The following is a 144,179-nucleotide window of genomic DNA, read 5'->3' as shown; positions in this document are numbered from 1 at the left end:
CATATATGCAAACTGACGACAAAATTTGTGCTATTGACAAAAGTCGTCAAAACTACATACAACACTTTAGTTAATCGGAAAAAAACTAGAAACAATATTTAAACTTACATATATTTTTGAATAAAACCATGAGTCCGCGTTTTTAACGTTTTACCAGTGAAGAAGTTACATTTTCTAAACTCTGGGTTCCCAAGCAGAGTCTGCAGTAAGGTTTTTGAGTGTCAATCAGATTTAATTCATATTCTTTCTCACACAATCTATAAAGAAAGCTTTTATTGCTTATATCTTTGTAACTTTTATGTTTACAAAAATACTGTCTTTGTGAGACCTAAATATGTTCATGTTTCTCATCAATTTCAGGAAATGAACACATTGAATTAACAAAGTATGTAATTCTAAAACAAGATTTTTTTCTATTTAAAGCGGTCACTTTTTCTGCTTGTAATGTGATTAAAACAAAAAACGCGAACTATTTTTCCTTAATTATCTATTAATTTCGATATTCTTGAATTTACGCTTAAAAAGTTTTTTACAAAAACTGTGTGTGAAATAAGTAATGGTATCACTACGAAACCTCTGCTATGTGTAAATATACAGCACACTACTGGTCCTTCTATGCTGTAACGCCAGGCTCTCGTAGTATTAATCCGTCGCCAATAAATCAAAAGTTTGCCTTGGAGGAAAATTTAATAGCAAAAATATACTATACAGTAACTTGAGGAAGGCATTTTTCTTATTTTAACTCGATCAGCCGCTCGTTCAGATAATAACTGTCTCCCTGTTCGGAGAAAAATAATTCGGTATTTCCGTTAGCACATAAATTGTTTCTAAACAATCCGTTCGTACTTCAATATCTTTATAAGTAAAAATAATGTTTATCTTTTCTGTATGTCACAATGTCGATATTTGTGAGGGAAGAAGATCACTCTTTTCAATACTAATGAGCAGGTTAATAAACTGTAATGTTTATAACTGCTCGATTAAAGAATGTGTTTTTTTCCATTATGAAACATATTGTTCACAGTGTTAACGCTTTTAATTCTAGTTTCATTTAAGGAAGATATAATTATAAGCACACCAAGCAATGTCGGGGGAGAAATAAATACTGATTAACGCTTTTAAATTCAATAGTTTGAAAAGTTTACTAACATATGGGCGATACGACTGCCAAAGGTAATTCGTCTGATAGACATGCGATAAATGCATAAAATGTGGTAAAATACACTGTTATTTTTTTGTTTGTAATTTAGAATAGGTGTTTCAAATTTGTAATGTTTTTTATATAAATTTATGTGAATATCAATTATATTTGAACGTCTTGAAATTTACACTTTTTTAGATTTTTTTTAAATTAGCTTATATAAATTATTATATAAAAACTAAATATTATATATCTAAATATGTTACAACTCGCGAAGAAGTTTCTTGTTCCCTTTCTGCGATAAAATATATTGAGAAATTTGCCAAAACTGCTCAAAGCCTTCTCGTTTCATGTAACAAAGCAGTGAAAGCAATACAGTTGTTTGCTCTTGCAATATATTTCATGTACAGTCACCGGAAATAAGGTACGACTCTTTAACGTAGGCAACCCGAACGGCAATGAAAGGTGCAAACACAAATGTAATTTACTTTTAACTGTCTTCAGTCATACTTTCGATCAAATTCTTTAAATTAACTCAACAATATTAAAGTCCGTAAAATGCAACCTTTGAAAATCTACCTTTGACTTTTAAGTTTTTCATTGACCTTTGTCCTTGACCATCATAAATACGATTTAATTAACTTACACAGTTAAAGAACGAACAATAAAAAGGCAGAGTTTTGCATTTGAAATCTTATTTTGATATTTATTTTAAAATTCATGTCAGGTAAGATCACATATAGCGAAGTCTTCAATGTTAACATGATATCTCTAAATGTGTACTTGAACTTTGACAATTAAGCCTAGAAAATCGTGATTTCAATATAGCTTGATATATGCAAAAACTCTGTTATTTACGTTTGGCTTTGTATATTTATTTCAAAGCCCGCACGATTTCCTCATCAGTTTGATATTTTCATCACCTTTGAATGTTGATGTCAAAGCATGCTCGAAATTAGTCTTATTCGCGAATCTTACTTAAAATTTGATATCACAGCTAACATGATATTTGTACCACCTCGATATTTGTGTTTCAAATTTGAATGTCGATGTCAGCGCTGGATCGAAATAAAACTTATTCGATTGTTACGTTTTTGTTTAAATATTTAAAACAGTCTTAGAGCAATATTCGCGATTTGCATTTGAATGAGGATGTTATTGAAGGCTCTAAATTCAAATTCAACATAGCTCGGTATTTGCGGTTCAAGTTTAAACGTTATTATAAGACCTTGCACAACACTTTTACCAGCTCGATATGCGCGATTCTCTTTGACAATAAATGGCTCGACATTCAACCTCGCTCGTGTTTGAATTTCGATTTCAGAGTTAGCAAGACGATCGCACTAGCTCTATATTCGTAATACGCTCTTTGATGTCGATATCAGTTTTGGCCCAAATTCAACCTAGAATGATTTTCTCGGATCATGTTTCTTTTTTTTGTCCCAAAGCCAGCATGATGTTCATAAGCTTAATATATGAATGTTGATCTTAGGTTGTCGTTTATATTGCAAACTTTACGCACCTCACGGACGGATACGTGAGATAAATATTTTTTTGAACAATTTTGTCTTTGGACAAAAATCTCAGTTCTATATGTATGTTCAGCAATTTAATTTATTTATCTACACTTAACAAATGCAGTAATATTCCTAAAATTTTATAAATGTGCCTAATGTGATTTGCGTGTTATTTTCCCACTACAGGAATTATCAGAAGAAGTCTAGGTCAAACGATGGATAAGATTTTTGAAAAGGGGGGTAGCGAATTTTCCCATTAACGATTTGTATTGAGCAACTTTGTGGCGAGGGAGGCAGGTGCGGGAAAGCGTTCCCCCTCCTGCAATTGGGGGGTTTGGAGGTCCTCCCCCTTGACAATTTTGAAACTGAAACGTAAATTCCTGCATTCTGGTGACATTTTATCGGTATTTAAAGACTGAAGTTATGGAGAGTCTTTATATGAAATTTCGCTTTCATTGACCATACTCAGTGACTGATCGACATGAATTGGCCATACTCAGTGACTGATCGACATGAATATGATACAACATACATGTATTTCTTACTACCGTTTTTCAATTACCACTTTTTTCGATCAGTCATGATAATACATACGGAATATTACGCTTGTCATGTGTTCCAAGAGTTTGTATCAATCGAGTGGCTTGTGTGATGACGAATCAACACGAGAGGCGGAGCCTCGAGTGTGATACGAAATAGCAAAAGCCACGAGAGTGATACAAACTCTTGGAACAATTGACTAGCGTAATATTCCTTTTATTATATACAACAACTAACGAAAACAGTTAACAATTGTGTTTTTTACTTTCACAAAACTGACAAAACAATAACTAAAACGGTACGGCATAGTTTATTTAAGACGCGTATGAATAAAGTTTATGTAAATTAACGTGTAAACCAGGGACCTTTACAAACAAATTTGTTTGTATAGGTCCCTGACCTAAACATGGGTATAAAGCACTTTCGACGTAGCTGTTTTACCCAGATTTTGACCTTAAATGACTTTTACATAACGCCAGCAGACAGGCATTAATATATTCGAATATTTAATAGGACGATTCGAGATAAAACGTCTGAACTTTGGCTACAACACTGTGTCTGTGCTCAGCGCAAAGGATATAGCACTGTTCAGTGTTATGAATTCCGGACTACTCCCTGTATGTTCAAGCGACACAAATTGTGGCCAAGTTACAATTACGCGTTAAAATCCATATCGAAGATTTTCAGGGTCAGTACTCGTTCACTAAATCGTCCGGGAATTATATTGACTATCGATAAACACAGTTTTGCTTTCAAGATGAGAAAACAAACAATACTGAAATAGAATAGTGTCACGAAAAGAGGAAACTCGTTTAATTATCCAACAACAAATGTTTGCCGTACCCTTATTTGCTATTTTGAATTCAATTTTGTATCGAAAAGTGTTGTTCTAATTTGTGTCATTTACAATTCGCTATGAGATTTTTAATGACCCTCGTTATGCGAAAAGGGGTCTTATTACATATGCGCCCATCATATATACATAGCCCACTCAGCCTGTGCATCTCTCAGTCTGGTCAGGAGATACATTATGAGTCCATTACACATTGAGTTATTTTATAGCGAACAGCATCACCTCCGACCTGACTGCGCAAATGCACAGGTTTTGCTTGAGATACGCTGGCCGAAACGCATAAGACTCATTTTCGGATGACGCGGCTATGAAAGTGTGATTTAAATGTGTCGAAAGAAAACTGCGTGTAAATCAAATATTAACATACGATATATTTGTATGGTGAAAAAATACAGTCATAATAAGGCATGTGCGGACATGTATGGTGTACACTGCCGTAGTATATTTTTTATCTACTTACACTAATGTGTGGATTGAAAATGATAACACACATTTTGTCACGTAATCGTTCATAGTTCATAGACGACACATAGTTACTAACAATGTTCATTACTCTTAAATTACCAGTGTGTAGCCTATCATTCGAAATCTCGTCATGCGCATAATGCCAAGATGACGAGTTTTGCATTAACTACCATTTTCTCGTGCCGCGCATGGGACCAGTCGGTCCCTCTCTATTTATTTTAATTTCTCTGCATAATATAGGATAAAATATTCAACAACACCACATATCAGTTTCTAGTCCAATTTAATGTCTAACATACTTAATATTTTCGGTTATACAAATACAGTCTGATAGCTACATGATCGTATCTTTCTCGATCCGTACACCTCCAAGTCTAAACGCTAACTGTCTTGTTTCCCTCTAACATCTGGCCCGTGAAACTCAGTTATGAATCCCATTGGTCAGTGTTCTATGTGTCTTTATTTCTAATTGGCTGAATTACAATCTGGAGAAGTCACTATTCAAGTATGCACACGTTAATGAGCGTTGTGGTACAAATAATAAATAATGCAAATACAGCCTAAGGCTTGTGTCAACCGCATTGTAACCCCTTTGTTGTTAATGCATACTCGCTACTGATATACTTGTCAATATTTCGTACATAAAGAAAACCCAAATATTTCACCCAATTTCTCATCATTATTTGACAATTTCAGGCGGTGAAAATGCGACTAACAAGTGATAAAACACAATAGTTAAACTTTTTGCGTTCTTCAGCAACAATCAGAGACTTTCTTGAGATGCCGACTGTTATGCTCAACTTAACCGAACATTTTGACAATCGGTGCGCGATCAAGCGTGGGGAGTGAACAGTGTATCATTGAGCAGCCAATTAACAACTATTGTAGTTATTTTGAACTTAATAAACTATGTAAATTATAAATCAAAAATAACTTTGATAAAACTTCCGTCTTGAAACAATTCGATTGCACAAACTTGATAATGTCATGCTATCGTTTCGATAAACTATTTTTCTCCGAAAACATCTTATGACCACGTGACCAAAACAAGACGCTAAAACACCCGCGAAAATGTACTCAGTGATGAAACAACACGCTAAACACAAATACCATGCGACTTTGACTTTTATTACGTACCAATTTACACTTCCGCGAGACGTATTAAATTTGCAAAAACTTATATGAAGCCTTTGTAAACTTCTATTTCTAACTAACCAAAGAAATCTTTACATATCCAGAAGCCGTCGCCTTATGATTGGAATAGTATAAAGAATTGACCTCTAACTGAAGTAAGCAAAGGAAACGTACATGTAGCACCTTGTTGACCCTTTCGTTCTATATGCGAATGCAGGTTGAATGTAAAGTGTGCTGTTTACTATCGTAACTCTCTACGTGAGCGTACCCGTCGCTTTGTTTGAGTCAAACAAAGAATGAACCACAACATAATTATAATAATACATGTATTGGTAAAAATCAGCATTGTATTAAATTCTCAAGCAAACCACATACAATCTTGTGGTAATCAAATATTAACATACGATATATTTCGATGATGAACACATTAACTCATAATAAGCCATGTGCTGACACATTATGGTGTTCACTCCCATAGGATAATTTTTTATCTACTTTTACTAATGTAATTTTTTGACTATTATTTCACACATTTCATGCGGTGAATATGCGACTAAAAAGTGAAAAAATAGTTTAACTTTTGTTTTCAATTTAATAAGTTAGAAACGTAACTTTTAAACTTGATTTCAATGTCATATTTACGCCGACTACCTTTTTAAAAGATAATTCTTGTTATATTTAATTGTTTATATATTCGGTTTTAGTGATTATGAAGCATTTTTGTTGTTGTCTATAGTATCCTTGTAGTTATTGTTGAACTAATATTCAACGTTATATAAATAGAGAGCTGTGTTTATAAACACGCGTAACCTTTTACTATTGTTTTGTTATCACCCACGCAATGGGACTCTCCCTTGTTTATCATCAGTAGTTTTATTTTCCCACATCTATTAATAGCCTCAGATTATGAATGATATGTGCTGAGTAACAAAAATACGCCATTAAGACATAGCAGATAGTGGACTATTTTTATCATTCATAAACAATCTCTTCCTTGACACCTATAATACAATTATTGTTTAATTTATTTTTTTCTATAAACGATCCGTTCAAAAATCTTCCATTTAACACGATATTCACATAATGTTTCTATTTGTGAATGAATATAGTTATATAACTCAAACCTCTTGCATAACTTAAACAACTCTTTCTGGCGCGGATGCGGCAGATGCGGCGGTTATCCAGCTGAGCGTAATTAACAGCAGACCGACTTGCAACGCGTAACACTAACCTAAGGTGTTCGCAAGCGAACTACTAAAATTGCCTGTATTGCTTGTATTAAAATATGATGATTTATATTTATATGGTTCACTATTGTGTATTTCAGGAAGGGAAACATTCAACAACGGTGAGTAAAGTACGATTATTAGTAACCACTAGTCAAACTAAACTGTTTGTGAACTGCACAATTTAAGAGGTTGTCTGTAAAGCATTGTACACATTCTCATGATTGTGAAAGCGGTATATTTTATTTACATTTAAGGCTGTTATAATATAATGTTATTAATTAGTTGAATTCATATTGGCTTTGTTATTGAGCTAAATACAGCCATATTGGCCTGAGGCCGCATGACAATTTTAAAATTAACTTCATAATATTATTTTAATTTCTTTTAAGAGATATCTTGTTAATTTAAGACGAAAATTAAATATTGTTGCAAGAGGAAACAAATGTTCCATGCATTTAATTTCAGAATAATAATTTCATTACCATGGTAATATGAAGGCGATATTACTGATAAAGCATATAAACAATAGCATTTAAACTTATTATGTGACAAAATGTGCTTTATAGACATAACAAGATGCAGGAACACAATTTGACAGGTCGCGAAATTATGCAAAATTTTCCTAAATTATATTCCAGCCACTACCGTTGTTGTTAATACAATTCAAAAAGACAATAAGGATTGAAAACTTACTCATTTCCATTAGAAATTGCATTGTAATGTGTAAATCCTCCATGACTTCGAAACAGTTTTGCTTTCGTCGGTCATTGTTGCATATTTATGTACGCTCAAATATTGAATCTTACTGTTGTGGTTACACTGCACTATTGTCATTGTCGAAATAGGGAGCTGAAAATATGTGGGGCTGTGTATTTTAACTATATTTAAAGGTTTAAACTTTTGCATGGAAACTAAGAATTCAACTTCAAAATGGCGTCCACAATGGTCAACATTTTAGTTTCTTATATAAGGCCGAGTTTTTCCTGGTTTCTGATTGGCTGAATCTCGTATTGGCCGACCTTTTTTCGTATTGGCCGTGTTTTTTTTTCCATATTGGCCGCCTTTTTCTCGTATTAGGCGAGTTTCGAGCTTTATTGGCGAGGCTCAATTTGTATTGGGCGAACAAATTGAACACATTCTCGTCTCATATTATAAAGTTAATTAATAAATATCAGAACAACCAATAATCTTGGAATAAATACCATGATAAACGTAAGTCTGGTTTCATCTGTCCATTTAAAACTGACAAAGACGCATTGCATCAAAACTACAACAATACACATGCAGTGAAAATTTAGTTGAACCAGTACGAGGGAAACTGTATTAAAAACAACGAACAAGATATGAGAAAAATGAATTGCCAAGATAATTCGTTTGATATATGTAGCTGGGACATATCATTTTGTAGTATATATATGTATTCATTTTGGTTTTATTCATATATGCAAACTGACGACAAAATTTGTGCTATTGACAAAAGTCGTCAAAACTACATACAACACTTTAGTTAATCGGAAAAAAACTAGAAACAATATTTAAACTTACATATATTTTTGAATAAAACCATGAGTCCGCGTTTTTAACGTTTTACCAGTGAAGAAGTTACATTTTCTAAACTCTGGGTTCCCAAGCAGAGTCTGCAGTAAGGTTTTTGAGTGTCAATCAGATTTAATTCATATTCTTTCTCACACAATCTATAAAGAAAGCTTTTATTGCTTATATCTTTGTAACTTTTATGTTTACAAAAATACTGTCTTTGTGAGACCTAAATATGTTCATGTTTCTCATCAATTTCAGGAAATGAACACATTGAATTAACAAAGTATGTAATTCTAAAACAAGATTTTTTTCTATTTAAAGCGGTCACTTTTTCTGCTTGTAATGTGATTAAAACACAAAACACGAACTAGTTTTCCTTAATTATCTATTAATTTCGATATTATTTAATTTACGCTTAAAAAGTTTTTTACAAAAAACTGTGTGTGAAATAAGTAATGGTATCACTACGAAACCTCTGCTATGTGTAAATATACAGCACACTACTGGTCCTTCTATGCTGTAACGCCAGGCTCTCGTAGTATTAATCCGTCGCCAATAAATCAAAAGTTTGCCTTGGAGGAAAATTTAATAGCACTAATATACTATACAGTAACTTGAGGAAGGCATTTTTCTTATTTTAACTCGATCAGCCGCTCGTTCAGATAATAACTGTCTCCCTGTTCGGAGAAAAATAATTCGGTATTTCCGTTAGCACATAAATTGTTTCTAAACAATCCGTTCGTACTTCAATATCTTTATAAGTAAAAATAATGTTTATCTTTTCTGTATGTCACAATGTCGATATTTGTGAGGGAAGAAGATCACTCTTTTCAATACTAATGAGCAGGTTAAAAAAACTGTAATGTTTTTAACTGCTCGATTAAAGAAATGTGTTTTTTTCCATTATGAAACATATTGTTCACAGTGTTAACGCTGTTAATTCTAGTTTCATTTAAGAAAGATATAATTATAAGCACACCAAGCAATGTCAGGGGAGAAATAAATACTGATTAACGCTTTTAAATTCAATAGTTTGAAAAGTTTACTAACATATGGGCGATACGACTGCCAAAGGTAATTCGTCTGATAGACATGCGATAAATGTATAAAATGTGGTTAAATACACTGTTATTTTTTTGTTTGTAATTTAGAATAGGTGTTTCAAATTTGTAATGTTTTTTATATAAATTTATGTGAATATCAATTAAATTTGAACGTCTTGAAATTTACCCTTTTTTAAATTTTTTTAAAATTAGCTTATATAAATTATTATATAAAAACTAAATATTATATATCTAAATATGTTACAACTCGCGAAGAAGTTTCTTGTTCCCTTTCTGCGATAAAATATATTGAGAAATTTGCCAAAACTGCTCAAAGCCTTCTCGTTTCATGTAACAAAGCAGTGAAAGCAATACAGTAGTTTGCTCTTGCAATATATTTTATGTACAGTCACCGGAAATAAGGTACGACTCTTTAACGTAGGCAACCCGAACGGCAATGAAAGGTGCAAACACAAATGTAATTTACTTTTAACTGTCTTCAGTCATACTCTCGATTAAATTCTTTAAATTAACTCAACAATATTAAAGTCCTTAAAATGCAACCTTTGAAAATCTACCTTTGACTTTTAAGTTTTTCATTGACCTTTGTCCTTGACCATCATAAATACGATTTAATTGACTTACACAGTTAAAGACCGAACAATAAAAAGGCAGAGTTTTGCATTTGAAATCTTATTTTGATATTTATTTTAAAATTCATGTCAGGTAAGATCACATATAGCGAAGTCTTCAATGTTAACATGATATCTCTAAATGTGTACTTGAACTTTGACAATTAAGCCTAGAAAATCGTGATTTCAATATAGCTTGATATATGCGAAAACTCTGTTATTTACGTTTGGCTTTGTATATTTATTTCAAAGCCCGCACGATTTCCTCATCAGTTTGATATTTTCATCACCTTTGAATGTTGATGTCAAAGCATGCTCGAAATTAATCTTATTCGCGAATCTTACTTAAAATTTGATATCACAGCTAACATGATATTTGTACCACCTCGATATTCGTGTTTCAAATTTGAATGTCGATGTCAGCGCTGGATCGAAATAAAACTTATTCGATTGTTACGTTTTTGTTTAAATATTTAAAACAGTCTTAGCGCAATATTCGCGATTTGCATTTGAATGAGGATGTTATTGAAGGCTCTAAATTCAAATTCAACATAGCTCGGTATTTGCGGTTCAAGTTTAAACGTTATTATAAGACCTTGCACAACACTTTTACCAGCTCGATATGCGCGATTCTCTTTGACAATAAATGGCTCGACATTCAACCTCGCTCGATACTCGCGTTTCGTGTTTGAATTTCGATTTCAGAGTTAGCAAGACGATCGCACTAGCTCTATATTCGTAATACGCTCTTTGATGTCGATATCAGTTTTGGCCCAAATTCAACCTAGAATGATTTTCTCGGATCATGTTTCTTTTTTTTGTCCCAAAGCCAGCATGGTGTTCATAAGCTTAATATATGAATGTTGATCTTAGGTTGTCGTTTATATTGCAAACTTTACGCACCTCACGGACGGATACGTGAGATAAATACTTTTTTGAACAATTTTGTCTTTGGACAAAAATCTCAGTTCTATATGTATGTTCAGCAATTTAATTTATTTATCTACACTTAACAAATGCAGTAATATTCCTTAAATTTTATAAATGTGCCTAATGTGATTTGCGTGTTATTTTCCCACTACAGGAATTATCAGAAGAAGTCTAGGTCAAACGATGGATAAGATTTTTGAAAAGGGGGGTAGCGAATTTTCCCATTAACGATTTGTATTGAGCAACTTTGTGGCGAGGGAGGCAGGTGCGGGAAAGGGTTCCCCCTCCTGCAATTGGGGGGTTTGGAGGTCCTCCCCCTTGACAATTTTGAAACTGAAACGTAAATTTCTGCATTCTGGTGACATTTTATCGGTATTTAAAGACTGAAGTTATGGAGAGTCTTTATATGAAATTTCGCTTTCATTGACCATACTCAGTGACTGATCGACATGAATTGGCCATACTCAGTGACTGATCGACATGAATATGATACAACATACATGTATTTCTTACTACCGTTTTTCAATTACCACTTTTTTCGATCAGTCATGATAATACATACGGAATATTACGCTTGTCATGTGTTCCAAGAGTTTGTATCAATCGAGTGGCTTGTGTGATGACGAATCAACACGAGAGGCGGAGCCTCGAGTGTGATACGAAATAGCAAAAGCCACGAGAGTGATACAAACTCTTGGAACAATTGACTAGCGTAATATTCCTTTCATTATATACAACAACTAACGAAAACAGTTAACAATTGTGTTTTTTACTTTCACAAAACTGACAAAACAATAACTAAAACGGTACGCCATAGTTTATTTAAGACGCGTATGAATAAAGTTTATGTAAATTAACGTGTAAACCAGGGACCTTTACAAACAAATTTGTTTGTATAGGTCCCTGACCTAAACATGGGTATAAAGCACTTTCGACGTAGCTGTTTTACCCAGATTTTGACCTTAAATGACTTTTACATAACGCCAGCAGACAGGCATTAATATATTCGAATATTTAATAGGACGATTCGAGATAAAACGTCTGAACTTTGGCTACAACACTGTGTCTGTGCTCAGCGCAAAGGATATAGCACTGTTCAGTGTTATGAATTCCGGACTACTCCCTGTATGTTCAAGCGACACAAATTGTGGCCAAGTTACAATTACGCGTTAAAATCCATATCGCAGATTTTCAGGGTCAGTACTCGTTCACTAAATCGTCCGGGAATTATATTGACTATCGATAAACACAGTTTTGCTTTCAAGATGAGAAAACAAACAATACTGAAATAGAATAGTGTCACGATAAGAGGAAACTCGTTTAATTATCCAACAACAAATGTTTGCCGTACCCTTATTTGCTATTTTGAATTCAATTTTGTATCGAAAAGTGTTGTTCTAATTTGTGTCATTTACAATTCGCTATGAGATTTTTAATGATCCTCGTTATGCGAAAAGGGGTCTTATTACATATGCGCCCATCATATATACATAGCCCACTCAGCCTGTGCATCTCTCAGTCTGGTCAGGAGATACATTATGAGTCCATTACACATTGAGTTATTTTATAGCGAACAGCATCACCTCCGACCTGACTGCGCAAATGCACAGGTTTTGCTTGAGATACGCTGGCCGAAACGCATAAGACTCATTTTCGGATGACGCGGCTATGAAAGTGTGATTTAAATGTGTCGAAAGAAAACTGCGTGTAAATCAAATATTAACATACGATATATTTGTATGGTGAAAAAATACAGTCATAATAAGGCATGGGCGGACATGTATGGTGTAGACTGCCGTAGTATATTTTTTATCTACTTACACTAATGTGTGGATTGAAAATGATAACACACATTTCAGGAGGTGAAAATGCGACTAACAAGTGATAAAACACAATAGTTAAACTTTTTGCGTTCTTCAGCAACAATCAGAGACTTTCTTGAGATGCCGACTGTTATGCTCAACTTAACCGAACATTTTGACAATCGGTGCGCGATCAAGCGTGGGGAGTGAACAGTGTATCATTGAGCAGCCAATTAACAGCTATTGTAGTTATTTTGAACTTAATAAACTATGTAAATTATAAATCAAAAATAACTTTGATAAAACTTCCGTCTTGAAACAAATCGATTGCACAAACTTGATAATGTCATGCTATCGTTTCGATAAACTATTTTTCTCCGAAAACATCTTATGACCACGTGACCAAAACAAGACGCTAAAACACCCGCGAAAATGTACTCAGTGATGAAACAACACGCTAAACACAAATACCATGCGACTTTGACTTTTATTACGTACCAATTTACACTTCCGCGAGACGTATTAAATTTGCAAAAACTTATATGAAGCCTTTGTAAACTTCTATTTCTAACTAACCAAAGAAATCTTTACATATCCAGAAGCCGTCGCCTTATGATTGGAATAGTATAAAGAATTGACCTCATCATGGTATTTATTCCAAGATTATTGGTTGTTCTGATATTTATTAATTAACTTTATAATATTAGACGAGAATGTGTTCAATTTGTTCGCCCAATACAAATTGAGCCTCGCCAATAAAGCTCGAAACTCGCCTAATACGAGAAAAAGGCGGCCAATATGGAAAAAAAAACACGGCCAATACGAAAAAAGGTCGGCCAATACGAGATTCAGCCAATCAGAAACCAGGAAAAACTCGGCCTTATATAAGAAACTAAAATGTTGACCATTGTGGACGCCATTTTGAAGTTGAATTCTTAGTTTCCATGCAAAAGTTTAAACCTTTAAATATAGTTAAAATACACAGCCCCACATATTTTCAGCTCCCTTTTTCGACAATGACAATAGTGCAGTGTACCACAACAGTAAGATTCAATATTTGAGCGTACATAAATATGCAACAATGACCGACGAAAGCAAAACTATTTCGAAGTCATGGAGGATTTACACATTACAATGCAATTTCTAATGGAAATGAGTAAGTTTTCAATCCTTATTGTCTTTTTGAATTGTATTAACAACAACGGTAGTGGCTGGAATATAATTCAGGAAAATTTTGCATAATTTCGCGACCTGTCAAATTGTGTTCCTGCATCTTGTTATGTCTATAAAGCACATTTTGTCACATAATAAGTTTAAATGCTATTGTTTGTATGCTTTATCAGTAATATCGCCTTCATATTACCATGGTAATGAAATTATTATTCTGAAATTAAATGCATGGGACATTTGTTTCCTCTTGCAACAATATTTAATTTTCGTCTTAAATTAACAAGATATCTCTTAAAAGAAATTAAAATAATATTATGAAGTTAATTTTAAAATTGTCATGCGGCCTCAGGCCAATATGGCTGTATTTAGCTCAATAACAAAGCCAATATGAATTCAACTAATTAATAACATTATATTATAACAGCCTTAAATGTAAATAAAATATACCGCTTTCACAATCATGAAAATGTGTACAATGCTTTACAGACAACCTCTTAAATTGTGCAGTTCACAAACAGTTTAGTTTGACTAGTGGTTACTAATAATCGTACTTTACTCACCGTTGTTGAATGTTTTCCTTCCTGAAATACACAATAGTGAACCATATAAATATAAATCATCATATTTTAATACAAGCAATACAGGCAATTTTAGTAGTTCGCTTGCGAACACCTAAGGTTAGTGTTACGCGTTGCAAGTCGGTCTGCTGTTAATTACGCTCAGCTGGATAACCGCCGCATCTGCCGCATCCGCGCCAGAAAGAGTTGTTTAAGTTATGCAAGAGGTTTGAGTTATATAACTATATTATGGACATCGTGCACGTCATTTCATTTTGTGTCCTCTTCAAAAATTCTGGTTGCTATGCCAACAAATAAAACAAATCTGACATGATGGAATTTTTAACAATGGTGGAACCATTAGGGGACATATATTGCTTAGCAATAGTCTTGTTTAATCAAAATCTCGTTCCCAGCCTCTTTTTAAGGGAAATGTCATTATATTTTGGCATTTTTTCAAATGTCATTAGATATGATTGCTTACCAATCTTGAATGTTTTCTACGAGACGTAACTCATTTGTATAGTAAGAAACAAAGTTGAAAAAACGTACGCCGTCGTTATTTGAACGCGTAGTGTTTCGATCAGTAAGCGTATGCGCTAACACTGCGCCGAGCAAACGTTCACCTTTAGCAGCCAATCATAATATGCACACAGTGAAAATAATCTGAACCAGCTGGAGAAAAAAAGGAATGTGCAAAACAAAGTCACCTATAAGGATTTTAGTTTTGGTAAATTTTAGCTGGGGCATAGCAATTTGTAGTAATCTTTATATTTGTATATAACTATTCTTGTATGATCGATTAATTTTGATGGCCTAAAATGTAAATGCTCAAAGATAGATTTAGGCGAAAAATATGCGTGAACATAAGTAATGGTATAACTAAGAAACTTCTGGTATGTGTATGTGAATATACGGCACCATACTGGTTTTTCTATACCTTTACGTAAGGTTCTCATATTATTAATCCGTTACCAATAAAAAAGTGTTTGCTTGTTTTGCAGGAAAATTCTATAGAACAAATACATATACTACAGAGTAAGGCATTTTTTGATATTTTAACTCGCTCTACTTTGTGCAAAGGTTAATTGTCTCCCTTTTGGGAGATAATTCGATATTTCCGTTAGCAATAAATTGTATCTAAAATGCGTTCGTATTGCAATTTCATGATAAGTAATAATACTGTTTATAATTTCTGTATTTCAGATCGAAAGTAGATGTAATGTAAGTAGATCTCTCTTATACATACTAATGAACACGTAAATAAACACACTGTAATGTTTTGAACTGCTCCATTAAAAACATGCGTTTTTTCTTAATCATGGAACGTATTGTTAACATTATAAATGCTGTTAATTCAAAGAAATTTACACAGTTGCTGACATCATCACAGCAAAGAAATAAGAACTTTCAAATGAAATATAATATTTATAATATTGTATGTATAATAAATACAATATGACTGATTTTATTTATTATCATAATAAAGAAACCCAGAGAGCACAAACAAGTAACAATTTTCAAAATAATTGATTTTTTTAATTATACAAATACAGAAAATACAGAAAATAGAAAAATTACACCAAAGTTAAAAATTATGAGAATAATATATTTTAGGAATGAATACATAGATATGACAGTTATTTAATAGCCCATATATATAAATTCTGGCTTCTATTCCACGAGAGTTTCAAAATATATACATACATACATACATACATATATATTGTGTATATATATTTTGAAACTCTCGTGGAATATGAAGCCAGAATTTACTCTGCTTCGGTCGCAGGTAGCGTGTAGCTTAAATCTAACGATATGTGCGCATCAAATTTCTGTTTTAGAGTAAACTCTATTGGAGTTTGGAGGTTTATGAGAGAATACATTATATTAAGCTTAACATAATAGGAACTACCACTTGCATATAACGCGTGGTAGAAGTTGCGATATTGCCTTAGAATTCTCTAAATTGTTGGATTAGGGAACAAGACCTGAAATGCCAATATGCCGATAGTACAATGTAGGCATAACAGTTATGATATTATAAATGTATACACATGTTTCTGACCCTTCACAATAAGAGTACTTGATTGTAGATTTGTGGAGTCACTATACATATGTAAGTACGAGAATAGACGCATTAGTGGCTTGCCATTAATAAAGTGCTTCTGGCGATAACCATATCAAAATAAAGTATAGGAATGCAAATCACAGCCTGTTATTCTAAACATTGCTTCAGGCAGTATAGAGAAGAAAAATTCTTTCTATAGAAGAGAAAGAGTGTTTGGTAATTAATTGATGCACATAAGTCAATGACATGAGAGATCTTAAGCTGTCATGTAACTTATTTTAAGGAATATTAGAGTTATAAACTGATATTGATAGATGTAATTATGCCTTCATTAAATAAGTCGTTCTAGAAGGTTGTCATGACGATATTTAAAAATAACTTAGGCGGATATTAATAAATGTGTGCTAGCATTATGAATAACGAAAGTATGATTGAATAAAGGGTTAATTGATGTTTGTTTTCGTGCTGGTGCAATTATCAGATAGATGTGTGAATTCGAAAAACGCTATGAACATGATAAATATAATGCAAAGGACTATTCTGCGATTTTTTGTGTAGGCGTTTTAGGCGACAAAATGCTTTTAATTGTAGTTTCATTTTAGGAAGATATAATTATATCCACACCCAGCAATGTCGGGGCAAAGAAATGCTTATAAAAAATATGAGTCACTGCCGGTTTAAAACTGACAAAAAACGTTTTTAATTGAGACTCTTAAAACCAAGAGCTTGACACGTTAACTAAGATATGAACGATACGAATGCCAAATGCTTCATAAAAATATGTTAATATCAATATTAGTATAATACAATAGTATATTTGAACATATAGCAATTTACATTTTTAGATCGGTTTTATTTTATTTATTTAACATCGTTAAAACTATATATTACCCCCCCCCCAAAAAAAAAAGAGTACTAGTGACAAACATCATAAGATAATGTGTATAGATTTACGCGCTTTACAGCTCGCGAAAAAGTTGTTTACTTTGTGAAGGAAAAGATATTTCGGAATTTCGCGTAGCCGCGCATACTCATTTCATGTGAATAATCAAAGCGCTGATAGCAAAGTAGTTGCTCTCGCTATTTATATATTTTATATCACAGCCACTTGAAATGAGGTTCGACTTTTCAACGTAGGCAAATCGAACCTCCTGAATCCAGCCACTGGTCAAACCCCTACCGAAAAAGCCTAATCAGGCTTCCTAGCAAAGAAATGTTACGCATCATCCTTAATCGATTGAAAATTAAGGCCGAGGAACTGCTAGCTGGATTCAGAGCTGGGCGGAGCACAGTGGAACAGATCATCAACTTCAAACTCATCATTTAGAAACACATGCAACACCAGCGTGAGTTCTTCCACAACCTCATTGACTTAAAGAGAGCTTTAAACCGCATGTGGCATGAAGGCCTATGACATGGTATGATAGGATTCTCAATATTAACGAAGGGCTGGTTAAAATCATTCAAGAACTCTACGGAAACAGCGCAGTACTTCCCAACTGAAAGCAGTGGGACTTCTTCAGGACATCATTTGGCGTCTGTTAGAGATGTCTGCTCTCTCCCGTCCTGTTCCTTGAGAACATAATGCAGGAGACTCTATATGGCCACCACGCCTCTATCTCGATCGGTGGAAGACCTTGAGGATCTCTAATTTTAGGCCTCATGACAGTTAACCAGCAGTGAAGTTCAAGATCTCACTCACCGACGGTATAAATTGGAATAAGCATATGGGATAGATTTGAGCACGGCGAAGTCGAAGATCTCGGTGGAAAGCACGGCAATCACCAGTGCAGACATCACCATGAACGTTGAGAAGCTAGAAGAAGTGAATAGCTTCAAAAACTTTGGACCCACCCTGACTAATAACAATTACCATGGCGACCGCAGCAATAAACAGACTGAGCAGGTTGTGGACAAGCAAGTTCATCCTGTTCCCCACCAAGTACAGGCTCTACAAGTCCTCCGTAGTCGCCATCCTTCTCTACGGCTGCGAGACATGGACGCTTCGTGAGGCAACGGAAAGCAGGATCTAGGTATTTTAACATATATCCCCTGCTCCTTATCACCTGCATGGATTAAAAGATCAAAGAGTACGTCCGGAAAATGACAGCACGCTAGGAGGCCGTAAGAAGAAAAGCTGGACGGACAATGTAAACTAGTGGACATCCCTTCACATGGATGAATTACTCTCAGCAGAACACAATAGACCTGACAGGAGAAGGATTTCTGTACCTTCGTCCCTCATTTTGATCAAAGGAATAATGACGGTTTTCAACGGTTTTCTCGACTCTGTTTCCGACTTCCTCGTTGGTGATGTTGTCTTTGTAGGATATGCCCAGGAGTCATCTAATCTCCATGGATGGTGGATGAACTTCTCTAAGTCCAGGGTAAGGGTCCATGACTCGCAGGGGTACAAAAATGTGTACACGACTAGGGTGCGGAATAGTCTTACTTTTGAGCTGAGTTGTATGTGTCTGTACTTCCAGATTGTCATAAGTGTTTTGAGCGCTGCAGTGGTTGTGTGACTCTTGCGAGTATTTCAGGCACAGATCATGTATCCGTGACAACTTCGCCAAGGTATTTGAAGTTGTTGACGGTTTCTAGGTTTTCGTCAAAGATCCTGATGTCAGTGCCGGTGCCGTCGGTATTTCTGGCAATCAGTTTGGTTTTCTCTGCACAGATCGTCATCCCGAAGGCTGTGGAGGTTTTGTCCAGTCGCTCCACTAGGTTGTTTAACTCTTTTCGCTTCCGGCTATGCCATCTATGTCATCGACACAAGATGATTGGATAAAACAACAACAACAAAAAACACTTTATGTATTTATAGGTGTTTATTTCTATCCAATACGCCATAGTAGGCACATGAGGACAATATAAATTCACAATAAAATTAACAACAACGTAGGCAAAGCAAAATTAAAAAAAAAATACACACGAACGCCCATACGCATACACCCACACTCACACACGCGCACACGAATACGCCCACTCCCATACACACATGCCCACACTCACAAGTAAACTAAACATACATAAACGTACATGGACAACCCAATAATCATGAAAACAAGCGGAGAAGCCCATTATGAATAATAAATAATTATAGTCGAAAAATGCAATACAAAATAATAATAATCCAATAATTTCTTAAATGAGCTTAAAAAGAAGCAATCAAGAAATAATTGCCGATCACAAGTAAACAAAACATACATAAAAAGTACATGAACAACACAATAATCATCAAAACAAACGGAGGAGCCTTTAATAGAGGCGATCAAGATATAATTGCCGATCACTCAGTATGAGTATATTAACGCATCATAATTTTCTGTGTACGTTGGATACATGAACACGTAAGAAAGAACAGTATTATGAACACCAGCAAAACATAGATAAGTTACTTTTCATATGAATATTTTAATTACTGGTACACAGGGTAAGCAACTTAAGTTAACAATTCGTAATGAAATATGTCAAGCTTTACATTTATAGAAGCTTTAATTTAATGTTAAGTTAAACAATTGGTAATGAAATATGTCAAGCTATACGTGTATAGGTGTGTTAGTTTAATGTTAAGTTAAACAACTGTAATGAAATATGTCAGGCTATACATGTATAGGGGATTTAATTTAATGAATGGCATTCCTTATATAAAGGATTATGGTGCTAATTCTTAACTTTAAAACCAAGAAATGTAAACGAAGCTAGTTTTCTTAATGTTAGTGCATTTTGTGAATTTATAAGTGCAATACATTTTTGCATGTTAGGTCGTAACCAATACTTTTAATCGATATATTTCTTTCTTAAGTCATTTAATAAAGAACATTCTAAAATAAAATGATATTCGCCATCAATTTTTTTGACAATGTGTACATTGTCTTTCGTTATAAGGAGTAGCAATGGGTTTATGCAAGCGGCCAGATTCAATTATTAAACGATGAGATGGTACTCTGAGTTTAGAAAGAGCAATGCGATGGTTTTCATTTGAGATGCTTGTGAGGTACATTTTTAAATCATTGATTATGTTAAGATGCCTGTAAAACAAGGCTCGACTAGACTCCGTTAATCGTGAATTCATATTTTGATAAAAACAATCCTTTTGTTTGAATAATGACAAGAAAACTTCTTTTTGTCCTACCCCTTGGTGTATCCATACTTCTAAAAACCCTAAACTTGACAACAATTGATGCAACGAACTAACCCAATTTTTATTTGACGGTGTCAATTCAAAGTCATGTTTCATTATGTTATATATAAGTTTAATATACTTATTTAATTTGCTTTCTATTATTTTAAACCAGAATTTAACTATTTTAAAATATCTACTTACAATAAGCGAATGTTGCCCTAACTAACAGTAAACGAAATCATTTTGGGTTCCCCTTTTAAAGCGGGTATATACGATTTTGTATATGTGTTTAATTGTAATATATTGATAAAATATGTTACAATAACACAAAATAGGCAAGAAAAATTATACATTAAAGCCGAATTTCATAAAATGCAGCAAAGACAAATTAGCGCCCCGAGCCGATAATGACGTACATATTTTCCTACAATAACCGAAGCATTCGTCTTTGTATAAGGATCGGAGATAGTGTTCGTGTGTCGTATGAATAGATATCGTTGCAGGAATTCAAATAAACCGTTAAACTAAGTTTAGATGCACATCGTACATGTATGGTATACATGCTGGCGAATTCGGCTGTACAGCCGTTTTCAATTTCAGAATTAAATATCTGGCTTATTTCGCATTTTTCGACACATGTTCTTCTTAACTTTTATTTTAATTTATATTGAAATATATATATAATAAGTTTTTTACACAGTTTATATAAATTCATAAATATTTGACAAAATCGTATATACCCGCTTTAACACCTAAGATATTTTGACAAAATTGAGTATGAAGACGTTCAATATTTTGTGCTTTACTTCGCAACCGTAGTTCAAAATTGGTTTAACGAGTTTATCAAATAATTCTAATTGATGGCTTATTGTTATATTTGTAATGGTATATATGTAGTTTTTCATTTTAAAAATGGCCTTTCTTGCTTGCCCTGCTAAGGTTATTTGCGTCTGGTTAAAAGATCCACCACTCGTGAAAACGACTCCAAGATAAGACATATTACTAACAATTTCAATATTTTCATTATTATATGTAAATGGTATGTTCCTTGCAAATGGTCCTGCTTTTCGGAACACAATTACCTTCGTTTTGTTAACATTAACGTTTAATTTCCATTTTTGACAGTAGCTGCTAAGATTTTCAAATCCACATTATAAGGCTTGAGGTGTAACCGAAACTAGTACAATGTCAACAGCGTATAAGAGAATAAATATTTGAAACATCAAAAGGTCGACCGCTTCGTACCCATTTAAGATGAATGTTTCTTCTAAATCGTTTAAAAATAGAGAAAAAAGTAATGGAGATAGACACTCACCTTGTCTTACACCCAAAAGGCAGTTAACGTCTTTTCCAACTGTGTTATGAATTTTAATTTTGGATTTAATTGAATAATACATACTTTGTATAACATTTGGCATTTTACCTCTTACACCAAGACGAATAAGCTTACACCACAGGTTTGGTCTGACCACATAATCAAATTCTTTGCTAAAATCGACAAAACCACAATAAAATTGTTTATTATTATTAATCATATGTGTTATAAGGCCATGCAAAACAAAAATATTATCTGTAGTACTCATACCCTTTCTAAAACCAGCTTGCGCTTCAACATAGACACAATACTTTTCAGCCCATGAATCTATTCGATTGCTTATAATTCTAGTGAACAGTTTACCCATTGAGCTTAATAAAATCATGCCGCGACAATTATTTTAATTATTAATACTCCCTTTTAAAAAAAGCGGAACAATAAAACCCGCTGACCATGTTTCCGGAAAAAATCCTAATGAAAGTACTTTATCAAATATAGAAAGTAGGCAATGCGAAAACGCTGTATGTCCGTACATAAAAAATTCATTAATCATTTTATCAGGCCCGGAGCTACGCCCTCCTTTTAGTTGTTTAATTGCTTTATTTATTTCCTCCTGACTTATTTCACATTCAAGCTCATCAAACATTACTTGAAATGCTTGTTTTTACAAACCTCTCATTAAAATATAACACGTCTTCATTTAGATTAAAGAAGTGATCATTTGGATTATTTATGCTTTCAAAATATTGTTCAAAACAAGATATAGGTATGTTTGGTGTCGGCAGGCCAGCACTTTGTTTAAGAATTTTCCAATATTCTTTGGCATTTTTTACGCGTTTAGTATCTAGCAGTTTTGATTGTTTATTGTCATATTCAAGTCTACACTTACGTAAGGTTTTCTTGTAGTCATCTCTAGCCTTTACTAACTCAATTTTATTCTTATTCGAATTACATTGTCGAAATTTATTTAATGTATAATTGAAATGCAGCTTTTCATTTCTACAATTATCATCATAACATGTATTGTTGTTGTTGTTGTTGTTGTTATGTAATTGACATTATTCAAGAGCTCGTAACATGGAATAACATTTATGATAATTAACAAACACGTGTTACCGTGTAACAGTAGCACGTTTAACTTTAATATGGTATGTAGTATTGCATTACAAGGATACGAGCCAAGAGTCTACACATAAATTGGACACATACATGCATAAGTTGCATTTGTTTTTTACTTTAAGCTTTGCAAATAAATCAATAAAATAGCATAGCTACATTATTGGATAATTGTGCAGCAGCTTTGATAAAGCTATCAAACGCTGACATGATGCTGGGGTTTATGCTCGTGTGTATTAAAAAATTAAACATAGAACTAAGATTCTTGCAAAAACAGGAAACATATGTTTACAATAAATAAAAAAGACACTTCTTACTGCGTAACCGGTAAATATTGTTAAGCTTTACTTTAAACATATTTTTCATAATCAATATTCCATGATTTTAAAAAAGGGTATTAAATGCAATTTCATCAATTAGATCTTGACACTTTCTTTTGTGGTGAATACTTAAAATAAAATCGATATCAGTTAAATAATAACGAGCTAATCTGCCATTAAAAAATCACGAATGGCGTAGCCACAACTGTAAATAGATGTATTTCTATGATTAATAAACGTCATCTGTTTATTTTTGGACGATTACTACACATGAATAGTCATTAATAGTTTTGTTTTTTTAATTTACTTTTTTGTATTTTCTTTAATGTCGAATATCTTGCACACCAGCAACATAGTGTGTGATATCAACAAAACTCGACAAAAGTGGCTGTGACATAAAAACAAACTAAACTGTTAAACCCAGGTTAAAACCTACATCTGTATTTTGATAATTCGTTCGGTTTGATTATACACATTTAATTTGATGACTGTCATCTAATAATCGCAAAAGCATAAATATTTATATATGTAATCGCTTAAGAGTAATTTGAAAAAGAACATAAACAAGATAAGTATTGATGCAAAGCATCTAAGGGCGTCGGGAATTTTAGTGTAAAAGGCACTCAATGAAGTTACATGGAACGATTTTTTTTCTACTGTAAATATTAATATATTGGCCGATTATTTTAAACAAAATAGACAAAGATACTGGTATAACCAGTATCTATAATTTTGTGTAATAACTCCCAAAAAATCATTATTTATGATGTTGTGTTATAACCCCAAAATAACCATTATATATGATTTTGTGTTGTAACCCCCACATATTTCATAGTTCATTTTATTTACATTGGTTTCCTTCTTTTTACTGGCATCCGTGTGCAGTTTTCATTAATGGAACAGAACTGTGTAGGTTTTAAAACATCTGCTTCATCTTGTAAGCGTAATTTCATATTTTTCTCAACTTCAAGGGGAGATGATTCTGAACTTATTTTTACGTTTCTCATTTACGATAAGGGTTGAGTACTCATTGATATGAAAACACTGGAAAAGTTTGAAAAAAAATTGAATGAAAACTGTAAATTGCATAAAGAAGCTGCATTTCACAATACTTTGAAATTCAGTAAAAGATCATAATAGATTTATTGCTCCGATATTCATCATTTGCAATAGGGGTCGAGTAATACTGATATAAAACACTTAACAAGTTTGGAAAGATTCAGACGAAAGTTGTGAAATCTTTTAAACAAGTGGAAATTGTTTATTTTGTCAAATTTAATAGAAAACAAATCTGCACTAATTGTCCCGATGTTCCTCATTTTAAATGAGGTAAAACTGCTCATTGATATGAAGACACTGTAAGTTTGGAAAGAATCTGATGAAAAATGTTGACATTATCACCTAACCAAGCGGTTTTCACTTTTATTTCTAAATTCAAAGAAACATAATTCTGAATTATAATTCTGGACATATGGTCCGATATTGCTCATATAGTGTTTGGGTTGGGTCCTCATTGTTCAAAAAAACCTGTGCAAGTTTGGGAACAATCGGATGAAAATTTTGGACTTCGAACAACGATTTCAAAATTTCTCAAATTCTAAGGAAGATAACTTTGGACGTAATGGTCGGAAAATGCTTAAGGGCCCATACCACCTGGATAGTAATACGTGTCGCGCTTCGCGCTCTATATGTGGTTCTTAAAAAAAAACTCCGAGGAGTGCTTGACTCTATGGAAACTGGTTGCTGGGACACAGCTCCTCCTTGATAAGCGGCTGCTTCCTTTATCGCAACTCATTGTTACAATCAATAATACGTGTCGCGCTTCGCGCTCTATATTAAGTAGGGATAGTACTTAGGGCCTATGATAGAAAACCATAAAAACACATGGGTAATAGATATGTTGTTTGCATTTATTTGTTAATATAAAAACACGTTTATTTTTTTATAAGATATTTAAGTGATGTAAGAAATTTTAATTAACGTTGTCACCACGCGGCATCCATTAATTTTAATAAAACTGTCCAATTGAAGTAAAATGGATTTTAAACTGTCTACATAAAATAAAGCTTTATTATATTTATTTACCTGACAGAAAAAAATTGTCAGCCGCCGAACTGTTGCGTTCGTTCCGGAACCCGGGATTGAACCGGGTGTCACGTAATCGTTCATAGTTCATGGACGACACATAATTATAACAATGTTCATTACTCTTAAATTACTGGTGTGTAGCCTATCATTCGATATCTCGTTATGTGCGTATTGCCAAGATGACCAGATTTGCATTAACTATCATTTTCTCGTGTCGTGCATGGGACAAGTCCGTCCCTCTCTATTAATGTTGGTTTCTCTGCATAATGTTGGATAAAATATTCAACAACATCATATATCAGTTCCTGGTCCAATTTAATGTCTAACATACTTAATATTTTCAGTTATACAAATACAGTCTGATAGCTACATGATCGTATCTTTCTCGATCCGTACGCCTCCAAGTCTAAACGCTAACTGACTATTTCCCTCTAACATTTGCCCCGTGAAACTCGGTTATGAATCCCATTGGTCAGTGTTCTATTAGTGCTTGTTGCTGGTTGGTTGAATTACAGCCTAGGACTGGAGAAGTCACTATTCAAGTATGTACACGCTAATCAGCATTGTGATACAAATAAATAATGCAAATACAGCCCAAGCCTTGTGTCAACAGCATCGTTCCCTTTTTGTTGTTAAACATACACCAGATCTAAATATTTAATCTTTTGACTGTCATTTATACTCGCTATTGATAAACGTGTCAATATTTCTTACATAAAGAAAACCCAAATAATTCACCTAATTTCCTATCATTATGTGACACGGGGGCCTTTGCGTAAACAACTTCAGTATAACGCTCTCCCAACTGAGCTAATCCGGCTGACATCATTTATGTACTGCTATTTGGTCAAAGTGTGTATAGCGATCGTTATTATATGTCTATTAATAAACTAATACATTTTACGTTTTCGTACCACTACGCCTTCCAATAAACTTGCTTGCGCGATAGGTCGTCATATATCGTACTACATTGATTTTCCACTAAATAAGCAAATTAGAAAAAACACAAAAAAAAAATATTTTGATTATGTTTTGTTTTTATACAAAACCAGAAAGTTTCGGGTATTTGGCCAGTCCCTGTGATCTTTCCCCTGTGATCAGTTGTGGATCAGTTATTAATTAAAACAATTAGCTTTGCATTATTGGCAATAAATGTTGTAATAAATGTAATAGGCACACATGCAGTACTTGTTTACACTAATTTACACAAAAATAACCACTATGCAAGATATTCTTAAAACAAAAATATATACATTGATCCGTAAAATAACTTCTCCTCCTATAAGCGAAAAAAATGCATTACATACTAGCCGCCGCTCTCCAGAGCGACGCCAATGACAAGACTTAAGCATAACATCATAAAACGTAGACATATCATAAACTCAGGGTTTAAACCTTTAACAAATGACGGTATTAAAAATAAATAAACTGTGCCTTTCCAAGTAAAGTCTTTATTTAAGCACCCTTTCCAAAAACGAAACGAAAAACCTTCATTAAAACTTACGTAATTGGGAGGAAAACAGTTGTCTATTTCTACTTAGTGACTGATATATAAAGACGGTCTTTATTGAAACTTGTTTGTACAACTTTACGTGCATATTATTATTCTAAACATAATTTGTCTGTTTATCGCGGTCACTGACTATCTGAAGCGGGCTTAAACACTTAACAGTAATGGTAATGAGCAACATATCTTACGCTGGTTATATCGATTAATTGCCTTATTTCAAATTAATACGTTAGTTTCTGCACAAAGAATATGCGTTAACCAAGTTAGTAAATAAACCTCTCAATATAATAAGGGTACTTATGTAATTTGTTTGTAAATATGCAGTATCATACTGCTCATACTTTAGTTTAAAGCCAGGTTTTGTCGTGGTTTGTTTCTTGTGTAACGTAATGCTATGAATTTGAGATATGTAGGATATTATCAAATAACCATATGTTAAAGTGTGCAGAGAGCTATCAATGAGAATGTAACAGTACAACACCTCAATAAACAAACCGTCAAGGTTGCATAAATATGCCTCTCATGGTAGTTATAAAAAAAGTCGCAGTTGTTTTGGTTTTGACCAGGATTAAATAACGTAATTAAATCTATTAATCACATTTTAAAACCATATGTTAAAGCCTTCGTAACATTCAGTAATTAACAAAAAAAGTTGATTGGAAAATCGACATGGGTTTTGTAGATAAGTTTTGACATCGAACACGAAGTTGGCAGTTTATATGTCATAAGATATTATACAGATGGTGTTGATCCCAAAGTATAATATTTAGTCGAATCGTATGTTTGTGTATTTTGGAATATAAAAGAGAACAAAGCTTTATATACAAAAAGAGTCCAGCTTGAGTTAAACTAGCATATTTATCGGATTCATTTAATTGTAAATCGCGGGGCAGGCTCGTCTTCACGATCTCAAAAGTTACTGAATGTATCTTATATATTAGAATATGTAATGGATTTGTTAATAAGCAGAATAAAATATCAATGAACATCGGACTTGTGTATGAATTGTTACCACAGCGGACTATGTTACTCTTGCAAAAGAAAACGATGGTTTGCTTGTATTGAAAAATATATTATAACACAAATACTAGTCGGTAGGCCAATATGAACATTCGCGCATGTACGCATGACTACCTTTTGTGGGAATTAAAAAAAGTATTTCCCGTAAGTATATAAGGTTTATAGCAAATGTTTGTATCGTATCGAAATCTGATGAGTTATATTAATATGGTTAACCATTTTGTATTCCAGGATACGGTTGAACATCCGTTGAGTGAAGTACGGTTACTAATTACCAAATACAAACCATAATATTAAACTGCGTCATGAAAGAATTTGTCGTTCAAGCATTTTACACATTCTCAACAATGTTATGGCTGTTTATTTTATTTACATAAACTGAAGGTATAATTAAACGAACAACCAGAAATCTTGGGAGAAATAACATGTTAATCTAAAGTCTGGTTTCATCTGTTCATTTAAAACTGACAAAGACGCATTTGATCAAAACTACAACAATACATATACATTGAAAATTTCGCTGAACCAGCCCGAGAGAAACATTATTAAACACAGCAAACATCTTGAAATAATTGTGCAAGATATGAGTTAAAATGAATTTCCAAGATAATTCGTTTGATATACAATGAATATATATCTATGCTGTGAATGTGCAAGCGTTGCGTGATGGTATAACTACAAAAGCTCTGGTATGTGTTTGTAAATATACAGCACAAAACTGGTCTTTCTGTACTATAACGCCTGGTTCGCATAGTATTAATACGTCGACAATAAATCAATAGTTTGCTTATATTGTAGGAAAACTAAAACGCACAAATATACTATAAAGTATCTTGAGTAAGGCATTTTTCTTATTTTAACCCGATCAGCCGCTCGTGCATATAATAATTGTCTCACTTTTGGGAAAAAAAATAATTCGGTATGTAGGTTAGAACATTCATTGTTTCTTAACAATGCGTTTGTTTTGCAATATCTTAATACGTAATAATACTGTTTATCATTTCTGTATTTCAGAACGTCGCTACTTGTGAGGTTAGTAGATCACTTTTATAAATACTAATGAACAAGTAAATAAACATACTGTAATGTTTTTAACTGCGCCATTAAAGAAATATGTTGTTTTTTTCAATAATATTGACCTTCATAAAAACTTAAGTTATTGAGAGGACATTACTACTTAGTGACATGTATATTAAGATTGTCATTATTGAAACTATTGTGTACATTTCAACGTGCATGCTATTATCCTCTTGCCATTTATATGTTTACGCTTCAATATTCATTTAGGATTGGTTTATATATGTAAAATGACGACAAAGTTTGTGTTATTGACAAACGTCGTCAAAACTATGTGCAACAGAAAGTTATCGATAACAACCTAAACAGATACTGTATATATATAGATTATATAGTGGTTAACTATGGTTTATTGTATTTATTCCTTAATCACGAAAGAAAAAAGGAGATAAATACAAGTTTTACTGGCCTGTTAATAAGGCAAGTTTATTTCAAAACAACAAATATATTTTAATCTGTGTAAACTAAGTAATAAACGTATTTATTTATTTAAAATATTTATATATAGATTATATATAGATTATATGTATGTATAATATATTTATATTTATTTATTTATTTTATTTTGATACATAATGTTAGTTTTTTTATTGATTCATTGTATTTATTACATTTTTTTCCAACATACATTATGTACACTAAGTAATAAACGTACTCATTTATTTCAAATATTTATATATTATAATTATATGAATGTATTATTTATTTATATTTATTTATTCATTCATTTTACTTTGATACATAATGTTAGTTTTTTCATAATGCATGGTATTGTATTACATATTTTTACAACATACAGTATTACCCTATAACAAGAATAAACAATGACCATAACCACGGTTGAGTGACCACTAATCTTTTGCCTATACAGCTGCACCTGGATTAAAGACAGGTATTTGTAAATGTACATCAATGCTCATGTTGGTATTCTTCTCAAAATGTATTAGGCCCACATAATCATTATTGTACTGTTCATACTGTAGATATCCTTAGTTTTAAGTTCTGCTATATTTGTGTATTACCATAGTATTTATGAATGCTCGTTGGTGTTCATATATTTATGTAGACAGTTCTGTTCGTCCTTTCTACGTCTTGGGCCATGGTAGGTTTAGCCACTCGTCATATTGCCTGTATAAAACTCGGTGCACTCTGCCATCTCGGGTTTTGTAAAATATCTTTCCATCTCTACTCCAAGCTGACTCTACGGTGTCTCTTTTCTTCAAACGAACAGAGTTGAAAACATCTTGGTTCAGTGGCGTTAGATGTTCACTTGGGTATATTTTTGCCTGTTTTAGCCGCTTGTTCATTTTCATGATCGCGATCTTTCTGACTCACCAGATGAACTTTATGACTACTGGTCTGCATTTACCGCGTCTGCTACCAGCCTCATAGTGTATTCAGCAGTTTAATTTGTATCGGTGTCGTTCAGACCATGGCACACCACATTGTTCATTCGTGTATATTGTTCGTGTCCATTCAGTGCTGCTATGTTATATTACTTTTCTTTCCTTAGCTTTTCACTGTTTGTCACTTTTTCTGTTTTCAGCTCAGTCTGTAGTTTATCTATTTCTTTCTTTAGATTCACATTCTCACTTTCTCTTTCAAACAGCTTTGCTTCCAATAATTCAATTCTATGGAGAAGGCTGTTTTTTATTTTCCCACGATATTTTCAATCATCTTTTCATCATAACATTTGTGAGTTTTTCATTGATTTCACTCAGCTATTTTGAACTATCGTTGAAGCTAATGTTATCTTTACTTTCATTGTTTGCTGCCTCTTGCATTTTACTCTTCTTATGTTTAGGTTTTTTCTGTGACTGTTGTTTACCTTCTTCTTTTGTCGAGTTAATGCTGATGTATTGCTCGCTCACGCTGCTGATATATTTACGTTTATTGTCGTTTTCCTTACATTTTTCTTCACTTTCTTCACTTTCACTTTCAGAAATTTCTGAAACTTCTGTTAGCTCTGAAGCTTTTTGTTTTGTGATGTCCTCTTTTTGTGTAGAATTTGATGCCATTTTTTAGCGAACAGTATACTTTGCAAAAATTTGAAATTTGAAATATGTTTTTATCTTTTATTTAAAGCATGTTATCAATTTCATACCTTTTGTATTTATGTCCAGTATTTAATTTTACACTATACAACTAATCATTAATGTAACAAATTCCCAACACTGAGGCTGAAAAACTTCTAAAACATTTTAAAGTTTGTTATCCACAAAAACACAACATGCCATTCAAGAGAGATCACTGTGAAAATATTTTTTATTTAGATATTTGATTAAAACACAGTTTTATGGTGACACATTCAAATTACACTTTTACAGCCGCGTTCTGCGAAAATGGGTCTGGTGGCGTTTCGGCTAGCTTAGCTCAATCCCAGCTAGTGCAATTGCTATGTTATGTAAAATATGTAAAATGTACTCTTCCTCGCACTCTTTCTCGGCGCAGATGCGGGTTTAGAGTTTAACTATTGTATTATATACATGTGTAATGCTTTTAACAAAATATAGGTTGAATCAATCGTTGAAATAAATCCGGTATTATGCTACTCGCTGTTTTCCGATTCCGTATAACCATACTATCCGAACTACTTTCTTCGACCCATTTATTGACGTCACATTATGTGAACCGAAAATAGGAAACCACTTTTTTTGTTACGAAATATATTACGTAGTACATCATGTGACGTCATTTCTGTGACGAAACACAATAGGTTTATTTAAACTCTCTAAAATTTAAGGACATGTCGGATTTTGTGTTTTTTAACAGTAAACTATTTGTTTAAAACATCGAACGAATGCAACACTTATTTCGGAGTGTGTGTTTTTCATGCATAAATTTAAATGTCGATAGGAATACAATAAAATAGTGTGGTTTAAACTAAGTGTCGATAAAGACATGTGATAATAGAAGTTGAAGTGCATATTGTTTTAACGTTTTTGTTATAAACATTGGATTATAGTTATCAACTATATTGTTATAAACATTGGATTAACGATGTCATTAAGGTAAGCGTGTCGGAAACCTGTGTTTTCCCGGTTCAAATGTTTACACGTTAATTTACATAAACTGTATTCATGCGCGTCTTAAATAAACTATAGCGTTCCGTTTTAGTTTTTTTTCAATTTTGTTTAAGCAAAAAAATACAATTGTTAACTGTTTTGTTAGTTGCTGTATATAATAAAAGAAATATTACGCTCCGCCGCTCGTGTGATACGTCATCACACAAGCAACTCGACTGACACAAACTCTTGGAACAATTGACTAGCGTAATATTCTGTATACATACATACATCTCAACGAAAGAACTAAACAGATACACTAGTTTGACTTCAATCCTCGATTTTTAAGTGATTTGGTGAACAGCAGTACTTTTGCAGACCGACTTTCCGAACCCCATAATTAACATGTGTTGTTCGCAAGAGAACAACTGATGATATCATTTTTGGAAATTTTTCATAAAAATTAATACGTAATATCATTGCTGTATTTCAGATCGGACTTGTGACGGAGGTAATTTAATAACCTTACGTATTACCAGATATTCATTAATGTCAACTGCTAATTAAAGGAACCTTTATATGTTTTAGTAAATTGACAAACTTTAAAAACAAAGATTTGCACATTATTATTGTAGTTATGATATTTGCAAGGAAATAGTAATACTGAACATGTACCATGCTGTAAAAACATCACTTAAACGCAACTTTTTTACGATTACAAAACCTGAAAATCATCAATCGTTACAAACAAGAATCGATTACATAATTTGGAGGCTTCAGTTGCTACCGTTATGTTTTTACATGACGATGATTGCATATATATAGTATGAATTATGTCTTAAAACATTATATATTAGTTTAAACTAGATAGCCGAGTGGTTTAAGCGCTTGACATTTACTCCATCGATCAGTGGTTTGAGCACAGTAGATGATTACTTATTTTCTTTCTTTAATTGTATTCTTGTTTAATACTGGAGCTATTTACCTAAAATGTTTATATTTATCAATCATAAAAATGTAATGACAAACTTCAAATCATGCCGCAATCTCTTAAAAGGTCTCTTTAAAGCTTTATTTTCTTAGTCGTTCAATCCTAAATACGAAAGAAGTACCCTGCGACTGTGTTAACCAGGTTACCGCTGTATTAGATAATTAAACAATATAAACACCATGTGAGGTTTATGCTCCTGCTTATTGCACTATTTCAACTTCGACCAAAGACGAACAAGAATACAAGAAAAACATAATGTTTGCTCTAAACGTAATATTATTCAAATGTATGCGATATAACGATTATATCGCATTACATTTAATGATGGGACGTTTAGAGTAAATATGTTGCATCTCTACTTAGATCAGATAGATATGAGTTCAAGACCATTATTTCCTGCTTTATTTGTTTTATTAAATGCATTTTCAGGGACTGGGTACGCCCTGCACAAAGTTTCTATAGATCTAATATATTTGAGCTTACATTCCATGTAATGAAATTAATTAATTAGAAAGTAGAATTATCCATGCTTTTTATTGTTTGTCCGAAATAATTTTATGGATAGTCACAAAGAAAAAGTATACCATATTTAAGTGTTAATTGCATTGCGATAACTAATAACATTTATGCCGCATCGGTAAACACGAAACTATGTTTTTCATTTGCTGCGTTAATTTAATAGAAGCCTGATTGCAGTTTGCTCATTCTATATTATCATATAATCCCATACAAGTATGATAAAAACCTACTAAATAACTAATAATAAATAACTATACATAATACAAAGCACATTATTCAAGAATATAAACTTTTTATGGAAAGAATCTTAAATAAATACAATTGTAGCTCACACTCTTTAAATGAAGAATGGAGATGGAAATGATCCACATACATTAATAATTGTATGACTGACTTTGTTCTAAATAATAACATTTTTTCATGTAAATTATTGTTAGTAAGGTATACTTTTTTTAAATTGCAATATTGTACCGTATACAGTATTTTCCGACTTTAATATCGAACTCGTATCATCATCACCACCAGTCCGTTAATTGATGGAAGAATTAATATCGAATCGTCAGCAAATACAAATAATGACGCATATCTCGTGCCTTCGTATATAACTGGCCAACTCTTAACACTGACCATTAAATTTATTAAGGGAAAAATCACTAATTATATTAATTCTTGCGAGTACGTTGCAGATATTCTTATAAATTGATTTTAACAACTTGTTTAAACAGTAACGTTAATTTATTCTCGGGCTATTATACAAAGAGCGATATTTAATTATAGACCGTTCAATCATACTACAGTTATTTGTCTATATTTTACACTTGCGGTAAAATTCAATGGATTTATTTAATTAACCCGATACGATTTATGTCCCAGTTTTTCCAAACATAATTTATCGTAGCAAATATAGGTTAAAATCTGGATGCGACTTCACATCACTTCGCCCGTTGTCTGAATGATCGTTGTGGGAAACACAAGTGACTCGGCATTCCGCTCTCTGCATTCTTTTCTTCAATCGGACAGTCTCAAGGCTTCGCTTAGTCTCTACCCAGTCCATTCTGTGATGGTATGATCCCATCATTTTCTTGTCTGTCTCTCTTTCTCCCTCCCTGAACTGTGCCTTGTAGCCATGTTTTGGCAATTCCTCGTGAAACTTACGCATACTACTTTAGTTGCCGTCTTTTGACAGTGTTCAGCAGATCATCGTAAGGTCCGATGGCTTTCTTGACTTCCGACTACCTCGTTGGTGATTTGGTTTTTGTTTGAGATGCCCATAAGTCTTAGTAAACATCTCATCCCCATGGCCTGTATACCTCTCTCCGAGTCCAGTGTAAGTGTGATGACTCGCGGGCGTACACAATTATTGACACGACTAGTGCGAGCAGCAGTCAAGATGGTCTTCAGTCTTGTGAGCGCTGCTATGGCTGTGCGACTGGCAAATGTTTCAGGGGCATAGATCCTGTATCAGTGACAATTGCTACCAGATATTTGAAGCTGTTGACGGTCTCTAGGATTTCGTCAAAGATCCTTATGTCAGTGCTTATGACATCGGTGTTGTTGGTCATTAGTTTGGTTTTGTCTGCACTGATATTCATGCCGAAGTCTTTGGTGATTTTGTCCAGTCGTTCCACAAGGTTGTTTAACTCTTTTCGCGTCCGGCTAGGTTATCTATGCCATTGGCAAAAAGATCGTTGGATAAGACAGCAACGAGTTTTAAAAAAAGTTATTGACACTATTAAAGTGCCAGTAAATTGAGGATATTTGTTGGATTCGGTGGAATATCGATTTTAATTCACATTCATATAAAAAAATATTTTCTGTGATCAGAAATGAATTAAATTCGATATTCCACCGAATCCAACAAATTTTATATTTATTTTCTGCATTTTTTACCGTTCATTTACGGTTGTTACAAATTTAACTAAAGAATTTCGCCGAGAAATAATAACGTCATTTTGTCAAAAATATGACGTAATTTCACGGTAAAACAGTGAAAAGTATCGTAAGTTTTCACTGTTATTTTTCACTGTTTTAAACAATGAATTATCAGTTTTAATTCACTGATATTTCGCCATAAACCATCGGAAAGCATAAAATTATATGGAATAACATTTATGATAATTTACATACAATGAGGACGTTAAATTATATGGAATAACATTTATGATAATTTACATACAATGAGGACGTTAATCTTTAATAAGGTATGCCGTTTTTTTATTTACAATGTCTCGAGCCAAAAGTCGACACATTTATATCCACTCTGCAAATGAATAAATATAAATACCACCGTAACATTGTTTGAAAAATGTGGTGTTGATACGACTTTGACAGAAATATAGTTCGAGAATGTTGAACCTATCCTGGGGTTTATTCTCATGTGTAATGAATTAATTAAACTTCGAACCAAGTTGAATGCAAACAGATAATGAGAATAAATAAAAATAAACTTCTTATTGAGTGACGGGTAAATTTTGTTAAGCTTTACTCCTAACCGATTTGTTCAGAATCAATTTTCCATGATATGAACAATTGCATAAAATGCACTTTCATTGATTGGATATCGACACTTCTTTTGTGGTGTTTATTTTACATGATAATGATATTAGTTTATGTGTTTATAGCCATTTTAAAAGTATTTTTATGTTGAATAAACCAATATTTGATTAGTTTGCCCTATTTGGATAGTCACAAATAAGAACGTGATACAGGATACGCACACCATTTTTAAAGGTGTTAATTGTATTTCGATATCCAATAACATTGAAACCAGATCGGTTAACACGAATATTTTTTTTTAATTCAGCGTTAATTTAATTAAGAACTTACGACAATTTGCTAAATCTCGATATTTAAATAGGTACATAAATTTATTATTAGTCAAACAGCCCATAACTGCAAAAACACTGTAAATAATTAAGGAATATACTCTATACGGCAAGATTTACCTATCGGTCAAACAACACTTATTGAACGAAGTATAATTCAAATAAAACAACAAAAATATATTACAATTTGAATGGCTTTTTATACATTTATTATTGTTTGATGTCAATTGAATGGAAATTAAGAAACTATGTAGATAATAATTTCAATGTCATATCATGACAACAACTAGTTTGCTGAATTCAATCGTATTATCAAAAACGGTCGGATTTAGTTAAATATAGTCAAATATATATATATATATATATATATATATATATATATATATATATATATATATATATATATATATATATATATATATATTTATATATATATATATATATATATATATATATATATATATATATATATATATATATATATATATATATATATATATATATATATATATACATATTTATTTATTTATATATATTCAGACGAAAATATTTGTTTCGTTGGCGAATTATCAAATTGCATTTTACGAGTAATGCATAGTAGCCACGATATAAATACAGTGTTTCTATGATCACCAGTGGAATAAGTATAAAATAATTCACCAAAAGCTATTAATATACTCCACTTGTTAAGTTTTGGACGAGTACCACACATCTATAGTTATTAATAGTTGTAATTGTGTAATTTACAGTATTTTTGTATTTTCCTTAAATTCGAATATCTTAATACGGTTTCACACCAATATCAAAGTGTGCGCAATCAACATAACTCGACAGAAACTGGCTGTGACCTCAAAAACACACTAAACTTATAAACCTATCATCCAGATTAAAACCCATATCTGCATTTGGACCATTCTTACTTGATTGTACTTTTTTTTTTATATAACAGGCATCTAATATCGCGAAAGCATAAAAATTAATAAACACGTTCGTAGTCGTTAAAGAGTAATTTGACAATAAAAATTAATGACAATACTTAAATATAGCATCATAAAAACGTACCATTCCATAAACGCATGGTATAAATGTTTAACCAACGACGCTAATTAAATTTAATAAACTGTGCGTTTTCAAGCACAATTTTATTTTAGCAACCTTTACAAAATGAAACGTAAGACCTTCATAAACACTTAAGTAATTGAAAGAAAAACAGTTGTAAATTCCTACTCAGTGACTTACATATAAATTAATTCTTTATTGACACTAGTTTTGAAAAAGTGAGCGTGCAAGTTATTCTTTGTTGTTTGTTTATCGCGGTTACTGACTATTTGCAGCGTGCTAAAACATTAAACAGTAATAAGCAAGATATCGTTCTCTAGACATATTGATGAATTGCCTTATTTGTGAATGTATACGTTAGTATCTGCACGAAGAATATGCCTTAGCAAAGTTACTCAATATTATAAAGAAACTTATGGCATTTGTTTGTAAATATACAGTTTTAGTCTGCTAATACCTTAGTTAAAATCCAGGTTTTCTCATGTTTTTTTTTCTTGCACAAAAACGATATTTTGCATGTATTAAAAATATAAGGTTACACAAATACAGTACACGGTAGGTCAATATAAATATTCGCGCGAAAACCCATGTCTCCCTTTAGTGAGAAAAAATAAATAGGTATTTCCTGTTAGTACATAAGGTTTATAACAAAAATGCTTATTGGGTCGAAATTGATGATTTATATTAATATGGTTTACCATTTTGTATTTAAGGAAAGTAAATACAGAACGGTGAGTAAAGTACGATTACTAGTAATCAAATACACATCTAACGAAACTGTTTTTAAACTGCATAATTAAAGATTTTGTCTTTTAAGCATTTTACACATTCTCAAAATTGTAAAGGTGGTTTATTTTATTTACATTTAATGATGATATAAATATGAGAACAACCAACAATCTTGGCATAAAAACTATGTTAAACTAAAGTCTTATTTCATCTGTCCATTTAAAACTAATAAAGACGCATTACTAAAGTCTTATTTCATCTGTCCATTTGAAACTAACAAAGACGCATTTTTATCCAAACTACACAAATACACATACATCGAAAATTCAGCTGAACCAGCTCGATGAAAACATTATTAAACACAGCAAACATTCTGAAACAGTTTTTCAAGATATGAGCAAAATGAATTACCAAGATAATTCGTTTGATATATATGCGGTGAATGAGCTAAACGGCGCATTGTTCTTATTTTAACTCGAGCAGCCGCTCGTTCAGATAATAATTGTCTCCCTTTTAGGAGAAAAATAATTCAGTATTTCTGTTAGCACATAAATTGTGTCAAAAATGCGTTCGTATTGCAATATATTGGTACGTAATTATATTGTTTATCATTTCTGTATTTCACAACGTCGATATTTGTGAGGTAAGTAGAACGCTCTTATAAATAGTAATTAGCAAGTAAATAAACATACTGTAATGTTTTTAACTGCTCGATTAATTTTTGTTTCAAAAATTGAACGTATTGTTCACCGTGTTAATGCTGTTAGTTCTAGTTTTATTTAAGGGAAATATAATTATAAGCACACCAGGCAATGTCGGGGAAGAAAGAAATATTTATTTACGCTATTAAATTCAAGAGTTTGAAAAGTTTACTAAGATATGAACGATACGACTGCCCAAGGTAATTCGTCTGATAGACAAGCAATAAATGCATCAAATGTGGTTAAATACACTGTTATATTTTTGTAATTTAGAATAGGTGTTTCAGAACTGTAATGTTGTTTTTTTTTAAATAAATTGAATATCAATATAAGGATATACAAATATCATATTTTAATATTTTGAAATTTACACTTTTTTATATTGATTTTATTTAATTCGCCTTAATGACAACTATACAGTATAAGAACCTGTCAAAGCTAGTATCATTTACAAACATCATTAGACCATTTCGATTGATTCACACGCGTTACAGCTCGCGAAGAAGTTTATTGTTTCCTTTCTGCGATGAAATATATTTAGGAATTTGCCGAAGCCGCTCATAGCCTACTCGTTTAATGTAATAAATCAAAGCGCTGATGGCAATACAGTTGTTTGCTATTTCAATGTATTTTATATACAGTCACCGGACATGACGTACGACTCTTTAACGAAGGCAACCCGAACGGCAATGAAAAGTGCAATCACCAATGTAATTTACTTTTAATTGTCTTCAGTGGTAATATTTTACAAAAAAAACATCAAGGAGGAAACTCACATTTTATTTACAATCTATAAAATTGTGTTTTTTCAGAATTCTCACAAGTTCCACGTGTGATTATAAAGATGATGCTTTGTTTAAACAAGAAATCTCTTAAAACAATAAATTAAATGTATATCATAACTTAAAAATAATGTTAGCAAAATCACGTTTTTAAATATTTAAATTTACAACACAATGATTATTTGTTGTTGTTTTTGTCACGTGTAAGTCGCAACTTCAAGATATGAAATGTGTGTTATTAAGTGCACTATTTAAAAAAAACAAATAACTGTTCGAAAAAATAAATATACTACGGGAGATAACATCATTTGTGTCCTCACATGGCTAATTATGAGTTAATGTTTCCAACATCATTATATTTGGTATTTTAATATTTGATTAAAACGCAGTTTTATGTTGACACATTCAAATCACATTTTTAGAGCCGCGTTCTGCGAAAATGGGTCTTATGGCGTTTTGGCTAGCGTAGCACAATCCCTCTGCGCACTTGCGCAGTCTGGGCAGGAGCTGCGCTGTCCATTATAAATAATGCAAGGTTTCTTAGTCTCATTAGGTATCACTTTACTTGACGGCGAGATGTGTTGGCTTAAGCTATGCTGGCCGCATATGGATTAAGACCCATTCTCTAATAAATTGGATTTAAAAAAATCTCTTTGCGACTTATCATTTTGACCATCTACGCACAATACTTAACGATAGAAAACCGACAAACCGATTGTAGCACATATTTGTAGTCAGATAATTCCGTCGTATCATGACTCAATAGTGATTGAATAATTTGGAGGGTTTTACCGCGATATGTTGATATGACGAGGATCTCTTGTATATAGTATGAAGCACGTCTTAAACTATATAAGTACGTATGGCCGAGTGGTTTAAGCGGTAAACATTTACTCCAATGATCAGTGGTTCGAGCCCAGTTTAGGATCACCCCTTTTCTTTCTTTAATTTTATTCTTGTGTTATACTGGAGCTGTTTACTTAAGATGTTTATATTTATCAATTAAATGTATGTATTGGCAAACTGTAAAACATTCCCAAATCTGTGAAAATGTCTCTTTTAAAGGTTTATTTTCTAAGTCATTCAATCTTAAATACAAAAGAAGCACCATGCGCTTGCGGTAACCAGGTTAATAGTGTATTAGATAATTTAAAAATATAAACACCATTAGAGGTTTATGCTCCCGCTTATTGCAATAGTTTTACTTCAAACAAAGACGAACAAGAAAACAAGAAACCATTAATGGCTATTGTAAACGTACTATTAATCAAATTTATGCGATATATTTATTATATAGCGTTTATTTGAATGATATGACCTTTGGAGTAAATATGTTGCATCTCTACTTCGATCAGATAAATATGAGTTATAGATATGAATCTAGATATGAATTGTCGCTTTTACATTGAATTATAAAGGAAAACTATTTTGTATAGTGTGACCTAAACGCAAACCTGGCCTAGTCACAAAGGAGCTGTATTTACAGAAAATTATCATTTTTGGGGTGGGGTATTACGCGTTTTGGCAAATTTCACGGAATAAATGCGTTTGTTTCATGAATTTAAGGAGCATTGTGAGTTTTTTAAGAAAACAATGCGTTTACAGAGGAAAATAAGAGGAAAAACGTACAAAAACTCGTCTTGAGCATCTCAAATCGCAATAATTTGTGTTGAAAGAACTCATGAACACGTTTTAATAGTTGTTTACTTCTTTTTCTACAAAGCTGTAACAATATTGCAGTATTTTTACCAATTGTTATTATTTAGGGTATTCGTTTTACTCCTGAACGCCCCATATAAATCAAAGCTCCGACCGCGAAAGCCAGCTGGCTTATCAGGCGTTATAATAAAATGTATTTTCAAGCATTTCTACGTGAAAGATCGGTCTGAAATTTGGCATGCACATAGAAAATAGGTTTATAAGTATCACGAAGTGCTTATTTTTCGCGATGTTAACAGTAAACGTTGTCTTTTGGGTTACAACATACTAAATACTCGTTTCATGTAGGGCTGTACTCTCTAAAAAAATATCATAGTTGACTCGAAGTCATGTTTTACATCTTAAACTATTGTTCGGGTTTTATCTTTCGTAGGTAATGGTAGGGCATAAATAGGTGTTCATGACCGAATCCCTGAAATATGAATACATTGAATGAAAGGACGTTTAGAGTAAATATGTTGCATCTCTACTTCGATCAGATAAATATGAGTTCAAGACCATTACTTCCTGGTTTATTTGTTTATTAAATGCATTTTAATCGACTGGATATGGATATTTATGTATTGACGGCATGGACATAGTTGCTATTAGTCTAATATAAACGACCTTACATTCAATTTGTTGGCCTGAATTATTTTAATGGATAGCCACAACGGAAACGTATACCATATTTAAAATATATAATTGCACTGTGATAACATATATTATCTATACCGAATCGGTAAACACGAAACTATATTTTGATTTGCAGCGGTAATTACATAGAAGCCTGATTGCAGTTTGCTCATTCTTCGTTTTCGACAAAACCGACTGATCATAATTTTCTAGCAGCAATTAATTTTGTATTTGTATTCGAGTTGAGATTTCGATAAGGTTTGCTATATTTGATTGTGTTCACTAAAGTAACTATTAATTATGTGCTTATGTTTTCAAAATCGTTCATGTTCGCAAAAAGAATTTGTTCGCTTTAATTTTTTTAAGCAATTATATCGTATCACTTGTGATCGTAAAATGTATTTATTCCATTTGATAAATACTAATATTCAGACGATATTATTTGTTAATACAGCTATTAAACATATATAGGTTTTGTGCTGCTTTTGTTAATTGATCAAATTTTATTTAACAAGTACACGAGTTTAGCATCCACGAGGCGTTTCCAACTATGTTGAAATATATACAAATAACATATCTTAAACATAAATAATAGTTGTAATCATTCTCAATTGTGTGTATTTTTTTTAGATTAAATGTCTTCATTAAGAATTAAAATCATGTACAAACACAACACTGTGTTTACAATGAACATCACTTGACATAGCTTGTTGTTACATCAAAAGCAGACAAAAACGAAATGTAATCGTGTTATAAATAATATCGTTTTTACAAAGTTATCATAAATATCAGTTCTTTGTCACAAACCAAAAATGAGAAGACGGTCAGTTAATTAACCTTACCTATAACCAAATTTATAATCATACTTTATTATATGTAAATTGTTCCATTAAAAGTATACTTTCGTATTCATGTATACCTAACTAGGAAAAAAGCACAATTCAACTTCATTAACAAGGGTACCGGTGTTATAGATAAACATAAACACCCTTCGTATCGCAATATTTTAACTTCGATCAAAGACGAACAGGAAAACAAGAAGCACACTTATCGCATAAATGTATACGATAGTACGTTTAAAGTATTGTGTGGCTTTACTTCGATCAGATTGGTCGCCGTGGCGTTGTATATATGATATCGCCAAGCGATCGGGAGGTCACGGGTTCGATCCAAACTGTAAGAGAGTTCTTTAAATATCCCCAAAAGAAACCAAGTACTGGTTCTACCCAGGCCCAAGACTCCTTAAATAGTCAAATTGCGTCGCTGCTTCAGAGAAACCCTGCAATTAATGGGAAGCAGAACATAAGTGTATGGTCAAGACAATTATTCCCTGGTTTATTTTTTATTAAATTGATTTTTAGAGACTAGATATGGATATGTATGCATTTGCGGCATGAACACAGTTGCTATAAGTTAAATATATACGCGCTTACATTCCATTTGATAAAACTATAAGAAAGTTGTATACTGATATTTGATCGAAAATACACAAATACACCTATGGTGAAAATTATCTGCACTAGCTGGAATAAAACGTTATTATGCAAAGCCAACATTTTGAAATACTCTCGCAATATATGAGCGATATCAATTGGAAAGATCATTCATTTGATATATACGGCAGTGAATGTGAAAACGGAGTCACATATTAGGACTTTATTTTGTAAAATGTAGCTGGGACATATCAATTTGGGGTATGCATTATATTTGTATATTACTATTCTTGGATTATCGATTAATTTTGATTGTCTTAAATTTATACGCTTTAAGATAGGTGAAGATAACAAAATATGCGTAATGGTACAACTAAGAAACTTCAGGTATATGTATATAAATCTAAAGCACTATTCTGGTCGTTTAACGCGATCAGCCTCGTGCAGATGTTTATTGTCTCCCTTGATGGGAAAAAACAGTATGTAGGTTAGCACATACATTCTTTCTCAAAAATGAATTCGTAATGCAATATCTTTATAAGTACTAATACTGTTTATCATTTCTTTATTTCAGATCGACATTAGCTGTTATGTAAGTAGATCACTCTTATACATACTAATGAACAAGTGAACAATTAAATAAACATATGTAACTGCTCCATTTAAGAAATGTGTTCTCTCAATCGTTGAACGTATTGTTAACATCGTGAATGCTTTTAATTCCAGTTTCATTTAATGTGGATGTAATTTTAAGCAAATGAAGCAATAGTGGGGAGGGGGGGGGGAATTAATGTTTATAAAATGTCTGTGTAACTGTCGAGTTTAAATTTACAAGTATGTATTTGATCTGAGAATTTTAAAAGGTTTCATAAGATATGAACGATACGAATTCCAAAGGTAATTGGTCTGAGAGTCATGCGATAAATGTATAAAACGTGGTTAAATATACTTAGATAAGCTTTTGTAAATAAGAAAGGAAGTTGATTTTTTATTTTTATAAAAATATGTTAATCACAATTTCAGGATAAAAAAATATTATATTTGAACATCTTGAACGTTACACCTTTTTAGATTATGTTTATTTTATTAGCTTATATTAAAACTAACAATAAAAAACAACCCGACAAAGTTAGTGTAATTGACAAACATCATCAGACCATTTTTATAGATTCACCCGCATTACAGCTCGCGAAGAAGTTGTTTTCTTTATGCGCGAAAATATCTTTCGGAATTTCGATACTCATTTCTTTAATAAATCAAAGCACTGATGGCAACACAGTTGTTGGCTCTTTCAATGTATTTTATATCACGGTCAACGGAAATGTGGTTCGACTTTTCAACGTACGCCAGTCAAACGGCCTGGATTCGATCATTTGTCATACCCCTACAGTAAAAGGGCAACGTAAAGTTATACGAGAACCACCGCACCATCAGCCATAATCGATCGAAAGGTAAGGTCGTGGAATTGCTGATCGAAGAGCATGCTGGATTTAGAGCTGGGCGGAGCCCTTTTGGAACAGATCTTCATCAGCAGAATCATCATTTAGAAATACCTGCAATACCAACGTGAACTCTTCCTTTTCTTTACGAAAGCGTAATGTAATCGTGTAAAAAGTGATTTCTTTTTTCTCGATAAAATCTCGAAATTCAATTCGATATTTGCGGTTAATGTTTGCAGTACGATCGCGACCTAGCGCGATATTTTCACCAGTAGAATATTCGCGGTTCGTCTTAATTATATAATAGGTTAACAAAAGCTATACTATTGTAGCAGCTGTTTACGTAAACAAATGAATATTTATATTAAGACGAAAGTATTTGCTTTATTGACGAGCATACAGTCAAAATAAAATGATAATGATAATTTGATTTGATTAACAGAATGTCAATGACAGTCTGGCCATTAAATTAAAGATGGGAAACATCTCTAATTATGTTAAGTCTAGTGTGTACGTTTCATATTTTCTTATAACTTGATTTTAACCACTTGTTTAAACAATAACGTTAATTTGTTTCCGAGACATTATACAAAGAGCTATATTTAATTATAGACCGCTAAATAACAAAACGGTTATTTGTCTATATTTTACACTTGCGGTACTTTTATATAAAAATTATTAAAAACGGATTAAAAAACTTTTCCCGATACAATTTATTTCCCATTTTTTCCCCAACATAAATTATCGCAATAAATATATGTTAAACGTTGGATACGACTTCACATAACTTTGCCGGTAGTCTGGATGGCCGTTGGGGCACCACAGATGAATTGCCTGCCAGCTCTCTGCATTCTTTTGGTATGTAAAACAGTCTCAAGGCCTCGCTAAGTGCTAACCCAGTGCATTCTGTAATGTTATTTTCCCATCTTTTCCTTTGTCTTCCTCTCTTCCTCCATCTCTGTACTGTGCCTTGTAGCATTGTCTTGGAAATTTTCTGATGATCGTGAGACTTGCCCATACAACTTTAGTCTCTGTGATTTGACAGTGGTCAGCAGATCGTCGATAAGTCCGACGGTTTTCCTGACTCTGTTTCTGACTTCCTCTTAGGTGATGAGGTCTGTGTAGGATATGGCCCGGAGTCATCTAATCTCCATTGATGGTGGGTGAACGTCTCTCAGTGTAAGTGCCCATGACTCGCAGAAGTACAAAAAAATGTGGACACGACTGGGGCGCGGATCTGTTTGACTTTTGAGCTGATTTCTTTGTGTTTGTTCTTCCAGATGGTCATCAGTGTTTTGAGCGCTGCTGTTGTTGTGTGGCGAGTATTTCAGGCATTGATCCTGTATCCGCGAAAACTGCGTCAAGTTATTTGAAGTTGTTGACGGTTTCTAGTTTTTCGTCACAGATCCTGATGTGATTTCTGGTGCCGTCGGTATTGCTGGTCATCAGTTTGGTTTTCTGTGCTTAGATCGTCATCCTGAAGGCTGTGGAAGTTTTGTCCGGTCGCTCCACTAGGTTGTTTAACTCCTTTCGCTTCCGGCTAGGCCATCAATCGCATCGACACATCTTGTCAAGATGATTGGATAAAAAAGCTACAAAAACACACTTTATGTTATTGAAAATATACAAGAGCCCGTAACATGAAAAAACATTTATGATAATTAGCAAACACGTGCTGCCGTGTAACAGAAGGACGTTTAACTTTAATATGGTATGTAAAACAAGGACACAAGCCACGAGTCTACACATTAATTGGACATATTAATGCATAATTTGCAAACTTACATCTTTAAGCGCTGCAAATAATATGTCAATTGTTCGCCTTTTATTTCACTCTGCAAACAAATCAATAAAATAGCATAGTTACATTATTTGATAACTGTGCAGCAGCTTTGATTAAGCTCTCAAACGCTGAACTGGGGATTATGCTCGTGTGTATTAAAATAATTAAACTTCGAACCAAGATGAATGCAAAAACAGAAAACACATGTTAAAAATAAATAAAAAAAACAACTTCTAATTGAGTAAGTGGTAAATATTGTTAACCTTGACTTTAAACATATTTGTTCAGAATCAATATTCCATGATTTAAAAAAGGGCATTATATGCACTTTCAGCATTTGGATATTGACACCTTGTTTTGTGGTGTTTACTTAAAATGAAATTGATATCATTAAATAATTACGAGCTTATATTCCATGTAAAAAGATCACGAATGGCGTAGAAACGACTGTAAATACATGTGTTTCTATGATTACCAGTGAAATGAGTATTTGATAATTCAACAAAAACTAATAATTAACTCCACTTGTTCATTTTTGATTACTAGAAATGAATAGTCATTAATAGTTTTGTTTGTGAAGTTTACGTTTTTTGGCATTTTTTCTTATGTCGAATATCTTTTCACACCAACAACATAGTGTGTGATATCAACAAAACTCGACAAAACTGGCTGTGACATAAAAAAACTAAAACTTTTAAAACCAGATTTAAACCTAAAGCTGTATTTTGACTATTCGTTCGTTTTGATTAAACACATTTAGTTTGATGACTGTCATCTAATAATCGCAAAAGCATAACTATTTATATATGTAGTCGCTAAAAAGAATATAAATTACAAGACTTAAACATAACATCATAAAAAGTAGCCATACCATAAACTCAGGGTTAAAACGTTTAACAAATGACGGTAATAAAATTTAATAAACTGTGCGTTCCCAAGTAAAGTCTTTATTTAAACACCCTTTCCAAAACGAAACGATAGACCTTCATTAAAACTTAAAGTGATATTATGCCTAAAAACTATAAAGCGTTGCAACGCGAAACGATTGAATAATTTGGAGAGTTCTGTTGTTGTCGTCTAAATTTGTGAAACTACAAAGATTGCTTATATAACGTATAAAATACGCAACTTATATATGCTTGGCAGGATAGCTCAGTTGGTTAATGCGTTTTTACTTCAGGATTCCGGGGGTCACTGGTTCGAGTCCTGCTGCGGGCTACTTTTTTCCGTTTTAAAATTTTATTTTTTCATATTTTACTGGAGCTTTTAAAATTTAATGTTCACATTTATCAATATAAAGCATTTAATGACAAACTTCATAACATACCTAAATCTGTGAAAAGGCCCCTTTTACAGTAGTACACACGATATCTTACTCTGAGAATATCGATTAACTGCGTTTCTTTGAAATGTTAACGTTAGTTCATACACAAAGAATGAAAGTTTAGTAAGTGTTTGAATTCACCTCTCAATATCCTTAATAAACTGTTGGAAATTGTTTCTAAATATATAGTACGGAAATTATATGTTTAAGATTTAAGACAGGTTAACATATGATGTATTTCGTGCAAATTAAACAATGCTTTGTTTGTATTGATGAATGTTATATAACGCAAATCCAATACACATTTAGCCAATTTAAACATTCTCATAAAACCCGTGTGTATATGTATTATGTCCCTCTTGAGAAAAATAATACAACGGGATTTCCTGTGAAGACATGAATCGTTTGTTCTAAACAGTAACAGAAATGCTTATCTTATCGAAATATTGTGCTATATTTAAATATGGCTTATCATTTGTGTATTTCAGGAGGTGGCCGATGGGGTGAGTAACGTACTGTTATATCTGTATATGATTAAATCAATCTATATGTCCCTCTTGTAACTTTTACAAAATTTAGCTTGATGTTTGAAACAAGGAATTACTTATTTACTTGAAAAGATGAAGATGTATGCGGACTTCCTGAAAGTCTTCACATCTATGTGTTTCAATTAAAATCTAGACATAAACATATGATGATGCACGCTCTTGTTTGGTATTTTACACGCTCTCTGAACTTAGACTCAGATCGTATTTTATATGAAGTCAGAGTACTCGTTCTTTCTTTATTATCGAATCAAGGCTATGAATATTAATTTATTCACATGTATAAAGCACTAGATTAGAAAAGTGAAAACAACATAGGAATACTTCTATTTACCATATTAGATAAAGTCCACATAATAGCGAATTTTGCATAAAAAGTAATATGTTTGTCCAAGGAGTGTATATTGATAGGAGATGAATCGAGTATTTGACCCTTACTGTAGTAAATTCAATCTTATGCAAAAACTATTAATCCGATTTTATTGGTTTATTCGTTATCTTGTTGCTTATTAATTCCTCTTTCAAAATATAACTTTTAGTATATTCCCGTTGTTATTAATCGATTTATAGCGAGTTAAACACAAGAAATACACATTTTATGTTTTACCACCGCGCGTTTTAACGTGTTGTGGCTATCGATCTTTTACAATTAGCGTATAGCGAAGCGCCGAGGTTATACATTTTGATGTACCCACTCACGTCTTTTGTTAAATTATAGTTTCATTTTTCGGCCGATTTTGACAAATTATATATCATTAGAAAGCTTACGTTACGTAGTAAACAGATATATAAATATATATTAAGTTTTTCTTCTGATTTCGACAGCCCGGCGAGTTATAACTTTAACTTTTGCAAATATCATACCGTTTTGGAGTTTTAGAATCTAGATTTACGTTTGACATGTTCGTACTTAATACCAATTTGTAGCGTTTATATTTGGTGTTCAGTTTTAAAAATTACATCTTGCTTAGGAGAATAGAATTCTGTATACGATAGAAAAAAAATGGTTTAAAAACGAATGTAATTAAGGAATGAAGGCGGGAAAAAGTAGCGCGCGTTCCTTACGCACTGAACTGATGCTACGGTCTTGGCGATTATGCTTTTGTTTAGAAACCGGCCATTGAATTTCCTTTGCCATATTATTATATTTTTATGGAATATATTGTAGTATTTTGTTCACGAAACATATCAATAAAGCTTATTATAAATGAATCTTAATAAATTAACGATTTCAGCTCTTGTTTATAACACAGAAAGGGTGTTAAATTTATGATGAAACAGCGTATATAGCGGACCCTCTCGATATTATTCGGCTTTGCATGCATACTTGAAATAAAATGGGTGTCAAAAACATTCATCGTTTGCTGTTTATTATCAACAAGGTAATTATGTATAATTATTTGAAATGTTATTTACCTTAAATTTTCAATTTATTAAAGATTCTTGAAAATCACGGTCGGTGTTACGCGGGTCATTTCGTATTTTGTCATCAGGGCATCATGTCCAACTATTCAAAATCAGATTTTTTTCACCGGGACGATGACGGCTTAGATTTAGACAGGCAGACAGATAGTTTATTCAGACTTATACAACAGTACATCGTCTTCAACTCAAATATATAAATTATTTTTAGACGAATTGTTAAGTGATTACACATATAGCAGTGATGATTCTGAGAATGTTGCCATGTTTCTTATCCGTGTAATCTAGAGCCCATGGTTTGAGCGTTTTTATCGCGGTGTTCAATAAAAGATATCTCAATAATCTTGTTTATTGATAGATCTGTGGTTTTATTGCCCCTGTGTTCAGCACAAACCAATTACCTCGTTATGATCAGATACTGTGCCGACCAATACTAAATAACACTATGGTGTCATACGCCACAGCAGGGACCTATACTTGTATATTGGTCCCTAACCACAGGTGGCAATGTCTGGTCATTTTACACTTTTTATGATACCTCCATGTCTTCTCCTGGTATTAGTGGTAATTTCTTGGAGTAATGTAACGCCACATACTCAATTTTGCGTTTATAAGATATGTAGCGTATTGAAAACATTTATAGTCATCTGCCCATACAGATTGCCATAAATTAAATACTGTATAGATGTCAGCCAGCTTAATCATAATAATTAATTAGTGCTTAATACCTATACATGTACATTTGAAACATTAAAAAAATCTTATACTTAACATTTAACGTATTTAGCGGGTACCGGTAAAAAAACTCCGTCATTTCGTAGTCCTATAAAGAGTGTATGGTAGTGTACGGAACAACATGATTAAAACAGCATTCTCATTTGACCACAACGGGGTTAAATAATCTTTCCGAAAAATACAAATAATACAGAGTTTTAATTTAGAATTCTATATATTTATAACTCTGATAACTTATAAAGATATTTCAATATACATGCATAGACAGTTGACCGTGATTTTCAAGAATCTTTAAATTATTTTAATTAATTGTTAAATTATGGTTAATAACCTTTCATATAAATTTACATAATTACCTTTTTGATAATAAACAAAAAACGATGAATGTTTTGACACCCTCTATATTTGAAGTATGCAAAGCCGAAAAATATCAAGAGGGTCCGCTATATACGCTGTTTCATCATAAAATTAACACCCTTTCTGTGTTATAATCAAGAGCTGAAATCGTTAATTTATTAAGCTTCATTAATACTTAGCTTTATTGATATGTCTCTAGAACAAAATATTTCAATATATTTCATAAAAAATATAATAATCATGGCAAAGGAAATTCAATGGCATAATTCTAAAGCATAATCGCCAAGACCTTAGCATCAGTTCGGTTCGTTAGGACCGCGCGCTACTTTCTTCCGCCTTCATTCCTTATTTTCTTTCATTTTTAAACCATTTTTTTTTCTCTATCATATACAGAATTCTTTTCTCCTAAGCAAGATGTAATTTTTAAAACTGAACTCCAAATATAAACGCTACAAATCGGTATAAAGTACGAACATGTCAACCGTAAATCTAGATTCTAAAAATCCAAAACGTTATGATATTTGCAAAAGTTAAAGTTATAACTCGCCGGGCTGCCGAAATCAGAAGAAAAACTTAATATATATTTATATATCTGAAAACGACGTTACGTAAGCTTTCTAATGATATATAATTTGTCAAAATCGGCCAAGAAATGAAACTATAATTTAACAAAATACGTGAGTGGGTACATCAAATTTATAACCTCGGCGCTTCGATAAAAGATCGATAGTTACGACACGGTCACGTGACTTAGACACAACAAGATATTTGGCGTAACGGTCCCGTTTCTTATCCGTGTAATCTAGAGTCCGTGGTTTGTCTATAAAATATGCGGAATAAAATTCATAGAATTTGCCCAAAATATGAAGACCTTTAATAAACATGTACATGTTTGCTTTATTAAGAATACGATTAAGCTGGGGAAAACTCTGACAAAAATGACGGGAAATTATATAAGGTTGCGCTTCACTTTGAATATTGTGAATGGAGATGTATGATTTTTAGTCGTTATTAAAGTTTGGTCTAAGTGCAAGGACAATAATTGTACCAGCTCGATATTCGCGCTTGGTTTTGCATGTCGGCGTGTGTGCTTCCTCGAAAAGAGATCTAGTATCACATCGAAATATAGAGTTAAGTCATCTAATGAGCGCGATATTTAAAGCTGATAATCGTTAGAAATTATAGAGAAATATGAAAACTAATATCTACATTTGTGCACAAAACATTTAAAGTCGTTGTCATACTATTAATGCATGTTTTCAACGTTTAACAAGTGCAGAAAATTACATTCATTTTACTTTTTCATTACAAAGAATAGTCTGCAAGTAAGCTGCATTTACAAACATTAAGTAAACTATGGATCCAACTTTTCATTAAAATTGCTAATTAAGTAGAATCTGAAAGAAGCATGAACATTTTGGCTTAAATAACAGTGCAGATTAAGCCACAAAGAACTCTGACAAGATTGTCGGAACATTCTACATGGCGCGCATTACTTTGAATTTCGTGTGTCAAGCGCTATATGCTTATGTCGACAAATGAATTTCTATCTTAGAGCAATAACGAAATCTCACCAGCTCGATATTCGCGGTTCGCCTTTGAAAACAGATGTTCTTGCTTGCTTGCAATTAAGCCTAGAAAATCGTGATTTCAATAAAGCTTGATATATGCAAAACTCTGTTATTTACGGTTGGCTTTGTATATTTATTTCAAAGCCCGCCCGATATCCTCATCAATTTGACATTTCCATCACCTTTGAATGTTGATGTCAAAGCATGCTCGAAATTGATCTTATTCGCGAATCTTACTTAAAATTTGATATCACAGCTAGCATGATATATGTACCACCTCGATATTCGCGTTGCAAATTTGAATGTCGATGTCAGCGCTGGATCGAAATAAAACTTATTTGATTGTTACGTTTTTGTTTAAATATTGAAAACAGTCTTAGCGCAATATTCGCGATTTGCATTTGAATGAGGATATTATTGAAGGCTCTAAATTCAAATTCAGCATAGCTCGGTATTTGCGGTTCAAGTTTAAACGTTATTATAAGACCTTGCACAACACTTTTACCAGCTCGATATGCGCGATTCTCTTTGAAAGTAAATTGCAATGCTGGCTCGACATTCAACCTCGCTCGATACTCGCGTTTCGTGTTTGAATTTCGATTTCAGAGTTAGCAAGACGATCGCACAAGCTCTATATTCGTAATACGCTTTTTGATGTCGATTTCAGTATTGGCCAAAAATTCAACCTAGAATGATTTTCTCGGATCATGTTTATTTTTTTTGTCCCAAAGCAAGCATGATGTTCATAAGCTTAATATATCAATGTTGATCTTAGATTGTCGTTCATATTGCAAACTTTACGCACCTCACGGACGGATACGTGAGATAAATAATTTTTTTGAACAATTTTGTCTTTGGACAAAAATCTTAGTTCTATATGTATGTTCAGCGATTTAATTTCTTTATCTACACTTAACAAATGCAGTAATATTCCTTAAATTTTATAAATGTGCCTAATGTGATTTGCGTGTTATTTTCCCACTACACGAATTATCAGAAGAAGTCTAGGTCAAACGATGGATAAGATTGGAAGATAAAGGCATCATCAAATATCTTATTTTACGATTGGGATAGGGACTCATGAGGAAACGATTACACTACGCTAACATATAACGATGGTGTTAACATTTAATACGATTGCCGTTTGTATTGCGTTAGTGTTCGGATATAGAGTAAGTACAAGTTACAAATACATGTCAAAGTTTGTGAAATTGACAGACACCATGAGACCATTTTTATATATTCACACGCGTTACAGCTCGCGAAGAAGTTTATTGTTTGCTTTCTGCGAGAACATATAAAGTGATGTGGTGTGTCTGTAAAGTCACGTTTGTGTGAGCTAGGCGGTTAAAACTGGACATATTTACAAATAAGTGCATGTTCGACGATGCTGCTTTAGCAAAGCAGCTCGTCTAAGCTATCATACCATGAACAAATTATTCACAATGGCGACCTATGTAAAAGACCGAGCCAGTCCGATTGAGTCAGCTGAATTTTCTCAATCGGCATACTTCGCTGATTATCATTGATAAATGTTAAGGTTATTTTTAGATTTGATCGAGAATGTAATCCGCCTCCCAGTTTCGCTGAATGGGTCAAGTTCCCCACCAGTACTACTTCCCCGTACCCACATTTGTTTTCGTACCCAAATTGTTTCGTACCCATTTTCTTTTTCGTACCCTAACTTGTTTTCGTACCCAACATTTTTTTCGCACCCAATTATTTTTTGTACCCAACTTTTGTTCATTCCAAAATTTGGCATAATTTGTTCGCACCCAAAATTTTCGTACCCACATACACCGTTGTGGTGATGAAGATAAACTTAAATTGATGCTTTTATATCCATCCTCTTCAAAAGCATCGTCACACCAGTACTGTCAGTACATTGATTAATATCAATATTACTGAGTTATCGAAGGATATTTGACAATTTCTGTGATACATTTGTACAATTTGTAAAATTCTTTGTGTGAATTTAGCATCGTGAATTTCGAGCACCGATTATCAGTTGTGCTAGTACAAGCTAATCCCATCCAATTATCGGGAATATATCGGTTTCAGTACGGTACAATGATACTGTATTTAATCATCTGAAATCACTACGGTAACCGTTAAACTGCTTTCATTCGATCTACTATGGCAACGAGCATGTTTGCAATTGATGACAGTCCCTACGAAGGTCGCCTGGAAATGGAAAAAAGGCGCAAGCGAAATACAGGCAAATATCCGGCAATTGTTGTGGACATGAACTCATTGAGTAAATCACTGTCGTTAATATATGATGGACTGAAATCTATAAACGCAGATACTAGTCATACTCGAAACTTTCTTGCCTCTAAAATTGAGAACATCATACATATAAACAAGAAATTAAATGAAGTCAACACCGTTGTAAATACACAAAATGTACATCTGAAAAAACATAAGCGTATAGGTCGATAGATAGTGAGGCCAAAAAATAGAAACAAAATGTGTTTTTTTTTGTGTTGGTGAAAGGAAAAAGATAAACTGCTTAAGCGTAGTCTGTATGATATTGAGTGAATGTTTGATTCTTGATGGCGACAATATGAACATGGTAAGAGCACATCGATTCGGAAAATTCAAACAAAATAATGCAAGGCCAATCTGTTTTCGGTACTTTACGGACGTTGAACTCGTAATGAGTAGTTCTACAAATTAAAGGGTACAAGGTACTCTATAGATACAGACTTCCCGCTAGAAATTCGTCTTGCACGTAAGCTTCTATGGCAAGATTTCCATGATCTTAAATAAAATCATCCTAACTCTAAAGTACAAAAAGTGTACCCTGCTAAGCTGGTACTTGACGATGCAGGTGATCCGAGATGAATTTCCAGACTGGTTCTCTATTCTGGGCGAAAACAGGTTAATCAATATAAGAAGTATTGACCCTCTTGTCTCTCGGAAAAATGATCAGATACAGGTGTTCAATTTCTCAATGTCTAACTCACGACAAAGCTCAGTGTAGCCAAATACTCGTACCTTTCAGTTTTCAGCAGTTCACAGTTAGTTATCACTTTCATCCTCGGTTAGCCTTGTACTGCGCACAAACTAAGGTCACTTACACGTAGCGATGGCGCCCGCCAGCGAGTGCATTCATCAGCCGTTACAAGCCCAGAACGCAGAGCATCAAACCAAATATAAATACAAGTACTACTTTAAACTCCTCGCATATCCAGGCTAATCGCTCGCAACGTACAAAAAGTACGAACAGCTCTCTAGCGGCGACAATTATCAACATTGCCATGCTAGTTCAGTGAAGACTCGGTCAGCTTCAAAAACAAAGTCTGGTGACGTACCACGTCCAAAGATACCCGCTTCCTCTGTGGACCCGGCGAGTGTCTCTCTGACAGTTTTCCAAACAACAAATGTTAGCTTGCTTGCTCGGAGTTTATACCCAGTTACATAGGGGACGAAGGAGAAGGTCAACTTACGTGTTTCGCTCCTTAACGTTCAGGGTTTGATTACTTAACGTTTAAATAAACTAAAAAGTAGTGAATAACAAGCAGTATTCAATAAAAATGATAATGTTCTGCTAACAGAGACATGATCGGAAGATTTGATTGACTACAAGAATGATGGTTTTGACTATTGCGCGCTTCATCAAGTAAAGAATACTATAAATAGCAAAGGAAGCTCACTGGAAATTATGATTTATTTTAGAAATAATGTAGTCACTGATGATATAATTTCAATCTAGACTGAGATGATCTTTTGTGGATATGGATTAACAAAAATCAAGTAGAGATATCAGATGATTTGTTTATTGGTTATTTATGTTATATTCTCCCAGAATTCAGTGCGAGAAGCAATCTATATGAAAAAAACACATTTGATAGAATATTGGATTCTATTGACAAAATTAAAAGTGTCTCATTTAGTTACCAATTAATCCTGTGTGGTAATTTTAAAATAGTCGTACCCTGCTATGCCATATTTTGTCACTAACGATGTTGATTTAGATTATTTACATTTACCTGATGATAACGATATTGATATAGCTTTACCTAGATTTTAACAAGACAATTGTGTCAATAACAATTGAAATATGTTAATTGATATGTGCACTGAAAAAAATGTGATCAGGCAAGTTAAATCAATTAGTTCTGGCTACCATAACTTTAAATATCTCTTTTTATGATTTTTGACTGGCTCGACTTTAAAGTTATGGACCAACCCCGTTTGGTAAGTCAACCAGAAATTCAAGAAAAGTTGACAGTTAACAAAGAGCGGTCCAAAACAGCTTTAAATGCAGTTATCGGTCCAAATCAACCACTTGACATTTTCACATTTAACTGATATATTCTTTCACAAAATACTATCTTAAACATTTGAAATTTATCTTTTCTGCGATGCGACAGACATTTTTGAAATGTGAATCACCCGAGATTTTACGGTCATTTTACGTTATTTCTATGTTTAGTAACAGACATTGTATCATGTGCTCAAGTGTTTTCAAATTCAGAATGACATTTCCCGGTGTTTTAAATTATTCTTATTTGTTTTGTAAACAAATTGTAGTGTAAATACAAACTCAAAGCTTAAATTATTTAAAATTACTTGATTCACTTTGAAATCAGTCTTTTAATCCACCAGACGTAAGTTGTTAATCACAAATAATAGATTTCAGGAAACGAAAGTAATGTTTACAATATCAGCAAAAAATGTCATGGTTGATCCGAAAGTATCCGAATGAAAACTGGTCACATGACAAAACGACAATGGCGTCAAAGTGTGAATTTCAGGCTGATGAGAGTTATTTACATCTATTTTAAGATGCATTTGAACTTTTGAACCTTAAAATATGCCCCGATATAGTAATTTACATTCATTTACCAATATATGTAGAAATGTATCCAAGAAAATGAACTGTCTTTGATTTATAGCGTGACATAAATATGTTACGACCCTGGTTGACTTTCGATAAGGGGTTCGCTTCAGCGTACATGTCTGTCAATACTATATAAACTGTTGGCTGAAGTTTATTTAGCTATAAATCAGCATGGTCGTAGTACGTTAATTGCTAAAATTAGACGATATTCACAAATTATCCAATTCGTTATAATTATAATCTGTTCATCTTCAACATTTGTTAAACAATATTCATTCACAATATCATAATGGAGAAGATCTGTAATGGTGCATGAACATTTTGGCTTACACAAATGCCTTTTTTAAGTTTCGACCTAATATCAGGCATGATATTCTTACCAGCTCAATATTTATATGTAGATGTCAGCGCATACTGGAGATTAGAACTAGCTCAATACTCTCGATTCATGGTTGAATTGTAATATCAGCGCTAGCACGATAGTTGTATCTGTTCAATGGAAAATGCGAAAACAGGTATCAAATTTAAGCATACATAACTAAATATTAATACCTTTGAAGTGACGGGTAAATATATTTAGCTTTACATTAATCGTGTTTAGAATTAATTTAACATGATTTAAATAATTTGCTTTCAATGCACGTTCTGAAATAGAATATTTGTATTTGAGTTGTGATTTAAAAATACAAATGATATCAGCATAATATTTACTGCACATTTCCGTTTTAAATTATTTAAGTGTTGAACAAAGTTATCTGTAAATAATTTTCCTTATAGGGACAGCTAAAGATGAGAACGTGATACATACCATATTTAAAATGTGCATTGTATTGCGATAATCAATAAAATTAATACCAGATTGGTAACATAAACCTATTTTGTAATATGCAGCGTAAATTTTAACAGGACTGACAGATATGAGCTGGTTTCCGATTATAAAATAAATACACACATGTATGATAAGTTCACCTTGCTAAACATGCAAATGACTTACAGAAAATAATCAAGAAGTATACACAACATGTATATAGTAATATCTTACGATATCTAAAAAACAACACACTTTGAATAAATTATAATTGAAATAAAACACTTCCCATTAACTATAGTTTGAATGAATTTTGGAAAATAAAATATGTTTCAAATAAATACAATTCAAATAAGAACATAATTTCATGAACCATTTGTTTACTATAATTGCAATGTCAAATCATCATTATAACCAGTCCGTTTACATCGAAAATAATCAAGTCCTGATTATGAAGTCAAGGTAAGGTCAAACAAAATGTTTACATTAAGTTTCAGCTGACCCTTAACTTGTTTGTACCCAGGTTGAGTTATTGATTATTTTTGAAAAATTCTGTTATGCTCACTATATTAACTAATACATTTGCGATAATCTGTGCTAATAAAAAAGTATAATTAAATGAAAGGGATTATATCACTTGCTGTCGTGAAAATGAATATTTATATTCAAACGAAAGTATTCGTTATGTTGGTGATTGATCAAATTTATATCACGATTGGTAAAATTCACGAATAACGTGTAAATATATGTGTTTCTATGATTGCGAGTGAAGTAAGTATTTGATAAAAATTTCATATTTTCAGTATATTCGGTAATAAAGTTTCGCGATGTGAAATCGTAAGTAAATCGCGAAAATAGGTTACATAAAGATATACAAACTATAAATAACGCAAGTAGATTGATCATTTTAGATTTATAATATATACAATTCGCTACGCATGCACAATTTGCATTCCTGGGTTTACCACGTGACGATGATGATCAATCTACTTGCGTTATTTATAGTTAACAAGTAGTTACCTGGTACACATCCCCAGTAAAATTTTAACCGAATATACTGAAAGTATGAAAACTTAACAACCTTTTTCAAGTAATGTAATATACCAGCCGTGATATTTTAATTAATATAATTTAATAATTGTAAAAAAAGTACGGTATTTTAAAACTCTTTTTTTTTCGTCAATCTGGTTGACGGTCACTTAAATATATGTTGCAGCTACAGAGTAATTTGAAAAGGAAAATAAAAGTCTAGGCTTTCAATGTTTCACCAATGGAGTAACGTAAATTATATTAAATGTGCATTTCCAAGTACACTTTTATTTCTGCTCCTTGTACATAATTAAACGAAAGACTATTATCAAAGCGTAAGTATTTGGGTGGAAAAAAGTTATCTATTCATAATATGTGACTTTAAGTGTATAAAGAGATACTTGATTGAAACTATATGTGCAATAATTAAACGTGTCTGTTTATTGCGGTCATTGACTCCATTTTCGGAGTTATTTAAACACTTAAAGGGATCTTTTCACGGTTTGGTTAATTGACAAAATTGAAAAAAGGTGTTTCAGATTCGTAAATTTTCGGTTTAGTTATGATATTTGTGAGGAAACAGTATTACTGAACATTTGCCATGGTCTAATATAACCATTAAATGCATCTTTTGACGATTTAAAAACCTAAAAATTATAAAGCGTTGCAACGCGAAACGATTGAATAAATTGGTGAGTTCTGTTGTTGTCGTTTAAATTTGTGAAACTACGAAGTTTGCTTATATAACGTATGAAATACGCAACTTATGTATGCAGGATAGCTCAGTTGGTAATGCGTTTTTACTTCAGGATTCCGGGAGTCACCGGTTCGAGCCCTGCTGCGGGCTATTTTTTTTCCTTTTTAAAATTTTAATTTTTTTATATTTTACTGGAGCTTTTAAAATTGAATGTTTACATTCATCAATATAAAGCATTTAATGACAAACTTCAAAACATGCCAAAATCTGTGAAAAAGCCCCTTTATCAGTAGTACACACGATATCTTACTCTGAGAATATCGATTAACTGCGTTTCTTTGAAATGTTAACGTTATTTTATACACAAAAAATGAAAGTTTAGTAAGTGTGTGAATTCACCTCTCAAAATCATTAATATTAATTAAAACTGTTGGAAAATGCTTCTAAATATATAGTACGGAAATGATATGTTTAAGATGTAAGAAAGGTTCACATATGATGTATTTCGTGCAAATTAAACAATGCTTTGTTTGTATTGATGAATGTAATATAACACAAATCCAATACAAATTTAGCCGATTTAAATATTCTCATAAAACCCGTGTGTATATGTATTATGTCCCTCTTCTGAAAAATAATGCAACGGGATTTCCTGTGAAGACATGAATCGTTTGTTCTAAACAGTAACAAATATGCTTATCTTATCGAAATATTGTGCTATATTTAAATATGGCTTATCGTTTGTGTATTTCAGAAGGTGCCCATACCGGTGAGTAACGTACTGCTATATCTATATATGATTAAATAAATCTATTTGAGCCTCTGTAATTTATACAATATTTAGCTTGATGTTTGAAACTAGGAATTACTTATTTGCTTGAAAAGATGAAGATGTTTGCGGACTTCCTTAAAGTCTTCACATCTATGTGTTTCAATTAAAATCTAGACATAAACATATGATGATGCACGCTCTTGTTTGATATTTTACACGCTCTATGAACTTAGACTCAGATCGTATTTTATATGAAGTCAGAGTACTCGTTCTTTCTTTATTATCGAATCAAGGCTATGAATATTAATTTATTCACATGTATAAAGCATTAGATTAGGAAAGTGAAAACAACATAGGAATACTTTTATTTACCATATTAGATAAAGTCCACATAATAGCGAATTTTGCATAAAAAATAATATGTTTGTCTATAAAATGTGCTGAATAAAACTCATACAATATGCCCAAAATATGAAGACCTTCAATACACATGTACATGTTTGCTTTATTAAGAATACGATTTAGATGGGGAGAACTCTGACAAAAATGACGGGAAATTATATAAGGTTGCGATTCACTTTGAATATTGTGAATGGAGATGTATGATTTTTAGTCGTTATTAGTTTGGTAAAAGTGCAAGGACAATAATTGTACCAGCTCGATATTCGCGATTTGTTTTGCATGTCGGCGCGTGTGCTTCCTCGAAAAGAGATCTCGTATCACATCGAAATATAGAGTTAAGTCATATAATGAGCGCGAAGACATAATTTAATCTGATTATCGTTAGAAATTATAAAGAAATATGAAAATTAAAATCTTCATTCGTGCACAACACATTTAAAGACGTTGTCATACCATTAATGCATGTTTTCAACGTTTAACAAGTGCAGACAATTACATTCATTTTACTTTTTCATTACAAAAAATAGTCTGCACGTAAGCTGCCTTTACAAACATTAAGTAAACTATGTATCAAACTATTCATTTAAAATTGCTAATTAAGTAGAATCTGAAAGAAGCATGAACAATTTGTCTTAAATAACAATGCAGATTTAGCCACGGAGAACTCTGACAAGATTGTCGGAAAATTCTACATGGCGCGCTTTACTTTAAATTTCGTGTGTCAAGCCCTATTTGTTTATGTCGACAAATGAATTTCTATCTTAGAGCAATAACGAAATCTCACCAGCTCGATATTCGCGGTTCGCCTTTGAAAACGAATGCTCTTGCTTGCTTGCAATTAAGCCTAGATATTCCTTAAATTTTATAAATGTGCCTAATGTGATTTGCGTGTTATTTTCCCACTACACGAATTATCAGAAGAAGTCTAGGTAAAACGATGGATAAGATTGGAAGATAAAGGCATCATCAAATGTCTTATTTTACGATTGGGATAGGGACTCATGTGGAAACGATTACACGACGCTAACATATAACGATGGTGTTAACATTTAATACGATTTCTGTTTGTATTGCGTTAGTGTTCGGATATAGAGTAATTACAAGTTAAAAATACATGTCAGAGATTGTGAAATTGACACCATGAGACCATTTTTATATATTCACACGCGTTACAGTTCGCGAAGAAGTTTATTATTTGCTTTCTGCGAGAACATATAAAGTGATGAGTTGTGTCTGTAAAGTCACGTTTGTGTGAGCTAGGTGGTTAAAACTGGACATATTTACAAATAAGTGCATGTTTGACGATGCTGCTTTAGCGAAGCAGCTCGCCTAAGCTATCATACCATGAACAAATTATTCACAATTATGGCGACCTATGTAAAACACCGAGCCAGTCAGATTGAGTCAGCTAAATTTTCTCAATCGGCATACTTCGCTGATTATCATTGATTAAGGTTAAGGTGGCTTGGTTACCGTCCTCTTTCAAACTTATCGAGAGATTCGGGACAGGAACCAGACCCGAAACTGCCATGTAGCACGTCAAACGCCGGGAAGCTGGGAAACCTCCCAATGTATAACCCGCCTCCCAGTATCGCTGAATGGGTCAAGTTCCCCACCAGTACTACTTCCCCGTACCCACATTTTTTTCGTACCCAAAATTGTTCGTACCCATTTTCTTTTTCGTTCCCTAGTTTGTTTTCGTACCCAACATTTTATTCGCACCAATTTTTTTTTCGTACCCAATTTTTGTTCATTCCAATTTTTGGCATAATTTGTTCGTACCCAAAATTTTCGTACCTACATGCACAAATGTGGTGATGTAGATAAACTTAAATTGATGCTTTTATATCCATCCCCTTCAAAGGCATCTTCTCACCAGTACTGTCAGTGTGGGTTATCGAAGGATATTTGACAATTTCTGTGATACATTTGTACAATTTGTAAAATTCTTTGTGTGAATTTAGCATCGTGATCTCCGAGCACCGATTATCAGTTGTGCTAGGACAAGCTAATCTATCAAGCCAACTATCGGGAATATATCGGTTTCAGTACGGTACAATGATACTGGATTTAATCATCTGAAATCACTACCGTTAAACTGTTTTCATTCGATTTTCTATGGCAACGAGCATGTATGCAATTGATGACAGTCCCGACGAAGGTCGACTGGAAATGGGAAAAAGGCGAAAGCGAAATACAGGCAAATATCCGGCAATTGTTGTAGACATTAACTCATTGAGTAAATCACTGTCGTTAATATATGATGGACAGAAATATATAAACGCAGATACTAGTCATACTCAAAAACTACTTGCCTCTTAAATTAAGAACATCATACATATCAACAAGAAATTAAATGAAGTCAACACCGTTGTAAATACACAAAATGTACTTCTGAAAAAACATTAGCGTATAGGTCGATAGATAATGATGCTAAAAATAGAAAAAAAAATGTATTTGTATGTGTTGGTGAAAGGAAAAATGAAAACTGCTGAAGCGTAGTCTGTATAATATTGAGTGAATGTTTGAGTCTTGATGGCGACAATATGAACATGGTAAGAGCACATCGATTCGGAAAATTCAAACAAAATAATTCAAGGCCAATCTGTTTGCGGTACTTTACGGACGTTGAACTCGTAATGAGTAGTTTCTACAAATTTAAGGGTACAAGGTACTCTATAGATAGAGACTTCTCGCTAGAAATTCGTCTAGCACGTAAGCTTCTATGGCAAGATTTCCATGATCTTAAATCAAAACATCCTAACTCTAAAGTACAAATAGTGTACCCTGCTAAGCTGGTACTTGACGGTGCAGGTGATCCGAGATGAATTTCCAGAATGGTTCTCTATTCTGGGCAAAAACAGGTTAATCAATATAAGTAGTATTGACCCTCTTGTCTCTCGGCAACATGATCTGATACAGTTGTTCAATTTCTCAATGTCTAACTCACGACAAAGCTCAGTGTAGTCGTACCATTCAGTTTTCAGCAGATCGCAGTTAGTTATCACTTTCACCCTCGGTAAATGAGCGTCCAAGTACCCAATCCCTGCCGATGACGTCTTCATCTAAAGCAGCTACTAATAACTATCAGTCACCGAGGTCACACCATGTCAATGAACATATGCCTTCTACTGCGCACAAACCAAGGTCACTAACACGAAGCGATGGCGCCCGCCAGAGAGTGCATTCATCAGCCGTTACAAGCCCAGAGCGCAGAGCATCAAACCAAATACAAATACAAGTACTACTTTAAACTCCTCGCATATCCAGGCTAATCGCTCGCAACGTACAAAAAGTACAAACAGCTCTCTAGCGGCGACAATTATCAACATGGCCATGCTAGTTCAGTGAAGACGCAGTCAGCTTCAAAAACAAGTCTGGTGACGTACCACGTCCAAAGATACCCGCTTCCTATGTGGACCCGGCGAGTGTCTCTCTGACAGAGGTCATAACACCAAATGTTAGCTTGCTTGCTCAGAGCTTATACCCAGTTGCATAGGGGACGCAGGAGAAGGTCAACTGACGTGTTTCGCTCCTAAACGTTCAGGGTTTGATTACTAAACGTTTAAATAAACTAAAAAGTAGTGAATAACAAGCAGTATTCAATAAAAATGATAATGTTCTGCTGACAGAGACATGATCGGAAGATTTCATTGACTACAAGAATGACGGTTTTGACTATTGCGCGCTTCATCAAGTAAAGAATACTTTAAATAGCAAAGGAAGCTCACTGGAAATTATGATTTATTTTAGAAATAATTTAGTCACTGATGGTATAATTTCATTCTAGACTGAGATGATCTTTTGTGGATATGGATTAGCAAAAATCAAGTAGGGATATCAGATGATTTGTTTATTGGTTTATGTTATATTCTTCCAGAATTCAGTGCGAGAAACAATCTATGTGGAAAAAAAACACATTCGATAGAATATTGGATTCTATTGATAAAATTAAAAGTGTCTCATTTAGTTACCAATTAATCCTGTGTGGTAATTTTAATAGTCGTACACCTGCTATGCCAGATTTTGTCACTCACGATGTTGATTTAGATTATTTACATTTACTTAAAGATAACGATATCGATATAGCTTTACCTAGATTTTTGCAAGACAAGTTTGTCAATAACAATTGAAATGTGTTTATTGATATGTGCATACAGTGGGGCTTACGAATCTTAAACGGCAGTATAGGAAACGATAACGTTAACAACAAGCAAGCCATTAGTATAAAACAATACTTGGTTTGCAGCTAACTTCACTAGTCGTATTTTTAAAAATAAATCTTGACTTTTAATGTGAAGCCAATTTGACTTTTGAATGAGGTTTGCCAAAGGTGCGTGATTTCTTAATTATGAAAAAATAAATCATGGCTGTAATCAAACAAGTTTCCAAAAACAAATATATCTTATCACTTGTAATCGTAAACAATATTTATTCCATTAAATAAATACTGAAATTAAGAGGATATTAATGGTTATACTAAACATATATAGGTTTTGCTTTGCTTTTGTTAGATAATACAGAAAAACAAACACAAGACTGCCATATCCACCAGTATAAAAATGTATGTTTCCCTGGCAACGTGCTAAATAAGTATTCGAGCTGCCAGAAAAAGCCACACAACATCTCTTTATGTCGAAATATAGATAAATATTTATTGATTTAATGTTATAAATTGTTTTTAACATCCTAATTGTTGTTATGAAAAAGTCAATATAAAACTTATTTAAGCCTTAAAAAACGTTAACATTCCAAATCAAATTCAATTGATTGTTCAGTTCAAAGAAAAATCTACAAATGATATATCTATTTTAAACTCTAATTCAATACCTCAAATAAATATCCGAAATCATGTAATCAAGCGGACGACATTTTCTGTTGCTATTCAGTAACGTTTACTTTACATAAATAGCCTCTGTTTGTAAATATTATTGTAATGCATTAAATTGTTGATTCGCATAAAATTGAGCAAAACAAATATAACGACATTACTTAAATTGACTGTGCCCTGCATTGCTTCATTTGAATATGCTCTGAAGGCTCAACATCATTATCCTCACTTTTATTGTGTATACTAAAGACATTAACGAAAATACAATGTTCAACTATTCAGTTGGTACAAAACGTTGACACCAAATAAGTATTTAATACAATTTATCTTACCAGGAAAGTACATGTCAAATATACTATCTGCTTATGGATTTTCTAATAAACTAGTATCTAATAGGAAATAATAAATGACAGGTTGAAAGGTCAGCGAAAGAGTAATTAACTTACATATTTTAATACCGTAAACACAAATCATAGTTGAAAACAAATACAGTTCTCTTACAAGCCCGTAGCCAGGGTTTTGATAAGTGGGGTGCGAAATTTCCTATCAACGATTTTTATTGAGCAACTTAGTGGCGAGGGAGGCAGGTGCGGGAAAGGGTTCCCCCTCCTGCATTCGGGGGGGGGGGGGGTGGAGGTCCTGCCCCATGACAATTTTGAAAATGAAACGTAAATTTCTGCATTTTGGTGACTTATTATCGGTATTTAAAGACTGAAGTTATGGAGAATCTTTATATGAAATTTAACTTTCATTGACCATACTCAGTGACTGATCGACATGAATATGATACAACGACCATACTCAGTGACTGATCGACATGAATATGATACAACGAACATACTCAGTGACTGATCGACATGAATATGATACAACGACTATACTCAGTGACTGATCGACATGAATATGATACAACGACCATACTCAGTGACTGATCGACATGAATATGATACAACATACATGTATTCGTTACTACCGTTTTTCAATAACCACTGTTTTCGATCCGTCACGATAATACACTATTTTATACGGTGTTTAACCCGCCACTAGCCTGCGCGCAAACACTTTGTGCGTGCAACAACATATGTTTATGCAACAACAAATTAATAGAATGTAAAATCAACAATAAGAACGGTATAAAATATCATTATTTATTGGAATCTTTATAAAATTGGTGTATTTTACTATTCCAAAATTCTACCATTCATAAACCATCCAAATTAAAAAGAATTTGTTAACTTTTATCAAAACAATTGTTTGTCTGCTAATATGTATAGTACAAGAGGCCTAGTATTGCTAAACTGTGTCTTCTTCTCTAATCTGCATCAATACGTAACAGAAATCAAAATGGTATAACTGCTTACTTTTTTCTTTTTTTTAACTATTTTTAACAAATTACTTATCATTTTCTAAATAAATTTTTGAAATATATAACAATTAAGGCTTCATAAAGACCCTATAACCACAAACTACTGGCAAGAATGCATTTTTCCTCGTTACAAAATATTGGGTGCAAACTCACCCAACGCACCCCACTGGCTACGGGTATGTCTTATTTTATAATAATGTCATAACCCCATGTTTGACATTTTAATTAAATAGGTCACAAGTATATGTTTGTTTTTATGACAATGTTTTATATTTTAAGTTTATGTCAAGTGTAATTTCTTATTGCATATAAAACTAAACATCCTATTATCAATATCTACTATGCGTAATTTACCATAAGTATGGTTCATATCCGTGTAAAAACCATTTTTGTTGGTCACTACAATCACATGTTTGGATAGACGCCATATTGAGAGAAGTGACTTGTGATCTTTTTGTTGAATTATGGGTAGCGTACATTGACGATCTCTCTCAAACTTGTTAGCAGACGGTTTAATCTTTCATTTTCGCAGTACATTTTCTTCATCATGCGGAGGTTTGATTTTTATCAAATAATTACAGTCATGTGCATTTATATGTTCTAGACCTTATTATTATACTTAAAGAAACATTTTCAGTCATTTTAATAAAGTTTTTATTGTTAAAACTTTAGGCGGTAACTCTGTTTATTTTGAGGTGATCGGTTACGCTCGGAAGATGCGCGGATGGTGCGCGGTTGAGTTGTTGCTCGGATTAATGTTATGACCGCGCAAGGCTCGGACCTGCTCGGAGCCTGAGTATATAAGCTCTGTTTTTTTCACAGTCAAGGATAGTTTTGGAATTAAAGGCACATTCTCATTAAAAGATTTTTCTCTGAGAAATATTATTTTTAAGCATTTTAAATGAACAGTAAGTTAAATAGCTACACTATAACTATTGTTGCATACAATAGAGCTTTGAATAAGATTTAAGATTAAGGCGTAGGGATATCTTATCGTACATTTTATTGAGACTGGTTGAACATTGTAATGTGACTTTAGAATTGTATTATTTATGATAAATCGTTGAAGGAATTGGTGTTGTATTCTTGGTGCAAGTTAGTTAAGAATAAAAAGTTAGTTAAGAATAAAAAATTGTTGAACTTTATTTGGTTGTTTATTATAATTATTTTTTGAGAGTCATTAAATGACTCAGGCTATTATCTTCAGTTTATTTTAACAGAGTCCATTTTATTTAAAATGTTTTAATACAACTGAATGAAAGAAAGGTAGGTTTGACACCAAAGAAGGCCCGCTATCACGTTGAAATAAGGAAAAAAAATAGAAGAACCGCTCGGCTCGTTACAATATTTTGCTTTTAAACGTTTCCTTTTATCACTAAAATATGAGAAAAAAGTTACTTTATTAAGAAAACCGGCTCTAAAATATCAGGCAAGTTAAAACAGCATGGTCTTAGTTCGTAAATTACCAAAACCTTTGGTTGGTCAAAATGTACAATAAAACTAGCTTTCCCAAAATAGTTTCAGACATCGCATGTGTTATTATAACAATACAGCTGTCAGCTATTTTTAGTTCATAATCTCACTTTGGGCGTATTAGTTTAAAACGTTAACCAGATGTTGCGTTATAGAAACTGATGTCCCCTTGAAAGCTTTGCTAATATTGATTCATTGACTAATTTGAATAAGTTCTAGTGAAATGTTAGGTCGATGTCAAGTTCAATATATTCTTTACATAATTGGTTTCTACACGTAAAATATGCGTTAAGGTGACTAAAACATTTATCGAACGTGTTTGTAATATACAGCACAATTCTGCTCCTACCTAAGCGGAACGCCAAGTACCCGCTCAAATAAAACAATATTGTTTAGAAAATGTTATATAGAAGAAATAAAATTAAAAGCTGGCGAATTATAAAATGGTTGAAACGCTTGAGCAGATTTGTATTGACTCCAAAATTGCGAGAAAATCATCATTCAGTATTTCACAAAATCGCATACTATTTATATACTATGCGTATCGTATTACAATATATATATATATATATATATATATATATATATATATATATATATATATATATATATATATATATATATATATATATATATATATATATATATTAATGTGGTTCATGACTTATGTATTTCAGTATGAACATGGACAAAGAAAGGTAAATATAGTAATATTTCTTACGCCAAGATTTATTAGCATTATTTAATATTTTAACTGCTCCATTAAACAAGTTTTTTCTCACTCACGTCACTCATTGTCTATATTTTAAAGACTGTTTAATCATCGAAGGTAGATTTAATTATTACCAAATCCATTAATTATGGGAGAGTATATACTAAAACTGTCTTATTTGATTAAATTTGTATAATGCAACATTCTGAAATAGTTAAGACATTATGCACGATACGATTGGTAAAATAATTCGTTTGATGCGATGAATGTGTATAACGTGGTTCTTTGTTTTTAACATGTAGTTAGCGTATATCAAATAATATTATTTATTATATTAATATAATACATTAATATCTATAAAAGGGTTATACAAATTTTCTTGATACCATCAAAACGAAAACGACGACAAAGTGTTTGTAACTGACAAAAACGCCCAAACAAGGTGTTACTGAAACAAATCAAATCGATTGAGAGGGAATAATGATTATCACAGGTGGGTAGCGTGTGGCTATGATATTAATTAGTTAAAACATAATTTGGAATGATAAATTATCCATTTATACCTAAAAATATACTTTTCTGATAAATTAATGTTTCACTATCAAATGGTAATATTTTTTAAAGTGATTTTTTTTCTCCAGAAAAGTTTATTTTTCGTTATTATTTGATTAGTTATCATTCAAAATGATGTTTTCAGTAATTAATATCATAGCCACACTCTAACCACATGTGATGATTATCAATTCCCTTATTTGATCACGTATCAAGCCACCATGACTCAAATGACATGTTACCATAGAAATGTATTTATTACTGAATCAATACTCTGAATGCTCGCTATCATTACCATAATTTATAGTTTGTGAAGGCATCAACGTTAAACAAAACAAGCTTTTACAAAACATTATCTGATACCACACGGATTTGTAATAAAATTAATATGTTATCAGTGTAAAATGTAATATCTTGTTATGTTTAACCCAAAATTAAGATTGCTTACATTTAAGGGCGTCGTAAATTCTTAATTGAAAATAATAATCGAAAGAAACATACATTTTCTTAAAGACCCCAAAACAATTAAAATCAACGAATATTTCGTAAAATAAAGTTAACCAATAAAACATCAGTGTTCTCTATTACACTAGCCAAAATTTCAACGCTAGATGTGGTATGGTAACAAAGCTTCAACGAGATACAAAATGTTCGTTCTTATATTTTGTGTGACAATATATTTCATGTGCATTATTGTCCGCGACGATATACGTACATTTACGTGCGAACTCGCGGACCTTATATAAAGCACATGCAAGTGCGCTCCAAATTAAAGATAAAGATTTAAGATCCATAAACACAGTTATGTATAGCACCGCATACTCTTTGATTTGTGCTCGCTCTCTTTTCTTTTTGTTCTTGCTGAATCGCTAAGAGCAGGACGTCCTCGCTTGAGCTCCGCTTATAAATAACATAATGGTTATTCATGAGAACTACATCTTGCTTCCGACGCTTCCAAAATCAAATCTCGCACCCGCTCGTAAATGTCATATAACTCGGATACTTTTAAAAGTTAAACTATGCTTGCCGTGCATGTGTGCACTTTAACGCAAAAAAAACTAGGAATTTATCTCGAATGATGGACTAAACTTCTAATCTTTTGTCAAATATTTTTAAAACCGGGAATAGTGCTCAATTTTGCCCATAGCGCGGGCTTTATTTCGTTTAAATCGAGTAAATAATCAGATATTTAAATGCATTTGAATTTTCTTAGCGGAGGCAGTATTTACAATTTTTGTATTTGCGTGCTAGCCAAAATGACGTCACGGACCAAGTCGTATGGCAACACTGAATAAGGCGAAAGCATAAATTTTGTTTCCACTTAGACGACCGATCCTTATATTATTTGCTGATCCTTAACTTGTTTGTTTCCAACGAGACTTGGATATATGCACACGCAAAAAATCAATTTCATTTTTTGTTCAAACCCTTACCAAACAAAACTGATTTCACTGTGTTAAATATTTATTTCATTTAAGTAATATAAATATTCAGAAAAAACTGTTATGTTGATAGGTGATAAATTTGTATCTTACAAGTTGCAAATATACTAATCACGAATGGTATAGCCCCGACGGTTAAATATTTTTTTCTATGACCAAGAGGGAAATACGTGTCCGATTATTCGTCCAAAGTAACAAATAGATTCTTTATGTTAAATTTGGTATTAATTAATAACTGCGTTTTTTTTCGTATTTTGTTATTTTTTGTTTTATTTTGTCTATCTTTAATAAGGATCCAAACCATCTGCATTAAAAGCAAAGTGTGCGCAATCTGCAAAACTCGATATTACTACGCATGCCATTAAAAAGCACTCCGATTCAATCATATAACATCAGTTGCCTTGAGATTATCCTTTCGAGATGATAGTTTAATGTACTTTTTCTGTCAGAGAATGCGTTAATAAATTAGTCCGCGATCCTCTCAATGTGACTAACAAACATCTGGTATGTGTATGTAAATATACATCACAATACTGCACCTTCCATAGCTAAATGTCAGTGTCTGTACTTAGTTAAGCATCGCAAATTAAACAATGGTTTGTTTGTATTGGAAGAAACTTTATAGAAAAAAATGTATTACACATTACGGCAAATCACATATTCGCGCAAGAACTCGTGTAGTTATTTGTAACCTCCCTTGTGTGAAAAACATGTATTTCCATAAATTGTACACCTCTTATTAAAAAGGCTTACACTTGGCGGGCCTGAATAATCACTATTTATACGGCTTATCATTTCAGTATTTTTGACAAAATTGTTTGCAGATGGGTATGAAAAGTACTCTTACTAATAATCATATAAATACATCTATTTTTGTCAAACGGCTTCGTGAAAGCATGTGTTCCTTCATCTTACTACAGATTTTCAAAACTGAAAAGGTTATTTATTTTATTTTCATTTAATATGGAAGATATAATTCTCAGAACACCTAGCAGTCCTGGGATCAATCAAATAATATATATAATCAACATTAAAAGGGTATACGAATAACATTTTTCTGACTAGTCTCCACATCTCCAGGAAAAATACTAAAAACAAAATAGGTAACATAATCAGTTGCTTTCTGTCGTCAATAAGTATGATATTATCACATTCTATCAATATTAGGGTTAAAAATACTATTACAATATTTGTACTTGTTTATCATAGCTGAAACATCGTTACTTTGTAATATAAAGAATGTGAAGATATATCATTTATTTTCGTAATTTGTATCATGTCAGTTTTTTTTAGATTTATAAAATATTGTAAGGTTGGTAAGTTGTCTTTTACTTTTGTAATAATTGTTGTATTTTGAATTGCATGTTTTATTGTGTTATCGTTATTGAAAATAAACACAATGTTTAAACTACGCCAAATGGTGTCAAAGAATTAAAATGCTGGAATAATGGCTTCTTATAACTACTTGGGATTATTTCTTTTGATAATATTTGTTATAATATCATTTTTACGGATTGAACATATTTGTGTCTTATATAATGGTACACACATTTTCAAAATAATGCAATATAGTTTCCAACGCGTTTGCAAAAAAGCAATGGTTACACATACGTCCGTTAATTTTATGTTGATTAATGTTCCGAATATCAAGGAACTAGAATATAAATCGTTCGCGTACCTTTTATTAGCTGCCTCTTTTAACTGCTTAAAGTATTGCTGTTTTATTTGACCTGAATGTACCGAAATTTGCCTGCAGTCATTTTGATGTTTATGTAGTAGGAGGTATACGACTATATGAGATAAGATGGAACGCAAGACAGAGCAGCAATGTTTGACAAGTCTCGTTCATTAATTTTTCAATAATATCCAAAGAGAATGAGATAATGGTGAAAATTGTAATTCATAAACCATATCATGATATCATGGCCGTTTTGTTAACAATCCTAACTCACATGTGATTACCTGTGATTACCACATTTTATTTACAGAGATTCGGAAATTTTGGAATTTTTGGAATACAAAGGAACACACAAACATAACGTCGACCGTAAAGAATGCAACTACAGTACAGCGTATCAATAAATGTAATATTGACATATAATTCATACTGTTCATGTACCCTTTAAATTAACATGATAATATAGCAATATATTCAAAACTGGTATTAATTTACTCGCCGTTTAGCTTTTTGTAAACTCAGTCATTTTATTAGTAATTTTTAGTATTGACATAAACTAAATGCTTAAAATAATGCATATAGTTATGTGGTTGTGCGTATTGTGTATTTAATACATTGTTATACTGTATTGTTATTGTTTAAATTGTTTAAATTAAATTCTGCTAAACGTTATTATTATGATTAAAAATCTGTTTTACACGTTATGTTTATTTAGCCGAAATCGTATGTATTTATGTTCATTTGTCTGCGTGTGCATGCGTGTGGACGGATGAACGTCAGGACGTTCGTATGGTATGTTAACTAAGAAAGGACCACCATAGAAAAATCAGTTTATGGTGAAAGAATAATATAAACATGTGCTAAATGAACGTATTTAAATAATGTTGTATCGATATGTGCAGACTTTATGTATTTAAACGCTAATGTATTGTGCTTTTATGTGTAATTTAGCTATATGCGTAGAAATGTTATATATGTATATACATATTATACTTAATCTCTTCCAATAATGCTTATTGTATTAACACGAATGAAAATGCGTATTAAACAGGTTACCTTATTGCGCTGTATTTTCAATTTTTTGTCTCTGTGCAACTTTCATATATATCAATACTTGTGTGTGTGTGTATTTGTTTGTTTGTATGTGTGTTTACCAATCAATGACTGTGTTTTGTATTTGCCTATCAGCATATTTATGTATCAAGAATAAATATATATTTAATTGCATTAATTCGTTGATTTGATCCTATGCTCTCGATCATACAATAATGTGGTGACACAGACATTCAGACGAAGGGTGTTGTAGGTCAAATTGAGATATAGAGTTAAACAACGCACATGTTTATAAGTAACTTAGTTTATGGGTAAAATTCGTGTACGTTGTTGGAAACAAATGCATGTAATAGTGAACATTACTTTAGGCATCACTATCTGACATTCCCATAGTTATTATGCTACATTGTCACATTACAGTCTGGCCCCCTGTTCACAAAACGATTTTGCAATCAAAAATCGATTTTAACTGACATCGATTTTTATTTTTGCATATCAACTTCAATGGAAATCCCTTTTCAATGACAAGCAAAATCGATTTTCGATTGCAAAAAAATGTTTTGTGAACACGGGGCCAGATATATCCGCGAACACAATTCTACATTCGTTAATAACACTCTGATATGCCATGTAACAAAATGCAACATGCGCCTAAAATGCGCATGGGAAACATTGCTTTATTCGCACATTACCTCCAGAAAAGCCATCAAAGAAAATGCAACATTAAACAGAATATAGGTAAACTCTTGAAATGAACTTACAATCTGTTTTTCAAAAACATATATAACATTTGGGCATAACAAAACGTATCAAAGAAACTAGCGTCGAAATCAACTTCAAATAATTTTCTTTTGAGAAATTGAGAAATTTCTTTCCAAAGAAATGAAAACTGTTTGCAAAACCTCACTTATTTTCACAGACAATCTAAATTCATACTACAGATAGACATTCGTTTTAGGTCTGCACCACATCCGGTTTAATGTGATGGTAATAGAGTGAACTGTATGACGATGTAGTTCATTGAATTACAAGAATGGATGCAGTGAGCCAATAAAAAAAGGTTAATTTATTTAACATTCTTTCTTTGTATTCATTAATAGATTTAAGCTTAAAATACTTAACTTTTAGAATAAAAATCGTATAAACTAGCTTTAAGAAATTACTAAAAAGTAGTCCGCATACCTTTAATAGGTAAATGTTTGTTTTCGAATAGAAGGTGACATTTTAATGATTTAAACGTCGACATGCCAAGTTGACCACAACTTAAAATTGATGTGATCACCTAATCGCCCAATGTTAGCAGATGTGCAGCATATAAGGAATCAGCGAAAATGTCAGAATCTACTTTAACGATATTACAAACAAAAACTCGTCATTCTTCATGTAACGTATCTTTATATCATGATATTATGTAAAATATGTTGTGTTTGAGGATGTTATGTGATATATAAACTTAATATATAAATCAGGGCTTTACTTAGATGCGAAAGGTCAAATGTTTCAACGCGTAGAATGACATGTATAATTATTTGTAAGATAATTATGTTTTTGCTTTTTTGATACAGATTCAAATCGAGGGCCAAACATACTATTTATTAAATCAAACAATGATCAAAGTCTCAAAATAAGAGTCCGAAGCAAAGCTCTAAATGAGTCGCGGGTTATATTTCACTCTTAGTTATCGTGTGAGTTCACTTGATAGAACGATTGCACAGGATGCCATTCGTTTCGGTAAATAGTTGTGTGTTTACACAGTAACTAACGTTTTGCGGATCGGAAATACAATGCAAACAGGTAAAATTATAATTCATAATATCCTGAAGCATTCTAATTGACATTATCGAACATAAACACGATTTCTTCCTCCTCCTTATGAGTATTTTCCAGTATACAGCGTCTGATGACATTTTGTCGCAAAAGGCGGTTTCCGCATTCTCAAAGGACTTGCTATAAATACGCTTTTCTATATTTTTATAATGTGCACTATATATATTTAAGTATAACATTAAAGATTCATATCAAGATTTTATACATCACATACAATGTTGCATTTGTATTTCATAGTATTTCTCAGGAAAAAAAACTGTTCCAATGAAAAACCTTAGCGTTTACGAGGCATATGATGATGGCAGCTTGTGAGGCTTTAAAAGGGAGAACTGGTCAGTTAATAGAGATCCGTGACGTTTGCAGTCCCTAGACAAAAATTTAGGGACAGATGAACTGAACACCGTGGATATAATTGAAAAGTGGTAAAAGCATTTTTGTTCACATATGACACAGATTAGTAGTTCGTCGTTTACCATCTTTTATCCATGGCCAAGGTAATCTGTGTTGTGAATCGTGAATTATGTCCTTGCCAGTGAACTTTCTGCAAAGCTTAGTATGATACTTAGTACTATGCCTTCCTCAAAAGATGGGATAAGACACTTAAGGTTATCAAATCATTAATCCTTTTATTCCATCAGGCAGCAGCAGTGATACAATATCGCCAACGATATCATCATCATCATCATCATCATCATCATCATCATCATCATCATCATCATCATCATCATCATCATCATCATCATCATCATCATCATCATCGTCGTCGTCGTCGTCGTCATCATCATCATTATCATCATCATCATCATCATCATCATCATTATCATCATCATCATCATCAACAACAACATTATTTCGAAGTAATCGCCGCAATCCGAAGTATATCAACTTTATTCAAATCACAAATACATTATCTACATAAAACAAAAACCAACTCACCTACAAGAATGGCTCCGAGAATCTCAAATATGGAACCCAGAATGCACGCCTGCCGTACGGTGATCACTTTTGCCCCTTCTTACGTCCCAAATGAGAGTTAGCCACGTCATTGGCCCCGACCCCGAACGCAAGTACAAAGGCGATGATGAACCCCACCACCACAATCAACAGCCACGATTCCTCGTAAATCAGCATTATCTGAGAAAAAAACACAACACACAACATGTCTAGGCTTGAACCCAATTTTCGAAAAAAAAAAAAAAACATTTTTTATTGAAGATTTTGCTGAGATACACAATCCATAGCCACTATTCCTCGTAAATCAGCATTTCCCGCAAAAAAAATCTAGGTTTGAACCCCACTTCCAGAATCCTTAGCCACGATTCCTCGTAAATCAGCATTTCCTGAACAAAATACGTTTGAGCCGGCTCTGTGAAAACGGGGTTTCATGAATGCAGTTTGCACAGTGTTATCAGGGTTTATACAGTCCGATTGTATTATATTTTTCGTTTAAAGCAAGTACCTTCTTACCAAAATTCCACTTTAGTCGAAAAGTGTCGTCTCTAATTAGCATGTGCGGACTACAAGATAATAAAAGTATATTTGAAACGACTTAACGGTAATATTTCAAGACAAATGTCCGTACTGTTTTAATGTTCTAAGGCCCGTGTTCAGCTTGAACAGGTAGTTCTAACTGTAACAAAATGTAGATCCGTGAGCTAAAATCGTCATTAATATATTGTTCATAAAAATTCGATCTGAACTATAAAAATATATCACACAATAAAAACACTTTACAAAACAATTATCAATTGACAATTTGCTCACCTCCTTATTTGAACATTAACAAAAATCATCAAAACTTTACGTTTGTCTGTTTAAAATAACCTACACTTTGTCAAAAAGTTCTTCTATATATTCTTTAAATGCTGCATCTGTTATAGAATCTATATATTCTTTAAATGCTGCATCTGTTATAGAATCTATATATTCTTTAAATGCTGCATCTGTTATAGAATCTATATATTCTTTAAATGCTGCATCTGTTATAGAATCTATATATTCTTTAAATGCTGCATCTGTTATAGAATCTATATATTCTTTAAATGCTGCATCTGTTATAGAATCTATATATTCTTTAAATGCTGCATCTGTTATAGAATATTGTTTTTGATGAGCTTACGATTTCTAACACTTCTCTGACAAAATAGCTGTATTTTTTTTTAATGATTTCACCTGAAACGAGCATACCGAATGCCAACAAATTATAAATCATTTGCATCGACTACATATATGGTCTTGCTTAAAGACAAATATTATAAAGTTTAGTACATTTGAACCACATATTTCCTAATAACCGATCGATTAGGCATTTTCACCATTTAAAAAAAACACACACTTGTTCTTTAACATGGCCGCATATTTTATTATTGCATTTTTTTGTTTTCAAAAAGTGATTGCTCATCTTCAAGAACCCGTACAGGTCAAAATCGTTTTAATTTGTGATGAATTGGTCCCCTCAAGCTTGTTTGATTTTGCGCACAATAAATAATTATAAATAACCACTTTATAAAAGATTAGATAAACGTAGGCGTCGTAGATTTGATCCGAAAGCATGGATTTACAATATTCTGCTTACCTCGAAAAGAAGTAGTTGTCAAACAAATATTTTACTCTTTGAACTTCAACTTCAACTTAGTTCGGTCTACAATCGTGCTCGATAATTACTGACAGGGACACTTGTTGAGTCCGTTTGCTGGAAAGAACCAGTACTTGGTGTATATGGAGGAGTTAATGAGAACGCTCCCTAAGAAGGAATCGAACCCGCGAACCCCCGATCGCTAGGCTGAAACCTCATCCACTACACCACCTCGACCGCTTAACTAGTAACTCAAAGGTTTATGTCAATATTTGATCACAATAAGAAAAACACTCTTATCATGTCATAAATATAAATAATTGATATTAGCAAACATGTCTAGTTTATTGACGCTTTATCCCAAATCTAGGATATTAAACTTGTCTATTCTGGCATCGGTCATGGTCCAACTGGACGGACATTGTCGCAATCCGCGTCCGCTAAAATCAATGAATGCTGCATCTGGAACTTTGCATTCAACAATTGCGCAGTCATTGCGAACTCAGCCGTTGCGCACTTAGCCATTGCGCACTCAACCATTGCGCACGCAGTCATTGTGCACTCAGCCCTTGCACACTCAGCCATTAAGCACTCAACCATCGCACACTCAGACATTAGGTACTCAGCCATTGCGCACTCAACCATTGCGCATTCAAACCATTGCGTACTCAGCTATTTGCGCACTCAACCATAGAATACACAGCCATTGTACATTCAGCTGGGATGTGAGGAGATGGTAGAGAATACAAACAAACAAACAAAAATGTTTGAAGCAATCCGTGCCTATGATCATTTAGAAGGTAAAACACAGAATACGATACAATGCTTTAAACTAAAAACTAAAGGTCATGACTACCAGTACTATGTACATTATGGTATTGCTTGGTATTGTTTTATGTAAAAAGCATTTTCATTAAATCTGCACGTTTTCTAAGAGGATTGTTTTGATTTGTTTACAATGTTTTGTTCTAATTTTTTGATATTGATAACATTAAATGATGTAACATTATTGCGATTCGGAATAAATGAAGCGATTAGAAATACCTGACGGACCCGAGATGCATATCAGTTGATAAAGTGTTAATTGTAGACTTAAATATTATCTGTTTATTTGAATATAATGAAATTAAAAGCGTTTTGCCACAACGATGCAGATACATGTATGTAATTTGATGTGATACATTTTGGAAAACCTACTTTTGAACAAGTTCTGTAGTTGGTGAAAGTGGACTTGTAGTGATAAGAAAGATTTGTTTTAATATGTGTACGAAAAAAATGTGGGAACGAACATTTCGGGTACGAACAAATTTTGGATACGAAAAAAAAATTGGGTACGAAAAAAAAAATGGGTTGGAAAAAAAACTTGGGTACGAAAAAAATTGTGTACAAAAAAGTTGGGTGCGAATTTTTTTTATTAGGAAAGATGGGGTAAGTATAACGGGGTACCCAAAGGTATCATTTCAAAATCGGTGTACGGTGAAGTGTACTTCAAAGTACCGGGGTACGGGGAAGTAGTACCCGTGGGGAACTCGACCCATTCAGTCTAAGTACCGGTACATAGATTGTTAGAGATAAAAAATATGGGTACGAACAAAAATTTGGGTACAAAAAAATTGGGTACGAAAAAAAATGGGTACGAACAAATTTGGGTACGAACAAAATGTGGGTGTCTGGTTCCTGTCCCGAACCTCTCGATGAATTTGAAACAGGACGGAAACCAAGCAGCCTTTACCTTTTATATTAATAATAATCAGCGAAGTATGCCGATTATGAAAATTTAGCTAACTCAATCGGTCTGGCTCGGTCTTTTACATAGGTCGCCATTGTGAAGAGTTTTTTCACGGTATGACAACTTAGACGAGCTGCTTCAGCTGCTTCGCTAAAGCAGCATCGTCAAAGACGTTTACGTCCCAACTTCAACCGGTCTACAGCCTCTGCAGTGTCTTTAAAAATGGCATTAACAAGTTATTCAACTAGATATTCTATATTCTTCCGAGATATTCCTTTAATATTAGGAAAGACTATTACAAATTGATTATATGGGATATTGCAAATGAATATTTACCTCCTACACATGTGAATGTTGACACTCAACTTATTTTAATATATTGAAAAAAAGGAACACAAAGTACATGCATTATTATAAGTTTTACCATTTAAATTGGTGGGAAGAAGACAAGTTACGTTATTAACTTAATATGAACAGCTTTTGAGCTAATTAAGAAATAGAAAACCTCACTGAGGGCCCTATGGCAGAATAGTGACCAGCCAGGCAGCCCCAAATAGTATACGGACCGAAGTCGAAGGCTTCGGTCCGTATACTATTTGGGGCTGCCTGGCTGGTCACTATTCTGCCATTGGGCCTGAAGTGAGGTTTTCTATTTCTTATATTTCTTATATTTCTTATATTATACCGAACATTTTTGTGCAGATAAATGTCAATAAAAATAAAAATTTACAACACAAGATAAATTCCATAAATATTTACCAGTTACTATAGTGCGCGAGTTGTCTCCCTGCGAAAGTTGGACACGGAAAAATTCGATTCTTTATACAAAATTCATTTTTATTGTAAAGCATTTTACATATTGAGATACATCTTTTAGAAAGGTAACTGCTTATATCACAGAAAACTTGTTGCAAAACATTGATCCCAAATAAAGCATTTATTTTTTGTATTTTTTAAGATGTGATTACAAATAACCATTCTAGCGGGCACTAGTACATGCGCACGCATCTTTACAGGGCACTATTCAAAATAGCGCCCGCTGACTATGCGCGCGCATCTTTACAGGGCACTATTCAAAATAACGGACCTGTGAAGTTTATAAACGCAAAGAAGAAACTAATTTATGTGAGGTATAATATTGTGAAGGAAATACGAGGTCAGCATGTGGCCTGGCTAAGTTTACGACAAACAAGTACTCTGTTCGAAGTAAGAGAAAAATGAACACCACGGCCTTAGAAACACGTTGAATTTTTGGATGCGTACGTGATATAATATTATATAGAAGACACTATTGTTTTGTATGATCAAGTGTAAACTTTAAGTTTGTAAAGTGTATGAATGCATCATCCAGACAATTCGTATGATGTTTTTATATTGCCATTGTATTTTCGGTATATTTTTAAGATTTTTTCATATTGAACGTTATTATAGTCTATTCCACGAATGAAAAATACATCTATAGAATACAGTTCTTAAAGAAATATAATTGCGTAAAGCTTACCTCTTGTTTCACTGTCAAGTTACTTATTAAACTGTGTCGAATAGCTACCTAAATTTGAGCTTTGATTCAAAAACAATCAGTTCAAAGGTATGTCTAGATATCAAGCAGTGATTTCCACTATATTATCGCAGCATTTGAATCAATAGACAAGTATAATAAGCATTATTAAAAACAAAATGTATTCAAACCATAGTAAATCAATGCACAATTTAATGAACTACAACTTACTAGAACAATATAGTTCATAAATTTTAATTGATATGTTCGGTATTTAAAAGCGTATGCATTCACATAAAATTAAAAGGAGTGTAAATTTATGGTGTCGAATTTCAACGATCTGCATACAGTTTTGTTTTGGCACAAAACACAATAATTTGTTTTTGAAAGATTATTGAATGTATGCAGTCAGTCAATGATCAATATCTTAAGTACGCGAAATAATCACACCAAGAATGATCAATAAATAGAAAGAGACGCATTACATAAACTGCTAGAAATCATTTCCGACACTGGATGCTTGAGAATACCACTTTAAATTACCCATTACTGTGTTTACCAGGCCTCGATCATCCTTTCCACTTATTTTCACATTCATGTATACCTTAGATTGTCTGCAAAAAATTTGTTTACGTGTGACTAAAGACAAGGATCCAGAACCCATATGTGACGTTTCAAATGCAGACATGTAGTAGCAGCAATTCTAAACTTTACCAAATTTCAAGATACAACAATTGGGCATAACTCCTATACTTTGAAAGTCACATTTATTGGACCTCACATAATGACTCCGAAAAAAGAAGTTGCATGTTTACCTTAACGAGAGAATTTATCCGACGGTCACATTTGGGTGATAATTATAACAAGTACAATTTGGTGAGGTGAATTATTGAGCTAAAGTATATCACATTGTGACCTTTTTTACGCAACGGATCGATCAGCTAATGCCTCTTATTGGCTGCTGATCCATGGACTGATGCGTTTCAAACCAACTTCTCTATCAGCGTAACATTTATTTTCAGGCACAGGTTGTGTGGGCGCAGGCAGAAATTACATATTTCACACTTATTTTGCTTAAAAATAAGGCATTCTTTTGCGCGATGAATACATCTTAACCAAGCCGTTATATATCAAAGCAAAAACAGATTAGACCAGACTAAAACAAATCATGGCGTCTGGAAAGAGTAACCGCTTTCGTGAAATTATCGTCAGATGGAAAACTTGCTACATTCTAAGTGACTTAATTATGCGATGTCTAGTGCGTAATGTATTCTATGAGATTAAGTTGATTTCAATATAAAGTAATATCGTGTTGTTTTCTATAAAATCGTTCGGCGTGCCAGTATTTACTTTTTGGAACAATATAGGATGGGTTTTAAAAGGAGGGTTGGATAAATGGAAAGGGCTGTAGGTAAAGGGAGTGGCAAAAGCATGGACCCCCTTCCAGGCAACTATTCCTCTTTAGCGAAATATAAAGCAGTAAGGTCAATTTTTTTTAATATAATAATTCTGATAAATTCCTTAAACAGCTCAGTCCCAGGTATAATAATTATTGTTTTTACAGGAAAATGTTTACACCATTACGGTTGAAGCATGTTGTAAGTATCCATTATAATATCCGATTAGTAACGTTTTACTTAAATGTACCACGGGAACTCTTAATTATACATAAATGCACCTCGGGTACGGAACATATACAAAAACGTTCCAAGGTTTCTTACGCTAATTGGTCGTTGCCGGATATTATTTTTCAAATTAATTACCGGGGGTATGTCCATATTTTATGTCAATTGTTTGTAAAATGGTCGAAACCTATACTCAAAAAACTAATGTTGAGGCAGGTTTTGCTGAAATAGAATTTTGTTTCATTTTCCGTAGCGAGTTTTTCGACATCAGTTTTGGGGCGGGAATAAACCTCGGGGTACAGTCTAAATTTACCGAGTACGTTTTAGTATATTTCCGTACCGGGGGAACATTTAAGCAGACTTAATAGTACCCGGGGTACATTTAAGTAGTACCCGACCAGACAATTAATGACCAATAAAGCATTACTATCTCCTATTAGATGACCCACATTATTGGTACTGGGTTTCTGGGAAACGGATAAATAAGATTTTAATTTATGTAAACAATGCATTCAAAACGTTTGTCAAAAAAAAAACACTTGCATATTCGGCCTCAAATATGAACATATTCTGTCTAATATACCTATTTTGCATACTTTTGGACATGTAGCAAGATCATGATTGTACATTCCTCATTATGGGAACAGTTCTTATATTTCTTGGGTTACTTGAAAAGAAGCCACATATTAAGTTATTTCAACACTCTTACGTGTAAGCCTATTCTCACAAACACCAACGCATCATGTGTCACACAGGCCATCTTTGCACGTCATCGATGAACCTTAACAAAACGTAAATAAGAAACTTAGTTTAACGATAAGACTAATAGCTGCAATTGCGAAAGTATTTACAAACATAAGCTCTACTTTCCATAACACAATAACTATAGAAACTTTGTTTGTTCTTAACAGTTTAGGTTTTGGTTTAGTTGACGGCATTCAGTAGGAATTACATTGTTAACTTAACACACCTATTTCGCCTCTTATATTTTGGGGCATTTAAAGGAAAGATTTAGTTTAACATTAGAACTATTTTACGTATTAGATTTATTCATAAATTAAGTTATTCCTTAAATGTTCTTAAGGTTTGAATCAATTGATGTTGTAGCTGTATTTTCATTCTTGATATGCATAAACGGAACACTATCAAAACAGATTATTCAGTATAATAGACATCAAGTTGACATACACAGTTGAATGTTTCGCATTTATGATTTAAAACCAAGTGTAAAGCTTAAACCAAAGAGTTAACTAGGTTGTCATTGCAATTCATGTTTTAAAAAATCGACGATTGAACATAAAAACACTGGCTGTCCTGCTCCTTTCAAACAGTTTAGAGTTGTGTGTGACCAAACTGTTAACATTAAAATAATTATATTGAAAAGGAGAAAACTAAACTTTACTTTTGCTGAAATTGTATTGTAAGTACGTTCCAACCTTTATCATTATCCTATATTTTGGATGTGACGTTTTCACCCGCTATTCATTAAATCGTTTTGTAATATAATATTTGGATGTCAATCGTTTAAGAGAATTTTTCTGCTTACATATTTAAGTTATTTTATATAAGACCTCAATTTAATATTAAAATGAAAGCAATAGTCTAGACAAAGTTTGATTAAGATATGCGAAGTAGTTTTAGAAAAATAAATGACGACGGATGGTGACTAACATAATTAATTGACTTGAAACCAGGTTTCATCCCCAAATCTTAGAATGACGTCAATATTCACTCAAAGACACCAACCGGTACTGAAACAGACTAACAGTTGACAAAACAAGCCTACTTCTGTTGATGTCTGCGTGATCATTCACAATGGAATGTATTGTAAAGTTTAAACAAAATATTTCAATTACATCTTGATATATATTTCGTGGAATTGATTACGCCTACTATGGGGACAGTGGTCTAGTAGTAGGATTTTGGTCTAGGGATAGAAGGTCCCTGGTTCGAATCCCTCTTAGAGCAATGGGTGGTTCCTGGGCTTTTCATCAGGAAATTGGGAAGAGGCCAGGGGCCTTTCAAATTGGGAATTTCATGCGCGATAACTGCTCATTTTGGGAAGAACGTGTTTTTAAAAGTTTTTGAAGCATTGTCTTTTCATTGTGCAGAAGTATTAAAAGACACATTGTGGTGCATTCTTAATCATATTAGAGCATTGCTTTCAATTTGAGAGATGCCCAATATGTCTAAGTAAAAAAATGAATAAATAAATTGGTTTTGTTTTTTACAATTTGGGAAATTCCTCTATCAATTTTGGGAAAAAATGACCTTATTTTCGATTGGGAAGGGGCCGAATTTCGGCCCCTGTTATATAAGGGGGAAAAATCCTGGGTTCTAAGTAAAACATTAATCCCACGTTTGCTTCTCTCCACCCAGGAGTAAAAATGGGCACCTGTGAGAGAAATAGGTCAATGTGCCGTGGCTGCATGCTTATATTATATTATGGGCGACTAATATTACAGCGATCTGGCCCCGATTTCTCGAAAATTCTTAAGACAAATTATTAAACTCAAGCTGGTAAACAAGAGCTTACGCTGATCGCTTAAATTAATCCGATTTCACGAACGAAATTACGGGATTAAGTTAATAGCTTAAGTACGTCGTTTTAAACCAAGTACTCAGCAGGTACCACTTAAATATGGCGGTGATACGGCAGTATTCGTCAGTTGCAAAGAGTTGTCAGGGTAGAGCGAGTTTTTCAAGATAGGTTGAATCCGCTTGAAGTCCTGTCGGACGAAGGTTTTTCGGCGGTATCGTTTCCGAAGTAGAACGATAATGGACATTGTTGAAGTTCTGTTCCCCTTCTTAGTGAGGCCGACTAAACGCTCGTTACCTCTCCCACCACTTTTGAGCGTTTTGGTAACGCTGTATGTTTTTGCACCGGGAGCCCACTATGTGGTGATAGGGGACGTGCATGGAGTTTCAGCGCCCTCTGTATGCAGATCTGTCGAGTTCTTAAACATGGTGCGCATCTCCTCCACTCCCCGATTTTTGAGCATACGCCTGACCTGTAATCTTTAAATTTTAAAGTTTTATCTTTCAGCGTACTTACGAATGAGCAACTTAGAATCAATAAAATAATTTCTTTTTGCGAAGATTGAATGATTTTTTCCGCATGTTATAAATCGCGGTTGTTTATAAATTTGTGCAACAAATAAGAAATTCAATGAATACTATAGTAGATCTCGTGTTACAAATCACACAAAATCAACCTCCTTTATTTTAGATGTTTACAATAACTATTATTATACTATAAACATTAACTTTTGCAAAAATCAGAAACTTTACAAACGCGTTCAAATCCAGGGCAATCTTCTCCCAACATAGCTTCTTTTTCAGCTTTCCTTCAGTGGCCCCTTGAAATCTCTTCCTCAGACTTAATGAGTTCAAGGCCAATTGCATTTTCTGCCTTTGACCAATTTTTTCAACGCTTTTTGTTTTTTTCCTCGGCCATTTTCTTTTGTTTGTAAACAGACGACTTTTGGGTCAGAGTTCCGATTGTACCCAAAACTATCGGCAAGATAATCGCATAAAAATCGCTTAGCTAAACGCTTCGCTTAAATCGTTTAAGAAAACGGTTTAAGTTGCAGTACTTAGCTTAACCATTAAATGGGGTTTAAGTCTTAATTTAATCTTCATGACTTAAGAAGTTTCGATAAATCGGGGCCTTTTTGTAACATTGTGTCTAAATAAGTTCTGGCTTAAGTAAAATGTCTTCTGTTTTGTGAAAATCAAATGACATCTGAATGTTATGTTTTGATCTTTAAGATGTGATCTTTACCTGAATTTAGAGCGATACAAAGATGTTAAAAACATTAAGCATTGTTTAAGTTCGACTATGGTTAATTTGTGTAAGGAATATTTATCTGCCAACGTGAACCTGTGAATACATAAGTCTCTGAAATCGCAGCAAGTATAAAGTACTTCTACAGATTTCCGCCTTCAAACCAAAGTTAATTCCAGCCAAAGTTGATTCCAGCAAAGAACGTCTTAAAACTTTAATCATAATTGATTTAACAAATAATAACAATTTAAAACAACTTGGTCAATGCATATATACATATATCAAAACAATATTATATGAAGTTTGACCTTGACTTATACATAGAAGCATGTTGGGTATGTGCAATACTGTGTCTGGTCATGATAACTAATTAACATACATCAATTAAAAATCCATGAGGATATCAGAGAGAGGAAATACAATCTGTTAAGACAGCAAAAACGTAAGAATAAATTAATGATATATTTTGCTAATAAAATCTTAATCCTTGTACAAAAGCTTTAAAATACAATTATGTCATTTTTGTCATTTAAGTAATAATACAAATCTGCTTGAAATGTAAATGTGGAATATAACAGCGTCAGTATTCGGTCTCTTCTCTATCAGATTGTTTCCTTTTCCTGTTCTTCTTTTTATGTCTGTCCTCATGTTTCTGTATACACTTACGCATGAAATCTCGACTGAGAGTGTACAAGGCACTGTCAACATCTCTTGGCTTACAGATGTTGATGTGGTCTGACTTTATTAGATGAAAGTCGCCTATGCCAGGATCTAAAGGGGGATTTATAGTTTACATTGTATTTAATGATGGAATAGTGTTCATGATTATGTTATATATCTTGCGCACATATTTGTTAAATAAAAAGCAAATTTATTGAATGGATTTTCCTGCGAAATAAAATGTGTTTTATATATGGGTGAAAATCCCTTGATATAGGACATAACCCCCAAAAATAATTAAGTGTAGGGTAATTGTTTTTACGCATTGAATGATATATATATACACCCATGAAGTTTCATGCTGAGATTGTTTTTTGTATCTGAGATATAGCTCTGAAAATTTACATCATACACAAAAACAACAAAAGAAAATTACTCTTATTTATGAAAGTGAAGGGTTATGGTTCTTAAGCATGGCACTTATCCTCATTAATATCAATACAACCATGAAGCTTCGTATTGAAGTATTCATGGTATCATAATCTGAGATATAGCACTGAAAAGATACATCAAATAAAATAAACAAAGTGCAATACTTCTTATTAAATAAAGTGAACGGTTATGGTTCTTGTGCATGGCACATTTACTCATTGATATCTATACACCTATGCAGTTTCATAATGATATCTTATATAGTTTCTGAGATATAGCGCTACAAAAGTTTGTGACAGACATAATGACTGGCTGATCAACTAACAGTAGGACAAGAAATCGCCAAATTTTATATTCCTCCCCCTTTGGCAGGAGTTGAATACAATTTAAACAAGAGATGTGTTTGTCAGAAACACAATGCCCCCTATTGCACCGCTTTGAAGCCATAAATTTGACCTTTGACCTTGAGGGATGACCTTGACCTTTCACCACTCAAAATGTGCAGCTCCGTGTGATACACATGCATGCCAAATATCAAGTTGCTATCTTCAATATTCAAAAAGTTATGACCAAACTTTAACGAAGGTTAAAGTTTTAGGAAAGAAAAATACAATGATTTATTACCTTGAAGGATGACTTTGACCTTGACTTTCCACCACTCAAAATGTGCAGCTCCATGAGATACACATGAACGCAAAATATCAAGTTGCTAATTTCAATATTAAAAAAGTTATCAAACTTTAACCAAGGCTACAGTTTTGGGACACACACAATGACACAATGCCAGACAGACAGGCCAAAAACAATATACCCCCGATCTTTCGATCTGGGGGCATAAAAAGGCAATAACAATGTTTTTTGTGCACTGCACATCCTTTCAATAAGATCTAATTACCAATGAAGTTTCAAGGTTTAAAACTCTTAAATTGTTAGAGTTATGCTCAGGACAAGAAAACCTGACACCTACATGATGAAAAACCAAAAATGCAAGACAAAAAACTGAAACCAGGTGGGGTTATATAAAACTTTTGGTTTCAAATAATTGAACTCGTGTACAATTTTGTTTAAATGGAACTTTACCAGTTCAGGGAGACAATAGCTATTCCCTTATTATTATGCAAACCGAAAACAAACAGCTGTACTTGACAAATTAACAACAATCAATCAAACAGTATTTAAAAAATATTCAAAGCTTCACAAAAGTAAAACATTGAGCCGCTCTCTGAGAAAACAGCACTTGATGCATGAGCGAAGAGTGTTGTCCTACTTTAGCAAGTACATACTGATCAGGGACAACACTGTCAGCCTAATTGGATTTTGTAAAAGAATGGACATCCTTTTGACAAAAAATACCATAAAAACGTAAAGTGTTGTCCCTAATGATACTGTGTGTACTCCGCATGGCAAATCTGGGACAACACTTTACACAAGTACATTAAGCACTGTTTTCCAAGAGCCAAACCCATTTACATCAATTCTTTTACGTACCCGCTGATTCTGGGGGGACAACATGCAATTTGATATTCATTCCGATCTGAGTCTTTTCTGTCTCCCCAAAATTCAGTACCAAAATCCCACGTTGTAGAGCGATGGCGTTGAAAAACTCCAGTAGACTTTTCAACGTCTCATTTTCTGTATATCAAACATTACAAAGTTTCAGAACACTGTCAGAGGTGAAGCAATGGTAACACTCGTTTAGATAATATTACACATACTATCATTTGACAAAATACAATAAGATCAAGGCAGTTAACAGCAATTACACTATACACGACCAAAACAAGAGGGCTATGATGGCCCTTGTGCACTCACCTGAGATAAAGATACACCAACTGTAAGAGACTGGACATGAAGATTAAGTTTTTTACCATATTTGACTCAAATTCAATCATGGCCTTCATTTTGTCATGATAAACATTCTGATTATCTTTTGTTTATAATCAGTAATAAATAGTGTTTCTAGAGTTATACTCTGGGTTTTCTTAAGTTCTGACCTGGTTACCTAGTTCTTGAATGCACATGATGCATTTTCCAATTTGATCTTAACATTGTCAAGATAATAATTCTGACCAGATTTCATGAAGGTTTAATAATTGTGACCAAATTTCATGAAGGTTTGATGAAAATTGTGGCCTCTAGAGTGGTAACAATCTTTAAAATGACCAAACACGACACACAACACATAAAGGATGACGCCAGACATAAACAGACCACAATAGCTCCCCATGAGCAATACATGCTGATGTGAGCTAAAAATGAACCAAGATTTTGTAATGAATAATCCTTCTAGAAATTGTTAATTTCATATTTTTTTAGTACATTTCGTGTAAAACTTTAGAAGTCCTACAAAATGACTTGGATATGTAATTCTCTCTAAAATACTTGTATTTTATTTTAATTCCCCCGTCAGACCCAATTTTCGCTCAAATAAGCTGCTCTTCCTGATAGAACAGTGGAGAATAATACATATTGTGTATTTGTGAATGAAGTTACATGTCTTATTCACATAGAAATACAACATATGAAATGACACACTATTAAGACCAAATTTGTTATAATTTGGCTCATCAATATTTATCAAAACTGAATAATGTCAACTATTTATCCATATATAATAATACCTCTTGAGTCTTGACAACACAATACCGGGTATATAATATGGGTTTCAACGATGCTTAAAATAATAAAATAAAAAGAAGCACTTACCTTTATCTAATTCTAAGACCTCTGTGGACGGAAATATAGTATACTTGACGCCGTATTTTTTTGAGAATGTGGCCAGACTTGATCCCCTGTGCGGAACGCTGTAGTTCAATACACCAATAGTGTTGTCAAGGATACATCTATACCTTGGGGTTGATTGGGCGAGGCGTAGTATGTCTTTGATCAATAAACCTGTGTTAATTAATTTATATTTAATTGGTAATTTATTATCTAGCTAACGCATTTATTTGTGGTATTAGTAGTTTATAATGTATTTCAGTTAATTTACATTCTATTATAACAATTTGTTATCCAATAAAAAAATATTATTATCATTATTATGAGTGGTATAAGTAACTGGCATCTCATGATTATAATTAGATGTATCTTAATTGTCATTTTGATCATAATCTAAGTGGAATTATCAGACAATTCTTTTGTATTTTTACCTCCCATAGAATGTCCAACCCATATAACTGGGCGGGACCCAATATCTGCTTTCCTCAATTTTTCAATAAATGTTGCACTTCTGCTTGATAAAGTTCGCCTTTAAAAGACAGAAAAAGGACTTTTGTGTGCAGTTTGTAATTTGTAACAATAATAATGTCTTCATCATAATCTTCATAATCATAATCATTGTCATCTTGAAATAAACTACATTTATATCATCATCAAAACCACCATCTTAAACAATATTGTTACAATTTACATAACAATCTACATGGGGATTATCATCATTATCATATCCTTCACAATCATCACTAATATTATCACAAAATTGTAAATATCCGCAACACTTCCAAATAAAACTCCTAATCACAATCTCTCATTTGCCACAATCAATATCATCAGTATCATTCAGGACATCATCATTACAACACTTTCATAATCATCTCATTCATCATCATCATCTGAATCTTGTAATGGCTACATCATCACTATAACAACAATTAAATGTTTGAAAATCTCATCAATAATTGATACAAAATCAAACCAGTGCAAAGTGTTTTTATCATCATCTCATCATAGAAACTCAGTATTTAAGACTCTTAGACTCACTTTTCGGCCTCTAGAGGATGTTTGAGATTCCACGTGGTCAACTCGGTGTCGTAGCCAACGTTCAGTATGCGCACATCTTTCAAGTCATGTGCTAGCCAGTCCTAAACATGAAACCATTACTTAACTAAAGCAATTCAAAATTTAAGCTTGTCAGAATTTGTGAACTTTGGGTTTCATTTCACAAAATATATATGGTAATATTCTGTAACAGAATTGTCACATCTGGGTAACAATTTTTATATTGCTTGTTGAAATTGGTGAATCAGAAGTGTTTTACTGATTTGCCCTCCACATTTTGAGTTCTCAATGTATTTTCTGTAATAATCGAAATTAGAATTATACATATTCATGTATATATATATTCCATATATAAACACGCATCATTCCGTTTTAACTATAAAATAGGGTCAAATCCCCATCAGTATTATAAAATAACAAGAGCACCGCCTTGCGGGTGGAGACCGCTCATCTTTTTTCTTTTTAAAGGTGAAGGGACTCTCAATTTCAATCACAAAGGAGGGAGGGGTGGAGTGAAGAGGGGTGTATAGTGTGGGGGTGTGGACATTTATTACATTATCTTCCAAAAATGCGGGAAAAAAAATGCAAAAAAAAAAAATCGGGGGGGGGGGAGGGAGGGAGGAGATTCTTGGGTGCGATGGTTGGACGGTATTTCAAAAATAAAAAAAATAAAAATAAATATTTGTGTTTTTTAACCGTTTCACAAAAACAAAATTTGGGGAGGGGGTGGGGGGGGGGGTAAAGTGTGAGGGTTTGTTGGTCATTTGTGAGATGATCTTAAAAAAAGTAAGAGTAGTTTTGTCAAAATATCAATCAAATCTAATCATAAATAATGAAGTTATGGCAATTTTAGCAAAATTTAATAATTTGACCTTGAGAGTCAAGGTCATTCAAAGGTCAAGGTAAAATTCAACTTGCCAGGTACAGTTACCTCATGATAGCATGAAAATATTTGAAGTTTGAAAGCAATAGCCTTGATACTTAAGAAGTAAAGTGGATCGAAACACAAAATTTAACCATATATTCAAAGTTACGAAGTCAAAAAAGGGCCATAATTCCGTAAAAATGACAACCAGAGTTATGCAACTTGTCCTTTTACTGTACCCTTATGATAGTTTGCGAGTATTCCAAGTATGAAAGCAATATCTATGATACTTTAGGGGTAAGAGGACAAAAACACAAAACTTAACAAAATTTTCAATTTTCTAAGTATAAAGGGCCCATAATTCCGTCCAAATGCCAGTCAGAGTTACATAACTTTGCCTGCACAGTCCCCTTATGATAGTTAATAAGTGTTGCAAGTATGAAAGCAATAGCTTTGATACTGTAGGAATTAAGTGGACCTAAACACAAAACTTAACCAAATTTTCAATTTTCTAAGTATAAAAAGGGCACATAATTCTGTCAAAATGCCAGTCAGAGTACCATAACTTTGCCTGCACAGTCCCCTTATGATAGTTAGTAAGTGTTGCAAGTATGAAAGCAATAGCTTTGATACTTAAGGAATAAAATGGACCTAAACACAAAACTTAACAAAAGTTTTCAATTTTCTTAGTATAAAAAGGGCACATAATTCTGTCAAAATGCATGCCAGAGTTATCTGACTTTGCCTGCCCAGTCCCCTCATGATAGTAAGTAAGTGTACCAAGTTTGAATGCAATAGCATTGATACTTTCTGAGAAAAGTGGACCTAAAAGCAAAACTTAAACAGACACCGACGCCAACGCCGACGCCAACGCCGACGCCAAGGTGATGACAAAAGCTCATAATTTTTTTCAAAAGATAGATGAGCTAAAAATGGCATCAGAATATGGGAAAGAAAACAAGTGAAGCAAATAAACTTGTCAACTACATTTTTACATTTGACAAAAAAAAAGACATCCACACAAACTTATGGGCAGATTGATGGACATACTAATTCCAATATAAACATATATTGTATTAAAGATATCGATGCAACTTTATATAAAAATTTAATTTTATAGCTTCGAAATATTAACAGGTATGATCAATCTGTTCCTTAAATGAAGGACATAAATATGAACAACTGGTAAGCCAAAACAATTACTAGACTATTGTAATTAAATTTGTTGTGGCAAAAATATTTAAGCTTTTACAAAAATGACATCATGCATCTAGCATGAGGGGTGGCCTACATTAATAGATATTTACTTACTCACATAAGACTCAATCAATAAACATTAACAAGAGTTTCTCAAAGGAGCAATGCAAACCCATACAATAACTCACATTGAGTAAGATACAAATTATATGGGGCGTGTTTGCACAAAAAAGTACAAACACAACTTCAAATGGTTACAAGCAATACATGAAAGTTGTAATTTTTACATTCAAAAGTGTAGAAGATAGCTTTGCCATTATACAGATGGATACCTGGTAGTTGGACTGATGCATGCACATGCCTCCATGATTATTCAAGTACAACCTTTTGGTAGGATATTATTTAAAAGAAACACTAACCTTTGGCCAGAAAAATGTATGTGATCGTCTAAACTCGTCGGTTACAACAAATCCGGTCTCCGTGTGACGTCGATCCTCCTGTCTCCACGTTTTGAAAGGTCCGCCACGCAGGCCATGTATGAACACTATGTCCACCTTTACCTTGTGCTTCGCTTCTCTAGAATTCATTAAGAAGTGTACATACAAAAGTGAGCAAAGATGACCCAGAGTTATTTAATATGGTAACAGGAATTATAAGAGTAAATAATGAAATAATTTGTATGCTTATAAACAATCACTTAAATGCAAATATGAACTAGTGTTTACATGTTTGTTCAGTACATGTATTATATCTCATTTGCCTCATAAAAACCTAGTTATTTGAAGAATAAAATGAAAATAATGAAGTAACTTACATGATTAAAAACCAAAATTAAAATGAAACAAGAGGGCCATGATGGCCCTGAATCGCTCACCTGTCTAACCAAATACAATCCCAATCCAGATTTCATCAAGATAAACATTCTGACCAAATTTCATAAAGATTGGATGAACACTGTGACCTCTATTGTCTACACAAGGTTTTTCTAATATTTGACCTATTGACCTAGTTTTTGACCCCAGGTGACCCAACTACAATCCCAACCCAGATTTCACCAAGATAAACATTCTGATCAAATTTTATAAAGATTGGATAAAAACTGTGACCTCTATTGCTTACACAAGGTTTTTTATTATTTGACCTAGTGACCTAGTTTTTAACCCCAGATTACCCAAATACAATCCCAACCCAGATTTCTTCAAGACAAACATTCTGACCAAATTTCATGAAGATTGGATGAAACTGTGACCTCTATTGTCTACACAAGGTTTTTCTATTATTTGACCTAGTGACCTAGTTTTTGACCCATGATGACCCAAATACAATCCCAACCCAGATTTCATCAAGATAAACATTCTGACCCAATTTCATAAAGATTGGATGAAAACTGCGACCTCTATAGTCTATACAAGGTTTTTCTATTATTTGACCTAGTGACCTAGTTTTTGACCCAGTGACCTAGTTTTTGACCCAAGATGACCCAAATACAATCCCAATCCAGTTTTTATTTAGATAAACATTCTGACCAAATTTCATTAAGATTGGATGAAAACTGTGCCCTCTACTGTCTACACAAACAAATTGTTGACGTTTTTTTCTATTATTTGACCTAGTGACCTAGTTTTTGACCTCAGATGACCCAAATACAATCCCAACCCAGATTTAATCAAGATAAACAATCTGACCAAATTTCATAAAGATTGATACCCAAATACAATCCCAACCCAGATTTCATCAAGATAAAGATTCTGACCAAATTTCATAAAGATTGGATGAAAACTGCGACCTCTATTGTCTATACAAGGTTTTTCTATTATTTGACCTAGTTTTGACCTAGTGACCTAGTTTTTTACCCCAGATAACCAAAATTTCAATCCCAACCCAGATTCCATCAAGATAAACATACTGACCAAATTTCATAAAGATTGGATGAAAACTGCGACCTCTATTGTCTACACAAAGTTTTTCTATTATTTGACCTAGTTTTTGACCTTGTGACCTAGTTTTTGACCTCAGATGACCCAAATACAATCCCAACCCAGATTTCATCAAGATAACATTCTGACCAAATTTGATTAAGATTGGATGAAAACTGCGACCTCTATAGTCTACACAAGGTTTTTCAAATATTTGACCTAGTTTTTGACCTAGTTACCAAGTTTTTGACCCCAGATGACCCAAATACAATCCCAACCCAGATTTCATCAAGATAAACATCTGACCAATTTTCATAAAAATTGGATGAAAACTGTGACTTCTACTGTCTGCACAAGCAAATTGTTGACGGACACACACACAGACGCACGCATGCACATATGGACGCAGGACATCACACGGTCACATAAGCTCTACATGTCACTTTTTGACAGGTGAGCTTGAAATTAACTTGTGCATACTTATTTTACTAAATAAAATTATATATACTTTCTTAATCAAAGTTTTTGCTTAGCAAGATTTTCCATGCAAAATTTTCTTTCAGACTTCATTAATTTGGATCTTTCATGAAAATTGTTATCTATCATTAAGTTTCAATGATAAAACACTACGCAGAGTATAATTTACTGCTTCAGATCCGTTCATCGTGTGAAAAAACATCCAACAATTTTAATCATACAGACAGACCAACACTTGCAATTTGGAAAATCTGACCGTTTTCAACACCAGATAATAAAAAATAAACAAGATCGTATGATTTATTCAACAAGCCTTATCTTTAACCTCAAACCTTGATCTGAACACGGGGTATCCCGGATAAATGCCCTCATCATACATGGCATCTACATCAATGTCCGTGTTCATATCACGGTCTAAGTTCGCAAGCGCCCTGGTGGTGTAGAAAAACAGCGCTGTGTCCTTTGTAGATAGCCACTTGTGTAACACTGCCACCCAACCTTTGCAAAATGTAGACAGTGGGAGATTAGAGGAGAATATTAGGACTGCTCTATCATCGGAACCCATGGAATACATTCCAGTATCACTACACTATATACATGCACAATGGGATCATCGGAACCCATGGAATACATTCCAGTATCACTTCACTATATACATGCACAATGGGATCATCGGAACCCTTGGAATACATTCCAGTATCACTACACTATATACATGCACAATGGGAATTGATTTCAAGAATTTTGTTTTAATGAGTATTTAAAATATTCTCATTTGCGTAATTTTTTCCATAGTAAGATATTTTGAATTGATAATCATAACAAATATGTAGCCAAAGAAAGTGCTGAAAATGTTTCCATAAACATGGCGTAAATAAAAAATATATATCCAGTAGCTTCAGATTCATTGGAAATGATTGTTAAATTTATCAGTAAAACACAATTTGTCATTTTAAGGTGTCGATTGTATTCAACTTTGTCTTTCAGATTTGATTTATATTATTCAAAGCTCCAGAACACTAGTTATTGGTCAAATGAACTAGAAAATACTCATAGAAAAATTATGATTCTTTCTTTACTCTTTCCCACTCAGATACGCCCTTTGACCTGTTTGTAGTCCCTTTGAAAATCAGATTGAATTAAAAACCTTTCTTACTAAATTCAACTTTTAAAGGTTCAATTTTCAACCCAAACGCACTGATAAGCAGTTAATAGCATTAAACCATAACAGTCTGCCAGTTACTATGGTCTCATAAAGCCATTTTTATTTTTGTTCTGAGCAGGGAAGGTTCAACGTTTCCATTTTACCTCCTTCGATGATCAGCTTATGAAGTTTCACGTTGAGTGCCAAGTTGGCAAGGATTCTAGCAATAAGAGGTCTAAACTCTCGTATTTTCTCATATTCCATGAGTATACGCTGGAACAGCTGTAAAGCTCCATTCTCTACAATCTTCTCCAGTTGATCTGTAATCTACAAGAAAACGAACAAAAACAACATACAAACTGCAAGTAGAGAATATTCTTATTACCGGTATGCAACACAAAGTATAACAAATGAAAACAACATACATAGTGCAAGTAGAGAATATTCGTATTACTGGTATGCAAGACAAAGTATAAATATAATTAAATACCTAAGTATTCATCCATGCAGTAGTATTTATTATTAACTATCACTTCCCTGTGGAATGCATTGAGGATACCATTAAATGACAACCTAAAAATGTCATTAAGTCTTGTGAAAAGGTAGGGTTTAACATTTCACTATTGGTTATACTGAAATTCTTTTTTAAGCAAAATGTTTTTAACTTCATGTAATTGAAGTAATTTTTTTTAAGTAGGATAATAGTAAGTTTGACAATTTTTACCAGTTATTATTAGGACGTCATATAAATGATGTCAAAATTTTCAAAAATGCATGGCACTCTAGCAAATTGTATACATTGTTTTCATTTATGATTTATGTTTAAGACAAACAAAATATTATTTAGATTTCCGTTTTATACCATATTTTCATAACATATTTTGTCAAATAAAACACTGCTACTAATTAAATATATGTCTCAAATTACTTGTGAAATAATATAAAAATATGAAAATTATAAAATTATGGAAACAGGGGTATAACATTGTTATTTGAACGTACAATAAAAGTTGCTTGTTCAAAACTTCATATCATCAGGAAAAATTCATCTAAGTTTGAATGTGTGAGTTGAATACTGTAGGAGTACATAGTTAGACAAGATTATAATAATCATGTAAAAGACATTAATAGTGGAACCAGAGCACCAAGAACTTTCAGCTGAAACCTTAAAGATCTGAAATCATCTGAGTAGGCAGTGTTGACAAAGTCTTGTAGCAGACAATAATGTCTAAAGAAATGTGCCCAACCCCTGGAATCCCACTAAAAACAATGCCAATCTTAGCAGATACATTAAAAGACTAAAACTGTAACAGTAACAGTTTCATGAGTATTTAGTCAAAAATATATATTTTCGATTTTGTTCACAAGGTTTCACTTAAGCCATACAAAGACAACTATTCCATACCATTGTAGCCAAATTTACCAACATACTAGAACCCTTTTCTAGCCCCTGCTTACCTGGCTGTGTATGGCTAGGTTCCCATGTGTACATGTAGCCACGTTCACCAACATACTAAACCCCTTTTTCTAGCCCCATCTCACCTGGCTGTATAAGGCTAGGGTCTCCATGACAACTCACCTGGCTGTGTATATGTAGGGTCTCCATGACAACTCACCTGGATGTGTATGGCTAGGGTCTCCATGAACAACTCACCTGGCTGTGTATAGCTAGGGTCTCCATGGCATCTCACTAGGCTGTGTATGGCTAGGGTCTCCATGACAACTTACCTGGCTCTGTATGGCTAGGGTCTGCATGACAACTCCCCTGTCTGTGTATGGCTAGGGTCTCCATGAACAACTCACCTGGCTGTGTATGGCTAGGGTCTCCATGACAACTCACCTGGCTGTGTATGGCTAGGGTCTCCATGACAACTTACCTGGCTGTGTATGGCTAGGGTCTCCATGACAACTTACCTGGCTGTGTATGGCTAGGGTCTCCATGACAACTCACCTGGCTGTGTATGGCTATGCTCTCCATGAGCATATCACCTGGCTGTGTATGCCTAGGGTCTCCATGACAACTCACCTGGCTGTGTATGGCTAGGGTCTCCATGAGCAACTCACCTGGCTGTGTATGGCTAGGATCTCCATGAGCAACTCACCTGGCTGTGTATGGCTAGGGTCTCCAAGACAACTCACCTGGCTGTGTATGCCTAAGGTCTCCATGAGCAACTCACCTTGCTGTGTATGGCTAGGGTCTCCATGACAACTCACCCTGCTGTGTTTGGCTAGGGTCTCCGTGACAACTCACCTGGCTGTGTATGGCTAGGGTCTCCATCACAACTCACCTGGCTGTGTATGGCTTGGGTCTCCGTGACAACTCACCTGGCTGTGTATGGCTAGGGTCTCCATCACAACTCACCTGGCTGTGTATGGCTTGGGTCTCCATCACAACTCAACTGGCTGTGTATGGCTAGGGTCTCCATGACAACTCACCTGGCTGTGTATGGCTAGGGTCTCCATCACAACTCACCTGGCTGTGTATGGCTAGGGGTCTCCATGAACAACTCACCTTGCTGTGTATGGTTAGGGTCTCGATGAACAACTCACCTGGCTGTGTATGGCTAGGGTCTCCATCACAACTCACCTGGCTGTGTATGGCTAGGGTCTCCATCACAACTTACCTGGCTGTGTATGGCTAGGGTCTCCATCACAACTTACCTGGCTGTGTATGGCTAAGATCTCCATCACAACTCACCTGGCTGTGTATGGCTAGGGTCTCCATCACAACTCACCTGGCTGTGTATGGCTAGGGTCTCCATGACAACTTACCTGGCTGTGTATGGCTAGGGTCTCCATGACAACTCACCTGGTTGTGTATGGCTAGGGTCTCCATGAGAACTCACCTGGCTGTGTATGGATAGGGTCTCCATCACAACTCACCTGGCTGTGTATGGCTAGGGTCTCCATGACAAATTTCCTGGCTGTGTATGGCTAGGGTCTCCACGACAACTTACCTGGCTGTGTATGGCTAGGGTCTCCATGACAATTCACCGGGCTGTGTATGGCTAGGGGTCTCCATCACAACTCACCTGGCTGTGTATGGCTAGGGTCTCCATGACAACTCACCTGGCTGTGTATGGCTAGGGTCTCCATGACAACTCACCTGGCTGTGTATGGCTAGGGTCTCCATGACAACTCACCTGGCTGTGTATGGCTAGGGTCTCCATGAACAACTCAACTGGCTGTGTAAAGCTAGGGTCTCCATGACAACTCAACTAGCTGTGTATGGCTAGGGTTTCCATGATAACTCACCTGGCTGTGTATGGCTAGGGTCTCCATAAACAACTCACCTGGCTGTGTATGGCTAGGGTCTCCATGAGAAACTCACCTGGCTGTGTATGGCTAGGGTTTCCATAACAACTTACCTGGCTTTGTATGGCAAGGGTCTTCATGACAACTCACCTGGCTGTGTATGGCTGGGGTCTCCATGAACAACTCACCTGGCTGTGTATGGCTAGGGTCTTCATGAGCAACTCACCTGGCTGTGTATGGCTAGGACTCCATAAACAACTCACCTGGCTGTGTATGGCTAGGGTCTTCATGAGCAACTCACCTGGCTGTGTATCACTAGGGTCTTCATGAGAAACAAACCTGGCTGTGTATGGCTAGGGTTGCCATGACAACTCACCTGGCTGTGTATGGCTAGGGTTTCCATAAACAACTCACTTGGCTGTGTATGGCTAGGGTCTTCATTAGCAACTCACCTGGCTGTGCATGGCTAGGGTCTTCATTAGCAACTCACCTGGCTGTGTATGCCTAGGGTCTCCATGACAACTCACCTGGCTGTGTATGGCTAGGGTCTCCAAGAACAACTCATCTGGCTGTGTATGGCTAGGGTCTCCATCACAACTCACCTGGCTGTGTATGGCTAGGGTCTCCATGACAACTTACCTATCTGTGTATGGCTAGGGTCTCCATGAGCAACTCACCTTGCTGTGTATGACTAGGGTCTCCATGACAACTCACCTGGCTGTGTATGACTAGGGTCTCCATCACAACTCACCTGGCTGTGTATGACTAGGGTCTCCATGAGCAACTCACCTTGCTGTGTATGGCTTGGGTCTCCATAACAACTTACCTGGCTGTGTATGGCTAAGGTCTCCATGAACAACTCACCTTGCTGTGTATGGCTAGGGTCTCCATGACAACTCACCTGGCTGTGTATGGCTAGGGTCTCCATGACAACTCACCGGGCTGTGTATGGCTAGGGGTCTCCATGAGAACTCACCTGGCTGTGTATGGCTAGGGTCTCCATGACAACTCACCTGGCTGTGTATGGCTAGGGTCTCCATGAACAACTCACCTGGCTGTGTATGGCTAGGGTCTCCGTGACAACTCACCTGGCTGTGTATGGCTAGGGTCTCCATGAACAACTCACCTGGCTGTGTATGGCTTGGGTCTCCATGACAACTCACCTGGCTGTGTATGGCTAGGGTCTCAATGAACAACTCACCTGGCTGTGTATGGCTAGTGTCTCCATGAGCAACTCACCTGGCTGTGTATGGCTAGGGTCTCAATGACAACTCACCTGGCTGTGTATGCCTAGGGTCTCTATGAGCAAATCACCTTGCTGTGTATGGCTAGGGTCTCCATGACAACTCAACATGCTGTGTTTGGCTAGGGTCTCCGTGACAACTCACCTGGCTGTGTATGGCTAGGGTCTCCATCACAACTCACCTGGCTGTGTATGGCTTGGGTCTCCGTGACAACTCACCTGGCTGTGTATGGCTAGGGTTTCCATCACAACTCACCTGGCTGTGTATGGCTTGGGTCTCCATCACAACTCACCTGGCTGTGTATGGCTAGGGTCTCCATCACAACTCACCTGGCTGTGTATGGCTAGGGTCTCCATCACAACTCACCTGGCTGTGTATGGCTAGGGGTCTCCATGAACAACTCACCTGGCTGTGTATGGTTAGGGTCTCCATGAACAACTCACCTGGCTGTGTATGGCTAGGGTCTCCATCACAACTCACCTGGCTGTGTATGGCTAGGGTCTCCATGACAACTTACCTGGCTGTGTATGGCTAGGGTCTCCATCACAACTTACCTGGCTGTGTATGGCTAAGGTCTCCATCACAACTCACCTGGCTGTGTATGGCTAGGGTCTCCATGACAACTCACCTGGCTGTGTATGGCTAGGGTCTCCATGACAACTTACCTGGCTGTGTATGGCTAGGGTCTCCATGACAACTCACCTGGTTGTGTATGGCTAGGGTCTCCATGATGTCAAAATTTTCAAAAATGCATGGCACTCTAGCAAATTGTATACATTGTTTTCATTTATGATTTATGTTTAAGACAAACAAAATATTATTTAGATTTCCGTTTTATACCATATTTTCATAACATATTTTGTCAAATAAAACACTGCTACTAATTAAATATATGTCTCAAATTACTTGTGAAATAATATAAAAATATGAAAATTATAAAATTATGGAAACAGGGGTATAACATTGTTATTTGAACGTACAATAAAAGTTGCTTGTTCAAAACTTCATATCATCAGGAAAAATTCATCTAAGTTTGAATGTGTGAGTTGAATACTGTAGGAGTACATAGTTAGACAAGATTATAATAATCATGTAAAAGACATTAATAGTGGAACCAGAGCACCAAGAACTTTCAGCTGAAACCTTAAAGATCTGAAATCATCTGAGTAGGCAGTGTTGACAAAGTCTTGTAGCAGACAATAATGTCTAAAGAAATGTGCCCAACCCCTGGAATCCCACTAAAAACAATGCCAATCTTAGCAGATACATTAAAAGACTAAAACTGTAACAGTAACAGTTTCATGAGTATTTAGTCAAAAATATATATTTTCGATTTTGTTCACAAGGTTTCACTTAAGCCATACAAAGACAACTATTCCATACCATTGTAGCCAAATTTACCAACATACTAGAACCCTTTTCTAGCCCCTGCTTACCTGGCTGTGTATGGCTAGGTTCCCATGTGTACATGTAGCCACGTTCACCAACATACTAAACCCCTTTTTCTAGCCCCATCTCACCTGGCTGTATAAGGCTAGGGTCTCCATGACAACTCACCTGGCTGTGTATATGTAGGGTCTCCATGACAACTCACCTGGATGTGTATGGCTAGGGTCTCCATGAACAACTCACCTGGCTGTGTATAGCTAGGGTCTCCATGGCATCTCACTAGGCTGTGTATGGCTAGGGTCTCCATGACAACTTACCTGGCTCTGTATGGCTAGGGTCTGCATGACAACTCCCCTGTCTGTGTATGGCTAGGGTCTCCATGAACAACTCACCTGGCTGTGTATGGCTAGGGTCTCCATGACAACTCACCTGGCTGTGTATGGCTAGGGTCTCCATGACAACTTACCTGGCTGTGTATGGCTAGGGTCTCCATGACAACTTACCTGGCTGTGTATGGCTAGGGTCTCCATGACAACTCACCTGGCTGTGTATGGCTATGCTCTCCATGAGCATATCACCTGGCTGTGTATGCCTAGGGTCTCCATGACAACTCACCTGGCTGTGTATGGCTAGGGTCTCCATGAGCAACTCACCTGGCTGTGTATGGCTAGGATCTCCATGAGCAACTCACCTGGCTGTGTATGGCTAGGGTCTCCAAGACAACTCACCTGGCTGTGTATGCCTAAGGTCTCCATGAGCAACTCACCTTGCTGTGTATGGCTAGGGTCTCCATGACAACTCACCCTGCTGTGTTTGGCTAGGGTCTCCGTGACAACTCACCTGGCTGTGTATGGCTAGGGTCTCCATCACAACTCACCTGGCTGTGTATGGCTTGGGTCTCCGTGACAACTCACCTGGCTGTGTATGGCTAGGGTCTCCATCACAACTCACCTGGCTGTGTATGGCTTGGGTCTCCATCACAACTCAACTGGCTGTGTATGGCTAGGGTCTCCATGACAACTCACCTGGCTGTGTATGGCTAGGGTCTCCATCACAACTCACCTGGCTGTGTATGGCTAGGGGTCTCCATGAACAACTCACCTTGCTGTGTATGGTTAGGGTCTCGATGAACAACTCACCTGGCTGTGTATGGCTAGGGTCTCCATCACAACTCACCTGGCTGTGTATGGCTAGGGTCTCCATCACAACTTACCTGGCTGTGTATGGCTAGGGTCTCCATCACAACTTACCTGGCTGTGTATGGCTAAGATCTCCATCACAACTCACCTGGCTGTGTATGGCTAGGGTCTCCATCACAACTCACCTGGCTGTGTATGGCTAGGGTCTCCATGACAACTTACCTGGCTGTGTATGGCTAGGGTCTCCATGACAACTCACCTGGTTGTGTATGGCTAGGGTCTCCATGAGAACTCACCTGGCTGTGTATGGATAGGGTCTCCATCACAACTCACCTGGCTGTGTATGGCTAGGGTCTCCATGACAAATTTCCTGGCTGTGTATGGCTAGGGTCTCCACGACAACTTACCTGGCTGTGTATGGCTAGGGTCTCCATGACAATTCACCGGGCTGTGTATGGCTAGGGGTCTCCATCACAACTCACCTGGCTGTGTATGGCTAGGGTCTCCATGACAACTCACCTGGCTGTGTATGGCTAGGGTCTCCATGACAACTCACCTGGCTGTGTATGGCTAGGGTCTCCATGACAACTCACCTGGCTGTGTATGGCTAGGGTCTCCATGAACAACTCAACTGGCTGTGTAAAGCTAGGGTCTCCATGACAACTCAACTAGCTGTGTATGGCTAGGGTTTCCATGATAACTCACCTGGCTGTGTATGGCTAGGGTCTCCATAAACAACTCACCTGGCTGTGTATGGCTAGGGTCTCCATGAGAAACTCACCTGGCTGTGTATGGCTAGGGTTTCCATAACAACTTACCTGGCTTTGTATGGCAAGGGTCTTCATGACAACTCACCTGGCTGTGTATGGCTGGGGTCTCCATGAACAACTCACCTGGCTGTGTATGGCTAGGGTCTTCATGAGCAACTCACCTGGCTGTGTATGGCTAGGACTCCATAAACAACTCACCTGGCTGTGTATGGCTAGGGTCTTCATGAGCAACTCACCTGGCTGTGTATCACTAGGGTCTTCATGAGAAACAAACCTGGCTGTGTATGGCTAGGGTTGCCATGACAACTCACCTGGCTGTGTATGGCTAGGGTTTCCATAAACAACTCACTTGGCTGTGTATGGCTAGGGTCTTCATTAGCAACTCACCTGGCTGTGCATGGCTAGGGTCTTCATTAGCAACTCACCTGGCTGTGTATGCCTAGGGTCTCCATGACAACTCACCTGGCTGTGTATGGCTAGGGTCTCCAAGAACAACTCATCTGGCTGTGTATGGCTAGGGTCTCCATCACAACTCACCTGGCTGTGTATGGCTAGGGTCTCCATGACAACTTACCTATCTGTGTATGGCTAGGGTCTCCATGAGCAACTCACCTTGCTGTGTATGACTAGGGTCTCCATGACAACTCACCTGGCTGTGTATGACTAGGGTCTCCATCACAACTCACCTGGCTGTGTATGACTAGGGTCTCCATGAGCAACTCACCTTGCTGTGTATGGCTTGGGTCTCCATAACAACTTACCTGGCTGTGTATGGCTAAGGTCTCCATGAACAACTCACCTTGCTGTGTATGGCTAGGGTCTCCATGACAACTCACCTGGCTGTGTATGGCTAGGGTCTCCATGACAACTCACCGGGCTGTGTATGGCTAGGGGTCTCCATGAGAACTCACCTGGCTGTGTATGGCTAGGGTCTCCATGACAACTCACCTGGCTGTGTATGGCTAGGGTCTCCATGAACAACTCACCTGGCTGTGTATGGCTAGGGTCTCCGTGACAACTCACCTGGCTGTGTATGGCTAGGGTCTCCATGAACAACTCACCTGGCTGTGTATGGCTTGGGTCTCCATGACAACTCACCTGGCTGTGTATGGCTAGGGTCTCAATGAACAACTCACCTGGCTGTGTATGGCTAGTGTCTCCATGAGCAACTCACCTGGCTGTGTATGGCTAGGGTCTCAATGACAACTCACCTGGCTGTGTATGCCTAGGGTCTCTATGAGCAAATCACCTTGCTGTGTATGGCTAGGGTCTCCATGACAACTCAACATGCTGTGTTTGGCTAGGGTCTCCGTGACAACTCACCTGGCTGTGTATGGCTAGGGTCTCCATCACAACTCACCTGGCTGTGTATGGCTTGGGTCTCCGTGACAACTCACCTGGCTGTGTATGGCTAGGGTTTCCATCACAACTCACCTGGCTGTGTATGGCTTGGGTCTCCATCACAACTCACCTGGCTGTGTATGGCTAGGGTCTCCATCACAACTCACCTGGCTGTGTATGGCTAGGGTCTCCATCACAACTCACCTGGCTGTGTATGGCTAGGGGTCTCCATGAACAACTCACCTGGCTGTGTATGGTTAGGGTCTCCATGAACAACTCACCTGGCTGTGTATGGCTAGGGTCTCCATCACAACTCACCTGGCTGTGTATGGCTAGGGTCTCCATGACAACTTACCTGGCTGTGTATGGCTAGGGTCTCCATCACAACTTACCTGGCTGTGTATGGCTAAGGTCTCCATCACAACTCACCTGGCTGTGTATGGCTAGGGTCTCCATGACAACTCACCTGGCTGTGTATGGCTAGGGTCTCCATGACAACTTACCTGGCTGTGTATGGCTAGGGTCTCCATGACAACTCACCTGGTTGTGTATGGCTAGGGTCTCCATGAGAACTCACCTGGCTGTGTATGGCTAGGGTCTCCATCACAACTCACCTGGCTGTGTATGGTGGCTAGGGTCTCCATCACAACTCACCTGGCTGTGTATGGCTAGGGTCTCCATGACAAATTACCTGGCTGTGTATGGCTAGGGTATCCATGACAACTTACCTGGCTGTGTATGGCTAGGGTCTCCATGACAACTCACCGGGCTGTGTATGGCTAGGGGTCTCCATCACAACTCACCTGGCTGTGTATGGCTAGGGTCTCCATGACAACTGACCTGGCTGTGTATGGCTAGGGTCTCCATGACAACTCACCTGGCTGTGTATGGCTAGGGTCTCCATGACAACTCACCTGGCTGTGTATGGCTAGGGTCTCCATGAACAACTCAACTGGCTGTGTAAAGCTAGAGTCTCCATGACAACTCAACTAGCTGTTTATGGGTAGGGTTTCCATGATAACTCACCTGGCTGTGTATGGCTAGGGTCTCCATAAACAACTCACCTGGCTGTGTATGGCTAAGGTCTCCATGAGCAACTCACTTTGCTGTGTATGGCTAGGGTCTACATAACAACTTACCTGGCTTTGTATGGCTAGGGTCTTCATGACAACTCACCTGGCTGTGTATGGCTGGGGTCTCCATGAACAACTCACCTGCCTGTGTATGGCTAGGGTCTTCATGAGCAACTCACCTGGCTGTGTATGGCTAGGTCTCCATAAACAACTCACCTGGCTGTGTATGGCTAGGGTCTTCATGAGCAACTCACCTTGCTGTGTATCACTAGGGTCTTCATGAGCAACAAACCTGGCTGTGTATGGCTAGGGTTGCCATGACAACTCATCTGGCTGTGTATGGCTAGGGTCTCCATAAACAACTCACCTGGCTGTGTATGGCTAGGGTCTTCATGAGCAACTCACCTGGCTGTGCATGGCTAGGGTCTTCATTAGCAACTCACCTGGCTGTGTATGGCTAGGGTCTCCATGACAACTCACCTGGCTGTGTATGGCTAGGGTCTCCAAGAACAACTCATCTGGCTGTGTATGGCTAGGGTCTTCATCACAACTCACCTGGCTGTGTATGGCTAGGGTCTCCATGACAACTCACCTGGCTGTGTACGGCTAGTGTCTCCATGACAACTCACCTGGCTGTGTATGGCTAGGGTCTCCATCACATCTCACCTGGCTGTGTATGGCTAGGGTCTCCATAACAACTTACCTGGCTGTGTATGGCTAGGGTCTCCATGACAACTTACCGGGCTGTGTATGGCTAGGGGTCTCCATGAGCAACTCAACTGGCTGTGTATGGCTAGGGTCTCGGTGACAACTCACCTGGCTGTGTATAGCTAGGGTCTCCATGACAACTCACCTGGCTGTGTATGGCTAGGGTCTCCATGACAACTCACCTGGCTGTGTATGGCTAGGGTCTCCATCACAACTCACCTGGCTGTGTATGGCTAGGGTCTCAATGACAACTCACCTGGCTGTGTATGGCTAGGGTCTCCATGACAACTCACCTGGCTGTGTATGGCTAGGGTCTCCATAACAACTCACCTGGCTGTGTATGGCTAGGGTCTCCATGAACAACTCACCTGGCTGTGTATGGCTAGGGTCTCCATGAGCAACTCACCTGGCTTTGTATGGCTAGGGTCTCCATCACAACTCACCTGGCTGTGTATGGCTAGTGTCTCCATAAACAACTCACCTGGCTGTGTATGGCTAGTGTCTCCATGACAACTCACCTGGTTGTGTAAGGCTAGGGTCTCCATCACAACTCACCTGGCTGTGTTTATGTAGGGTCTCCATGACAACTCACCTGGCTGTATATGGCTAGGGTCTCCATGAACAACTCACCTGGCTGTGTATGGCTAGGGTCTCCATGACAACTCACCTGGCTGTGTATGGCTAGGGTCTCCATGACAACTTACCTATCTGTGTATGGCTAGGGTCTCCATGAGCAACTCACCTTGCTGTGTATAACTAGGGTCTCCATGACAACTCACCTGGCTGTGTATGACTAGGGTCTCCATCACAACTCACCTGGCTATGTATGGCTAGGCTTTCCATGAGCAACTCATCTTGCTGTGTATGGCTTGGGTCTCCATAACAACTTACCTGGCTGTGTATGGCTAGGGTCTCCATGACAACTCACCTGGCTGTGTATGGCTAGGGTCTCCATGACAACTCACCTGGCTGTGTATGGCTAGGGTCTCCATGAACAACTCACCTGGCTGTGTATTGCTAGGGTCTCCGTGACAACTCACCTGGCTGTGTATGGCTAGGGTCTCCATGAACAACTCACCTGGCTGTGTATGGCTTGGGTCTCCATGACAACTCACCTGGCTGTGTATGGCTAGGGTCTCAATGAACAACTCACCTGGCTGTGTATGGCTAGGGTCTCCATGAGCAACTCACCTGGCTGTGTATGGCTAGGGTCTCCATGACAACTCACCTGTCTGTGTATGGCTAGTGTCTTCATTACAACTAACCTGGCTGTGTATGGCTCGTGTCTCCATTACAACTCACCTGGCTGTGTATGGCTAGGGTCTCCATCACAACTCACCTGGCTGTGTATATGTAGGGTCTCCATGAACAACTCATCTGGCTGTGTATGGCTAGGGTCTCCATGAACAACTCACCTGGCTGTGTATGGCTAGGGTCTCCATGACAACTCAGCTGGCTGTGTATGGCTAGTGTCTCCATTACAACTCACCTGGCTGTGTATGACTAGGGTCTCCATGAGCAACTTACCTGGCTTTGTATGGCTAGGGTCTTCATGACAACTCACCTGGCTGTGTATGGCTGGGGTCTCCATGAACAACTCACCTGGCTGTGTATGGCTAGGGTCTTCATGAGCAACTCACTTGGCTGTTTATGGCTAGGGTCTCCATCACAACTCACCTGGCTGTGTATGGCTAGGGTCTCCATGAGCAACTCACCTGGCTGTGTATGGCTAGGGTCTCCATCACAACTCACCTGGCTGTGTATGGCTAGGGTCTCCATGACAACTCACCTGGCTGTGTATTACTAGGGTCTCCATGACAACTCACCTGGCTCTGTATGGCTAGGGTCTCCATCACAACTCACCTGGCTGTGTATGGCTAGGGTCTCCATGACAACTCACCTGGCTGTGTACGGCTAGTGTCTCCATGACAACTCACCTGGCTGTGTATGGCTAGGGTCTCCATCACATCTCACCTGGCTGTGTATGGCTAGGGTCTCCATAACAACTTACCTGGCTGTGTATGGCTAGGGTCTCCATGACAACTTACCGGGCTGTGTATGGCTAGGGGTCTCCATGAGCAACTCAACTGGCTGTGTATGGCTAGGGTCTCGGTAACAACTCACCTGGCTGTGTATGGCTAGGGTCTCCATGACAACTCACCTGGCTGTGTATGGCTAGGGTCTCCATGACAACTCACCTGGCTGTGTATGGCTAGGGTCTCCATCACAACTCACCTGGCTGTGTATGGCTAGGGTCTCCATGACAACTCACCTGGCTGTGTATGGCTAGGGTCTCGATGACAACTCACCTGGCTGTGTATGGCTAGGGTCCCCATGAACAACTCACCTGGCTGTGTATGGCTAGGGTCTCCATGAGCAACTCACCTGGCTTTGTATGGCTAGGGTCTCCATCACAACTAACCTGGCTGTGTATGACTAGTGTCTCCATAAACAACTCACCTGGCTGTGTATGGCTAGTGTCTCCATGACAACTCACCTGGTTGTGTAAGGCTAGGGTCTCCATCACAACTCACCTGGCTGTGTTTATGTAGGGTCTCCATGACAACTCACCTGGCTGTGTATGGCTAGGGTCTCCATGAACAACTCACCTGGCTGTGTATGGCTAGGGTCTCCATGACAACTCACCTGGCTCTGTATGGCTAGTTTCTCTATTTCAACTCACCTGGCTGTGTATGACTAGGGTCTCCATGAGCAACTCACCTGGCTGTGTATGGCTAAGGTCTCCATCACAACTCACCTGGCTGTGAATGGCTAGGGTCTCCATAAACAACTCACCTGGCTGTGTATGGCTAGGGTCTTCATGATCAACTCACCTGGCTGTGTATGGCTAGGGTCTTCATGAGCAACTCACCTGGCTGTGTATGGCTAGGGTCTCCATCACAACTCACCTGGCTGTGTATGGCTAGGGTCTCCATGAGCAACTCACCTGGCTGTGTAGGCTAGTGTCTCCATGACAGCTCACCTGGCTGTGTATGGCTAGGGTCTCCATGACAACTCACCTGGCTGTGTATTACTAGGGTCTCCATGACAACTCACCTGGCTCTGTATGGCTAGGGTCTCCATCACAACTCACCTGGCTGTGTATGGCTAGGGTCTCCATCACAACTCACCTGGCTGTGTATGGCTAGTGTCTCCATGACAACTCATCTGGCTGTGTATGGCTAGGGTCTCCATCACAACTCACCTGGCTGTGTATGGCTAGGGTCTCCATAACAACTTACCTGACTGTGTATGGCTAGGGTCTCCATGACAACTCACCGGGCTGTGTATGGCTAGGGGTCTCCATGAGCAACTCACCTGGCTGTGTATGGCTAGGGTCTCCGTGACAACTCACCTGGCTGTGTATGGCTAGGGTCTCCATGACAACTCACCTGGCTGTGTATGGCTAGGGTCTCAATGACAACTCACCTGGCTGTGTATGGCTAGGGTCTCCATCACAACTCACCTGGCTGTGTATGGCTAGGGTCTCCATGAGCAACTCACCTGGCTGTGTATGGCTAGGGTCTCCATCACAACTCACCTGGCTGTGTATGGCTAGGGGTCTCAATGAACAATTCACCTTGCTGTGTATGGCTAGGGTCTCCATGAGCAACTCACCTGGCTGTGTATGGCTAGGGTCTCCATGACAACTCACCTGGCTGTGTATGTCTAGGGTCTCCATGACAACTCACCTGACTGTGTATGGCTAGGGTCTCCATGAACAACAGCTCCACCTGTCCCTCTGAGTCGTCACTAGCAGACCTGGCATATTCAAGGGCGGTACCTCCAAAGCTCCAAGGCCCGGTCTGAAACATTTGGAGTTAAGTTCAAAAATATTTATTTTAGCTCGATTAATTGAAAGCCTCAGGCATATAGAAACGCTATTGAGTCCGTTTCCTGGGCCTATAACCAGTACTTGGTGTCTTTGGGGAAGAACTTAAGAACCCTCCCCAAGTGTGGATCAATCCCATGACCTCCTGATTGCTAGCCAGACACCTTATCCTTTATGCCACGGTGAACATTTTGAGTTTAACAAGAATACAAACCAATTCGGTTCACAATGTCCAATGAAAAGACTAATTAGATGAACTTAGTCTTTGTACCTGTCTTGGCTAAGATGTCCCAATAACTAAAGTTTGTATCTTAATGCTTCAATTAACTTAAATTACTTCAATGCATTTCAAAAAGCATTACATGTAGTTCTAATGAAAATAATGGTTTGTAAATAATGAATTTAAAAATGTATCCTGTACTTAGATGTTCCAAAATGCTTGCATGCAAATGGAATATATACTAAATTGCAAGACTGGTTGTTGTTCTCTCCTTTGATTTGCTAAACTGGACTTTGAAAAACTGAACTGTTGGCAACTTTTGTCATATCTCCAAAACCATTTACAAACCTGGGGAATATGGGAAACAAGTTAACATGGAGAGCCAGTTTTGAACCCAGTGGAATAATAATAAAAATGTATTGTAAAGAACCATCAGACGATGCTACATGCTAAGTTCCAAACCTATTATGCCTTTCTCTTGCTGAGGAAATTTGTTTAAGTTTTCATTTCTGTATTAATCTTCATAAATTATATGATCCAGTACAAAGGCCATTTTCGGCAAGGCTGGAACAAACTTAGTAGTGGACCACAACACAATCTTATTGTCGCTGTCGTTCTCAAAGCTCGTAGCTCCAAATTTTTCTTTTTTTTTTCGTCTTTTCCGCATATATGAAGTCTGGCGCTTGTTTTGTGCTATATCTCTTAGCTCTATGCCAATAAGAGCCCTTGCAAAATGCACGAGACAAAATGTTGTAGCTTGATTGTTGGTTTGTTTTTCAGGCGAAAAGTCGTAGCAACGTCATTTCACCTATAGGTACGTCATTTCGATTGGACAAATTTGACAAAAACGTTTTTATATTTGCAGCTATGAGGTTTCATATCAGGACGAATTGTCTTACCTCATACAAATGACAAAACTGTGGCGACAAAATATCGTAGCTACCATTTCTGAACATCAGTATGACTTATCAGTATGACTTACGCCTCTACGGCTTATACCGTATTTTGCAGCTTCATTTGTTTGGTATTTTTACAGAATTTCAATTTCAAAAACATCGTTATAAAAGATGAGACGTTTTTTTCTCTCTCCTGAAAACTTGGCATTTTGTAGCTACGAGGTTTGAGAACGACAGCGACGTTATATGCCAATTATTTAAGCCCTGCTCCTTGTTGTTTTAGAGGAGAAGCTATTTGAAGATTTCATTTTTTAAATCTATTTTATCTCTGGAGACCTACATATACAATAGACTGGAAAGATTTAAACAACTTTGAAAGTGTGTCACTCAAAAATTATTCATTGGGTCAAAATTGACCCTGTCATGTAAGATCAGATGATTTATACAGCAAATATCAATATAAGGCTTTAAAAATAGATACATTGTACTTCCCAGTCAGGTTTACACAACCAAAAACAGACCATATTTAACATTGGGTCTCTAATCATAGTGCAACCTTGACATTGGAAACATTGTGCAGGCAATGCTTTTACAAATTACAACTATGTATAAAGTACATCCAATATTTGTTATTAAAATGTCCAACAACAGGGTGCCAACATGTGTATAAGTCTGATGATGATATTTCACTCAAAACCAACCTCTACAATACTTTTCTGTTTTTCCTTGGGTAAAACTCTAGTCGTGTATTTTTGGATTGCCGTGTCTGTTATATCTTTCTGAAGCTTGGATAACAGACCTCTTAATTCGTCTTCAATGGTAGCCTGAAGTAAAACAAGTAAACAAGTTCAAGTAAAACTCTTTTTGAACGATATATTTTAGTAATAATTACAGTACATTCAATATTTTTTATAATTCAATTAACAAATAATATTCATGATATAATGAACTTTTGTTAAGGAGAGTGATGTGCAGGTATTTAATTAATGGGACTTTTATAGTGAATGAAAAAAAAAGCGTTGTTTATTTTGAGATAATGTTTCACTGATAATATAATAACAAGAACTCGTTGAAGAAAAGTAAGTGAACTCTAACTTCTTAATACTTTGATACTTTTCAGCGTTATGTTTCACTTGTTTAACAGTGAAAAACCAATTTTTAATAACTTATTTTCTTTATTTTCAATAAAGCAATGAACAAAACTTTATGAACCTATTAGTGTCCATAAATTGTGAATAACAAATGAAGAAACATGCACAGGCAACGAACCCGGGCTTGGGTTATACACAATGCTTGAGTAACAGGTGGTCATTTTTATATTGAAATATTATTGATTTTTCCAGGACTATGAGATTTGTTCAGATAACCATAGGTTTTCAAGATGTTGATGATTTATTTAAAAGAAGTTGTTCGGTAGTTATACACTTAACCCTGAAACACAACTTTAAATCGCCATGGCACAGTGGATATGGTGTCCGCCTTGCAACCGGGTGGTCATGGGTTCGATTTGCATTCTGTGGGAGCATTCCTCATATTTCCCTAAAGACATCAAGTACTGGTTCTACCCAGGAAACATACTTTCAATAAGCCTTGGGCTTTTGATAGAATTGCGCTTATATAAATAGGTTTAAACAAATCACAGCCGTACTTTTGGTGGAGGCAGCCAAGGCATGGGTCTGAAGAGTCTGTTGTCAGCCTCTTGAATTCTTGCCAAACTGACCATTGTCCGGTTTGAGCAAGCCTGTGCAACCTTCCTGAACTGATGATCTGAAATATTATTTACCCAACAATTATTTTATGTAACTGAAAAAATGCATTTTTTAGACACAGAAATGCTATACTTATGTGATGCGATAAACTATGTACCAGTAAAAAAACATTAATTTGAATCTTCAGATATGAAACTATAGAACAAGGGACAAAATTGTCACAAAACCAGGTTTTCATTGTGAAAAAAAATCTGATAAAGGGAGAAAACTCAAACTGAACTTTTGAAATGAACAAACAAATTTAACCCCCTTTGTAAGTTTGTTTTTAAAAAAAATCTATTTTTAGTCGTGGCGACCTTGACATTGCAGATATTGACGTGATTCTTTCGTGCGACACACCGTCCCATTATGGTGAACAAATGTGCCAAATGATTTTAAAATCTCACAATGAATGACATAGTTATGGCCAGGACAAGCTCATTTATGGCCATTTTTTACCTTTGAACTCAAAGTGTGACCTTGACCTTGGAGATATCGACGTAATTATTTCGCGCGACACACCGTCCAATGATGGTGAACAAATGTGCCAAATGATTTTAAAATCTGACAATGAACGACATAGTTATGGCCCGGACAAGCTTGTTCCGCCCGCCCGCCAGCCCGCCCGCATTCGCCAATCTAATAACCAGTTTTTTCCTTCGGAAAACCTGGTTAAAAAAGTTAAACAATAGTAATGAGTGGAACAGTAATGATTGAAACTGTACTAATGATTGAAAGTATAGCAATGAGTGACACTAAAGTTATGAGTGAAGCTAAAGTAATGACTACAAGTATTGAAATGACTTCAGGGTTTTATGAAAAAATAGGAATAACTGTTACTATTTTAATAGCTGAAACTATAACAATTAATGAAAGTTTAGGAAGGGTTAAAACTATAGAAAACAAGCAAATTCATTGAATTGATATCCCCCGCCAATATTCTTCTGGACACAAAAGTGTTATATTTGACACTCAGCTAAAAAAGCATTTTTTCAAGATACAAAGGGCCATAATTCCGTTATTAACAGAAGGTGTACAATGTCATTTGCCGTGCATCATCCTCTTATCCATATATGTAATCGCATCAAGTTTCAATAAAATCCGCCAAAGCACTTCCAAGATATGGCTCAGGACAAAAAAGTGCCGGACAGACGGACGGACGGACAACGCCAAAACAATATCCCTTCGCCTATGGCAGGGGATAATTAAGCCTAGTGACCTTCCCAGTCATTGTCGCCAGTAAGACTCTTCAGTCCCAGTCTGCGAATCTCTGGGTCCCTGGACTCAGCGAGGTTCAACAGCAGAGCCGGGTCCTTGGATTTAGACTGAACCCACGGCAGTACTTTCCCTTAGAAAAACAATGAAAAAATTACTCTTTAAGTCTCTTGAAAACAATACAACACAGAAAGAATGTTACAGGGATTGTAGTTACTTTTATAGTGAATTATGTACTGAATGACAATTGCCTTGCACAAGAGGCTAAAGGTCCTAAGGCGCTAACATGCGATCCCAAGAAACTAAACCAAGTTTCTGATGCCTATGAAATCTGTTAATAGTGATAGCACAAAGCACACAAATATCGTGGGTTGAATGTTCTCAAGTTTTATGATTGGGCAATTAATGTGGCCTCACCAGTGACCACAGGCTTTTTTGTACAATTTTACCTTGTAACATAGTTTTTTTTACCCACATGACCCAGTTTCAAACTCTAGTAAAATATTATTGAAAATTATAATATATTATAAATATAATGGTATTCATTCTGAGAAAGTTTCATGTAGATTGGGCAATAAATATGGCCTACAAGATTTCGATCCACATGAAGACAGATAAAAAACGGCAATAAAAGCTCACCATGAGCACATTGAGCTCAAGCGAGCTAACAAAAATTAAAAATAAATGTTTGTTACTGGTAGTAATTCACACATATTAAAAACTTGACCCCTGACCCTATCTGTCAGCTGATGCATATAATATATAAGAGACGGGTTTAGTAAGTTCATGGGAAAAATTACTGGAAAAAAATGTAATAAGGAAAATCTTACAGGTATTATAATGTTATGACAGCAAATAGCAGGATATTAGCATTTTTAAAAGCCCTGCTTTGACAATAAAGCACACTATTCTGACTTTCAACTTCATGCTATATAGCCAACTGGTTTATGAGCAAAACACACTGTCACAAAGCACCAAGTAAGGTACTATAAGAGAAAACTCTTACTGCCATACTTTTCCGTGTGATACTTGAATTTTCCTCTAAATGTATCTGGAACTGAAAGTGAAAGAAAAACAATTAATTCCTTACCCTTGGGTTTCAGGTATTTTCAGAACAGGTGTAAATAATAATTAACTAGAAATGGCGCGGCAGAGGCCGACGCGTATCCCCACGCCGAATGTTTGACCTAGGTGTGCCCCAGGGTTGGTAATGGGGCCATGCATAGCTGAGATTGACCGTATTGTCATAAGAGAAGTTCATCATCAATTAGAAGTGAATTGGTGTAGAAATGAAGAAGTTATAGTAAAAGGCAATTTTGGGTGGGTGTGACATATGTGGGCAGGGCGCCCCAGGGTTGGTAATTGTGCCATGCATAGTTGAGACTGACTGTATTGTCAAAAGAGAAGTTCAGTATCAATTTGAAGTGAATCGGTGTAGAAATGAAGAAATTATAGTAAAAGGCAATTTTGGGCGGGTGTGGTCTATGTGGGCGGGGCCCCAGGGTTGGTAATGGGGCCATGCATAGTTGAGATTGACCGTATTGTCATAAGAGAGGTTCAGTATCAATTTGAAGTGAATCGGTGTAGAAATGAAAAAATTATAGTAAATGGAATTTTTTGGTGGGTGTGGCCTATGTGGGCGGGCGCCCCAGGGTTGGGATTGGGGCCATGCATAGTTGAGATTGACCCTAATGTCATAACAAAAGTTCAGTATCGATTTGAAGTGAATCCGTGTAGAAATGAAAAAATTATAGTAAATGGAAATTTTTGGTGGGTGTGGCCTATGTGGGCGGGGCGCCCCAGGGTTGGGAATGGGGCCATGCATGATTGAGATTGACCGTATTGTCATAAGAGAGGTCCAGTATCAATTTGAAGTGAATCGGTGTAGAAATAAAGAAGTAAATGTAAAATAACCTAAAAAAATGAGTGATAATTTCTGACGCGGCCCCACCCCAACTGCTATAACTTTTGACCCAGGGGTCAGATCAAAATTCCAAATAGTGCAGGGTCGCACATATGCTCATAGCTACCATGTGTGTAAGTTTCAAGGTTCTAGTGCTTTTAGTGTAGGAGGAGATAGTGGCCAGGACGGACGGACGGACGGACAGACGGACGGACGGACGGCGGAGATAACCACAATATCCCCACCTTTTTTTCAAAAAGCGTGGGGATAACTATTGAGTTGACCAATTATATGACTATTTCAGAGGTTAATGATGGCATTTTAAAGTTATCCTAAATAATTTGGGATCAGTAAAAACTGTTGGCCCAAAGTGGAGATTGCTGTTTGAGCTGTTTCCAACAGACAGTAATGTTTGCTAAAGTGAATCAAAACAGACTTATTATAAGCAAATAATGATAATAGACAAAAAGCATTAAGCCATTGTCCAGTGAGTGGCAATTTTTATGCTGCAATATGTGCAATATGTGTTAAAAAAACAAAAAACTTACAAATAATTTTTAGTTCATTGATAATTATCAATCAAAATATGGTAAAAAGATCAAGCGTTGGCAACGCTTTTCTTGACATGTAATACATTAAAAAAGCGTGTATTACTGACTTGAAGTTAAAACTACCTTCCAATCTTAAAAACTTGGTAAGGTGGTAGGGCGTAAGCTTTCACTTCTAGCTGTCCCAAATTTAAACCCAAGGACAGGCATGTCCTTTATGTTTTATAATATTCATTTAAAACTATTCCAATTATTACAATTCAGTAAGCAAATTATTCTAATAATATATTTTTTTAACGAAAATCTGTGAAAAATTTCGTAAAGCAAGCTATCATCACAGAGTACAGAAATAGTTCCCTTACTACTTATTTTTGAGAAACACTTCTTTAGTATAAGACAGTTGAAAAGGATAACTTACAAATATCCTCCATTGTAAAAACTATAACAGCTGAAATTGATCTTTTACAAATAACCCCCATGGTAATCTATACAGCTGACAAGTATCACTTAGAAATATAGCCCAGGGTCTTCCCCAGGCCATTTAAGCGCCCCTTGCCGGGGCGCTTGAATTTCGAAATCAGAGTCCCCGGTGCGCTTGAAATTTTCCGATCAGTGTATTCTTCAGTAAAAGAAAGTGGAGATTGTCCAAAACAATCAAGGTTTCCCTATCAGTGTATCAATATTCCCTGTTTTAAAAGAGCACTCGGTACCTACTTTCACAAGTAATCGCCATAAACACCACATGGGGTAATGGATAATTCACTGATAAGAGAATAGCATGACGCGCGTATCGATTATTCTAGCCACATTACACGGTCATTTAAATGCTGAAAAGGATGTATCTGGTAACTTTCCAGTCGTCAAACTGTGAAGTTCATCGTCCAATCGGTTACGCGAATGCTTATGAGGGCGGGGTTAACTATCGACCATTATTTTTGATTGACGTCGGGCATGAAGTACCGTTAAGAGTTTATCGCAGCTTAATTAGCAAGAAGTTGTACCATTTGAGTAATATAAAACCGGTAATTAGTACAGTACAGAACATTAAAGACGGTTTCGGGCATCATCATCACACCTTTTTACTGTAAACAAGTGTTACCTATGACTCATAATTAATACGAAAACTTAATTGCAAGTGGTAAACAATTAATTATTATAGCGAGTAAGTTGTGCAAATGACTCCCGGTTACAATTATGTGATAACAATTTATTTAATTCCAGTACATGTATATTTCAAAATGTCCATTTATAGAACTTATTCACCCCGTTTTTCTGACATTTATTCGACACGTTATGCGCTTTAACGAATTTTCGTTGAATTAATTACGCACACTTGTAAATGTTTCGTCCGATAATCGATAGTTAGAAGACTGATGATGGCAACCGGCCGTGATCCTCGTGGACAACGTGAATTTCATGCATAATTCCGTCAAAACATTTATTCGACTCGTAAAGTGTTTAAACAAATTATCGTTGAATTTATAACGCAACGGTTAATATTTGTTGATATCTCAAATGGGAATAATTAAATTTGTAATCCGAAACCCATTCCCGTAAGTCGATGTTAACGCGTTTTTAATCCGAAACACACTTCCGAATGTAAATGTTACCGCAACGTTAAATATTTTTGCTCCAAATTTATTTTGTGTCGAATCTTTTTCTCGATTAAAAAGAGCGCAAACATTATGCAGCATGTACAACGTCGCGTCTATTGCATACAAATGGCGTGTATTGAGCGTTTTAACAAGCGCACAACAGGTCAGGGGATTGACGCATATTCAGAGGCAATATTTCATCAAATCTATAAATAGTCACTTAAAAAATGGCAAGGTTTGTGTTAAAGAAATAACTGAAAGCTTTTATCGTAAATATTTACCAGAAAGAGATTGATAAAAACGGAGTAAACGGGATAATCGGGTAATAAATAGAAACTTGAAAAAAGTAAGTATACAGTAATAGAGTCGAGTTGAAACGGATGTATTGGGGAATCGTTCGAGTCGGGATTTTACTATCTGTGCGGAAAAGTTTTAAAACAATTAAACAATAAAAAAAAATATATTTTTAAATGACTGGGGGATTTTTTTTGAAGAGTCATAGCGCACCAAATGACGTCTTTTGACGCTGTTTTTCTTTGAGTTATAACGCACCACAGAACGTGAATTGACACGTTAAATTAAAAAAAATCAACGTCGGGAGGGCCCTCCCGAACCCACCCCCGCTCGGCCCCGGGGCGCCTGAAAAAATTCCTGGGGAAGGCACTGTAGCCTATGGTCTAAAACAGCTAAAAATGATCCTTACACACATCCTCCGTGGTAAAATCTTAACAGCTGACAATGATCACTTATAAATATCCTCCACGGTCCAACGTAAACAGCTATCAATGATCATTTTCAAAAATCTTCCATGGTCTAATCTTAACAGCTGACGATGATCACTTACAAATATCTTCTATGGTCAAATCTAAACAGCTAACAATGATCATTTTCAAATATCCTCCATGGTCAAATCTATCCTCCCTGGTCAAATCTAAACAGCTGACAATGATCACTTTCAAATATCCTCCATGGTCCAACCAACAGCTGAAAATAATCGTTTTCAAATATCCTCCTAGTAAAATCTAAACAGCTGACAATGATCACTTATAAATATCCTCCATGGTTAAACCCAAACAGCTAACAATGTTATTTTCAAATATCCTCCATGGTAAAAGCTAAACAGCTGACGATGATCACTACAAATATCCTCCATGGTAAAATCCAAACAGCTGACAATGATCACTTATAAATATCCTCCATGGTCAAATTTAACAGCTGACAATGATCACTTACAAAAATCCTCCATGGTCAAATCTAAACAGCTGACAATGATCATTTTCAAATATCCTTTGTGGTCCGATCTTAACAGCTGAAACTAATTATTTTTCAAATATCCTCCACGGTCAAATCTTAACAGCTGACAATGATAACTTACAAATATCCTCCATAGTTAGAGCCAGTGGCTTGTCAATGTAGATGAACCTGGTCCTACGGTCAGCCTCATGGGCCTCATGGGTGAAGCGTAACTTCTCACTCAATGACCAGACTGTGTGCGTAACAAACAGAACACTGAAAATATATAACAAACAACTCATTTACATTTATAACCACACTGACTGGACAGAGATAACATGATGATTCTTATCTAAACATACAGATGCCTCTGAGGTAGATTATATATATATATATATATATATATATATATATATATATATATATATATATATATATATATATATATATATATATATATATATATATATAGATATATAGATAGATCTATATATATATCTATATATCTATATATCTATATATCTGAGAGCTATATCTATATATTATATATATATATATATCTCTCTATATATCTCTATTCTATCTTATATATTATATTCTATATTTATATTTAGATAGATAGATAGATATATATATATATATATTTATTAATGTATTTATTATATATATATATACTTTCTTCATGTTAGATAAAATAACAATTACACTTAATATCAAAGCAATCAGCAGCTAAAAGATAACTAAAGTTAAAACCAATCCACATCCCAAAATAATTAAAAAAAATTATTTGGACTAGGAACCTTTTTCAATGATAAACCTTACAGGCATTTTGGCAAACCATCACTAATCCCTTTGCAATTTTAATAAATAAAGTCTGATATAAGTGAAAGATTATTGAGTCAAACTATAATGATAAACTACAGAAAACAGTGTGATAATCTGAAAATTGTTTGGCTGACGGTCAAGTAATTGAGGTTTGAGACCATATTTTTCTTACACTTTCAATTACACGGATATTTTAAAGCAACACTAACTGACCTGCCTAGGATAAAGCTGCATACCACTCCTGAAACAAAGTCAATATTTTTCAAGTACAAATAAAATTATTGTGACTCAATGCCAAATCAAACATTTCACAAAATATAAATGCTGATGATGGCAATCTTAACGACTACAAGTGATTACAATTGTGGACAAAATAAAATAAGAAATGTTACTGATTTTGAGCTACAACATATGATTATCATTATAAGTAACATAAGCATTTGAAATGTTGATTCAATATTTAAAAATGTATATAATGTGTTTCACGCATGAATAGTTCTATGTGAACTTTATCCAACTTTTGTTAAAATTGTTAATTAAAATATATTAGCAATTTAAAGTACCCCTCCTGACTCAGTTGCCATGTGTAATTGTTTTATGATTATAGTCATAAAAGCCTAATTTCAAGGAATATTTGACCCCTCCATGGGGCATTCCACTGTATGTATTATTGACCATCAAATATCTCATCATTGTCTCCCATTTGTTATCTAAACTGATAATTGAAATTTTCTCCCAGCCATTTTTCTCTGCGGTAGTGTATTTATTTTCAGCTATTTACTATTACTAATATGTTCAGTATGACCTAGACATATATAGTATGAAGCATCAACAGTCAAATCTAGTTGAGCCTTGGCAGAGCACCTGCAAAAATGGGATCATATTTGTCTAAAGCAAAATTGTATTTGACAATTGGGAGTGGGGCTATTTGACACCCAAGGTCAGTAACTATAAATTAAAACAGTGTACACCCATTAGGGGAAAAGCTAAATTAAATAAGGAATTGAAGAATAAAACAACCCTGTAAAGCAGAAACATAATACCAATCTTAGCCTTGAATGACAACTTTAATTTCTGTCGCAGTATGTCCACAGAGTCACTGTCCCGGAGGTTAAATGACGTTATCTTCTTAACGAACCATCTCCTTTGTATACAGCAGTAGCCAACTCTCGAACTGTGGTGGTAAGGTGACATCTTTCTTGCAATCAACCATTGTGCATCAGCAAGGTAATGAAATGATGTGTGTGATTTCGTCCTGAAATTATAATAAACTGGCTAGCATCTAGTGGGGGTTTATTTCACCATTTAGGGAAAAATTTAATTCTTCTTAAATGCTTTGAGCTTTTATGAGTACATATCCAGCAACCAAGACATTCAGTAGCTCGGAGTTGAATTATTGCAACTAGGGAAAAGTTACCTTGCATTGACATCAATTGTTTGAGAATATCATGTTAGAAGCTGTGAAATGTCTATGTGAGCAAATAGATTAAATTGCTGCAAATCACCAATGCAAAAAAACTGTGAAAATGACATATATGATTTGTTGTTTAATCATTAAATTAATGGTTGTCATATTCATAAAAAATCAAAGTCCAAATATGTAATGATCAAGCCATTAGTAGCAACCATTGCACATGGATTTAGCACAGATAACTGCCTTAGCCACTTTTGCCAATCCATGGGAAGATAACACGGTATACCACAAGGCTCTGCCACTTGACATTTGCAAATTTGATTACACTGTCTACAGACTACAGAAATTTTAAAATTGTGTACACAAATTCAAAGGTTGTTGCTACCGTTGGCGATTTTACTAATAAAAAGCAATTTGAATTCTTTTTTTGCAATTTTAAATACATAAATGCTATATTCACCATTCATTTAAGATCTTTAACAGCAGCGAATCTCCACTTTAACACTTGACTTATGCTAGGCCACGACTTTTATATTTCTTGGTTTACAAAACCGCCGACCCTAATTTTTGGAAAAAGGGAAAAAAAATAAAATCGGAAATTCGTCTTTTTTTTAAATATTTTATTCCCGACCGCACTGCAAAATGAGCGAAATGAGAGAAAAAAAAAACGATCCGGTTTGAGTACGGTTGCGAATAAAATCAAGTAAGTACAATCAACGATTGGTTCACATATATTGCAGAGATCGGGATATTTTTAAATGTGACACATTATGTACCAGTCCTTTTATGGGCACTTCTCTAAATTTATTTCGGGTAAAAATTACAGACAATAAGAAAATCAGCGTCAGTCAAATGTCGACCCCATCAAAATTTATTTCCGTGTCTGTGACGCAACTATATTGTTTAACATGTTAATTATATTAAACAAACCCGATAGTATTTGATAATAAGTATAAATAATCCAATAAAACACTGCCATTATTTACGATATATGTGTTTAGGAATTTTGTAAACACATCCGCCATAGTTTATAGGAACTGTACAGAAAGTTTGGAAATCGGAACAAATCGGTATATCTCGGAAAATCATTGATAAATGTATTTGTCGTTTCAATGCTTAGGGCCGAGTAATTTCGGCAAATCGGAACTCAACTTGTGTAAAACACTAGCTCAATTAACCGTTAAACTCCGCCTCCGTTCTCTGCAAAAGATTCGCAGGCGGAGCTATGCACGTACTTTTATTAAATTGGAGGATTGCAATTGAGAAACAAACACACGATTGGTTCGGCATGTTGATTGCTAGACTAAGGAAGCCAATTTTTTCGGCGCGAAATTTGTCGCTTTATTGCTTCCGACAGAAAGCGGCTTTCCTTTGATGACGTCAAACTGTCAATTCACACAGACTGCACATTTTCGGAAGACTTTAACTGACTCCTTGTTTACAATTCCAGTAAAAAAAACACTTGCTAACATTAAACTTTGGATTAAATTATCAAAATAAAGCAAAAGCGAAGTTGACAAATATGATTAAATTAATTCGCGTCAGTTCAAATAAGACGTTTTGCGTTGTAAATCAACGAGTTTTCATGACAACAACAACTTTGACAAACATTACCGCGACGACGCATGGATCGATCTACCTCGATTATTTTTTTCATGTACGATCTCATAAGTCGAGTAAGAGCAAACACATACCGGGTAATTTGTGTATGAGTAGTTTACGGGCATCGCATTGCGTAATGGTGCGCATCCAATTATGGAAATGAAGCGCAGTTTTTCGTTTTAATGGGAGAAGAACGCATGTCATGTAATGGAGTGTTTAAAATTGCCTGATGTTACATAAGGTGCTGTTAGGACTCATTTCATTTGAAGATATAGATGTGTTTCATTGCATAATTTGTCTCTGTGTTAAGGTTATAAAAGATATGTTGTCTTTGTTCTGATGTTATTAGTATTAACTTTTTTTCCAATGATGTTTTTTTTTTTTTTTTTTCGACCGCCCGATGGACCATTTTCAAAATAATTTTTGTAAACCAATAAAAAAAAAAGTCGTGGCCCTAAGGACAGAGTGTTCTTTTAGTTGTTGTTGTTCGTTCGGTTGTTGTTGTTATTCTGTCTTCCGAACGTGCAAAACAAAACAAATCCGAACCGTAAAACAATCGCGTCAACATACACAATTATCCATATCTATTCTCTTAGAATAGAACATAACTGCGGAAGCATGAGTTTCGAACGATGACGGCAGTTTTATATCATAAAAACGAAAGAATCATTTAAATTGGCTGAGGAGCAGTTAAAAAATAAAGTTTTACTGTTGGAATACAATTCGGATAAATAATTCGGATATTATTTTTCAAAGTATTTTGGTTTATAGACTAAGAGAATAAAGAGTTATTAAATAAATATTAATAGTGTTACAGTATAATTAAAAGTAAATAAATTTATTTATGCATCATGTTTATAAACAATTTTTATAGTTAATGTGAAAATACTGAGCTCAGGCCGGGGATTGAACCCACGACCTCCAGAGTGGTAGTCAGACACTTTAACCACATCGCTAAAGAGCTAGCCCAACAGCAAGGCTGTTGGAAGTGACCTTACTTTTTACTACACTCCTCCCCCTTTTAATGATTCAAGGCCCAGACACGCCCGCTACAGCATGTCTTGCTACCGCATGGCCCTACCAGAAACCATTAAACAGCTCAGACCGACTTCCGCATTCACAGTACCTTTTTACCTCGTCGCCATTAATGTGAAAATACCGAGCTCAGGCCGGGGATTGAACCTACCACCTCCAGAGTGGTAGTCCGACACTTTAACCACGTCGCTAAAGAGCTAGCCCTACAGCAAGGCTGTTGGAAGTGACCTTACTTTTTACTACATAGTCATTCATTAATAAATACAGTCAAAGTTCAAACCCGGGTGGTAATCTCGCGGGGTCAGTTATCTCCCTGTATATCGTTTATGCCCCCTGGCTTTTGTTTACTAACAAACCTGGGCATCTTTCTGTAAATTCTGCAAGAAAATATCCCTTGCTGCCAATATCAAAAGATTTTTGTTAATTAAATGTCTAAACAATTATCAGAGCTCCAGTTAAGGGTCATATTTTTGTAATTACGAATTATTTTCAAGTCTGTTACATATTTATTTTAAAATCTTGTCGTACCATTAAGAATTACAAAATCAAGTTACGAATATTATTTTTACATCGGTTCGTATCGATATTTTTGAGAGAATTTCGCGTATTAAAGATTTTTTCGGTGCTTATATAGAATGGTTATCGGGTTTGTTTAACAAAGCGCATTTTTTCCAATAAAAGCCGCGTGTACAATCTCTTTCTGTCAAAAACAATGGCGGCGCCCAGAGAGCGTCTTAAAAAACTGCAAAGCTTGCAAAAACACGCTTTAACATATTGTACGCAAAGTAAGCCGAAGTTGAATGTTAAGAAAGACATTATAGAAAAGATCTTATACGATGTTGTATGTTCAGTTGCCGACACAGTCGGAAAAAGCTAAAAAAAACGCGACACGACAGGTCCAAACTTAAACAAAAAAAAACATTGAACGAGTGGAAGGGACAATTCCCGCGGCTAATCGTTGAAAAGATTGATAGGGGGGACCCGTTTTAATTGTGAAATATGTAAAAATTTATCGAAGGCATGCAATCTTAGCACAGTTTGGGCATATGAAGGTATTTGAGAAATAAAATTGTATAATACTGACTAGACACTGTTGAACTCGTATAAATAAAGTTGCTAGTATGTTTATTTTGATTTTTTGCATGAAAATAACCATTATTATTTATTTTTAGGTCATTTAGAAAAGTTAAGAATTATTTTCCAAAACTAAAACAATGAAATTTCAGAGTTAAGAATTATTTTTGAAGATCTGGTAGTAACATTAAGAATTTCACAAAAACCTTATCTGGAGCTCTGAATTATGATTTGAAATTTTAGAGTTTAATTGATTTTTTAATAGAAAAAAAAAGGCACACAACTTTAAAATAACTGTGCTTTTGATTTGTTTATGTGTTCCATGTATTTAAATGCTATATACATTATTGATTGTTACTTTGAATGGTTTTTCAGATGTTTGTTTATTCGTGTAAAATCTAATATAAGTGCTGTTTAAGCTGTTTACACCTGAATTACTCAATGAACAAATAAAGAACAAGGATGGACACAGGTTTAGTTTTTGTTATTATTGCAGTTAAAATTGATGGATTTTCCCCATAGAAGGCAATTATCCAATGACATCATATCAAACATGTTTGTCTTTTAAATCATTAATCTTATATATGAAGATGGTTTTTATAATAACCATTTAAAATAAAGCAAGTAAAAAAATAGGTGTAATACAATAGTTTGTATTAAGTTTAGTATCTTACTCCACATAATCAGATAATAATGGTCAAAATGTTTACTTTGACCAAGAATACATAAGCTGTACTGTTAAGTGTTTATGTTTCAGCCATGTCGGTGTTAAGTTATTTCACGACAGAACTCACAAGGGGTTACTTGCTTGAAAGGGAAGAAGAAAAATATGCACAGAAAAGACAGCGGGTTTACACGTTTATGAAAACCCCTCGAGAATTAGAAAAGGTATCAACTATAGTCAATTTTACAAGAAATATTCATAAAGTATTGACTATTACCAAATGCAGTTCAACTACTGACCCACTCACCAATCATCTGTGCTGACATACAACTGCATGTTTTTTATTCTCAATGTACATGTAGGCAATCATTGTGATGTCACAAAATATAACAATGATAATAAAACTTTCCTAATTATACAATTGTTTCGCGTTTGTAAGGCTTTATAATTTTCAGTTTATAAATTTGTCAAAAGATGCATATAACGGATATTTTAGAGCAAAGTAAATGTTTCCTCGCAAATATCATAACTACATGAACAAGGAAAATTTGAAAAAAATGATGTTTTTTTCAATTTTGTGTATTTACCAAAATGTGAAACGGTCCCTTTAGAGCCTTGTCTAGATATTATTATCATGACAAGATAGGTCTCAATTTTTCATAACATGTGAACTAAAAATGAAAAAAAAAACAAGACGTCATTCATGTTGAGTTCTTTGATTCTAAAAGTGATGCAGACGTAACTTGTTTTTATCCATCACTACATTACTTATAATAAATATATACTGACAAAAACACACAAGCTGCAGGTACCTTTGATTTAAACTTGAATTTTGTGCTATTGGATATTAATTGTATGTATTTATATGTACTCACATAAACTTCTGATGACACAAATCTTTATTTATTGATACTTCTTTGATGAAAACTACCAATTTTAGAGTCATAATATCTTTAAGACACATACATGTAAGTACAGACACATATTATATAACTAATACATCAGGGTTACTGTATTGTTGTATAGGCAAATTAATGCCTCATTTGTTTTCTTTAAAATTTGTGTTTTCAAGAATTATTAATATATTGCTGAATGTTATAATGCCTTTTCAGCTCAGTACTTACGGCTTTTTCCTATGCCTGGACGCATTCCTGTTCATCTTCACATTCTTGCCACTGCGGATCTGTTTGGCAGTTTTGAAAGTGTTCACTTTGCCATGTGGATTGATGAGGTGAAACTTTTACACCAGTATTTAATTTAAATTTCTTGATTTAGAAAGAATTAGTATTATGCCTGACCACTTTTTTTAGCGCCAATGCAATTTATAGCCATTTTCAAACAATAAGTTATGAACACAAATAAGTTGTGTTTTTTGGGAAAAATTAAGACCCAAATGTGACCCTTTTCCCAATCTCAAAAGTATGTATTTTCCCCCAAAGCCTGCCCAAAATGTCCAAAAAAGAGTTCCCTTAAAAGATATATAAAAAAATATGTTTGTTATATTATTTTCCTATCCTGCTCTACAAGTTGAACCTAAGTAGATTAAATATTGAAAACACTTTTATTCTCAATAATAAAGTATTTGTAAGAAAAAAAATCAACACCAATTTTCCAATTTAATTCAAAATGCCACAATTTTTCCCAAAATTAATGGCCTGGGCCGAACCCATTACCGTGATTACAAAGGTATTCCATTTTAACTTTATTATACCCCTGCAGTCAGGTGGTATAAAGAAGAAACTATTTCAGTCAGTTTTTCCACTAGTATTTAACTACCACATTTTTCAAGTGATTTATTTAATACAAAGAATATATCAGACAGCACTTGAACTAGCTGGCAAAGTAATGCAGGAGTATAAGTTATGCCTGTGACAAAGCTCTAGTTAAGTAGGAATTCATGTATTATTTCTTAACCCTTAACAACCCAGAGGCAAAGTGAAAATAGCTATATGTATCCAGCATAAAACCAGAACAGCCTGCGAGTAACTCGCAGTCAGTTCAGGTTTAATTCTGTTTGTTTTTCATAAGCATCTCAGGATTTAAAACTTAAATCCAGTAAGAAAAGTCTTGAATTTAATAAGATTTTTTAAGGGATTACAAATTCAATGTGCAAAGCTGTGTGGTGAAGGGTAAAGTACCGATTACTTTTCTTGTTCAGATCTCGTCATTATCTGGAGCCGTCCCAGATCTGTGATATTCTCAAGGGGGTGCTTCTGGTTGTGTGCTCATTTCTGCTGAGCTACGTAGACACCTCCATGATGTACCACCTCGTGAGGGGGCAGGCCACCATCAAGCTTTACGTGTTCTTCAATATGCTTGATGTAAGTGTTTGTGTTTTTTGTTATTTTTGCCATTCTATGTATAGAAATGTGGCATTACTGCCTTCGTTTGCAAAACTATGCCAGTCAGTTCCTTTGTATCTCAGGCGAGCGACTGGAGAATGTCTCAGAAGGTCTAAGCATATTATTGTAATTATGCTTATTAAACAGGTCTAAACTCATCAAGGATTTAGTTTCCCGGTTACCAGTTTATTATAAATCTCAGGAGTTCATAAAATGCAAATACACCAATATTTCTTTGCAAAATGGTTATTTGTTCAGATGGCAGACCGGTTGCTGTCCAGTTTCGGCCATGACATCCTTGATGCGTTGTTCTGGACCGCTACAGAGCCCAGGGGGCGCAAGCGAGATCATCTTGGAACTCTCACCCACCTGCTTATCGCTGTGATATATGTCTGTATCCTTCTATGTGTATGTTTGCGGGATGTTGTAAATAAGCTTAAACATGTCATCTTATTGGTGGCAATAGCGTAATGAACAATGGTTTCTGCTTTGCAACATTGGCTTGATTTTACATTCAGGCAGTATTATAAAAATCTTTTTGAAGACATCACTGGGATCGCATATCCTAACTTGCAGATAAGAAATATGTACATGCTTTTAGTTAATAAATGCAATTCCTAGTAAGTGATAGCAAATGCTGACTCTTAGTTAGTGATTTAAAATTGTTACTGGCCCTTAGCGATTACAAATCCTCACTCGCCCTTAGTTAGTAATTGCAAATAACTCGCTGTTTAGAAATCTGTACCCGCCCTTAGTTATTGCAAATGTTAACTCCCCCTGTAGGCTGTACTATGAAAAGTCGTTAGAAAAAAATCACTATTAAACATGATTTTGTAAATTGTATATATTTCTATATTTAAAAGTTGTTGATGGTAATTATGAAGATTTTTTAAAATATAATTAACAATCAATGAAACTGATGCTAATTAAAACAGATATAAGTATTATAGCACTACAATTATAACATGATAGATTTCTTGGCACCATTTGTTATGAACTATTTTGTGTGTGTATGTTTTGCACATTTCCTTAACAAAATATTCAGTTTTCCATGCACTATTGATTCTGTTCCAAGCCACTGTACTGAATGTGGCCTTCAACTCTCACAACAAGGCCCTCCTGGTGATCATGATGTCCAACAACGTAAGTAGTGACCTTCAAGGACGGCACACACGGTCGACCCTTTCCCACTCAGAGGCAAAGTGAACATTGCTATGTGCAAACAGCAAAAAAACAGACCAGTCTGCAAGTAACTCACAGTCTGTTCAGGTTTTATGCTGTTTATTGCTCGTCAGTATCTAAGGGTACGAAATGAAGCCTTTGAAATTTGATTCTATTAAGAAAGGTCTTTAATTAAAATTAATTTACTGAGGGACGCCAAAGGCGTGAAAATTCTTAGTGGTAAAGGGTTAACCCTTTACCCCTTATAAATATACTGTGATGTGTTTGTAGTCCCGTAGAAAATCTCATTAAATTTAAAATCTTTACGAGAATGACGTTTGTAAGGCTTCATTTCCAATCATAAGATACTGATGAGCAGCAAAAAGCATAAAACCTGAACAGACTGCGAGTTTCTCACAGGCTGTTCTGGTTTTATGCTGCTTGCAAAAGACATTTCCACTTTGCTTCTGAGTTGGAAATGGTTAAAAGGCGTAGCTAAAAGAATGTCTTGTGAACTCAACATTGGGAATAGTTTAAGGAATGTTTGACCTATTCAAAGAGTTTTCCATTTCCTGTACTTCCACCATTAAATCTCTAATCCATATTTGTTACTTAGTGCAATGCATTTTCACATATTTAGGGAGTAAAAAGGAATTGATTGAGTTCCTTTAATCCCTCATCAAATGGGAGGTATTGTTCTCTTTGGTTCTGGAACCCAAGGCCTTTAAGGATGTTCTGGTAGCTTTTTATGATATTTAAGTCAGTGCATTATTGTTCATCTCTTCTCACAGTTGTCTTACTGCTGACTTAGCAGTTAATGATGGACTACGAAGCATTGATTTGAACTGATAAAGGTTGGCATAGGGTGTCCATACTAAAATCAGAAACTACAACAGAGTTACTTAATATTCGAGTACAAATACTGAGATTTCTGGTAGGGGCTGGTCATACAAACATTATACCTTGCTGTTTGGTGTTTAACAGTTGATCATACAATATCTAAATACATTGATTTAATTGATGAAATTATTAAGCCTACCGGTATTTATTTCCATGCAATAGACAAAAGTGGAGCACTTTTTAGTCAATATAACACATTTTGTGGCATATACATGTACCAGCTTCTGAAATATATTATACAAGCAGCAAACAGTAGTAATTTTAAAAATTGCCAAAGAAAAGACAAATAAGGGGATACGAGAATCAGCACTAAGTGTTGTTAAATTTAGAGCTTTAAAATACCTTATTATGATTTTGTTTTAGAATAAATCTGTTTTGTTTTCTTTTAACTTGCAGATATTCATTCCAACTTTAGCATTTTGGTAATCTTTTGTTATGTAATAAAACGCTCAAATACTTTTTAATTTAATTTTAGTTAGCTGAGATCAAGTCAAACCTTTTCAAGAGAGTGGACAAGAACAACTTGTACCAGATCTCATGCAGTGACGTAAAGGAGAGATTCCACTATGTTGTCTTGCTATTTGTTGTCTGCATTCGAAACATGAACGAGGTGGCTTGGGATATGGGTGAGATTTTTTGTTGCTGTGGTAACCTTTGCAATTTAGGCATTTTGACGCGTTTGTAGTCCCCAGAAAATCAAATTAAATATAAGATATTTCTTACTAGATCAAATTTTTAAAGGCTTCATTTCCAACCCTGAGGTACTGATGAGTAGCAAACAGTATTAAACCTGAGTAAATCGCAGTCTGGTCTGATTTTATTGTGTTTGCAAAATGCCATTTTCACTTTTTTCTGCACGTTTAACGGGTACAGAACTTCATTCACCTTATAGATATGTGCAAGAAAGAGGTATAATGCATGGTCCAATAAACTTCTATAAAGTATTCACTCTAACAGTCCAAAGATCAAAACTACATTTTTATGTCCCCCCACCACTATAGTGGGGGACATATTGTTTTTGCCCTGTCTGTTGGTTGTTCTGTTTGTCTGTCTGTTTGTGCCAACTTTAACATTTTGCCATAACTTTTGCTATATTGAAGATAGCAACTTCATATTTGGCATGCATGTGTATCTCATGGAGCTGCACATTTTGAGTGATGAAAGGTCAAGGTCATCCTTCAAGGTCAAAGATCAAAAATACTAAGTCAAAGCGGCGCACAAGGGGACATAGTGTTTCTGACAAACACATTTCTTGTTCCTATTTACAAATTTCTCAAGTGATACATGTACCATTAAAACTTATAAAAAAATACTTCTTGGTTTTATGTTTATATTTTTACTACTGTTGAAGGCAATTGCAGAAGCATGTTAAGTATTTTAGAAATAAAAAACAACAAAAGTACAGTGTTTGACCGTATATTTGATTTTGAAATTAAAACAAGAAATACGCCCTCACCATGAAGTGTACATGTACAAGACAAATTTTCAAGGGCATTGAGTAAATTATTCCTAAGTGACAGGCATGTGCCCTTGAACTTAGCAATGGGCATTACTGCAATTACTGTTAAGGCAATGTGGGGGTAAAGGTCAAATATGTGACCAAGCTTTAGTAAGGGTGTTAAAAAACTGTTTTCAATTTGCACAAGTCAAATTAAAAAAACATTTCTCATGGTCTTTAGAAAAATCAAGAGAAAACTTCTTGAAATAGCAATAGACCTGTGACTTCCCTTTTTTAAAGCCGAGACCATATCTGTTATGCAAATGCAACCTCTTCAACTTGCATTTTAATTAACTGCCTTGTGCACAAATATTTGTTTTGTTTGTTTTTGTTTCAGAGCACTTGTGGGTTCTGTTACCTGATGCAATAATTGTGCTTATATCAGAGATACTGGTAGATTGGGGAAAACACGCCTTCATCCTTAAATTTAATGAGATACTGGCTGATGTAAGTTGTCTTTGAATGCACTGAAATGTATTTTACATGTATATTTAGTTTTTTGTCACAAGATTAACTTCACATTTTTGTAAAAACATAAATTAACTACGGGTTTCAAAGTTGCATTTAATGCGCATTTAATCCCACTTCAGTTAATTCATGGTGTAAAATAATAATTTTTGAGACAGGCAGTGTTGATCATTGTTTAGCATTCCAAAATTTACCAGACATTTGTGAGTTTTATACACATACATTACGATCATGAATTGTGTCTGGGTCTGGTATTAAAGTATTGCATTCAATTTTGTTTACTGATGCCATTACAGATAATTTAGTGTGTATTCTTTAATTGAAAATTCGAAAACTTATGTATTCCAAATAGCTGTATTTTAATATATTCATGCCTTAAGGTCAGTGTCAAACAAAAATGTTGAGCTAAAGTTTCTCTGACAACCCTATTGAGTACATGTTACAGGCGTGATAATATTGATATTTCGATATGATTACCTCCTTTTCCACTAAATATTTGCATCAGAAAATTATGATCTTTGTCAGAAATGTGTGAATAATAAGAATGTATAGGTAATTGCTTTTTTTGCCTTAAATTTATGTTTGATGAAAAGAATATCCAACATCTTGTTGCTATGGTGTGTTTTATCAGCTTTTTTTCACACAAGTTGAGGGGGAGTTTTGGTAACTCCATTTGATATCATTGTTCATGTGTAGACACTTGGTTTATTGCATCAGATACAGACTTTTGGATTGGATGGAGAGTCTCATTTCCTTGGCAATGTCTTTATTAAAGGTTACGGCAGCTTTAATTTCCAGCTCTAGTTTTGATATTTCTCAAAGGTTTCAATATTTCTCAAAGGTTTCAATATTTCTCAAAGTTTTCAATATTTCTGAAAGGTTTCAATATACATGTATCTATGTTTCCCACAGGTATACTGGGAGTTCAGAGTCAGACTGGCCATGGACATGGCCACCAGCAGACAGAGCCAGGTGACTGCATGTCTGCATGCATATTTATTGCAACAATCACGTGGTTTTAAGTTGTAACATTTACTTTTTATAATTTACAGGCTTTCTACTGGTCCCTACTTCTCCCTACTTTTTTTTCTTAACCCTAATTTTCCCTACTTTTTTCAAAAATAGCCCTATTATCCCTACTTTTTCATTTTGCAAGTAAAGTGAATAAAAATGTAAAATGAAGGCTTACATGATTCTTTCTTAGATATTTTGCAGGATTTCCATTCATTATGAATCTTTTGTAATGAGTAGAGTTCAGATGTGTTTGGAGGATCACCTTGTGATGTCCATCCTTGAAAGCACCATGGTTCCTTGGCTAGTCAGTACAGACATACTGGTCTTTAGGTATGGTAATATCTTTTTACATTATGAAAAAAACGTGTATGTTATATTTAATCATGACATATGTGCTTCTTGAAATAGGGATGACAGATATGCACGTTTCATCTAGACTTTACACTGCCAAGTTTCTTTTTTTCCCAATGATGCTACTTGCTGAGGAAACCCACAAATGCCATGCTGTGTTTTAAACCTAATGGGTTAAATTCATAATTGCAGATGCTGTTTTCCTTTCTTACACAATAAATTAAAGTTTATATGTAAAGCTTTCTTTTCCTTACTGTCATATTAATCATAAATAATTTTGTATGACCCCACAAAAAAGGGAGGGGTGATTTGCCATTGTTTGTCTGTCCGTCCATCTGGCTGTCCATAGCCCAAAGTTTGTGTCGCGCAGAACTCAAAAGTATAATTGCTAGAGCTATCTTTCTGTGAATAGTTGTCAGCATGTGAACTTGTATACCTGAGTATTTTGATGCAAGTGTATCAGATATCTATGGAGTTATGGCCCCTAATTAAGCAAACGATAGGAATCTTTGTGACAGAGCCAAATTGTGGGGGCATCTGTGTCCTATGGACACACATCTACTTTAAAATAAATAAATTGATAAGAATTTGATAAACACCATGGCATTTGTAGTTTGTTTCAAATAAGCTAAAATGCAGGAGCTCTTGCACTTGCCCTGGACCCACCGGAGGCCATATCAGCCCCCAGATTTTATTTTCAGTATTTTGGGAATTTTCAACTTTCACCCATGTCCTTGCTGCAATTTTTTTGTGAGTGTAAATTTTGACAATAATACCGTCATATAAATATGTTGCACTTAAACAGTACAATATATGTTGACAATCTTACATTTTACTATACTCATTTTAACACCTTTGCAAACGGAATAGACCTTAGTCTCTGTCTGCTTATACAATTATAATAAAAATATAATTCTTCACTTTTGCCTGTGGTGAGAAAATTCTTTGTTTTAGTACTAGTGCAAGAATTCGTATATATTCATAGTGGGTGAAGTTTGGTATATATTCATGGAGGAAAGTGTTAATACTAAGGGCTTTTGTACTCTGCTTTATAAGATTAACAGTGTATGTTTTGAATGTCATGTTCATTATTGTATTCCATTGGGTAAATTGATGTTAAATGAGAAATAAAAATTTCAGGTGCCTGTATTTCAAGGATGGGCAGAACAAGGCATTCTCACAGCATCAGATGAACTCGGATATGTATCAATTTAACGGTAATTCCAGCTGAAAAATGGTAATTATTTTCTTATTTAGCCCTACTTTTTAACAGTTAAAGTCCCTACATTTTGCTAAAATCTTGCCCTACTTTTGCCCTAGTTTTTGTGGAGAGGAAGTAGAAAGCCTGAATTTACTTTATTGAAGAAAAATAACTATGATAAGCGTGACAGGACATTTCAGTTTTTAGCAAATTCGGCCGAGGGCCTAGTGTCAAAAACATTTTGTTTAGCTCAACTCTGAATATAAGATTTGTGTTTCAATTCAGCTTAGTAATGAGAATGTCGGTCAGCCCATGAACATTCTCAAATCTCAGATAAAATAAGACCCATATTTTTTTTCTCAAACTTTCTGAATTCAGTCCAACTCAAAACTAAAAAAATCAATTACCATCACCAACTTGATCATGCTGTTCCAGCTTGTTTAAAAAATTGAGAAAAAAGAGAAAGTTAAGTCCGAATACTGAGTCAGGTACTTGTACAATACTAGGCTTAGAGCCAAATATCATCAATATTCTAAATTTATGAGCTCAACTAACAAGATGAGATTTGAGTTTTGATTCAGCTGAGTATTGAGAATATTGCTCAGCACAGCAGCAATCTCAAATCATCAGCTGTAAGTGGACTGGCGTGTTCTTCCTCAATCTAAGGGATGAGATATACTCATAACTTATTAAAAAAAAATCACCAAATTTATCATGAGGGTAAAACTTGTCTTGAAAATTTAGAAAAAGTTTGAAGTTGAGTCAAGATATTAACCTAAGTATGCTTTTGTTACTAACGAAGCTCCATCTTCATCTGTTTCATGAAAAAGTAAACATCTAGTTGGGTAAACACTAACTGCAGTGCAATGTTAAATAAAGTAATTCCAGTGAACCAGGAAAAATTCAGTTTTTAGATATGTATAGATATGTATAACAGGCTGTTGGAAGCTGGAAACAGGTTTATTACCCCTAGCAAATCAATTAAACATGTACATTTTCCTTTAATTCTAAACGTATCCTTGCTCAATTTCCTGGTTCTATGGTGTTTTTTAATTATAGGAAGTGTTTTTTAAGCAAACATCCATTCTTGGCTGAAAGTGTCTTCCAGATTAGCCTGTGTGGACTGGTAACATGGGACAAGACAAGATGCACATGCATTAAGCCCCGCTTTCCCAGTGTGAGGCTCAAATATAGTTTCTTGGTCTGTACATATATTAAATGTACCCATCTTAGAACTGACTTTTATTACCATTCTTCAGGCCTTTTCTGATCCCGCAGATCTTGTTTCTCGTCGGATGGGGTTAACTCCCCTGCCCTTGGCGTGTCTCCTGTATCGCATACTGAGTCGATCAGTTAGACTTAACACTGTGATGGACTACGCCATTGTTCTCATGATTTGCTTATGGTAAGGACAATTTTCATAAATATGTGTGTATTGCCATGCAGTCCATGATTTAGTGATGTGTGTAATGCCATGCAGTCCATGATTTAGTGATGTGTATATTGCAATGCAGTCCATGATTTAGTGATGTGTGTATTGCCATGCAGTCCATGATTTAGTGATGTGTGTATTGCCATGCAGTCCATGATTTAGTGATGTGTGTATTGCCATGCAGTCCATGATTTAGTGATGTGTGTATTGCCATGCAGTCCATGATTTAGTGATGTGTTTATTGCCATGCAGTCCATGATTTAGTGATGTGTGTATTGCCATGCAGTCCATGATTTAGTGATGTGTGTATTGCAATGCAGTTCATGATTTAGTGATGATGAGAATGATTGGCGTCAACAGTTAATGCATGAATAATTTTTTAATCAGCCACTCTGGTCACAACCTACTTTTTGTATGGAAGAATTAAGTTTCCAGTTTTTAGCTTAGCTATTTTCGGAGATATTGTCATAGTCAGCTCGTCTTCCGCCGTCTGCCGTCCGCGTCGTGCTAAAACCTTGACCTTTGTCTCTAAAATCAAAGTGCTTCCACCTACAACTTTGAAACTTCATATGTAGGTGCACCTTGATGAGTTCTACACGCCACACTATTTTTGGCGTCACTAGGTCAAAGGTAAATGTCACTGTGACCTCTATAAAAAAAATTCTGACAATCTTTCTTTTATTCAAAACTGCACCCGCAGCAGAGCATTGGCATCTGTTATGCGGTGCTCTTGTTGTATTAATATTTTCAAAATCACAGTTGATAGTGAAGAAATAAATTAAAAAAAGATCAAATAAGAGGTAACAGTTGAGGCTTAAGCATAACACATTTGGTATCTGTTATGAAATCTTCAGCAGATGTAACAGTTGTATCTTAATAATTTGCAAAACTCATTAAAATACAATAGTTTAATAAACATAAGTGAATATTTTGCCATCCTCTAAACACTCAGTGATAGATAAAGTATTTCTTTTAACTGATACCATTTGAAATTTGTTTATATGGTTATACGTGGTAAACTTTGAAACTGTTAGAGGTAATTTATTTTTTGGTTACCTTAGGGATATAAAACCATATGTGTTATGAAATAGTTTAACTCATAGTTAAAAAAGTATTTTGTATATTATTTTTTCCACCATCTGCAGCCTGCAATATATGTTTTTTTCATTTTACTTGAATTAATGGTGCCTATCATGTATCCTGTTGAAATTGACACACATTGATTACATGGGTACATGCTAAATGACTACTACTTATTCAGTCATGAAATAAAAGTTACAATATTAAAAATGAAAAAAAAATCATTTATATTTCAGTTTGATGTCGTTTAAAGTACTAAACAGCATAATACTTCTGGGCCATTCTTACAAAGTCATTCAGAAATATCATCAGCAAAATACTGAAGAGAAGGAATCAACCAATCAGGAAACAGCAGCCAACACAACAACCAATGAAAAACCCACAGAAATGGCAGAAACAATGAATCGCAACAAAGAATCAAATTTTTCAGATGAAAGAAGGGCTTCCTCAGATACAAGTGTCCCTAAGAATTTTAGTCAGATTTTTAGTGCTAATTCTTACACTGAATTAACCATGGTGCAAGAGCACACCCCCATTGAGCCAAAAGAAGGATTTGTTATAAAAATGCCAAGGGCTACAACTCCAGATGGTTTACAGAGCAGTTTTTCAGCATTATCTTCCATGAGTCTGAATTCCAGATTGTCATTTGATCATAGCAAAGAATCATGTGACCAAAATGAGTCATGTGACCAAACTCTGGCAAATTATGTTGAAAGAAAGCTAGAGATTCATAACAGCACACATGGTGACAATCTTAACAATGTAACGCAAAATTCTGCCAGTGAGAGTGGAGCCAACACTTTTTCTGATAACATAACTGAAATAAATTCTGACAGTGATAATATCATAAATAAAATAAATTCTGACAGTGAAAAATGTAGTGAAATGAAATTAGAATCAAAACCTTTGAACAACCCATCCATGGAAGGAGCAACATTGTTTCAAAGATCGAAAGGGCATTTTCTCATGAGCTTTAGCATGGGCAGAAAAATCGGTTCTAGCACATCATTACCAGAATCTATAGGGACTTCAGATGGCACAACAGTAGAGGGGATTTCAGCAGCTGATGATCAAGATCCTGAGGTTTCTAAGAAGCATAATTAAATACTGTTTTGTTTTTAAGTAAACACATAATAATATTGCTTATAGGTGCTTTAAGCAAAATCTAAAGAGAAACAGAAATAAGCACTCCCCTGCTTGACTTAGATAAATAATCTCAAAGCGAATTGTTCACAGTTTGGAAAAAAATAATTCCAAAAGAAGTATGCATTGGGATCAAACAATTGATATAAATCTGAATCCCAGTGAAGAATTAACATTTTATTCCACTGTTTATTTTTCTACTAAAAGTATGTTTGACCATTCCAAACACTATTGTTTTGTTTGTTAATATATTTAGTGATATTTTTCTTAATTTTGAAAACTCACGTGAGCAAATGTCATCATTGAGATATAATGTATATTGCTGTGTATATGCTTGTTTTGGGGAACAATGCTTTGGCTGCATAATTGCTTTGATAGAATATTATTAATTTCTGTGCCATTTGTGCTCATTAAAATGTCAAATATTATATAAAATTATAGTTATTGTTATTGTGACAACTTGTAATATTGTTTGTATGTATTAATAAAAATAAGATTTTTATTGTTAGCACTAGTAATATTATTGCTAATTTCAAACTTATTATATGTATTGGTAATAACTCATATACAAATACACTTATGTACTTTTGCCATACTAAGTTTCGAGACATATTGTACTCACAAATTAAAAATATTTTGCCAAGTTGAAACATATTTTGGAGACAAGCCTCTATCTTACTTTCTGTTGATTCACTTTAATATTTTAATTGTTATCATTTATATATTCTTGTCTGCAAATGCCATAATACTGTTCTTGTATCAATTATGGCATTAAAGGTAGTTTTTGAAAGCTTTGCATGCTTTTCAAAATAAATTGCTAAATGCTTAAAATGAATACTGACATGTCTTCTAGACAGTTTCATAATTGTGTTCGTATAGTTTACCAGCTAGATCTCGTTATGCTGTTATTCAGAAGCTGAAGTAGTAAGTTATCACATTTTAAACCTGCTACGTTCCATACATTAATAAAGACAAACTATCTATACCATTTAAAACCTGTTAAGCTGTATGTGTTTTAGAATGAAACATACGTAGCCGTGCCATTTGAGACAAGCACTTTGTTTCTCCCACAAAGATTACTGAAAGTGAAAACAGCTCAGATATAAAAAAATCTTGAACAAGTTCACATTCTTTTAGAAAGGCAATTCATGCATGAATTCATAAATAAACAAGTTTTTTCTGTGATAATGAAGCATTGTATTTTGTTTGTTGAACTTTCATAATTTTTAAATATATATATTTAGTATACGTGTACGTATTTTCTACTGTCTGTATTTTTTCTGCAGCATTATTTGTGCTTATTTGATTTAAATTGGGGAAAGTAAAGATGCAAACTAGCATGTATTGTTTTAATATGCTTCCTGCACAGAAGAGGGGGTATAAAACTGTGCAGCTGTTTGTCAGCCTGTCGCACATTGGGCAATTTCGCTTTCGCAAGATTTCTAGAGAACACTGACCTACGACCATCATGGTTATTTTTGGAGGAAAGGGAAACCCATATTGATTTTGTGACAATTAGGTCAAAGTTCAAGGACACCTTAGTCTTTCGGCATTTCCGAAATTATGTTTTATGTTAGTAAATTGATCATACCAGGATTTATACTCGCGTTGTTACAAATTATCCTTGTTTGCCTACGGCTTATATGGCTATTACCGACGCCCCACATTCCCTTAAGGTCACTGCTTATAATCAATAAAGGAAAACTGGACGTTTGTAGTTAATTGTATGTACGTCCAGATTAAGCACTTTGTATTCGTATCGTTTTTAAGACCGATGATTTGTTGATTTGTAAACATGGGAATGAGTTGATTCCCCTATTTATCGGAAATTTACCAGAAAGGTTTCGGCCAATCGTTAATTTGTATGTGAATGCGGTTATTTAGCTTAAAGTATGCATATACTTTACATGCAATCAACCGGATATGAACCTTTCAGCACTCTAATATATATTCGTGTAGCCTATTGCTTCAAGGACTTTGTTCCATAAGTTCCGTATTTTCGAATAATGTCTGCGTATATTTGCTTGCAAAACTCTTATGCTTGGAAAGTTCTAAAATAATAATAACATGTGTCGTAAAACCGGGAGTCGAACTCGGACCTTCGAAAGCAAAAACCAACTGGCGGCAACTGAACCACTCAAGCGTCCGAAATTTAAAGCGTGAATTTTATGTTAGCGATACGCGTTATTTGCAGATTGTCCATAAAACGCGTGACGAACGTGCATTTTTAACTGATTTCGATTGGGGATTGTTCATAAATATATTTTCACACGGGTTTTTGTCAGGATGTAACTTCACTTGTTTAAAAAAATGCATACTTTATTTTCTGAATCAATGACAGTTTTTATTGTACTTTTAGAAACTGTAAACAAGTCGCAACATGTTTAACACTTAATTTATCTGTAAACGATATAATATACTTAACAATAAAATAAATATAAGGACATTATTCAAAAAGTATGTCTCTAACTCTGTCTGAGAAAAGCATATTGGAAACTGATTTAAAAAAATGTTAAAGCTGAGACTACCACCTGTGTCCGCATGAAGAAACGGATTCGGGTTTTGTCAACAAAATGATATTGTGAAATAATTTAGTTCTATACGTATCTAACATCACAATCATTTTTTCATGATTTGGCATGTTGAAAGATAAACAAAAAGTACGTGCCCTTTCATCACAACGCCGGTTTCTTTAAGATAATAGTTATTTTGTAAATCAAAAAATACATGTTCGCATGTGTTACTGTTTTTAATAATGGCACTCACTTTATAAATACCAGATTGTCTAAAATATATAGGGACATGGTTTTGTGTGTGCAAAAAACCATCGAAATTATAATGAACAAGAACACCGGTACAGTTTAATGCGTTAACCGTGCTATATGCGAAGTGTACACCTTCGTACATACTAACGCGTTATATTGTATACTAGTTTAGT

The 144,179-nt window shown here is 34.9% G+C and overlaps 2 protein-coding genes across 3 annotated transcripts; one reads left to right on the top strand and one right to left on the bottom strand.

Annotated features, from left to right (window-relative positions):
• Positions 1-87,657: 87,657 nt before the first annotated feature.
• LOC127841326 (protein SERAC1-like) lies at positions 87,658-124,794 on the bottom strand. 2 transcript variants are annotated; one of them, XM_052370051.1, is made up of 17 exons: positions 124,737-124,794; positions 123,906-124,117; positions 123,076-123,103; positions 122,180-122,313; positions 117,765-117,815; positions 116,763-116,891; positions 115,444-115,562; positions 114,497-114,619; positions 112,540-112,653; positions 98,093-98,255; positions 97,117-97,282; positions 94,811-94,967; positions 92,312-92,412; positions 91,702-91,799; positions 91,256-91,444; positions 90,038-90,181; positions 87,658-88,228 (listed from the first exon to the last, which is right to left on the bottom strand). In XM_052370051.1, exons 2-17 carry the CDS (start codon positions 124,054-124,056, stop codon positions 88,038-88,040), a joined length of 2,058 nt encoding a protein of 685 aa, XP_052226011.1. In that variant the 5' UTR covers positions 124,057-124,117; positions 124,737-124,794; the 3' UTR covers positions 87,658-88,037. The 2 variants fall into 2 exon arrangements, with proteins under 2 accessions (XP_052226011.1, XP_052226010.1); XM_052370050.1 differs by lacking the exon at positions 124,737-124,794 and adding an exon at positions 124,280-124,400.
• A 3,952-nt stretch (positions 124,795-128,746) lies between these two features.
• On the top strand, positions 128,747-142,522 carry LOC127841328 (transmembrane anterior posterior transformation protein 1 homolog). Its single transcript, XM_052370058.1, has 10 exons — positions 128,747-128,875; positions 129,764-129,882; positions 130,810-130,972; positions 131,252-131,387; positions 132,039-132,136; positions 133,530-133,680; positions 134,890-134,999; positions 135,933-135,992; positions 138,846-138,991; positions 140,335-142,522. Exons 1-10 carry the CDS (start codon positions 128,747-128,749, stop codon positions 141,200-141,202), a joined length of 1,980 nt encoding a protein of 659 aa, XP_052226018.1. The 3' UTR covers positions 141,203-142,522.
• Positions 142,523-144,179: the final 1,657 nt, after the last annotated feature.

This window comes from Dreissena polymorpha, chromosome 8, assembly GCF_020536995.1.
Source record: "Dreissena polymorpha isolate Duluth1 chromosome 8, UMN_Dpol_1.0, whole genome shotgun sequence".
NCBI classification, from domain to species: domain Eukaryota; kingdom Metazoa; phylum Mollusca; class Bivalvia; order Myida; family Dreissenidae; genus Dreissena; species Dreissena polymorpha.
This window is presented reverse-complemented; position numbering and strand designations above follow the sequence as displayed.

Excerpts from the sequence above, each read along its gene's own strand:
- LOC127841326 (XM_052370051.1), bottom strand. The coding sequence starts at position 124,056 with ATGTCACCTTACCACCACAGTTCGAGAGTTGGCTACTGCTGTATACAA. Across the intron at positions 112,654-114,496 it reads AACAGAAAAGTATTGTAGAG|ACCGGGCCTTGGAGCTTTGG; the intron begins GTTGGTTTTGAG and ends CAAATGTTTCAG. Across the intron at positions 92,413-94,810 it reads ATACATTTTTCTGGCCAAAG|GACTGGCTAGCACATGACTT; the intron begins GTTAGTGTTTCT and ends TTTCATGTTTAG.
- LOC127841328 (XM_052370058.1), top strand. The coding sequence starts at position 128,747 with ATGTCGGTGTTAAGTTATTTCACGACAGAACTCACAAGGGGTTACTTG. Across the intron at positions 129,883-130,809 it reads TTGCCATGTGGATTGATGAG|ATCTCGTCATTATCTGGAGC; the intron begins GTGAAACTTTTA and ends TTTCTTGTTCAG. Across the intron at positions 135,000-135,932 it reads TTAATGAGATACTGGCTGAT|GTATACTGGGAGTTCAGAGT; the intron begins GTAAGTTGTCTT and ends TGTTTCCCACAG.